This window comes from Pongo pygmaeus, chromosome 20 (genome assembly GCF_028885625.2).
Source record: "Pongo pygmaeus isolate AG05252 chromosome 20, NHGRI_mPonPyg2-v2.0_pri, whole genome shotgun sequence".
Lineage (NCBI taxonomy): Eukaryota > Metazoa > Chordata > Mammalia > Primates > Hominidae > Pongo > Pongo pygmaeus.
This window is the reverse complement of record NC_072393.2, coordinates 56,711,626-56,816,348: the sequence shown is the minus strand read 5'-3', so window position 1 is coordinate 56,816,348 and position 104,723 is coordinate 56,711,626. Positions and strand designations below refer to the sequence as shown.

Genomic DNA, 104,723 nt, shown 5'->3' with positions numbered 1-104,723 from the left:
TGGCTCAGGTATGTCCACGTGTGCCCTGACCCAGTGCTTAAATGGAAAGGGTGTGTGTGTGTTTGGGGGGACAGGGTGGGAATCTATAGCCCTCACACTTAAATTTGGGGGTGTAGAGTCTGGCAACAAATATTTATCGTGCCCCACCGTGTGTAGGGCGGCGGGGAGCTCTCTGGGAGGGAGTGGTCCTGAGGTGTGTGTGGGGGGCACCTTTATGGGGGCAGGACCCCTTCGTCGGGGTATGGAAGCAAGCAGGGGCGGAGTCAGGATTTGGGGACTCGGAGGTGGCGAGGAGTGGTGGGGGAGGGCAAGGGTAGGGGGCGGAGCCGGCGGTGGTGGGGGATGGGCGAGGTTTGGGGGCGCGGGGAGGGGCGATGTCTCCTCCGCCGGCTCCCGGAGGGAGGGGAGAGGGCGGAGGGAGGGGAGGGAGGGAGAGAGGGAGGGAGAGAGACAGGGTGAGGGAGAGACAGCGAGAGCGAGAGAGCGAGAAGGGTGGCAGAGGAGGCGCGGAGCGGGCGGCGGCGGCGGCGGCCCGAGGAAGAGGAGGAGGAAGAGCAGGCGGAGACGCGGCGCCCGGAGCCGGCCGGACCGAGCCGGGGGCGGGCGAGGAGGGGCGCGGCGGCCGCGGCGGAAGGGGGGGCGCTCTGCGGATGGCCAGGCCCGGCCCTCGGGGGGGGTGAGGTCCTCGGCCCTCCCGCCCTCCCCCCCGGTCCCCGCCCGCCCCCTCCCCGGGCCCGCTCGCCCTCCGGGGCGGTGGGGCATGGCCTGAGGGTCCCCCGTCTCCGGGGGGGTGGGGGGTGGGGGGAGGGGGGAGGGGCCGCGGGCGCCGCCGACCGGGACTCAGCAGCCCCGCCAGGCAGGTAAGGGGGTCGAGAACCTAGGGGTTTGGGGCAGCTGCGGGGCCGGGGCCGCGGGAGGGGGCGAGGGCGCCCCGGATGTCCTTGGCCCGGCGCCGGGCTCCTGGCCTGGGTGTGCGGCTGAGGGTGCGGGTGAGGTGAGGAGCGTTGGCCTGGGCGACACCAAATTGGGTTACGCCCGGGTCCCCGGTGCCCCGTCCCAGATCGCATCCTTGATGGGAGGGCGCGCCCCCCATCCCCCGCCAGCAGAGCCCCTATCCCGAACCCGCCTCCCGGCTCTCCGGGGCCAAGGGCTCGGTCCCGGTACCCGCCTCCCCGCCCAGCCCGGCCACTCCCCCGCCTCGCCCACCCTGGCGTACCCGGGCCCCTCCGCCAGGTCGCCGTGGTCCCCACTCCCCTCCAGCGAGGGTCTAGGCCCGGGCCTCCTCCGCCCCCTTCGACCCCTCCAGCTCCCGCTTCTCCTTCCAGGCTCCTCCAGTCCCTTCCCACCCCCTGCCCAAGCTCCCCGCGTCCCCACCAGGTCTCCAGTCCCTACACCGCCGGCCGGCGCGCCCCCTCGGCTCCCGCCCCCGACTCCTGCTCCCCGGTGCCCCCCGCCCCTCTCCCCGGCCGGGTTCTCCCCCACCAGTTTCCCAGCCTCGGCCCGGGCTCTCTCTCCCCGCCCCTCCCCGCCTCCCTCCGCCTCCATTCATTCTCCCGGGCCCCGCTCTCGGCCACGCCAGCCGCCCCCTGTCCCCCCACAGCCTCCCAGGGCACCCCCTCTCTCGCGTCCTCCACCACCCCCCTCGCCGATTCCTCAGCCCGTCTCGGTACCAGCTGCGTGCCAGCTATTCTTAGCCGCGGAGCGTTTGATTCATGCCGCCCCGGCGGAGCGTGCCCGCTCCCTCCCGCGAGCCCTGAGGGGGAGGGGCCGGAGCCGGCCCGGGGGGCTGGGGCAGCCGTACGCGCGGGGGGCCCTAGCCAGCTTTCCTTTCATCCCACCGGCCACCCCCTCCGAGCGGGGTTGAGGCTGGGGGTCAGCCAGGGTCAGCCGAGGGGGAGTGTCTGCGGGCCCCAGGTCGCGAGGTGGGCTGTGCGGCGGGGCGGGGAGGAGGCGGCTGGGGTCTCCGCAGGGACGAGGTGGGGCGGCGTGGCTGGGTACCTGGAGGGGGAGGGGGCTTCTCAGCGCAGCCGCGCGTGGGGGAGGGGTCCGCCGGCCCTGGGTTAGAGGCTCGCTCGCCCACACCTCCTGGAACTCTCCTCCCACCACACACATTTAGTCTTCCCTTTCCCAACCCCCCAGCCCATCCCCACTCCCCCAAAGTCAGCAGTACCCTCCACTGCTTCCCATCTCCATGGCAACGGTGCAGGAACCGGGCCTGGTGTCGGGGGGAGGGACCAGACCAGACATTCTGGTTTCCGGTGCTGGGGTGGGAGTTGGGGGAGAACAGAAGGGAGGCGGACCCCATTTGGAAGGGGCTCCACCCTCATAAGGCCACCTCAAGGGAGAACAGCAAGGAGCTAGAGATGATCCCCCACCTCAGTTCCCCAGACGCTCCTCTCACTTCTTAGCCTCCCTCCTAACACCCCCAGTCCTCAGAGTGGAGCCCCTAGTACCCAGCAAGCCAGCCCACCCACCCTGCAGTCCTAGAAAAGAGCTACAGGTCATCTGCAGTCACCCACATCTACCCGGGCCACCACACCACTGTCACCTGGACAGCACTCCCCAGGCCGACCTCCCCACCCACCCGCACACCCTCTCAAGATGCCCCAGTCTCCAAAAGCCACCTCTTGTGGTTCCCTTGGCGACACCCTAGGCCAAATGCTCTGCCCATGACACCCGCATCTCAGTGCCCCTTGCTCCCCTGGGACGGCAGTTTCCCCAGCACTACTCGGCATGCCACGCGTTGTCAGCCACACTTGAGTGAAGTCACCGGCTCCACCCGCTCCAGGCTCACCACACCTCCCTCTCCCCCTTACTACATCTCATTGTCAGCCTCAGCTTCTCCCCAACCCCACCCCCCGGCCCTGGGGTGAGGGGCCAGGCTGGGGCCAGGAGGGCAGGATGCCTGTCAGTTTGTCCACCTGTGTGTCCTTAGCTAATTTTAGCTGCATTTTCTGTGGCCTGGCAAAGTGGGCCAGTAGCTCCCGCGGTGATTCTGCGGTTTCTGGGACACGGCCACGCTGGGTCACCAGCAAAGTGGGGCGCAGGGGGCGGGCTGCAAGCGGGGCCAAGGGCAGGGAAGGAGACACATGCCAGAAGCATGTCAGGGACAGGGGTGTGTGCTTGCCAGCGTAGGAGGAGGCAGCAGGGGAGGCCGTGCAGGCTGAGCGTGTGCCCGGCCTCCTTCCTGCCTATCTTGGGCAGTGGGGGTAGGCTGCCCTTGACCGCTTGACCACCGAGTAGCGCCTGTGGCCTCTGAGGAGTCCCGGGCTCCTAGTCTGATGGCTGCCCTTGGCCCCTGCAGCCGCCTGTGATGCTGCCGTCCCCCGTCGCCCCGTGGCCCCACGATGACCCACAGCCCCGCGACAAGCGAGGACGAGGAACGCCACAGTGCCAGCGAGTGTCCCGAGGGGGGCTCAGAGTCCGACAGCTCCCCAGACGGGCCGGGTCGAGGCCCCCGGGGGAGCCGGGGCCAGGGCAGTGGGGCACCTGGTAGCCTGGCCTCTGTTAGAGGCCTCCAGGGCCGCTCAATGTCCGTCCCAGACGACGCCCACTTCAGCATGATGGTCTTCAGGATTGGCATCCCGGACCTGCACCAGACAGTGAGTACCTGCCCACTGGCCGGTGGCAGGAGAGGGACAGGGCCCCAACCGACATGGGGAGTCCACTGGTGCTGGGTATCCTCCCAGGAGTCACCCCCACACCCAGCTCCTGGCTCACTTCCCAACCCACCTCAGGTTCTTCTCTGGCCCCTGGCCCACCCTAGCCCCTATCTCTTCCCCAACCAGAAATGCCTGCGCTTCAACCCCGATGCCACCATCTGGACGGCCAAGCAGCAGGTGCTCTGTGCCCTGAGCGAGAGCCTGCAGGATGTGCTCAACTATGGCCTGTTCCAACCGGCCACCTCAGGCCGCGACGCCAACTTCCTGGAGGAGGAGAGGCTGCTGCGGGAGTACCCCCAGTCCTTTGAGAAGGGGGTCCCCTACCTGGAGGTGAAGCTTCCCCAACTCCTTCACTGATAAGAGAAGGCATGCCCTGAAACACATCTGCCCCCCACCCACTTTTTAACACACTCGAAACCTTAACGAGGGGGCACCCAGTGTGCTAGTCCAGATCTCTAAGCATCACAGAGAAGTCAGAGAGTCCTGAGTGCAAATTACCGTCTGTTCTGCTTCTAACCAGCTAAGTGGCCTTGGCCAAGTCACTTTCCTGCCCCAACCTTCTCCTCGCCCATCAAATTGGGGGAGGATTCCCAATTACAGTAGGCACTCTAGAACATTCCCTGTAGGGTCCAGACTCCTCCTCCTTCAAGGCAGGGGTTGCAGTGCACATATATCATAATACCCAGCACTCTCGGAAAAGCCACTGCCACTCATCTACCGCCTAGACCAAGGTCCCAGGGCTGTTTCCATTCCTACCCTGAGCTATCCTGGGGAATTAGAAGGGGATCAGACCTTCCCCCTACCCCAAGCCTTCTCCCCAGGCCCCTGATTCCAAGTCTCTGTGTCTCTCTCACTACCCTACCCCGACCTCAGTTCCGATACAAGACCCGAGTTTACAAACAGACCAACCTGGATGAGAAGCAGCTGGCCAAGTTGCACACGAAGGTGAGAAAACCCTGCTGGCATCTATCCCCTATAGCCCCCTACCACTGGACCCCCTGCCCAACCACTTTCTCTCCCCACCTCTTCCCAACAGACCTCCACATTCCCCAAGCCAGCGATCCCTCTCGCCATTCCCCCCGCTTAACTTGGGATGCTGTACCACATTTGAGACAGCCACAAATACCCCCCATTATCCCCATCACAACTCCTTCTTACTTTCCTCTTTTACCCTTCTTCCCTCTGCCTGGACCCACATCATTCCCACCTGGACTGCTTTGAGTCTCCCTTCTCTTCCCCTGCCTCCCCCATATCCATCCAAGGCCTCCTTACTTCCTCACCTTGGCCTAGGACCCTGACATTGAAGGTCCTTCTGCCTAGAGTCTATTTCAAAGACAGGCTGCATTTCTCCCAACCTCATAGCCTGAATCTCTGCAAAATCCAACCATTGCACCCCCCTTTCCAGCCATATCTGTCCTCCTGGTACCTTGCCCGCCAATCCTCAGCCCCTGTCTCTCCTGTGTCTCGATGGTGAGAGCTGGGAGGAAATCGGGAACTGCTTTGGTCAGAAATGAAGGACTCCTGATCCTTGAGAAGGAAAAACTCCCAATCCCTCCTTGTCTACCCTCTCCTGACCACAGCATGTGTTGAACTCTTTCCTCCCTTAAATGTTCCATCTGTCCAGACTTTCACGGTCCACTTTGGGAACCACTGGCCAAGTGTGGCTCCTGAGTGCTTGCAGTGTGTTTGGTCCCAACTAAGACTTGCTGTGAGTGTGAAATACACACTGGGTTTCAAAGATTCAAAGACTTAGTACCAAAAAAAAGTTAAATAACCTCATTCATAATTTTCATCTCAATTACCTGTTGAAACAGTAACATTGTGGCTATATCAGTTAAAGAACATGTATCATTAACATGAATTTCAACACAATTAACACTTCACCCCCTGCTACCCTGCTTTTTTTTTTTTTTTTTTTTTTTTTTTGAGACAGGGTCTTGCTCTGTCACCCGGGCTGCAGTGGTGCAATCATGGCTCACTGCAGCCTCGACCTTTCAGGGTTCAAAGGATCCTTCCAGCTCAGCCTCCCGAGTAGCTGGGACTACAGGCGTGTGCCACCATACCTGGCTAGTTTTTTGCATTTTTCATAGAGATAAGGGTCTCACTTTGTTGCTCAGGCTGGTCTCGAACCCCTGGGCCCAAGTGATCCTCCCGCCTCGGCCTCCCAAAGGGCTGGGTACTTTCTCTGTAAAGGAGGCTGCTAGAAGCTTTTCAATGGCGTATGTGACTCCACGTATATTTTCACTGGACGGCGCTGCTTGAGGACCCTGCTTCTCTGCCTTGCTCCTGACTGTCCTGTCTTCTCTCTTTTTGCCCGTGGCTCAGACGGGGTTGAAGAAGTTCCTGGAGTATGTGCAGCTCGGGACATCTGACAAGGTGGCGCGGCTGCTGGACAAGGGGCTGGACCCCAATTACCATGACTCGGATTCGGGAGGTAGGGAGGGGTGCGCATCAGGAGGACCTCAGGGCCAGGACAGGGTTGGGGAGCAGGGGTGCCATCTGCATTCAGATCCATTCCTGACTGGTATCTCCCAAACACATCGCTGTCCAAGCGGGAGGCCACAGGGCCAGAGGCTGTGGGGTGGAGAGCTATACAGCCTGGAAAATGGGAAGGGATGGAGGAGAGGAGAAGGGGCTTCATGTGACCAGCTTTTCCTGCCCTTCAGAGACCCCCTTGACACTGGCGGCCCAGACCGAAGGCTCTGTAGAGGTGATTCGAACCCTGTGCCTGGGCGGGGCCCACATCGACTTCCGGGCCCGGGATGGCATGACCGCACTGCATAAGGCCGCATGCGCCCGACACTGCCTGGCGCTCACGGTGAGGCTGTGGGGACCCCCCATCCCCGCCATGGGGCCCTCTCTCCTTTTCCCTTTGTTCTTTCTCAAACCTCAGTTCTTTGGTTTCTGTTAAAAATAGGCCCTCTCATGTCCCCAGTTCAAAGCCCCTTTCCATAGACTGACACACAGCCCCTATTGTCACCCTTGTCAGGCCCCCCAGGTGCACCCACCTGGGTTACAGCTGACATCACACAGACCCGGGCACAGCCTCCTCCCCTAAACACCCAGAACGTCTCCATCCCCTGTGACCCAGCTGAATACCAAATCTGCCTCTGTCTCCCCAAGGTGTAAACCCTCTCATTCCTTAAAATACAAAGTGAGCTCCCTGCTATGCCCCCAGATAGAGCCCCTCCACACACACCCTGAAAACAGCCCCCCAGCTACCCTTCCAAACCCAGCACTGCACCAGCTCCACTCCCTCCTCTCTCACATGCAAATACAGCCCCTTCCCCACGTACACAGCCTCAAATGCACTTTCCCAAATAGACAAACCCATACACCCACAAAATACATACACAGCGGCAGCTGCACCGTCTAATTTTAAAATACTCTTCTCCCCCTGCCCCCGCCAGGACACTTGATTCCTCTTCATACGAGGGTCAGGATGGGCTGTCCCCAAAGACAGCCATTGAGAAGCACCCCAACGCACAGATGCTTCAGCTAAATGGTCCCTCCCTTCTCTCCCTCAGATTCTTTCCTGAAGAGCCCTTAATGCAGTCAGACGCCAGCCACAAAGATCTGCAGTATACCCCTGGAGTTAACAGACCCTCTTCATGTATCTTCCGTGCACACTCACCCCCAAACCCACATCCTGCTCACACACACCCCTCCCAGCCTCCAGACCTGCGCTATCCGAGCCAGTAGCCACTGGCCACCTGGGGCTGTTTAAATTTAAATTAATTAGAATGAAGTAAAATTAAAATTTCAGTTCCTCAGGCTCAGTAGCCACGTTCAAGTGCTCAGGGGCCCACACGTGCCTGCCATATAGGGTGGTGCAGTTGCAGACCATCCCCACGATGGGGGAAACATTCTGTTGGATGGCACTGCTACAGGCTGTCCTCACACAAGGTTGCTGCCAACACTTTCTCCTATTAATGTTCATTATTGCTAGCCTTCCACACCCAGAGCTGTCCTTCAAGTGGGGGCAGGAAGTGGCCTCCAGCCCCAATGAGACCGGCCTGATCCTTGCCCTTATCCAAGCTTACCTGTCCCCTGGCTTCCTGCCGTGCCCTTTCTCTGAGATCCTGGACCTAATAACACCTCCCACTTGGCCAGAGACCCTCCAGCATCCAGACTCTGTCCTCTCATTTGTCCCCAACAACCCACCTGTAGGAAGTGGAATGGGTGGGTACTGTGGCCCGTCATGTCTTTCAATGGTTTATCCAAGATCACCCCCCAGGGGAAAGGCTGGGTGGGATGTCAGAGTGCAAGGGTCCTCTGGAGGCACCTACCCAAGTCCCACATTGTTCACAGGGAATCAGAATGGCCCAGGGAGGGAAAGGGCCAGGCTCAAGGTCGCACAAGGGCATCCTGGCAGAATTGAGACTGTCATTGGCCACTGTAGGTCACCCAGGACGGTCCAGTCCCCCTGGCCCTTCAGAATGAGCTGGTTAATGTGTGACTGTTATCTGTGTTTTTCTACTGGGTTCTCTCTCCGTTCCTAGGCGCTCCTGGACCTTGGGGGTTCCCCCAACTACAAGGACCGTCGGGGGCTGACCCCTCTGTTCCACACGGCTATGGTGGGTGGTGACCCCCGATGCTGTGAGCTGCTCCTGTTCAACAGGGCCCAGCTGGGCATAGCTGATGAGAACGGCTGGCAGGAAATCCACCAGGTGCTCCTGATTCAGGCCATGAAGGGCTGGGGTGGGGGACCCAGTCCCTGAGGCATCCGAGGGGCTGGTGCTGGGAACCAGATGCCAGGGTCCTCACAGAGCATGGGGGTGAGAATAACATGGTCCCCAAAGAGGAAATGGTGGGGGTGAAGACAGGAAGACCCTAAGGGGGCATAGGCTGGGGAACCTGACGCCTTGATCTCTGAGAGGGATGAGCTGGCCTCTTGACCCTCTTAAGGAGGCAGACCAGATGCCTGGGCCTTGGAATGACTGAACATTTGGATTTTTGAGGCTGATAGCCTGGGTCCCAGAGCAGGAAGAGGGCTAAAAGGTGATGGGGAGGTGGATGCAGTGAACAACAGGATGAGAAGGCCAGTGCACAGGTCATAGACAGACTCTTGGCCCAGAGGGAGAACAGCCTGGGTCTGATCGATGCCCCTCGCTCCCTGTCTTGCCCAGGCCTGCCAGCGGGGTCACTCTCAGCACCTGGAGCATCTGCTCTTCTACGGGGCTGAGCCTGGAGCCCAGAACGCCTCGGGGAACACGGCTCTGCACATCTGCGCCCTCTACAACAAGGTCTGCCTAGCAGCGGCCACCCCAGGCCCCTCACATCCCCTATAGCTGCCTCCCCCAGGACCAAGCTCAGACACTCCTCTTGACTGCATCTCTGCACCCTTCACTTCTTCACTATTTCCACCCTTTCATCCAGTCATCCATTCATTCCTCCATCCATCCATCCATCCATCCACCCATCCATCCATCCATCCAACAGATATTTACTGAGCTCCTTCTCTGTATCAGGCCTGGAGCTGGGTGCTGGGGACAAAGTGTTGAGCTCATGGCCTAGCAGAGGGCAGACAATATAGTTTGTTGCTACGATCCAGAGTGCTCAGAGCAAAGTCACAGGGAATCCAGATCCCTGCGGGAGACCACATCTGGGACTGGGCTTGGGATGGAGTGGCTGGGGATGGAGGTGGCTTCCTGGAGGAGGTGCCCCCAGTGTTAAGATGAGCAGGAGTAGAAAAGAGGAGAAAGGGGTGCTCCAGGGTGGGGGCACAGCCTGTGCAGAAAACCAGAGGAAAGGGGGCTGTGGGTCCTCAGTTCCCCTGTGTCTCCATTCAGCCAGTGGTGTGTGCAGGTGCCACGTGGCAGCACGGCAGGGCATGGGAGAAAGGCCAATGTGAAGCCCCTGTGGCCCCTGAAGGGAATGACAGTGGGGTGGGAGTTTCAGCAATTCAGGACCTTGGGGGTCCTGACAACCTGGGTCCCTGAGCAGGAAGGGAGTGCTGAAGGGAGACGGGAAGAACACCCCCACTTCTGGAGTTCCTAGGAGAGGAGAGGTACGGAGCAGGCAGGGGGGCTCGTGGCAGCTGGTTGGCAAGAGCCGGGTCTTTCAATGTCATGACCTCTGGTACTTTAGCCACCTGAGCTGCAGATGATCCTGGGCAGGTCAGCCCCATGGAAAGCCTCAATCTCCCCACCTGTTTCTTGATGCTTCCTGCCCTTGAAGGGCAGCTGGTGGGGGTACTTAGAGAGACAGGCGCTAGCATGACAGAGCTGGTCTGTCAGCCCCCTTCCTCCAGGAAGTCTTCCAAAACAGCCCTCAGCCCCCTCTGCCTCGGCAGAACTTGCAGTGCTGGGGATTTGGCGGGTGGCCACGTGCCGCCTCGTGGCAGCCAGCAGTATGCCTGGAGCCCAGGGAAGACTCAGTGTTTGTCAAACCGAACCAACATGGTGCCGGCACTTCTCTCCCTGCGTGCTTCTGTCTTCTGCTCTGCGACACAGACCTCACAACCAATCCTCTGACTCCCAGGCCCTCGAGCTGCTGAGGGGGAAGAAGCCCCGGCCCCACAGGCAGATGGGGGTGGGGAGCAAACAAGTCCCTCCCACTCTGAGGCTCCATCCTCCTTCCTGAAATGGGAATAACGCCAGCTTTTATTGAAGAGGATGAGCCATCGTGTATACTAAGTGCTCATCCCTGGAAGGCAGCCATCAGAATAATAATTGTCATTGTTACCATCACCAGTGTCAGTCAGGGTCCAGTCGAGAGACAGAAACTGTACCGTTCAGATAAACAGAGAAATTTTAGTATAGAGAATTAGACCAGGCACGGTGGCTCATGCCTGTAACCCCAACACTTTGGGAGGCCAAGGCGGGAGGATGGCTTGAGCCCAGGAGTTGGAGACCAGCCTGGGCAACATGGGAAAATCCACTCTCTATGAAAAAATACAAAAATTAGCTGGGCACAGTGGCGTGCACCTGAAGTCCCAGCTGCTCGGGCGGCTGAGACAGAAGAATCGCTTGAGCCTGGGAGGTGGAGGCTGCAGTGAGCTATGATCATGCCACTGCACTGCAGCCTGGGCGATAGAGCGAGACTCTGTCTCAAAAAAATAATTCAATAAATATCCACCATGCAGAAGGATCAAGTGGGTTAGTAGGTTTTCTTGCCTTTGCCATGGGCTTAACAAATCGATGCATAACACATACGAACTTGATTCCTCCATTTCCCCCCTTGTCTTCCTCCCAGGCTTTAAGCTTTCCAAGAGCCAGGGCTGAGTCTGACAGTTTTTCCTCAGTCTCTGCCACCTTGGCCTCCTGATATGCCCGTCTAGCATTTGGTGGTGAAGGTCAGATCCGTGTCTAGGCTGTGAGCACCTCAAGGGTCGGGGTTGAGTGGGATTACTTGCTCTGTTCCAGGACCCCAGCAAACAGCAGGCCTAGCTGCATCTTTGTTGAGTGAGTGAATGAATGAATGAAAATGAGTGAATGAATGATGGGTCAGCCCTCTTGGATTTCCACCAAGACTGTGCACAGTGCCTGGCTCAGAGCATTCAACAGGTGTTTGCTTGTTTCAACAGACTGAATGACTCAACGAATGAATGAATGACTCGAACAAATGAATTTTGACTGACTCAACCCCACATCCTCCATCCTCATCCTTTCCATGCACATTCCTTGAGCACCTACTATGTACACAGCACCAGGCCTTGGGGATGTGAGATGAATCAGACGCAGCATCTGGCCTGGGGAGGGCGAGGGCGGGGTTGGGGGGGGTGGGAGTTCACAGTCTGGTGAGGAGGCAGACGTGTAAGCAAATCATGGCTACGGCATGAGATAAGTGCTAGGATGCCGTTAAATGCGAGTTTCTCTTGGTGCCTAGGGGAGGGAGCCATCAACTCTGACTTGCACACCTTCTCAGCTTTGTAAGAGTAAGATGATGAGCAGGTGAGCTTAGGGGCTGTGCTCTGGCCCTGTGCCCCCAGTGTGGGGGTTGGGGGTGTGAAAACATGCAAAAAGCCAGGCGCGGTGCCTCACACCTGTAATCCCAGCACTTTGGGAGGCTGAGCTGGTGGATCACGAGGTCAGGAGTTCAAGACAAGCCTGGCCAAGATGGTGAAACCCTGTCTCTACTAAAAAGACAAAAATTAGCTGGGCGTGGTGGCAGGCGCCTGTAATCCCAGCTACTTGGGAGGCTGAGGCAGAGAATTGCTTGAACTCAGGAAGTGGAGGTTGTAGTGAGCTGAGATCGTGCCATTGCACTCCAGCCTGGGTAACAGAGCGAGGCTCCATCTCAAAAAAAAAAAAAAAAAAGAAAAGAAAAGAAAAAGAAAGAAAAAAAGAAAAGAAAAACACGCAAAAGTACACATGGCAGGAGTTAACAGTCTAGTTGGCCAGCAACACGGGCATACACAGACTCACATGCACACACACACTCACAAACACACCCAGAACACACACTGGGCTAACTCTGCTGCCTGATGTGTGACTTTGGCAGTCAGAATCGTCCATTCATATGAGACAGGTGAACCATAGGATCAGAAGGCCAGATGCACAGGAGGATTGCTTGAGCCCAAGAGGTGGAGGCTGCAGTGAGCCGAGATCGTGCCACTGCGCTCCAGAAGGTGGAGGCTGCAGTGAGCCGAGATCACTCCACTGCACTCCAGCCTGGCAACAGAGCAAGACTCTGTCTCAAAAAAAAAAGAAGAAGGCCAGGTTGGAATCCTAACTGCTTCACTAACTGGCTGTGTGGTCTTGGGCATAGCATCTGCCCTCTCTGAACCTGTCCTGTAACATGGGCCCATACAAACCCCTTGGTGGATTTATCATGTGGAAGGGTAAGATCAAGGAGGTGCTTGGGAAATGGTGGTTAAATTAGCATCAGAGGGCACTGAGGTAGAGTTGAGCTGGAGGCCAAGTTGGCTTTGGCCAGGCCAAGATAAAAGGGAGAGGACACTCCTCCTACCGAACAGTTCCTGTGGGTCCAGCATTAATCCAGGTGGTGGGTGCCACAGGCAAAATCATGCCCCTGTACAGCTTATGATGTAGAGGAGAAGAGACACTACTGAGACAATGGAATTTCAGGGAGACGGGGTTACAAAGAAAATGAGTTAACATTGGCTTAGAGTGCCTGGCACATACATCAGTGTGGTACTAAAAACTTAAGCAAAGGGTTGGGCACGGTGGCTCATGCCTGTTATCCCAGCACTTTGGGAAGCCAAGACAGGCGGATCACCCGAGGTTGGGAGTTCAAGACCAGCCTGGCCAACATGGGGAAATCCTGTCTGTACTAAAAATACAAAAATTAGCCAGATGTGGTGGTGGGTGCCTGTAATCTCAGCTACTCGGGAGGCTGAGGCAGGAGAATCGCTTGAACCTGGGAGGCAGAGGTTGCAGTGAGCCGAGATTGTGTCACTGCACTCCAGCCTGGGTGACAAGAGCGAAACTCCATCTCAAAAAAATTTTAAAAATAAATAAATCAATAAATAAAAATAAATAAAGCAAGGAAGAGGACAAGGGTTTTTTTTTAGACAGGATGGCCAGAGAAGACCTCTCTGAAGAGGTGGCATTTGTGCAAAAGCCTGAACGAAGTGAGGAAGCAAGCTATGCTGAGATCTAGCGGGAAAGGATTCCAAGCAGAGGGAGCAGCCGTGCAAAGGTCCTGCGGCACGAGTGTGCTGTCAGAGGAAGGAGGTGGCCAGTATGGCTGGAGCCTGGGAGCAAGGGCAGGTGGTAGAAGATGAAGTTGGTGAGGGTCAGGGTGGGGAGTGGCAGGGCAGGCAGCTCAGGTTAGCTCAGCTAACCCTAACCTTCCTAGGCCATGGCATGGACTTTGTGCTTAGCCCAAAGAGTGATGATGGGTGCCATGTGATTGACATTGGTGAGAAATTGATCTGAATGTAGAAGGCATCCCTGTCCCCACTGGCCCAGTCCTGCCCCCACCCTTTCCTCCACAATGTGTGTCCCCTTCCTTCTGGGCCTGGCAGAAAGTGTGATTAAGATAGAAGGCTTTGGAGTCAGAGAGATCTGGGTTCGAATCCAAGGCTGATAATCACCAGCTGTGTGACTTTGAGCCTCCCCACCCCCCCCCCTTTTTTTTTGAGACAGGGTCTCACTTTGTCACCCAGACTGGAGTGCAGTGGCATGAACAAGGATCTTTGCAGCCTCGACCTCTTGGGCTCAAGTGATCCTCTCACCTCAGCCCCACAAGTAGTTGGGACTACAGGCGTGTGCCACCACGCCAGGCTAATTTTTTAAAATTTTTTGTAGAGACGGGGTTTCACCGTGTTGCCCAGGCTGGTCTCAAACTCCTGGGCTCAAGCGATCCTCCCGCCTCGGCTTCCCAAAGTGCTGGGATTACAGGAGTGAGCCACCACCCCTGGCCCACCTTGGGCTCTTTTGAAAGCCTTAGTTTCCTCTTCTGTAAAATAGAGACAATTTCCATGTCCTGGAATTGTTGGGCAATTCAATGAGCTTCTGCCTCTAAAGTGCCAAGCACCTGGCACGTAATACGGTAAGCCTCCGTAAGGTCTAGACCTGTGGTTCTCAACCGGGGAGCTTCTGTCTCCCAGGGGACACTTGGCAATGTCTAGAGACATTTTTGGTTGTCATGACTGGGGAGGGGAGTGCTACTGGCATCTAGTGGTAGAGACCAGGGATGCTACTCAACATCCCACAGGGCTCAGAACACCCTCCACAAACCAATGAATCACCAAAGGATTATCCGGCCCTAACATCCAGTGGAACATAGCATGAGCACATACCCTAAATGCCCTCAAATATCCTAGTGGCCATGTTAAAGAGAAGGGGAAAATAATTAGGTGACATTTATTTTAACAACATATTTTACTTATAACAGTGTATCTAAAACATTATCATTTCAATGTAGAATCCATACAGAAATTATTACTTTTTTTTTGAGACAGAGTCTCACTCTGTCACCCAGGCTGGAGTGCAGTGGCGGGATCTCAGCTCACTGCAACCTCCACCTCCTGGGTTCAAGTGATTCTCCCACCTCAGCCTCCTGAGTAGCTGGGATTACAGGCGCCCGCCACCACGCCTGGCTAATTTTTGTATTTTCTGATAGAGACGGGGTTTCACCATGTTGGCCAGGCTGGGCTCAAATACCTGGCCTCAAGTGATCCGCTCACCTCAGCCTTCCAAAGTGCTGGGATTACAGGTGTGTATCACCACACCTGACATTTTTTTTTTTTCTGGGGGGGAGATAAGTCCCTGCTCTGTCACTCAGGCTTGATCTCAGCTCACTGCAGCCTCGAACTCCAGAGCTCAAGCGATCCTCCCACCTCAGCCTCCCAAGTATTTGGGACTCCAGGCACCCACCACCATGCCTGGCTAATTTCTGTTTATTTTTTTGTAGAGATGGGGGGCGTCTCACTATGTCACCCAGGCTGGTCTGGAACTTCTGCCTTGGCCTCCCAAAGTCTTAGGATTACAGGCTTGAGCCACCACGCCTGGCTATAGACATTTAAATTCTTTCTTGTTTTCATATGGCATATCCTTGAAATCCAGTGTGTATTTCACATGCATGGTGCATCTCCATTTGGGCCGGCCACGTTTAAACTAAAGTGCTCCTGGTCTGTACCTGGCAGGTGGCTGCTGTCCTGAGTGGTGCGGGTTTAGGGTGGAGTATTTATTCCTGAGGCTCTTAGCACAGTACCTGTATCTACTCACGGTGATCTTAATTTTTTTTCTCTCTCTTTGTCCTGTGCCACTGGCCATTACCCTCAGGAGACCTGTGCCAGGATCCTCCTGTATCGAGGTGCCGACAAGGATGTGAAGAATAACAACGGACAGACCCCCTTCCAGGTCTGGGGCTGCAGGGGATGTGCTGAAGTTTCCAGGGCTAAGGAAAGGGTGACAGTGACACCCAGTGGATAAGGAAGGGGACAATGAGGAAAGCAAGGAGACAGGCCGTGGAGGGGAAGCTGGAAGAAGATGGAGGGTGGCATTGTCGGAGTGGAAGGTTTAGGTCGGGCCAGGGACCTCGCCATGTTTCCTGCCGTCTGTCTGCTGCCTGGACCCTCCGCCGACCTGCCTCTACCCCCTCCCTCCAGGTGGCAGTGATTGCTGGGAATTTTGAGCTGGGGGAGCTGATCCGAAACCACCGAGAACAGGATGTGGGTGAGTGACAGGGAGCTGGGGCTGCACAGAGAACCTGGGGCCGTTGGGGTTTCATGGTCGGATGGGGAAGTTGGGGGACCTGACTTGGGAGCCAGGATAGGATGGAGAAAACCCTAGAGGACCAAAAATGTCTGGATGGTGGTGGGGGAGCAATTCCAGGCCCCCCGCCCTTTCTCATCTCTGTCTTTCTCCCTCATGCCTCTCTCCCACCATCTCTTGCCCCCGCATGGCCCCCTGCTTGCCTTTTCTCCCCTAACATCTGCCCCCCGCCGCCACTGTGCCCTCTCAGTGCCCTTCCAGGAGTCCCCCAAGTACGCGGCCCGGCGACGGGGGCCCCCAGGCACAGGGCTGACGGTGCCCCCGGCGCTGCTGCGGGCCAACAGTGACACCAGCATGGCGCTGCCCGACTGGATGGTGTTCTCCGCCCCGGGGGCCGCGTCCTCTGGGGCCCCTGGCCCTACCTCAGGGTCCCAGGGCCAGTCGCAGCCCTCGGCCCCCACCACCAAGCTCAGCAGCGGGACCCTCCGAAGTGCCAGCAGCCCCCGGGGTGCCAGGGCCCGCTCTCCATCCCGAGGGAGGCACCCTGAGGACGCCAAGAGGCAGCCCCGAGGCCGGCCCAGGTAGGGGAGGCAGCCCTGGCTCCACAGTCCCCAGCCCCATCAAATCCCCTCTCCAGATGGGCGGCTTCCCCCGAGGCCAGCCCAGCTGCCTTCCTCTGTAGGCCCTCATCCATCCAAGTCCCTAGTGTCACCTTGGGGTAAAGTAAGGCCTTGGGAGCTACTGTCCTGACTCCATCCCCAGTGCACCACATGTTAGCTGGACGTCTGCTCCAGGACAGGGGCCCCAGGCAGAGGGTACCCCAAAGAAACATGGGCCCCAGCCCCTGGGGACAGACAGAATGATAGGGTGAGGTGGAGGGAAGCTGAACAGGAAGAGGATGGGGGGGTGGCAGGGACTTGGGGGAGACAGAGAGGTCACTCTGGAGGGAGGATGAGGAGGGGGCGAGGGACATTCCGGGGTCAGGGAGCCCACCTGGCTAGAGGAGGGTGAGAAGGAGGCGAAGGCCAGCCAGGCGTGTCCCGAGGAAGTGGGGGAGAGGCTGGCAACGGCGGGCAGAGGAGTTGGACCTGACCCAGGAGGAAGCTGGGAGTCGCGGAAGGCTCGTGAGCGGAGGGATGACACAGTCCCAGCTCAGCCTCAGGAAGCTGAATCAGGCGGTGCGCACAGGACCGTGGGAGGGGGCAGAGCCGGAAGCCAGGAGGCAGGAGAGGGGGCTGGTTGGGGCAGCTGCGGGCAGGCAGAGGGAGCCCCCAAATGCCCTCTTCCCTGGAGGACGCCAGTGCTGGCAAAACCCTCCCTCCTCCACCCTGATGCGCCGTCCTCTTCCCCCACCCAAGGACCCCTGTCCTCCCAGAGGTGTCTCCTCCCTCCACCCTCCCCTGCCTCTCATGCCCTCTGTGTACGCAGCTCCAGCGGGACACCCCGGGAAGGGCCAGCCGGGGGCACGGGGGGCTCAGGGGGCCCCGGGGGCTCCCTGGGCAGCCGCGGGAGGCGGAGGAAGCTCTACTCAGCGGTACCCGGACGCTCCTTCATGGCTGTGAAGTCCTACCAGGCCCAAGCCGAGGGGGAGATCTCCCTGAGCAAGGGCGAGAAGATCAAAGGTACCCAAGGTGGAAGCAGGGCCTGGGCTGGGCTGTGGGGGCGATCAGGGAAAATGTGGAGCAGAGAGCAGACCATTCTCGGGCTCCTGGAGTATCTCATGCACTCTGGAGACCTCAGAGAGCCCCAGGACACCCCTTGAGGCCTGGAGGACCATGGAGTGTAGCTGAGATGACCCTGTCAGGAGGCAGTGAAGTCAGCCGTGTCCCACTGTGGGACACTGATGCTCTGTGCAGGGCATGGCTGGAACGTCTCACCAAATCGTCTCATTAGACTCCTGATGGCCCTTTCTGAGGAGGGAGGTCATGGGCCCCATTGCATGGTTGAAGGAACAGAGCCTCACACAGGTGAAGCCACTTGCCCAAGGTCCTCAGTCCAAGCCCACAGTCCTTCCTGCCACCTGGTGCAAAGCGTGAGGCTGAGCAGCCTTAACTTTGCCTCCTGCATCTGGCCAGGGGTCCTCAACTGAGAGATGGGCAGGGACCTACTTCTAGGGCCCCGGTGAGCTGGCAGATGTAAGATGCTTGGCCGTGGCAAGGCCTCCCAAAACGGTGGTTGCTGTTATCAGGGTTTACCTCCCTTTGGTTTTTCCGCCTTCATCTGGAAAGTGGAGCCAGTCTCCCTTGCTTGTAGGCTTTGCAGGGCTGCTGACGTGTTCTTGGATAGAAGGATGCTTTAGAGACTACCATGTGCCGCAGGTGTGGCCGTTAATACGAGGCATTGGAACAATTCTTTGCCAGACTCTAGGCTGCCCAGGAGCTGAGCGGTATAGAGGTTGAGAGCCTGGCGGCCTGGGTTCAAATCCAGACCCCACTTCTCTGGGCCTCAGCCAAGTGACTTCTCTGGGCCTCAGTTTCTTCATCTGTAAAATGGGACTTTCATGAGGATTAGAGGAGTCAGATCATGTAAAGCACTTAGACCAATGTTTCCTACATAACAAGTGCCATATAAGAGCCATCATTTGGCCGGGCAAGGTGGCTCACACCTGTAATCCCAGCACTTTCAGAGGCCGAGGCGGGTGGATCACCTAAGATCAGGAGTTCAAGACCAGCCTGGCCAACATGATGAATCCCCATCTCTACTAAAAATACCAAAAAAAAAAAATTAGCCAGGTGTGGTGGCACGCACTTGCAATCCCAGCTACTTGGGAGGCCGAGGCAGGAGAATTGCTTGAACCCAGGAGGCGGAGGTTGCAGTGAGCCAAGATCATACCTGGCTGACACGAGTGAAACTCCATCTCAAAAAAAAAAAAAAAAAAAGCCATCATTTTCCTAAGCGGCCCCTACTTCAGGCACTTAGGGGAGAGAGACCTGGGCCCCTGAGTAAGCAGGGAGGATCCTACCATAGGTCAACTTGAGTGAGGCCTTGAAGGGTATTCGGGGGTCAGAACGTCAGGTGGGCTGTGTAACAGCATGTGTTTCGTAGTCTCTCTTCCCATAGCCTGAGTTCCTGTAGGTGAGGTCATAAGTCATTGGTTTCTGGGTCTCTAGGGTTCAGTTTAATGACCCAGCACACAGGAGGCTTTAATGCACATATGTTGGGTGAATGAATGAGTGAATGAATGATCAAATTCAGGAGCTACTGTGGGGGCCAGGTGCAGCTCCTTCAGGGCCAGCTGCCTGGGACGTAGGCATGTGGGGTTGGGGGAGATGGGAGAAAAGAAAGGTGAGCTGAGGCCAGAGGTAAAGGACCTTCCGGGCAGGCAGAGGACCATAGGCAGTATCTTGCTGAGCTACAAGCTCAATGCTTCTATGCAGGGAGAGAACACACTGCCTTCTGTTTTTATATCCTCATCTTCCGTTTAGAGGGACTTAATTGCCTCAAAGCACGCCCACATCCACAATGTCACTGAGCTTCACACAACCCGATGAGGTAGCCGACTCCTGCTACTCTCAGAATCAAAGCCCAGAGTCTTAACCTGGCCTCCAAGCTGCCTCTCTGCCCACCTTGTCAACCTCATCTCGTGCGACTCTTCCTTTCACCCACAAGGTTCCAGGGACCTCATCCTTCTCTCCAGTCCTCCAATGCCCCAAGCCCTCCAATCCTCCAATGTCCCGAGTCCTCCAATCTCCCAATGCCCCGAGTCCTCCAATCTCCCAATGCCCCGAGCCCTCCAATCCTCCAATGCCCCGAGTCCTCCAATCTCCCAATGCCCCGAGTCCTCCAATCTCCCAATGCCCCGAGCCCTCCAATCCTCCAATGCCCCGAGTCCTCCAATCTCCCAATGCCCCGAGCCCTCCAATCCTCCAATGCCCCGAGTCCTCCAATCTCCCAATGCCCCGAGCCCTCCAATCCTCCAATGTCCCGAGTCCTCCAATCTCCCAATGCCCCGAGCCCTCCAATCCTCCAATGCCCCGAGTCCTCCAATCTCCCAATGCCCCGAGTTCTCCAATCTCCCAATGCCCCGAGCCCTCCAATCCTCCAATGTCCCGAGTCCTCCAATCTCCCAATGCCCCAAGTCCTCCAATCTCCCAATGCCCCGAGCCCTCCAATCCTCCAATGCCCCGAGTCCTCCAATCTCCCAATGCCCCGAGCCCTCCAATCCTCCAATGTCCCGAGTCCTCCAATCTCCCAATGCCCCGAGCCCTCCAATCCTCCAATGCCCCGAGTCCTCCAATCCTCCAGTGCCCCGAGTCCTCCAATCTCCCAATGCCCCAAACCCTCTAATCCTCCAATGCCCCAAGCCCTCCAATTCTCCAATGCCCCGAGCCCTCCAATCCTCCAATGCCCTGAGTCCTCCAGTCTTCCAGTGCCCAAGTCCTCCAACCCTCCAATGCCCCAAGCCCTCCAATCCCCCAATGCCCCGAGCCCTCCAATCCTCCAATGCCCCAAACCCTCTAATCCTCTAATGCCCCAATCCCTCCAATCTCCCAAAGCCCCAAGCCCTCCATTCCCCCAATGGCCCAAGCCATCCAATCCTCCAGTGCCCGAGCCTTCCAATTCCCCAGTGCCCCAACCCCTCCATTCCTCCAATGCCCCAAGCCTTCCAATCCCCCAATGCCCTGAGCCCTCCAATCCTCCAATCCTCCGATATACCAACCCCTCCATTCCTCCAATGTCCCAAGCTTTCTTGTACACCAAACTCTTCAAACATGCTGGTCCTTCTGCCTGGAACTCTTCCATGCTCTATTTGCCTCCCCAGCTCCTAGGATCCTTCAGGTCTCAGCCTATATGTCACACCTCAGGGACACCTCCCTGGACCCCTTTGCTATCTATAAGTTATATACTCCCATCTGGCTTCTCTCCAAACACCCTCTTATTTTCCCTTGAGCTCTGACCCCAACTTCCAATCATACAGTCACTTGTATAGTTATGCCTCTATTGGCCACTGCTCTGGAAGCTCCTCAAAGGAAGGAACAACATTGATTATATTCAACAGTGTCTACCCTGGTACCTGACTCATGACTGGCACTAACTATTTTTACAGTGAACAAATGATTGATTACAAGACCACCAAGCCAGGCATGGCAGTACCAGCTAAGAACCCAGTCCTCTTGACAACCCATCTCCTGCTCTCTTCCACGACTTTCAGCTTCCCCTCATTTGGTCTCCCCAGATGCTCTCAAGGGAGGCAGTTTATGGAGGGGAATACATCTGATGGCCCCAACTCAACCCCTAGCATAGCTGGAGCCATCTCCTGACAAGGGTATTCTCCACATTCGCTTCAGCTTCTTTGTCTATAAAATGGAAAAACAGTTGTTACCTACCTGGGTAGGCATAAGGGTTGAACGAGGAAGGAAACTATGTGAAGGGCTGAATGGGGGCAGAGTCATGAAAAATGCCAGAGAAATGGAAGACCATGTGTTTGCCACTGGTGCCCTTGTCATGCACTGAAGCCCTTGCATGGAGAGGTAGCAGCACATGAGTGACTGAAAGTATGCCCTCTGGAAGCAGACTGAGCTGTGTTCAAATCCAGATCTGTCAGTTACTAGCCTTGTAACCTTCAGCAAATGATCTTGGCTCTCCAAGCCTCAGTGTTCCTATCAGTAAAAGGGGGATAATGAAAGTGGCCCCTCTTAGGGTTCTGGCCCAGGTGCGAGTTGGATAAACATTAGCTGTTCTTGTCATACATCTCTGTTTTTCAGCAGCAGGCATGTAACAGAGTCTGCGATGTTTGCTAAATGGGGAAGCGGTGGGGCCTGGGAGGGTGGGCAGGGGGAAGCAGCTTCCATTAGGGGAGAGGGAGAGAAGGAAAGAGGTGATTCTAATCTCTTCTCCCTTCTAGAGCCAGGAGAGGCAAAGAGAGACAGAGAGAGGGGTCTGGGGACAAAGGACTGAAGATTAAGTGGCAAGGAGACTTTGGGAGGTGGCAGGGACAGTGATGGGAGGGTGAGGTAGAGCTTGTCCCCCCATCCGTGATCTAAGTCCACAGAGCCTAGGAGGGTGAAGGGGAATTACACAACTGAGCTGTCATCAGTTACCAGGGGAGACAAGGACCAATTGTGGACCTGCCCCTAACCTAGGAAGATCATGTTATGGAACACAGTCGTCTTCCCCAATGCCTGTCATCTTCATTGGATCCAGAAACTAGAATGCAAGAGTGATATGATTTGGGTCTCCCCCAAGCTCCTCACCCCTTCCTCAGACGTTTATTAAGGATGCCCTTGGGCCAGGAGCTGGTAACTGTGGGAATGCTGTAAGTTGAGTGTGTTGGCAGTTGAGGGGCAGCACAGAAACACAGAAATGTCTCTATGTCCCCATTCCCCATCCAGTACTTAGCATCGGGGAAGGAGGCTTCTGGGAAGGCCAGGTCAAAGGTCGTGTTGGCTGGTTCCCCTCTGACTGCCTGGAAGAAGTGGCAAATCGCTCTCAGGAGAGCAAGCAAGGTAATGCGGAACCCCCAGCAGTGTTCAATGGACCCTAGGATTCCCATGTCCACTCCTTTCCTTTCCTAATGGGGGTGGGGTACTGGGAGGTAGATGGGAAGACTTGGGCCAGGAGCTCTAGGGCTGGGCTTGCGGTTTCCAAAACAAGAGTCCAAGGTTGTCTGTTGTCCCCCTGCAGAAAGCCGCAGTGACAAGGCAAAGAGACTCTTCCGGCATTATACCGTGGGCTCCTACGACAGCTTTGATGCCCCAAGGTAAATGTCCTTACACCCTCGGGCAACCCCCCTCACCCCAAGTTCCCTTCACAATGTATGCCTATAAATATTTCCATCACCTCTAAGCCCCCTTTCTAATCTGTTCCTTCTAAAGTTTTATCCAGGGGTGGGATAAGCCAGAATTAGCTTCAGACAGCACAGCCCAACCCCAAACCATCTTCGGCAGCCACTAAGACTGCCCAGCTCTGGGGTAGCCAGAGACAACAGGGTGGTCAGGGCAGGGTGGGGATGCCGGGGGGGGCTGGGGCGCTCTTATGTCTGGCTGGCTGGAGGCCCTTGTCTCCTTTATGTGCCCCATCTCTGTGCAGTCATGTGCAGTGGGAATGTGTGTGTCCCATGCACCGGTGTGGGGAGGGTGCAGTCAGGGCTGGGTGGGATTGGGGTGAGGAGAGGGGTGCACTGACACCTTTCCCCTCCCTGGCTGCTGGCTGACTTGCTTCGGAAGCTTAATGGATGGGATTGGCCCAGGGAGGTGAGAGGCGAGGGGCAGGGAGGGGATGGGGTCAGAAGGGGAAGGACGGGGTGCCTGGGGGGCGTGTGAACGTGTGTGTGCACGACCAGAGCTGAGGTTTCTCGGTGTGTGAACGTGTGTCTCTGTAGGTGTGCATGACAAGCATCTGTGTGCATGTGTGGCCTGGATGTACCTGTACCTATGCCCGGGGCTGGAGGGTCCGCCCTGCTCTGTATATACTGGTGCCTTTGTGGCTATGATTACTGTGGGGCTGGCTCTGCACATCTGTGCTTCTCTGAATCTGTGGGCAAGCACTGCAGGGCATGTCAGTGAGTCTGCTCACACACATGGACAGGTGGGTCTCTGCACACATCCGTCCCTCTCGTGCATGTCACTGTGCGTGTGTGCTCGCACATTAACGTGTGTGCATGCATGTGCGTCTGTCTGATTGATCTGAGATTCAGGACCTGGGATGTTGGGGGAGGGAAGGGCAGAGGAGGGGAGGATTCCAGGGCTTGGGCCTCCAGAAGGACAGGGCTGTGGGGGAGGGAGGGTCATAATTTGGTGTCTAAAATATGACACTCTCCTCCACTGCTCCCCCCAATCCAGGGAAGGGTCCCCTTGTGCGTAGCATCCTTCCATTAAATGTGTCCAAACCTATGTGTCTGTGTTCTGGCCAGTGGGGATGGGTCGGGGATGGGGGGGACAGAGAAATGGCAACATGGGGAGAGAGGGTGGGGCTGGGGTGCCACCCTGCGCCCCGAGTGTCTGAGGCGCTTGACCGTTGTGCGTGTTTGCCTGGCACGTCTCCGGCTCTGGGCACCGGGTGAGTATTGGGGTACACCCCCCACACCCCGAGCTTCTATGTCAGCCTCTGCTTCTTGTCTACCAGTGTCTCTCTGGGTCTCTCCTTGGCCTCCGTCTGTGGGGGTCACTTGCCCTACTAGCTGAATGCAGGTGGTCCCCGTCACCCTCAGCTTCCTCCTTCTACTCTGTCTCGTCAATGGGCTTCCTCCCCTACTCCTCCGTGCCTCTCGCTGGCTCCCACGTGCTGCTCTGTGTGTGGTGCGTCTGAGCTTCCCCTCCTCCTGCCTCCCCGCTGTTCCCGGACCCTGTCTGCGCTGGCCTGGCCTGTGCCGTGCGGTGCGCCCTGCAGCCAGGGCCCAACCCCAGCCTCCCTGCCGGAGCTGGGCGGTTCCTCCGTGTGTCTCCCCTCCTGGCGTGTGCCGCCCCCTCCTCGCGCTGGCTCGGGGTCCACGCTCTCTCGGGGAGCTGTGGTGGTGTGTTCGCCCCTCCGCCTGGGCTTCTCTGGTGGGGGAGGGGTGTTGCTCATGGCCTTGGGGCCCAGTCTGAATGTCCTGGCCTTTCTTGCCGACCGTGTCGAGGTGCGTTGCGTGTTGGTCTGTGGTGGTGGGCTGCGTGTCCCCGCCTGGGGCCTCTCTCACCCGCGGTGTCCCTGCCGGGGAAGCAGGGCTCCGTCCGCGCGTCCGCGCACGCGGCTGCGAGGCATCTTGTGTGATGTTGTGCCTCCCTCTCCCCGCGCTCTCTCGCTCTGCACCTGCGCGGGAGGGCTCTGGAGGGGGGAGGGAGATTAAGGGGGGGGCTCAGACCGGAAGTGCCTCCCCTTCTCCTCCCCCCTCCAAGCCTCGCCCCTCCCCCTTCTCCCGCCAAGGGGGCCCCCGCGTTCCCCTCCCGGCCCCCTCCCCCCTGCCCGGCCCCCTCCGCCGCCCGGCGCAGGACGCCAAGGGGTTAAGCCTCGCGCCCGCCGCCCGCCTCCGGAGCTGTCCGCGGTGCTGAAGCCGGCGCCGTCCGCGGTCCTCGCGCTACCGCCGCGGCCCGACCCCGCGCCCCGCGCCCCCGCGGCCCGCGCCCCCGCGCCCCCCGGCATGTGAGCCCCCGGCCCTGCCCTCCCTCCCGCGGGGGGGGGTGCGCGCCCCCTCCCCCTCCCCCCTCCCGGCGCGGGTCAGCATGAGGCGGGGCCTGGGGGCCCGGACACGGGGGTTCGGCCGAGCGGGTACGGGGACGCGGCGGCGGCGGCGGCGGCGGGGGCGGCCGGCACCGGGACCCGGGCCGGGGCTGGGGCCGCGGCGGCGATGGCTTTGTCTGCGGTCGGCGGCGGGGGTCTCGGGGGCGGCCCCGGTGGGAGCTCCCTGCCGCAGCCGCCCCCCGCGCTGTCCTCCAGCTGGCCAGCCCTGGGGCCCCGGCGGCGCAGCGTCTGGTACATCTACAGGTAACGGAGCGCGCCGCCCCCTGCTTTGCGGGCCGGCCGGCAGGCCCCGGCCCGCGGTGGCGACCCTCCCCCGCCGCTAATCCCCAGCCCCAGGGCCTTTCCCCTTCCCCCAACCCGCCCCTTCCCCTCCGCTCCTCTTCTCTAACCTTCTCTCAGCCCGAAATCCCTTTCAGGCCCCTGGTCTCAACCCTTCTCCTCTCCATCTTCCTCCCTGGAACCCACTCCCCGACCCTCCCCCCTAATACGCACTCGTCAGCCCTGGGAATCTTTTCCTCCACCCCCTCACAGGCCCTTCCAGGCCCCCCTCTGCTCTTCCCCCAAGACCTTCCTCCCAGCAGGCCCCCTAAACCGACCCCCCTCCAGGATTTGGAGCCCACTCGCCTTTCTGCCGCCCTTAGCGCCCCCATTCCCCGGAGCCCTCCCTGTGGGGAGCCACCGTGGCTTACCCGCATCCGCCTACATCCCAGGCCCCTGTCCCTCTGATCCCCACATCCCCACACCTCTTCACGGTGTTGGCAAGTCCCCCCATTCATACCCCTCTCTCCCATTCACAGTCATCCCCCCTCCATCACACACGCATCCCGCCCCCGGCTTCCCCTCCCCTCCTCTTTTTCCGCTGCGTGTCACTGTGCGACGGTGCGTGTGTCAGTGTGGCTGTGTCGATGTGCGTGTGTGTGACTGCCTGCAGCCGCGTGCGGGTGTGTGCGTGTGTGTGTGAGTGAGAGAGAGAAATGGAGAGATGGTGGGCTCCCAGCCCACTCCCCAACTGTGTCCATCTGTGTGTCCCTGTGTGACAGCGTCTGTCTCTGTATGACTTGGAGCGACAGCGAGGCTGTCTGGGACTCTGTGTGTGTGTGTGTGTGTGGTGTGTGCTGGAGTGGGTCTGTCCCAGGGACTGCGGCTGTGCTTCCCAACACCCACCCTCCTGGGCCTGGCCCGCCCCTCCCCCACAGGTCCCTACTTCAAGGGTCCATCCTGTGTCTCTGTCCCCATGTGCTCCTCCCCCCTGCCCCCTTGCCCCCGGGGGTCTGTGCATGTCAGGGGCACTTGAGTCACTGGCTCTGCCCTCTGCCCATGTGGGGCACGTGTGCTGAGCCCCGGCTGAGCTGCATGAGGAGCCGCATCCGCTTGCGTGTGCCACTTCTCAGCATGGGGAGGGGGGCTGGCGTCCCTGTGTGGGGGCCTCTGGGCAGGCGGTGGACACGGGTACATGGGAAGGGGCTGAGTGCGGGGTTGGGGGTGCGCCGTGCACAGCAGCAGGCTCTGGGCTGGCGGACCCTTGGTGTGTGAGAGGGACGTTGGGGTGGGGAGGGGAGGGGAGGCCGCTGCAGTGCCCCTGTGTGTGGGATCCAGTGAACAAGAGCTGGCTGCTGAGCTCCTGAGGCCGCTCAGGGTCGCTGAGGGATGGCCTGGGGAAAAGCATTGTGTGAGCTCCTGCAGGGCAGGTAGTCAGCCAGAGGGAGCCTGAATGGGGTGCTGCAGGGGCAGCCAAGATGGGGGGCAAGGGGGAGGGACTAGAGGGGTCTGGGTAGGAGGTGCAGGGTTGAGAATGGAACAGGGGAGAGTGGGGATACTGAAGTGGGGGAGGGGTGGAGGCTGGAGCACCGAGGGTTCGGAGCAGAGAAATGGGGCGGGGAGGGAATTCAGGGAAAGTGGGGGAGATTTGGGGGTGGGGATTTGAGCAGTAGGGGGAGAATACCAAGAGGACGCAGGGAATGTAAATGAAACGCAGCTGCCAGTAAACGCAGGCGGGAGGGCATGTGGTGAAGTGAGTCGAGGGGGCAGAAATAGGTAGAGGTTTCCACGGATGCAAAAGCGGGTACCTGGGAAGTATGAAAGGGACCAGAGGTGCTTTAGGGGAGCCAGGGAGATTACTTACGGAGGTGCAAGAGGGTGTGGGAAGGGTGAGGCCAAAGGATGAGGGAGAGGTCGCAGGACAAGGGTGAGGAGGTCACAGAGGTCTGAGGAGGATGTTTTGGGGGAAAGGGGGGTAGGGTGTGTCAGGGGACATGGGAAATGGGGGGATGGCTCCATGGGGTGTGAGGAGGGCTTGTGGGAGTCAGGGATGAGGGGGGTGGGTTAGGGCGATGTGGAACCTCAACATGGCATGGAGGAGTAGGGAGTGAGGTGCAGAGAGGAGGGGTACACAGGAGTTGGAGAGAGGGAGTTTAGAGGTACATGGAGCTGTGGGAGCAAGAGAGCAGTTGGGAAGTCCAAGGAGACTGTGGTGGGATGAGGGCAACACCACGTATGTCCTAGCTGGGGATTGGGTGAGGGAGTCATGGAGCAGAGAGGGGAATGGAGCATGTGTAGGATAGGGGGTGGTTGAGAAGCAGGAACAGGGTGGGTCTGGATGTGGTTGGACTCCCCTCCTCGCCTCAGATCACCACTGGTATATATATATATATATATAGGTTACCTCTGGTGAATTCAAATCTTGGCTTTGAGATTTTTCTAGCTGGTGTCATCTTGAGCAAGTTATTTCTCTGTGCCTCAGTTTCCCCACTTATAAAATGGGAAGAATAACAGTCAACCCTTCCCTGGGTTGTTGTGAGGACTAACTGAATACATAAATGGAAATACATAAATGCAAAGTGCTTGGAATCATGGGTGGCATTCAGTAATAATTCGATAAGTGTTCCTCATTGTCACGGTGTTACTGCCACACCCTGGGATAAACTCCAGGTGCTGCAGGGCCGAGCTCAGGGTGGATTCCGAGCAGACGGACATACGTGCTCAAGGTATTTCGGTGCTGTGGAGTGGAGGGTATTACCACTGCAGTTACCCGAGTATTCTCTTGGGTATTGTTGAAGAGTGATACTCACTGTGTGACATTGGACAAGTTACTTAACTTTTCTGTGCCTCTGTTTCCTCACCTATAAAGTGAAACTAGGGCTGGGTGTGGCAACTCCTGCCTGTAATCCCAACACTTTGGGAGGCTGAGGTGGGAGGACTGCTTAAGTCTAGGAGTTCGAGACCAGCGTGGGAAAGATAGTGAGACCCCATCTCTACCAAAAAAATTTTTTTTAATTAGCTGGCCGTGGTGGCAAGCACTTGTAGTCCTAGGTACTTGGGAGGCTGAAGTTGAAAGATCCTTTGAGCTCAGGAGTTTGAGGCTGCAGTGAGCTGTAATTGTGCCACTGCACTCCAGCCTGGGCAAGAGAGTGAGATTCTGTCTCAAAAAATATGAATAAATACATAGATAAAGTGGAATTGGTACTTGTCCCTGCCCCAGAGGCTGGTTATGAGAAGACAATTTAATGATCTATCTGTGAAGGGCTTCAGATACTGCCCAGCCAAAGGCAAGTGCTCCTTCTTGGCATATTGACATGGGAGTTTTATTGACTATATTGGCTGACATTTGGGGAAGGCTTATGTATGGGGTATGAGGCTGATAAGGGGGCAAGAGAGAGATTCCAGAGGGGAGGGAGAAAGATGGAGGAAGGGAGGGGTTTGTGGCATGAGTGAAAGAAAGTGAGGTTGCCTCCAGTGAGGAAGGGTGCTGCTGGCTGCTGGGGGGGCCTTGAAGACCTGGAAGAGATACAGGAGGAGGATTAAGAAGGTGAGAATGGGGACATTACAGAATGCATGGTTAGAAACAGGCAGCTCTGACCTCTGAGTCAATTTCTGTGTCCAGTTTCCCCATCCACTCGCTGTTCCAGCCTTCTTGGCCCCTTTCCTCCCTTCCCCTCTCCCTTTTCCTACCCTCATTCACCCCTTTCAGCCCCTTCCCTCCTTCTCTGCCAACACCTCTCTATCCAGGAAAGGAAGACATGGCGGGTATGGTGTGGATGACTTTACTGGACTGTGATGAACTTTGAGCGAGGACTGTTGCTGGAGTATGTACATGTGAACATGCGTGGTGTTAGGTGCACTGAGGCGCCACAAGGAGTGTGGTGGCAGGAAGGGAGGACACGTGCACATCCAAAACCCTGTCGCCGCGGTGCAAATGTATGGATTTTTACAAGGGGAGCCATGGGGGTCCTGGGAGCATACAGGGGTGCTTGTGGGGGTGGTACCTAAATACAGTGGAGCACAGTAAGTATTATTGGCGTTTCCTGGGATGTATGTGTTCAGAGGGCGTGTTATGGGAATACACTGAGATCCGAGTGAGGGGGAGTTATTATTGGAACATACTGGGATGTGTGGGGGTTGCCGAAACATGCTGGAGTATTCGAGGAGGGCTGCTTTGCTGAATTCGTGGGGGCAGGTAATTGGGGAGCATGCTTGGCTATGATTGGAGTATATTAGGGCCACATGGATGTTACTGGGATCTGGGTATTATTGGAACACACTGGGATTGTGAGGGTGGGAGGTGCTACAAGTGTGCCCTGGGACGGGCTTTAGACAGTGCTGAAGGAAGCTGGGCACAGCAGAGCACGTGTTCCAGTGACTCCTGAGTGTTCTTGGGTATTCTGAAGGCAGTGGGGCTGCAGCCAGGGTGTCTGAGTATTCCTGCTGTAGACTGGGGTGTTGGATCCTCTGGGAATGGAATGGATGTGTATTCCTGAGGTGTACAGTGGTCATGTCAGGAGTTTGGGGCTGTTTGACTGAGCATTGAGATCCATGAACTGTATCTGAGTTTCATTGACATTTCCTGGGTACGTGAGCCTTATCCAAATGTGCTGGTGGCATTTGATGGCTTTACTGGAAAGTACCACCCATATTCATTGGTGCTTTGCATTTTACTATAATAGAATATGCTGACTGCATGCAGTAGCTCCATTTGAGATGCACCAGGGAATACAGAAGACAGTGCTGTCCACGGGGAGCTTTACAGCAATGGAAATGTTCTATATCTGTACTGTCCAATGTGGTGGCCGCCAGCCACGTGCAGCTTCTGCACACTTGGAAATATGGCCACTGTGACTGAGGAATTGAATTTTTCCATTTGATTTTGATTAGCTTTCATAAAAACAGCCACAGGCACCTACTGGCCACTATATTGGGCAGTGCAGAATTAACAACTTTACCCTGCGTGGGGTCCTTGGGAGGTGACATATATATAAAGGAATTTTGAGGGGTATCATCAAAGTACATGAGTCCTCTTGACTTAACACTCTGACCTAAGGACATCGAGCAGATCGTATTGAGCACCTACTATGTGCCAGGCACTGTGCGAAATACTAAATGTGTATTACCCCCACTGGATTCCGACCGCAACCCCATCAGGTAGGATCTGTGATAGCCCCTCATTATAGATGAGGGAACTGAGGCACAAAAGGTTAAAGTTGTGGGCTCAAGGTCATAGGCAGGAAGTGACTAGCAGGGACCCAAGCCTGGCTGTCTGGTAATCTGGAAGCTCTTCTCCCCATCCTCCCCACTGTGCCTGGTGCTGAATGGATGGGTGGATGGATGCATGGATGGATGAATGAGGAGAGAGGGAGTGAGAGAGAGAGCATGCCGGCTCTGAGGGGGAAGCCCATCGGGGCTGCTGCTAGCATACACACACAGAGTGGGTGACAGAGATCCTAGGAGATGCAATTAACGGCCCTGGAGCAGAGGTTTGGGTCTCTGGGTTGCCGGGTGGGGGACAGGCTCTGTGTCTCATGATGTCTTCTCCACTCCCCCCACCACCCCCCCATTTCTCCTGCCTCCCTGCCAGCGATTACATCATTAAGGAGAAGACAGTCTTGCTGCAGAAGAAGGACAGTGAGGGGTTTGGGTTCGTGCTCCGGGGGGCCAAGGGTGAGTGCCAGCCGGGGAGGGGATGGGAGAAGGGCTCTGTGACCCCAGAAGCAGGGCTGGAAAGGGGGGCTGGAAAGGGGAAGGGACCCCAGCCCACCCACCACCCCACCCCGGGGTGCTGGTCCCTCAGCTGCGGTGAGGCCTCCGTGACTTGGGTCTGAGCCCCATCCCCTGCTCGGCCTCTCCACCCCCTCCCCTCCGACCCCGCCGGCTCCTCCCTGTCTGCAGCGCAGACCCCCATCGAGGAGTTCACCCCCACCCCGGCCTTCCCGGCGCTGCAGTACCTGGAGTCAGTGGACGAGGGTGGCGTGGCATGGCGAGCTGGACTGCGAATGGGAGACTTCCTCATCGAGGTGAGTCCAGGCCCCCTCTCTTCCCTGGGACCCTGTGACAAGTTCCCAGACCCCCTTATGATTCACACCAGGATCTGGCTGCCCAGTTTTATTCTCCTTTGGCACCAGGATTCCCAGCCCCCTGCCCACCCCCCAGCCAGCCTCTGCTTTCCCCAGCGATTCCATCTAAAGGCCTCTGAGGCATCTCAAAAGAGTGACACAGAGCTGTCCCCAACACATACACAATACCGGGGGATGGCCAGGCACAGCGGCTCATGCCTGTGATCTCAGTGCTTTGGGAGGCTGAAGCAGGTGGATTGCTTGAACTCAAGAGTTTGAGACCAGCCTGGGCAACATAGCAAGACCCTGTCTCTTAAAAAAAAAATTAGCCGGTGCTGTGTGCGTGAGGTCCCAGCTACTCAGGAGGCTGAGGTGGGAGAATTGCTTGAGCCCAGGAAGTCGAGGGTTCAGTGAGCCATGATTGTGCCACTGTACCCCAACCTGGGTGACAGACAGAGACCCTGCCTTTTAAAAATAAAAGTAAATAAATAAATAAATAAATACTGGGGACAAGGAGGGAGGGGGAAGTGAATAGGGTAGGCTGAGCCTCTTCCCCAACCCTGGGGCCAGGGAGGGTGGGAAAGGGGGCTTGCCCAGGGGGGAGGGGGAAGTGAATAGGGTAGGCTGAGCCTCTTCCTCAACCCTGGGGCCAGGGAGGGTGGGAAAGGGGGCTTGCCCAGGGAGGCGGTGGTATGAAGGGTCGGAGGGAGGGGAACGTAGCCCGAGGGCCATGGAGAGGGCAGCGCAGGAGGCATCCTCCTTGGCGTCTCTGAAGCTGCAAGCACCCCTCCCCTCGTCCACTCTGTGTGATCTGGGGGTGTCTGTGCTACAGGTGAATGGGCAGAATGTGGTGAAGGTCGGCCACCGACAGGTGGTGAACATGATCCGCCAAGGGGGCAACACGCTGATGGTGAAGGTGGTGATGGTCACCAGGCACCCGGACATGGATGAGGCAGTGCACAAGAAAGGTGCTCCTGTGGCCACTCTCGCAGCCACCCCACTGCCAGCAGGCTCAGCCCCGCGGGAGCCCCAGGGCCGGGTGCTGCTGCCCAAGGCCTTCCCTTCCCTAGCACTGCTTCTCCATGACCCTTGTGGGGAGAAACTGAGGCAGGGAGGGCTCAGCACGCTGGCATCGGCTATTCTCTGAGCCCTGGGAGCCCTGTGGTGGTAGAGGGTGGTGGGGGCGTCTCCCCCATGATACTGATGCCTCCCCTCATCACCTTTTCAGCACCCCAGCAGGCCAAGCGGCTGCCGCCCCCAACCATCTCCCTGCGTTCCAAATCTATGACCTCAGAGCTGGAGGAGATGGGTGAGCCTGCGGGGCTGCTGAGGCCAGGGGGCCGGGGGGGAGAGGGGAAGGAGGGCTGGACCATCCCTTGAGTTCGTTAGTGTTGTTAGTGACCGGGGGTCCTTGTCCTCATCCTGTCCCCAGTCCATGGGTCGGACTCTGGCCTGTGTGTGTGTGTCTCTGGGAAGGGGTGTCTGAGAGACGACTTTCCTCTGTGCTCTTGTATCTGTTTCTCTGTTGGGGTCTCTCTCAGGGTCTGTATGTACCCTCTCTGCGGGTCTCTGTCTCCTTCCTTCTGTCCCACCTCACCCCCAAGCCCCATTCAACATCTCTCCCTCCACCAGCTCCCCCCAACCCCCAATAACAGAGGAAAGCGAGCCCCTCCCTCCAGACGAGGCCGAGTGGACCTGGGGGTCCCATTTCCCCTGACAGGAGGCTGGTCGGACAGCTGACCGCCCCCAACCCGGGGCCCCGAGGGAGGTGGGCTTCCAGAGAGGGGGCCCCTCGCCTTCCCCTGACGTCCTAACTCTTGGCTCCTCTACTGCCTCTCCCCTGGGCTAGTCTCCCCCTGGAAGAAGAAGAGTGGTGAGTGGGCACAGGACTGGCGGGAGGGCCCCCGTCTCCCGACCCCGCCGGCGGACTCGCCCCTCCCTGACCCCGGCCCCTCACTGCCCCTCTCGCGCATGCGCGCGCCCGCTGGCCACGCCCACTGGCCCGCACCTGCTGGCCACGCCCACAGGCCGAGCCCGCTCCGCCCCGCCCCCAGGGGCTCCCTGGGCTTCATCCGTGTTCCTTGCCCACAGAGTACGAGCAGCAGCCGGCGCCGGTTCCTAGCATGGAGAAAAAGCGGACCGTGTATCAGATGGCTCTCAGTAAGACGGCCCAGCCCTGCTCCTCGGACTGCCGGGCCCCAGCCCCGGCATCCGCTGCATCCCTGTCCCACCATGAACCCCACGGCGCCCCTCACCTTCCTGCCCCAGAGAGGCCTTGATCCCACCTCCCCTCCCTCCGCCCGCCTTCTCCTGACGGCTGCCCCGTTCCCTGCCCGCACCCCTTCCCACCCTGGGTGCTGCCCACCGGGCTGGGAGATTGTGTCTCCAAGCGGGACTGCCCGTCCACCTGGACCCAGACAGGGCTGCCCTTTCCTGGTTGATCCAGGTGCTGGATGAACTGCGGGCGGCAGCTCTGGCCTTTGCTGCCCGGGTCAAGGCAAACTTCATTTCATTGTCTTCCCACCTCTGTTCATCTCCCCCTAGACAAACTGGACGAAATCCTGGCCGCAGCTCAACAGACCATCAGTGCAAGCGAGAGCCCTGGGCCCGGTGGCCTCGCGTCCCTGGGCAAACACCGACCCAAAGGTTTCTTTGCCACTGAGGTAGGCGGCCTGGTGTGGGGAGGAACTGCCAGGGGGGAGGCGGTTCACACACCAACCTGGAGCCTTTCTCTTTCCAAAACCCTCCTGACGCCCCTGTGCTTTAGGCTGGTCCTGGAGGGGCGACACGCATCCTAGGGTTTCCTCCTTTCTCCCAACTTTGGGGACCTCCTTTCCTCCTTGTCCCTTTCCCTCAAATCCCATCTCTGTCCTTTTCTCTCTCCACTTCCCACCCCTGCTATTATACTTGCGCTCTTGCCCCACCTCTTTCTGTCCCTCTGTGTCCCATCTTAAGGGTCTCAGGGAAGGCAAAATGATGTCATGGATGGAGATTCCCCAGCATAATAATAGATACCCAACATGTAGTACTTATTAAAATATGAATGGTCATGTCTGTCGCCACTCTGTCTGCCTCTCCCCACAACCAGAGGCCACCCTGTAGGGGGTGTTGATAATTTGGGGGACACTGCATTTTATTTTATTTTTTAATTTTTATTTATTTATTTATTTTGAGACTGAGTCTCACTCTGTCGCCCAGGCTGGAGTGCAGTGGGGCAAGCTTGGCTCACTGCAACCTCTGCCCCCCGGGTTCAAGCAATTCTCCTGCCTCAGCCTCCTGAGTAGCTGGGATTACAGGTGTGTGCCACCATGCCTGGCTAATTTTTGTATTTTTAATAGAGACAGGGTTTTGCCATCATGGCCAGGATGGTCTCGAACTCCTGGCCTCAAGTGATCTGCCTGCCTCAGCCCTCCAAAGTGCTGGGATTACAGGTGTGCGCCACCAGCCAGACACCAAATTTTATATGGATTATCTCATTCATTCCTTAGATTCATCCTGGGAGGTACACGAGGTTGTTAGCCCATTTACAGAGGGGTAAACTGAGACTCAAGGAAGGAGGAGGGATTTTAACCCAGGCAGGCAGCCCTCCGAACCCATGGTCCTGCCACAGCCCTGGCTATCCTAGTAGGGTCCTGCTGGTCCCTTCCTGGATGTTGCCCCTACTCCACTGGGCTGTGTGCCTTCCCTCCAACACATCCTCCACTAGGCCTGCCAGTGCCACCCCTTACCCTCCAACTGTCTCCTCCAGAGGCCACGCTCTGCCTTAATCCTCCCTTCCCGCTTCCTTCTTCTCTGCCCAGTCCCCATCCTCTGGCCACATCCACCACGTAGTGGTCAGGGGTCCATTTACTCTAAAACTGGGTCCTTTGGCTTTTAGGGGGTCGTGAATCTCTTTGGCAGGCTGCCATAGTCCTTCCCAGAATAATGCTTATAAATGCATAGCATAAAATAACAAAAGAGGCCAGTTACACTAAAATGTAGTTCTCAAAATATTTTTCAAAAGCAAAATTTGTGATATCATAATATCATCTTTTTTTGTCAACATGTTAGACATTGGCGGTGGATTTTAACAACTCTAATTTCAAAATCACGAGGAGCATAAACACTATTTTGGGAAATCTGCACCACTGTGATGGGATATGGAAATATCTGTGATTCCTACTGGGGATACAGGCATGGGTCTTGCTGAAACTAGCATGGTTTGCTGCTTACATATTTAGTTGAGGAAAGGTTGAGTTTTTGCTGGAGGATGATGAAAATGAAGACATAGGATTTTTTTTCCTGTACAAGTGCACAGGCCCCTGAAGTCTATCCACAATCCCTCGTGCTCTGGAGGGGCTTGTACTTTTATAAAAATCAAGAGTAGGAGGCTGGGTGCGGTGGCTCACGCCTGTAATCCTAGCACTTCGGGAGGCTGAAGTGGGCTGATCACCTGAGGTCAGGAGATCGAGACCAGCCTGACCAACATGGAGAAAACCCATCTCTACTAAAAATACAAAAATTAGCCGGATGTGGTGGCATGTGCCTGTAATCCCAGCTACTCAGGAGGCTGAGGCGAGAGAATCGCTTGAACCCACGAGGCGGAGGTTGCAGTAAGCCGAGATCGCGCCATTGCACTCCAGCCTGGGTGACAAAAGCGAAACTCTGTCTCAAAAAAAAAAAACTTCTTCCTTATATGGAGTCCAAATCTACTTCCCCTGGGCTCTTACCTTTTTTGACACTGTTTCCTCCTCCTGTGGTCTTCTTCTATCTTCACTTGCCCTGCAGCAAACTTCTCATAATTCCTCAACAAACTTCTTCACAACCAGCTTTAAGAAGGAAAGGGCGGTACAGAAACAGAAAGAAAGAGAGAGCATGCACATTCCCATTTTACAGAAGATGAAACAGTCTTAGAGATTTGCATTCACTTGCCTGAGACCTTTCATCAAGTGTGTCTCTAATCAAGACAGAACCAAAGTCCAAGACCTCTTCCTGTCCATCATGGTTTCTAACATCTGCACTGTTGACACAGTTGGCCCTCATGATTCCCAGATTCTGTGTTTGCGAATTTGCCTACTCGCTGAAATTTATTAGAACCCCAGAATCAATACGCGAAGGGTTTTTGTGGTTATTCTTGGACAGGCACAAAGAAGAGAAAATCTTGAGTAGCCCTATGTGTAGGTTCCCAGACGAGGCTGAACGAGGGTGCCTTCTCATTTCAGCTCTTATACTGTGAACGAGTGTCTTTTCTCGGTCTATTTAGTGTCACGTGCTTTGCATCTTTGGGCCTTTTAGTGGTGATATCAGCGTTTAAAAGGTCCCCCAAGCATGGTGCTGAAGAGCTGTCTAGTGTTCCTAAGTGCGAGAAGGCTGTGATGTGCCTTATGGAGAAAATATGTATGTTAGAGAAGCTTCATTCAGGCATGAGTTAGAGCGCTGGTGGCCAGGAGTTGGATGTGAATGAATCAACAATGTATATTAAATAAGGCATCCTTCAACAGAAACATGCATAAAACAAGGTTATGTATTGATTGGTTAAGGGAAATGTGTGGCAACCCCATATAACACAACTACCGCATATAGCCACAATTGCCTGTATTTGGAGCTGCGTAATTCTTTGTTGTGGAAGCCTGTCCTGGGCATTGTAGGATTTTAGCAGCACCCCTGGCCTCTACCGTCTGGATGCCAACAGCAAATACTGCCCAATGTCCTCTGGGGGGGCAAACCCACCTCTAATTGAGAACCACTGCCCTATATCATTCTAAGGTTAAAAGATTTTCAGGGCCAGGCGCAGCGGCTCACACCTATAATCCCAGCACTTTGGAAGGCCAAGGCTGGCTGATCCCTGGAGCTCAGTAGTTTGAGACCAGCTTGGGCAACATGGCAAAAAACCAATCTCTACTAAAAATACAAAAATTAGTTGCACGTACCTGTAGTCCTAGCTACTCCAGGAGCTGAAGAGGGAGGGTCACCTGAGCCTCTGAGGTTGAGGCTGCAGTAAGCCATGATTGTGCCACTGCACTCCAGCCTGGGCGACAGAGAGATACCACCCTGTCTCTAAAAAACAAACAAACAAAAAAGATTAAAAAGATTTTCAGCCCCAGGAGTATCCTAAGTGGACTTAGATTCAGGATGCTACCATCCATATTCACTCATTAAATTATTCAGTATTTATTGGAAGTCTGGGATGTACTCCCACTAATCCCATTTCTTCATGCCTCCCCCTGCTCTGTATTTTACACTCTCCTCCCTCTGAATTTCCCTCTCTGGGTCTCTAACCATACCCCAGGTGTTTCCGTTTGTTCCTGATCCCCCAGAAACTCTATATTAACAGACAAATGGGGATTCAAATCCTGACTTCCTCTAACTTAATTTGCCACCTTGGACCATGTTACTTAATTTCTCTGCATCTCAGTTTTCTGTTCTTTAAAATGGGGCTAAAGCCAACCTTGCCCAGTTCTTATGAGGATTCCATGAGGTTAACTGTAACACAGCAAACTCCCAACACAAGGTAAACCCCTCAGGATAGAAAACAGGCCAGGCTGGGCTGGGCGCGGTGGCTCACACCTATAATCCCAGCACTTTGGGAGGCCAAGGCAGGCAGATCACAAGGTCAAGAGATCAAGACCATCCTGGCAAACACGGTGAAACCCCGTCTCTACTAAAAATACAAAAATTAGCTGGGCGTGGTGGTGTGCACCTGTGGTCCCAGCTACTTGGGAGGCTGAGGCAGGAGAATCACTTGAACCCAGGAGATGGAGGTTACAGTGAGCTGAGATCATGCCACTGCATTCCAGCCTGGCAATAGAGTGAGACTCCATCTAAAAAAATATATATATAAAAAAGGAAAAGAAAATAGGCCAGGTACAGCGGTTCACACCTGTAATCCCAACACTTTGGGAGGCCAAGGCAGGAGGATCACTTGAGGCCAGGAGTTCGAGACCAGCCTGGGCAACATAGTGAGACCCTGTCTCTACAAAATATTTAAAAATTAGCCAGTCATGGTGTGTGCTGAGGTGGGAGGATCACTTGAGCAAGGGAGGTCAAAGCTGCAGTGAGCCATGCTTGCGCCACTGCACTCCAGCCTGGGCAACAGACTGAGACCCTGTCTCAGTAAATACATAAATTAATTAATTGAAATAAAATAAACTAGAAAGTCCACCATGACTCACCAGTGATCTCTGTGTATGCCTCCAGAGACCCCCCAACACCAGAGACCCCACAATAGCATATCAGACTGAGTGTAAATCTCTGATAAACTAATAAGAGCAAGGCCTGTTTTCATTAATTCAACAAATGCACAGAGCTCCTGTGAAGTGCCAGGCAGCCACAGTGCTAGGTCTGCCCTACATGAACCCAGTTACAGGACAGGCAAGAGCCTAACCCTCAGGGAACTCACTTTCTGAGCTCCGAAGACACCCACCCCCAGAGGAGCCCAGACACCAGCCAGTAATAAAACCAGCTGCCCACCTGCCCCCGCCTCCTAGAAATGAAACTCACAAGCACTCACCTGAGTTCTGTGAGACCTCCTTTCCCTCTGTGTCCAGAGGACCCATAGTCATTTGCCCTGTACATCCCCCTCGCCTTTTTTTTTTCTTCTCTCACCTCTTGGATCTGTCCCCGGGCCTTCCTCAGGCCCCCCTCTCATGTTGGAGGCTCTCTCTGCCGCCTTCTCTGCTCCTTCCTACCTGCCATTTTTATCTTTCCCGCTCTCTGAGTCAATGCAGATGCCCCTTCATGAGGTTTCTGCATCTTGGTGGCCTCTTTTGACATCTAGTCTTCTTCTCGGTGTCTTGATTTCCCATTCATTTCGGTTCCTCTCCCCTCTTCACTCTGCATCTTCCCTCTGGTCTAGATGCAGTGGGATGGGGGGTGCAGTACCCCCCGAGGCTTCTTGGGTCAGGTCTGCACAAAAGTGAACAAGAGCAAAGCATTGTATAAGATGCCACTATCAGCCAGGCATGATGGCTCACGCCTGTAATCCCAGCACTTTGGGAGGCCAAGGCAGGTGGATCACCTGAGGTCAGGAGTTTGAGACCAGCCTGGCCAACAAGGTGAAACCCCGCCGCTACTAAAACTACAAAAATTTGCTGGGTGTGGTGGCGCACGCCTGTTATTCCAGCTACTCGGGAGGATGAGAAAGGAGAATCGCTTGAACCTGGGAGGCAGAGGTTGCAGTGAGCCAAGATTGCGCCACTACACTCCAGCCTGGGTGACAGGGTGAGATTCTGTCTCAAAAAAAAAAAAAAAAAAAAAAAAAGATGCCACTATCTAAGGACTTGGAAACTGGGAGATTTCAACCCTCTCCAAAGATGCACTTTTGCATACAACCTAGAGGAGGCAGGGACAGTTGGGGGCGCAGAGCCCAGCAGATCCACCCTAGGTCAGGGCAACCCTTGGGCTGTCTCCTCCCAGGGCTCTGCTGTCCATCCGCCCCTCGGTATAGCTTTGGCTTTCTCTGCTACTGTCTTTGTCACCCGCCACTGATGCCCAAGGGATCCCTCGTGGCCCCTCATCTCTCAGTCTGAGACATCATCGCTCCCTCTCAGTTGCACTCCCCACTTCTGGTGTTCCCTCCTGGGGCTGCGCAGGCCCTCTCTGAGTCAGAGCTGCCCTCCCTCCTGCCTCTCTGGGCTCTTCCTGCTTCCCGTCGTCCTCTCATTTCCCCTCTCATCTCTCAGTCCTTGTCTCTCCCCCTTCTAGGCCACATCTCTGTCTGTCCCTCTTCCCCTCTCTCACTCTCCCCATCTTTCTCTTCCCATCCCTCCCTGTTTCCCTGCCTCCCTCTCTCCCCCATCTGTCTTTGTCTCTTTGTCTCTGTCTCTCCATCTCTGTCTCTGTGTCTCCTTGTCTCCCTGGCTCTCTCTCTGTCTCTCTATCTCTGTCTCCTCATCTCTGCCATTGTCTCTCTGTTTCTCTGTCTCTGTCTCCTCATCTCTGCCATTGTCTCTCTGTCTCTCCATCTCTGTCTCCCCATCTCTGCCTTTGTCTATCTCTGTCTCCCTATCTCTGCCTTTGTCTCTGTCTCTGTCTCTCCATCTCTGTCTCTCTCTCCCCATCTTTGCCTTTGTCTCTCTGTCTCTGTCTCTCTATCTCTGTCTCTCCATCTCTGTCTCTCTCTCCCCATCTTTGCCTTTGTCTCTCTGTCTCTGTCTCTCTATCTCTGTCTCTCTTTTTCTGTCTCTCTACCTCTGTCTCTGTGTCTCCTTGTCTCCCTCTCTCTGTCTCTGTCTATCTCTGTCCCCCCATCTCTGTCTCTTCAGTTGTCTCCCTGTCCATTCTCTCCCCTATCCCCTCTCAGGGCTGCCTCCTTAGCAGGAGTTCCCCAGCCACTGGTCAGCTGCAGGACATGCGCTGCCATTGAGGCACGAGGCCACAAGGTGAGGGAGAACTGGGCCTTTGGGCGACTGACTGAAGGGGAGTCTGCCCGGCAGCCGGTGATGTCATGCAAGGCTGCGCACTCTGATTGGCTGCCCCTTCTGCGCGGGAGCGAATGCTTCCGTTGGTTGGTGGAGTTCAGGTGCTCCCTCAGGAGTCAGTGCGATGCCCCATCAGATTGTTATGGTTCCTCCGTCAGTCTGACATCTCTCCTGTCACCCTGACCCTTCTTATGTCAAGCTAACCCATTTTTGTCCCTTCTTCTTCCACATGGCGTGTCTTTTGTCAGCTTGCAAATCTGACGAGGCGTCTGTCACTCTGCACCCTCCTCTGTCGGGGACACCCCTCCCCACGCACTATAACCAGTTCCCTGCCACTCTAAGCCCTCTCCCGTCACCCTGACCCCTCCCCATCACCCTGACCCTTCCCCATCACCCTGACCCCTCCCCATCACCCTGACCCTTCCCCATCACCCTGACCCCTCCCCATCACCCTGACCCCTCCCCATCACCCTGGCCCCTCCCCATCACCCTGACCCCTCCCCATCACCCTGACCCCTCCCCATCACCCTGACCCTTCCCCATCACCCTGGCCCCTCCCCATCACCCTGGCCCCTCCCCATCACCCTGACCCCTCCCCATCACCCTGACCCCTCCCCATCACCCTGACCCTTCCCCATCACCCTGGCCCCTCCCCATCATCCTGGCCCCTCCCCATCATCCTGGCCCCTCCCCATCACCCTGACCCCTCCCCATCACCCTGGCCCCTCCCCATCACCCTGGCCCCTCCCCATCACCCTGACCCCTCCGTTGTCCCTTTGACCCCTCTCCATCACCCTGGCCCCTCCCCATCACCCTGGCTCCTCCCCATCACCCTGGCCCCTCCCCATCACTCTGGCCCCTCCCCATCACCCTGACCCCTCCCCATCACCCTGGCCCCTCCCCATCACCCTGGCCCCTCCCCATCACCCTGACCCCTCCATTGTCCCTTTGACCCCTCCCCATCACCCTGACCCCTCCCCATCACCCTGGCCCCTCCCCATCACCCTGGCTCCTCCCCATCACCCTGGCCCCTCCCCATCACCCTAACTCCTCCCCATCACCCTGGCTCCTCCCCATCACCCTGGCCCCTCCCCATCACCCTGGCCCCTCCGTTGTCCCTTTGACTCCTCCACTGTCTCTCTTTTACCTCTTCTCTCACCCTGACCCCTACCCTGTCACCCTCACCCTTCCCCATCACTCTGACTCTTCCTCTGTCACCTGACCCCTTCTCTGTCACATTGACCTCTCCACTGTCCTCCTGACCCTTCCCTGTCATCCTGACCTCTCCCCCATCACCCTGGTCCCTTCCCTGTCACTCTGACCCTTCCACTGTCACATCAACCCCTCCACTGTCACTCTGATCCCTGCCTCATCACCTTCACCCTCACCTGTCACCTGACCCTCGCCTCTCCCTCTGGCCCCCACCACCCGCCCCCATACCCCGTGCAGGTGTTTCCCTTGCCTTCTTCCCCTCCTCCCAGCTGTCCTCTCCTGCCTGGACTCTGTTCTTGCTGTCCTCTCCAGCTCTGCCCCTCAGCAGTCCCTCTGTGCTTCCTGATTGGTCACATCCCCCAATCCTGGCTCTTCGTACCCCTCCCATTTTATCTTAGGGTTTTTGAGCCACTCTGATCTCTTTTCTCCGATGCATCTTTAGTCTTCTCCTTACTTGCTGGCTGGTCTAGGATAAGGCCCTTTTCTCTCTGATCCATGGCCTCTTTCATTATCATCCAAATGGGTATAATCCACCCTACCTCACAGGCGTGATGATCTAGTGAGGACACACAGGAAAAACAGCAGGCAAAATGGCTCACACAAGAGTGTCTCCTTCCGCTTGCCACTTCTCTACTGCCTTTATCTTTTGCAAGGTTCTGCTCTCTGATACCACACAGCTGCAGGACAGGACAGAAAGCCAAGCACAGTATTGGGCTGTGGCTGAAGGAGATGGAGGAGGGGGTCAGAAAAACATTCAGCAAAGTGGAGAAGGATTGAGCAGGCTGAGAAGCGCTTAGAGAAGAGCAACATGGCAGGAAATCCCTCAAAACAGGGATGCCTTCAGGCGACATCTCCTGACGCCTGCTTGGAGCTGGCCCTGTGCTGTTTGATGGGGATGTTCAGAGGAACAGGCTGGGGTTTTGCCCTGGAGTTGCTCGCCACATCTTGTCAGGGTGTCTTGTATTGCTTCCAATGAGTTCTTCCTTCTACAAATATTTATTGAGCACCTACTATATCCTGGACCTGCTGCTGGGCTCTCAAGGTATAAGAGTGAATCAGTCAAACAAAGTAACTTCCTTTAGAGAATTTACATTTGAAAGAGGAGACTAGCAGAATTGGGTTCTGCTGTACCTGAGGGGGAAAAAGCAAATAATGGTGGCTTGACCAAGAAAAATGCTTTTATCTCTCTCTTGTTAAAGAAGTATGGGGGCCAGGCATGGTGGCTCACACCTGTAATCCCAGCACTTTGGGAGGCCAAGGTGGGTGGATCACCTGAAGTCAGGAGTTCAAGACCAGCCTGGGCAACATGGTGAACCCCTGTCTCTACTAAAAATACAAAAATTAGCTGGGTGTGGTGGTGGGCACCTATAGTCTCAGCTACTCAGGAGGCTGAGGCAAGAGAATCGCTTGAACCCAGGAGGTGGAGGTTGCAGTGAGCCAAGATAGTGCCACTGCACTTCAGCCTGGGTGACAGAGTGAGACTCCCATCTAAAAAAAAAAAAAAAAAAAAAAAAAAAAAGGTATGGAATAGGAAGTCTCTGGCAGATTAGCAGCCTCCATGGTCTTAAACACCCAGAATCCTTCTCAATTTCTGCTCTGCCATCTTAGCCATGTTTCCAACTGCAGACTGGCCTCATAGTCCAAAATTGCTGCTGGAGCTCTAGCTATTGCACCAGCATTCCAGGTAGCAGGAATAAGGAAGGGCGAAAGGCCTCTTGAGTTACCTCCAAGACATCCCAGATGTAACACACAACACTCCCACTTGTGCATCCCTGTTGGCCTTCCTTAGTCATATGGCCACACCTAGCTGCAAAGGAGGCTGGGAAGTGTAGTCTCTCAAAAGGTGCCAAATAAGATTGGCATTTTCTTACCAAGGAAATAGAGTAGAAGGAGTATTGGGGTGGGCTGCATGCCCAGGGAGACAGACAGTAAACAAGCAAGCAAGTAATGATGATAACTCCAAACTGGCATAAGTTAAGGGAGTTATGACACAGAGTAACAGGAGGAAGCCTCTCCAGAGAGGAGACCTTGGAGCCGAAATCTGAAAGAAACCTGAAACTTGCAGGTCCTACCCACTCCCACCCTTCTATCACCTGTCTAACCTCAACTCCCACCCTTCAGCTCCTGGCCTCCTTCCTATTCCTCCTGAGCCTGCCTGGCTCACCCTCACCTCAGGGCCTTTGCACCTGCTGTTCCACCTGCCTGGAACACTCTTCCTCTACACATCATTATGCCCCCTCCTTCACCTCCTCCAGGAGTTTGCTCAAATAATACCTTCTCAGTGAGGCCTTCCTTGACCACCTTATTTTATTTATTTTGAGACAAGGTCTTGTTCTGTTACCCAGGCAGGAGTGCAGTGGCACGATCATAGCTCACTGCAGCCTCAAACTCATGGGCTCAAGGGATCCTCCCACCTCAGCCTCCCAAGTGGCTGGGATAACAGGCACATGCCACCATGCACCACTAATTTAAAAAAAAAAATTGGGGGTGGAGACAGGGTCTTGCTATGTTGCCCAGGCTAGTCTCGAACTCCTGGCATCAAGCAATCTTCCCGCCTCCCAGAGTGCTGAGATTACAGACAGGAGCCACTTGCCTGGCCAGCCCTTATTTTATTCTATTTTATTTTAGACGAAGTCTTGCTGTGTCACCCAGGCTGGAGTGCAGTGGCACGATCTTGACTAACTGCAACCTCTGCCTTCAGGTTCAAGTGATTCTCCTGCCTCAGCCTCCCTGGAACTATAGGCATGTGCCACCAAGCCTAGCTAATTTTTTTGTATTTTTAGTAGAGATGGGGTTTCACCATGTTGGTCAGGCTGTTCTCAAACTCCTGACCTCAAATGATCCACCCACCTTGAACTCCCAAAGTGTTGGGATTAAAGGCGTGAGCCACCGCGCCCGCCATCAGCCCGTATTTTAAATTACATTCTCCCTCTCTCCTCCCCCTTACCTCCATCTGACCAGTGTTATATTTTACGAATTTATGTTGTTTATGGCCTGCTTGCCCTTCCTGTGGGCTGGGACATTTGTCTAATTTGTTGTATCTGCAGTATTTGCCACAGTCCCTGGCATAAAGGAAGTCCTCAATAAATATTTCTGGAATGAATGAATTAATGAGACAAACATAGAAACAGACAGTCCCAATTCAGGGAGGGAAGTGTAGTGAGAGGCATGTAATACAGACCCCAGGAAAGTCTGGACTAGAACCAATAGAACTCTCTGTGATGATGAAATGTTCCATATCTATACTGTCCAATTTGGTAGCCACCAGCCACAGGTAACTATTGAATACTTCAAATGTGGCCAGTGCAACAGAGAAATTGAATTTTACAAATTAATTTTAATTAATTGAAATTTACACTTGTCTTTTTAGTTGGTCTGTTTCTTTAGAGACACAGTCGCACTCTATCATCCAGGCTGGAGTGCAGTGGCACACTCATAGCTCAATGAAGCCTTGAACTCTTGCACTCAGGTGAAACTCCCACCTCAGCCTCCCAAGTAACTAAGATGACAGGCATGTGCTACTACGCCTGGCTAATTTTTTTTTTTTTTTTGAGACTGAGCATTGCTCTATCACCCAGGCTGGAGTGCAGTGGCACAATCTCGGCTCACTGCAACCTCCGCCTCCCAGGTTCAAGTGATTCTCCTGCCTCAGCCTCCTGTATAGCTGGGATTACAGGTACACGCCGCCACTCCCAGCTAATTTTTGTATTTTTCATAGAGATGGAATTTCACCATGTTGGCCAGGCTGGTCTTGAACTCCTGACCTCAGGTGATCTGCCCACCCAAAGTGCTGGGATTACAGGCGTGAGCCACCGTGCCCAGCAATTTTTGTAATTTTTATTTTTGTAGAGACAGAGTCTCCCTATGCTGCCCAGGCTAGTCTCAAATTCCTGGAGTCAAGCGATCCTCCCTAATGTTGAGATTTCAGGCATGAGCCACCATTTTAGCCTGAAATGTACAGTTGAATGGCTAGTGGCTACTCTAAGGAGGCACTGCAGGCCTAAAGGAAGTGGGTAGCTGGGCCAGGGTGGAGGGCTAAGTTAGCAGAGCTTTCCCAAGCAGAGCACAGAGCCCAGGGAAAGGATGCTCCATGCAGAGTGTCGGAGGTGAGAATTGAGGGAACTGGGAATGGTTGTGAATGGCTGGAGGAAAGAGGCAGGAGGGGGTATGGTGGGCAGTGCAGGAAGTAAGGGTTCATCCCAAAGGTGGGAACTTCATTCCGAGAGGGTTCCCTTTCTCCGCACTTCTGGTCTCAAAGATGGAGAAGGGAGACACATGGGGTGACCTAGCAGAAGCTGGGGAGTCAGGGCCCCGAAGTGCCTGACCTTGGCTGATTCTCCCTGTTACTCATCTAACACTTGCTTATAGAACAGCAGGCCCTATGTAGGGACTGGGGCCTCAGTAGGAAATGAGACTGATAAAGTCACTACCCTACCCTCAGGCAGGTTTCATAATGACTTCCATGAACCTTAGGCATTTCTGTCCTTCTGTATTTAAAAAAAAAAAAAAAAAAGGCCAGCACGGTGGCTTATGCCTGTAATCTGAGAACTTTTGGGGAGGCCAAAGTGGGAGGATCGCTTGAACCCGGGAATTTGAGATGAGCCTGGGCAACACGGCAAGACCTCGCCTCTGCAAAAAAATTTAAAAATTAACTAGATGTGATGGTGCCTGCCTATAGTCCCAGCTACTCAGAAGGTTGAGGTTGGGATCGCTTAGGCCTGGGAGGCCAAGGCTGCAGTGAGCCGTGTTAACGCCACTGCACTCCAGCCCTGTCTAAAAAAAAAAGTTTAAATTTTATGTTGCTGCAAAGACCAATATTATCCAGGGTACAATTTTCTCTTTTCTTTTTTTCTTTCACTTCTACTTTGAAAAGAAATTAAAACACTTCCCCTAAAAGCATCATGGGCCCTAGACACTGTTGGTGCGATGCCTGGGATACGTAGGCCCTGTCTTCAGGGAGTTTCTAGGCTAGTGGAGGAAACAGCAAGTAAACAAGATGGTTTCTGGGGAAGAGAGATGCTGTGAAGAAAATGGGACAGAGGGAAGTGCCGTCCGGGCAGGGGGTCGGGGAAGGTCTCACGGAGGAGAACTTAGCGCTGAAAAGGAACTGTGACAATAAGAGGGAAAGCTGTTGCCGAGAGAACCAGGGCTTGCGGGTGTTCTCAAATGAGGGTAGACCTGGGGATGACAGAGGAGAAGGAAGAGGTGGGGGTGAAGGTGGACCAAGGGAGCAGGTGCAAAATGGGGGCAGGGGCTGGGTCCTGCAGGGTGTCTTCGTGTGGGCTTCCCTAGAACGGGAGCCAGAGGTGAGGATTCCTGTACCAAGGGTTTGCTGAGGGGGAACCTTCAGGGAGACTGGCTGGGGCTGTGGAAGGAGGTCAAGCAGATGCGGTTCTCACTGGAGTGGGAACCCGTGGGGTCAGGCTGGGCACCCCGGCTTTAGTGCTGCCTCGGAACTCCGTATCAGTCCATCGTGGGCTGTGGGCTGCTCCGGGAAGCAGGGACACATAATGGACTGGGCGAGTCCAGGACTCTGAAGGAGGGTGATTCTTAAGGGCCGCAGGCAGGTGACACTCCCAGCAGTGGGTGAGGGATGGGATGCTGCATCCAGGGGGAGGGCAGCTGCAGGTGCACCAGCAGTGCCTGCCATAGAGGGTCTTGTAGACCAGAGTTGGGAGTTCGGTCGCCTCTGATCTCCTAACTGACATGGGATTTCAAGCAGGGGCAATAGCATGCTTTTTGAAAGATGCCTCTGACTCTTGTGTGGAAAACAGACTGGAACAGGGTGGGGGATCAAGGATGGCAGCAGGGAGATGAGGGAAGAGGCTGCTCCATCCTGGAGAACACTGGTGGGGACCTGGACGTGGGCAGTGGCTGGAGGAAGGAAGCAGAGCAAGAGTCGGAAAATCTGCTTTCTTCTCCTTTCTTTCTTGCTCCTGCCCAGACTCAAGGCTTTTCATTCCCCCAGAATTCCCGTTTGCCTTCTTCTTCTTTTTTTTTTTTTTTTTTTTTTTTTTGAGATAGAGTCTCACTCTGTTGCCCAGGCTGGAGTGCAGTGGTGTGATCTTGGCTCACTGCAGCCTCCACCTCACGGGTTCAAGCGATTCTCAAGCCTCAGCCTCCCGAGTAGCTAGGATTACAGGCACCCGCCACCATGCCTGGCTAATTTTTGTAGTTTTAGTAGAGACGAGGTTTTGCCATGTTGGCCAGGCTGGTCTTGAACTCCTGACCTCAGATGATCCTCCTGCCTCAGCCTCCCAAAGTGCTGGGATTACAGGCGTGAGCCACATCGCCCGGCCTCCTTCCACTGTCTTCACACTGCTTTCCCTTACTGCAGGGGCTTAAGGAAGGAATAGGGGGCAGCCGTATGGTGAAGCCACAAGCCTTTCTGCGCTGACTGATCTCTCTTTTCTCTCTCTCCCCCCTGACTGCCGCTCCAAAGTCGAGCTTCGATCCCCACCACCGTGCCCAGCCAAGTTACGAGCGTCCTTCTTTCCTGCCTCCAGGACCTGGGTTGATGCTCCGGCAAAAATCTATCGGTATGCCACCCAGAAGAAGAGATGTGGGGGCTGGGGGAGGCCAGAAACGTGACAGTTTAGGAAAAGCAAGCGGACTTGGAAATGTTCTCTGCTTCCAGAGAGACCATAGTTTCATCAAATTGGGTTAAGAGTTCAGGCTTTGGAGATGGGTGAACTTGGCCATGAATCCTGGCTCCCCTCCTTCCCAGCTGTGTGAACTGGGGCAGGTGGCTTGACTTCTCTGGGCCTCTGGCTCTACATCTAGAGAATGGGGATGCAGTGAGCTAAAGCCCCTGCTACAGCTTTCTGGTTCTTTCTCTTATACCCGATTCCATCCATTCATTCATTTTACAAGTGTTTACCAAGCGTTCCCCACATGCCAGGAATTGTTCTAGAATGGGGATATGTCAGCGAATAAAACAGACTAAAGGTTCCTGCCCTCATGGGGCTTGCTTTATAGCAGGGGAAGACAGATAATGGATTATAAGGATGATAAGCAAGAAAATTATCTAGTATGTTAGCAGTTGTACATGCTATGGAAAACAAAAAAAAAAGAGTGGGCCGGGCGCAGTGGCTCACGCCTGTAATCCCAGCACTTTGGGAGGCCGAGGCAGGCAGATCACGAGGTCAGGAGATCGAGACCATCCTGGTTAACATGGTGAAATCCCATCTCTACTAAAAATACAAAAAATTAGCCGGGTGTGGTGGCGGGCACCTGTAGTCCCAGCTACTCGGGAGGCTGAGGCAGGAGAATGGCGTGAACCTGGGAGGCGGAGCTTGCAGTGAGCCAAGAACGTGCCACTGCACTCCAGCCTGGGCAACAGAGCAAGACTCCGTCTCAAAAAAAAAAAAAAAAAAAAGAGTGAAAAAAATAGTAGAGTAAGGTAAGAGAGACAGGGAGTGCTGAGTGGGGGGCGGGGCGCAGGTTTGAGCTAAAACCTAGAGATGGGCCAGGCACAGTGGCTCACACGTGTAATCCCAGCACTTTGGGAGGCCGAGGCAGGCAGATCACAAGGTCAGGAGTTCAAGACCAGCCTGACCAACATGATGAAACCCCATTTCTACTAAAAATACAAAAATTAGCCAAGCGTGGTGGCACGTGCCTGTAATCCCAGCTACTCAGGAGGCTGAGGCAGGAGAATAGCTTGAACCCGAGAAGCAGAGGTTGCAGTGAGCAAAGATCGCACCATTGCACTCCAGCCTGGGCGACAGAGCGAGACTCTGTCTCAAAAAAAAAAAAAAAAAAAACACCTAGAGATGAAGTGGGGAATCGTGAGGCTCTCTGGAGTTAAGGCATTCCAGGCAGAGCGAACTACCTCTGCAAAGGTCTTGAGGTCGGGCTGAGTCTGGTGCATTTATACAACAGGGAGGAGGCCCGTGTAGCAGGGGCCAAGTGAGCACTGGACATGAGGGCAGTGGGGGGACAAGGTCCCGATCCTGCAGGGTCTGGGGAGTCATGGTGAGGACTTGAACCTTTGCCCTGAGTGAGGTGAGTGCATGGCAGGGCTCTGAGCAGAGGAAGGACATGAGCTGACTTCAGTTTTAACAGAAACCCTCTGGCTGCTGTGAAGGGACTAGATTGAAGCGGATGAGCTGGGAAGCTGGGGGACCAAAGAGGAGGTGACAGCTATTGCTATCCAGATAGGAAATGATAGTGGCTGGCCTAGGGTGGTGACTCTGGAGGGGTGAGAAGGGATTGAATTCCGGATATGTTTTGAAACGACAGGATTTGCTGGTGGATTGGATATGGGTGACGTGAGGAAGAAAGCTACTAAGGGTGGCTGCAAGGTTTTCAGTCTTAGCACCTGAAAGGACAGAGCTGCTGTTTGCTGCGGTGGTGGGGAGGGACCGTGGGCTGGGAGGAGTCTGTTGGTAAGGAGATCAGGAGCTTGGGTTGGAGCGTTTGGAGTCTGAGATGCCCGTGAGACAGCCAGCTGGGTGTGGGTATTTGAATATAGGAGCCCAGACCTCAGGGCGGAGGATGGGACCCTAGGCATAAACGTGGGCGTCGACAGCAGAAAGGCAGTGAATGAAGCTGGTCACTGGTTGAGAGGGAGTAGTCAGAGGTGAGAAGAGGGTCAAAAACCAAGCCTTGGCAGTGAAGTAAGCAAAGACTTAACTCCTGCACGCCTCCTGGAGTTGTTTTTCCCTGATTGTATTCAGCTTTCCCCAACTCCTGGTGTTCAAAGTCCACCAGTGTGAGTCTTACACTCCCACTGAGTGTGGGGTCCACCTGGCTCTCATCGTTTACCTGATTTTTTTTTTCTATAGATCCAATCCCTTTTAAACTTTAGCCTCATCATAAGTGGTTCTCTCTGTAGAATCACAGCTTTGATGTGCTGGTTGCATTTCTTTCCTGCATATACGTGAAAAGAAACACGCATCTATGCATAAACACGAGGGACTATCCTTTCCCAGCTCCAGCCACGTTTGCTGGCCCCAAACCGTTCACTGAGCCTTTGAACGGAATTAGAAAATGGCGCCCCCTCCTGGCGTGGGGAGGAAGTTCCGCTGAATTTCAGTTTCCTCACCTTGCACAACCTGCACCTCTGTATGAAGCAGATTTGGGTTTACCCCAAATAGGGAAGAGCTGGGCGAGTCCACGTGAAGTTCCTGGCATATATGGGGTGCCATTCTTGTTATTAGTATTGTTGCGGTTCTATGGGATAGTGGAGCAGGGAGACCCTCCCCACCAGGGTCCCCCTCCTTGATCCTCTGTATCTCCCCAGGTGCAGCAGAAGATGACAGACCTTACCTAGCACCCCCAGCCATGAAATTCAGCCGCAGCCTGTCTGTGCCTGGTTCGGAGGACATTCCACCGCCACCCACCACGTCCCCACCGGAGCCTCCCTACAGCACACCTCCAGTCCCCTCCTCCTCAGGGCGCCTCACCCCCTCCCCTCGGGGAGGGCCCTTCAACCCCGGCTCTGGTGGCCCCCTCCCCGCCTCCTCCCCTGCGTCCTTTGACGGGCCCTCCCCTCCCGACACTCGCGTGGGGAGCCGCGAGAAGAGCCTGTACCACAGTGGGCCCCTGCCCCCTGCCCACCACCACCCGCCCCACCACCACCACCACCACGCCCCGCCCCCTCAGCCCCACCACCACCACGCCCACCCCCCTCATCCTCCCGAGATGGAGACAGGCGGCTCTCCCGACGACCCTCCACCCCGCCTGGCTCTGGGGCCCCAGCCCAGCCTGCGAGGCTGGAGGGGCGGCGGTCCCAGCCCGACCCCGGGGGCCCCGTCCCCATCGCACCACGGCAGCGCGGGCGGGGGCGGCGGCTCCTCCCAGGGCCCGGCTCTGCGCTATTTCCAGCTGCCCCCGCGGGCGGCCAGCGCAGCCATGTACGTGCCCGCCCGCTCGGGCCGCGGCCGCAAGGGCCCGCTGGTCAAGCAGACCAAGGTGGAAGGCGAGCCCCAGAAGGGCGGCGGCCTCCCGCCCGCGCCGTCGCCCACGTCCCCGGCCTCCCCGCAGCCGCCGCCCGCCGTGGCCGCGCCCTCGGAGAAGAACTCCATCCCCATCCCCACCATCATCATCAAGGCCCCGTCCACCAGTAGCAGCGGCCGCAGCAGCCAGGGCAGCAGCACCGAGGCGGAGCCCCCCACCCAGCCCGAGCCCGCGGGAGGCGGCGGCGGCGGCGGCTCCTCGCCCAGCCCTGCCCCGGCCATGTCACCCGTGCCCCCGTCCCCCTCGCCCGTGCCCACCCCCGCCTCGCCCAGCGGTCCGGCCACGCTGGACTTCACGAGCCAGTTCGGGGCCGCCCTGGTGGGGGCGGCCCGGAGGGAGGGGGGCTGGCAGAATGAGGCGCGCCGGCGCTCCACGCTGTTCCTCTCCACCGACGCGGGGGACGAGGACGGCGGGGACGGCGGGCTGGGCACAGGGGCGGCCCCGGGCCCGCGGCTGCGCCACTCCAAATCCATCGACGAGGGCATGTTCTCCGCCGAGCCCTACCTCCGACTGGAGTCTGCGGGCAGCGGCGCGGGCTACGGCGGCTACGGGGCCGGTAGCCGAGCCTACGGGGGTGGCGGGGGCAGCAGCGCCTTCACCAGCTTCCTGCCCCCGCGACCCCTGGTGCACCCGCTGACCGGCAAGGCCCTGGATCCCGCCTCCCCGCTGGGGCTGGCCCTGGCCGCCCGCGAGCGAGCGCTGAAGGAGTCCTCGGAGGGCGGCGGGGCCCCCCAGCCCCCTCCCAGGCCCCCATCGCCCCGCTACGAGGCCCCGCCGCCCACCCCGCACCACCACTCGCCCCACGCCCACCACGAGCCAGTGCTGCGTCTCTGGGGGGCCTCCCCGCCGGACCCTGCGCGCCGGGAGCTGGGGTACAGGGCCGGGCTGGGCAGCCAGGAGAAGTCCCTTCCCGCCAGCCCGCCCGCCGCCCGGCGTTCCCTGCTACACCGCCTGCCGCCCACCGCTCCCGGGGTGGGGCCCCTCCTGCTGCAGCTGGGGACGGAGCCCCCGGCCCCGCACCCCGGAGTGAGCAAGCCCTGGAGGTCCGCAGCCCCCGAAGAACCCGAGCGGCTGCCGCTGCACGTGCGGTTCCTTGAAAACTGCCAGCCCCGGGCCCCTGCGACGAGCGGAAGGGGGCCCCCCTCCGAGGACGGGCCGGGGGTCCCGCCGCCCAGCCCACGCCGGTCCGTGCCCCCCTCCCCGACCTCCCCGAGGGCCAGCGAAGAGAACGGGCTGCCCCTGCTGGTCCTGCCGCCTCCCGCCCCCTCGGTGGATGTGGAAGATGGCGAATTCCTTTTCGTGGAACCGCTGCCTCCGCCTCTGGAATTCTCCAACAGCTTCGAAAAGCCGGAGTCGCCCCTCACGCCTGGGCCTCCCCACCCGCTGCCCGACACACCTGCCCCGGTCACCCCGTTACCCCCTGTGCCACCCCCGGCTGTGGCCGCAGCCCCTCCCACCCTGGACTCCACCGCATCCAGCCTGACATCCTATGACAGCGAGGTGGCCACCCTGACCCAGGGGGCCTCCGCCGCTCCTGGGGACCCCCCTCCACCAGGCCCGCCTGCCCCAGCAGCACCGGCTCCCGCTGCCCCACAGCCTGGCCCGGACCCTCCGCCTGGCACGGATTCTGGCATCGAGGAGGTGGACAGTCGGAGCAGCAGTGACCACCCACTGGAGACCATTAGCAGCGCCTCCACGCTGAGCAGCCTATCTGCCGAAGGTGGTGGCAGCGCAGGGGGTGGGGGCGGGGCTGGGGCCGGTGTGGCCAGTGGGCCGGAGCTTCTGGACACCTATGTGGCCTACCTGGACGGCCAGGCCTTTGGGGGCAGCGGTACTCCCGGCCCGCCATACCCTCCTCAGCTCTTGACTCCCTCTAAGCTCCGGGGCCGGGCGCTAGGAGCCAGCGGAGGCCTGCGACCTGGCCCCAGCGGGGGACTCCGAGACCCTGTCACCCCCACCAGCCCCACCGTCTCGGTGACAGGGGCTGGAACCGATGGGCTGCTGGCCCTGCGTGCTTGTTCAGGACCCCCCACGGCAGGCGTGGCTGGGGGTCCGGTGGCTGTAGAGCCAGAAGTCCCACAGGTGCCCTTGCCGACGGCCTCCTCTCTGCCTCGGAAGCTGCTGCCCTGGGAGGAGGGCCCGGGCCCACCGCCACCACCTCTGCCCGGACCCCTGGCCCAGCCTCAGGCCTCAGCCTTGGCCTCAGTAAAAGCCAGCATCATCAGTGAACTCAGCTCCAAGCTTCAGCAGTTTGGGGGCTCCTCAGCAGCCGGCGGCGCTCTGCCCTGGGCCCGAGGAGGCAGTGGGGGAAGTGGAGACAGCCACCACGGGGGAGCCAGCTATGTCCCCGAGAGGACCTCCTCCCTGCAGCGGCAGAGGTAAGCGGGGGCTGGTGGCCAACAAGGGAGGCCAGAGGTGTTGATGGCATGGCTGTTTCCCTTTAGGGTCTCAGGGTGGCAGAAAGGAAACAGAAACCAGGTTGGCAGGAGTTTGCTCTCACAGAAGCACGCTTTCACAGATACTTTCTTTTTCTTTTTCTTTTTCTTTTTCTTTTTTCTTTTTTTGAGACAGAGTTTCACTCTTGTTGCCCAGGCTGGAGTGCAATGGCGTGATCTCAGCTCACCACAACCTCTGCCTCCCCGGTTCAAGCAATTCTCCTGCCTCAGCCTCCCATGCCACCACCCCCAGCTAATTTTGTATTTTTAGTAGAGACGGGGTTTCTCCATGTTGGTCAGGCTGGTCTGAACTCCCAACCTCAGGTGATCCATCCGCCTCGGCCTCCCAAAGTGCTGGGATTACAGGCATGAGCCAACATGCCTGGCTTTTTTTTTTTTTTTTTTTTTTTTTTTTAGAAACAGGGTCTCACTCTTGTCACCCGGCTGGAGTGCAGTGGTGTAATCATAGCTCACTTGCGCCCTCAAACTCCTGGGCTCAAGCAATCCTCTGGGACCACAGGTGCATGCCACTATGCCTGGCCAATTTTTCTTTTCTTCTTTTTTTTTTTTTTGAGACAGAGTCTCACTCTGTTGCCCAGGCTGGAGTGCAGTGGTGCAATCTCAGCTCACTGCAACTTCCGCCTCCCAGGTTCAAACGATTCTCCAGCCTCAGCCTCCTGAGTAGCTGGGATTACAGGTGCCCGCCACCATGCCCGGCAAATTTTTGAATTTTTAGTAGAGATGAGGGGTTTTGCCATGTTGGCCAGGCTGGTCTTGAACTCCTGACCTAAGGTGATTCATCCCACCTCCGTCTCCCAAAGTGCTGAGATTACACGCATGAGCCAGCATGCCTGGCCCTGGCCAGTTTTTCTTTAACTTTTTGTAGAGACAAGCTATGTTGCCCAGGCTAGTTTCAAACTCCCGGGCTCAAGTGATCCTCCTGCCTTGACCTCCCAAAGTGTGATTACAGGTGTAAGCCACTGAGTCCAGCCTTTAAATTTCCATTTATTTCAGTAGCTTCTGTTGTCTCTGCCCATCACCATCACAACCTACACCCCATGATGAACAAAAAGTTATTAACAGGCTGGGCATGGTGGTTTATGCCTGTAATCCCAGCACTTTGGGAGGCTGAGGCGAGTGGATCATGAGGTCAGAAGATCGAGACCATCCTGGCTAACACGGGGAAACCCCATCTCTACTAAAAAAAATACAAAAAATTAGCTGGGCGTGATGGTGGGCACCTGTAGTCCTAGCTCCTCAGTAGGCTGAGGCAGGAAAATAACTTGAACCCGGGAGGCGGAGGTTGCAGTGAGCCAAGATTGCACCACTGTGTTCCAGCCTGGGTGACAGAGTGAGACTCCATCTCAAAAAAAAAAAAAAAAGTTATTAACAAAGGAGACTGGAGCGAGACCTGCTTATGTCTTTTCCTTGGTGAGCTGCCACTTCTTTCTGACAGTCCCTGAAATCTGTGAGTCCCTTGAAGCCAGTGTGGTTCAAGACAGGATGCAGTTATAGGTGTGGTTCTAGAGCCCACCTTCTCGGCTTCCAGTCCCAGCCCTGCACTTTCTACCTGGGTGATCTTAGGCAAATGAATCCACCTCTCTGTAGAAGGGGAATGGCCTAGTGCCAGCCCAAAGAGTTTTTGAGAGGATTTAATGTGTGCCATTGTTGTAACATGGGATGGGGGAAGAGGGGGCCTCAAACAAGAGCCCAGCAACTTCTACATGCGGAAATACGGGATGATGCAGATGCTTCCCAGAGCAGTCAGGTAGCTGCATCACCACAGAACTCGAGCCCATTCAAGACCTTCTAGTCCTAGAGAAAGTAGAGTTACATTTCTGGTTCAGATACACAGAGGGTTGGAAGCAGTTTTTAAATATCCTTGTCCATCTACAGAGTTCACTTGAATTCTGTTTGAAGGTCTGCTATCCAAATGTGTCTGACCTTCAGATGTGGGTTCAGGGAGTGTATATTTGGGGCAACTTAAATCTATGCTCCCAGGTTGAAAAAAAAAAAAAGAAAGAAAGAAAGAAAGAAAAGAAAAAGGAGGCTGGGCACAGTGGCGTGCAGCTGTAGTCCCAGCTACTCAGGAGGCTGAGGTGGGTGGATCACTTGAGCCTGGAAGGTTGAGGCTGCAGTGAGCTGATATCACACCAAGGCACTGCAGCCTGGGGAACAAAGTGAGACCTTGTCTCAAAAAAAAAAAAAAAAAAAAAAAAGGAGAGAGAAAGAAAAGAAAAAGGAAGTGTATATTATCAGAGCAACTTGAATCAATGCTCCCAGGCTGTAAAAATAAACAAACAAACAAATATGGGTTTATTAGGCCTGTAAGAACTGAATGCAATTCCTTGACTATTCTTAAGTATTCTGGTTAGAGGAGAGGATTTTTTTTCTTTTCTTTTTTTTTTTTTCCACTGCTTGTAGCAGCAATAGGAACGATGCTTAATTCAGTCAATAATTGCATTAATTATTGATTCATGACCTATGTGTGCAGAGTGCCCTTCTGGGTGATGGGATCCCCTGCTGGACAGGACAGGCAAAGACTGTGCAACTCCATAGGGCTCATAGTCTAGGGACATAGGAGTGGGGGTGGGGCAGTAAACAAAATAATTGCAACCATCCTACAAAAAAAGCTACCACAATGGGATGGGTGGAGAAGGTCTCTCACTTAACAGGCAAGATGGGCAGAGTAATGAAAGTGGAGAGGGAGCAGCTGCCCAGGGCAAGAGTGAGCCAGGCAGGGGGAGCGGCCAGTTCAAAGGCCCTGAGGTGGGACAGTGCTGGAGGGGAGGGAACGAAAGGGATGAGGGGAACCTTTTTCTCCCCTTGTTTCTTCTCTCTTTCATCTCCCTCTCTTCATCTCTCTCTCTCTGTGTCCCCTGTCCCTTCCATCTCTCTCCCCTGGATGCTCACCCTTTTTTTGTCTCTCTCTCACTGTCTCCCCATCTTTCACTCTGCTATGACTGGCCATAACCTGAAAGGCAGTATAGAATAGTGGTGAAGAGCTCAGACTTTGGTGCCATATAACCGGGCTCTGCCACTTCCTGTGTGTCCTTAGGCAAGTTATTTAACCTCTCTGTGCTGATAATAATAGTAACCTGCATCAGGGCTGTCGTGGGGATTAAACTGAGATGCAATCATGTAAAGCACTTAGAACAATGCCTGGCACACATGAGCATCAGTAAGCGGTGACGATTATTATTATTATCACTTAATGTCTCTTTTTCTTTCATCTCTCTTAACTGTCGCCCTCTCCCTGTCCTCTCATCTTTCTTTCCCTTCATTTGTTTCCTCCACGGCCGTCTTACCCTTTGCTCCCTCCATTTCTTCCCGCCTCTCTCCTCCATCTCTCCCCCTACCCTTATGTCTCTCCTCCTCTCTCCCTATATCTTGACCTCTGCCTCTTTCTCACCCCTGCCCTTGCCCCCTAAATCCCTGTCCTTCCCCACTGCCCCCTTGTCACATTCCAGACTCTCCGACGATTCCCAGTCCTCACTCCTCTCCAAGCCTGTCAGCAGCCTGTTTCAGAACTGGCCCAAACCACCTCTGCCGCCACTCCCCACCGGAACAGGGGTCTCCCCTACAGCCGCTGCGGCCCCAGGGGCCACCTCACCCTCAGCCTCCTCCTCCTCCACGTCCACCCGCCACCTCCAGGGCGTGGAGTTCGAGATGCGGCCCCCTCTGCTCCGCCGGGCCCCCAGCCCCTCGCTGCTGCCCGCCTCGGAGCACAAGGTCAGCCCTGCGCCCAGGCCCTCATCCCTGCCCATCCTGCCTTCCGGACCCCTCTACCCAGGCCTCTTTGACATCCGTGGCTCCCCAACTGGAGGGGCAGGAGGCTCGGCTGACCCCTTCGCCCCAGTCTTTGTGCCGCCACACCCGGGGATATCCGGGGGGCTCGGGGGAGCCTTGTCAGGGGCCTCGCGCTCCCTCTCACCAACCCGCCTGCTCTCGCTGCCCCCGGACAAGCCGTTTGGCGCTAAACCTCTGGGGTTCTGGACCAAGTTCGACGTGGCTGATTGGCTGGAGTGGCTGGGTTTGGCGGAGCACCGAGCCCAGTTCCTGGACCACGAGATTGACGGCTCCCACCTGCCCGCCTTGACGAAGGAGGACTACGTCGATCTAGGTGTGACCAGGGTGGGCCACCGCATGAACATCGACCGGGCTCTCAAATTCTTCCTGGAGAGGTGATGGCTGGCCTGGACGGACCAGCCCCGTCCACAGAACTGTAGAGCCTGCTGGCCTCTTGACCTCTGACCCCTGACTGTCATTCTCTCCCCGGGCCAGGGACTCTGTTCAAACTGCGCCCTGCCCTCGTCTCCCAAGGCCAGAGGTCACCAGGTGGCCCAATCCAGGCCGGACATTTGCACCTCACTGAAGGGGGGCAGCTGACACAAGAGTGTGTGTGTGTGAAGCGGGGAGCGGAGGTGGGATAGGAGAAATGACAGAGGGGAATTGAGAAGGAGGGAAGGGCCTATTCTGGGGGGAGGGGATGGACAGAGCCATAGAGGGTCAGCCCTGAGCCCGATTGGATGGGGACCGTCCCCCAGGCTGCAGGGGAAGGGGGTGCCCTCGGATTCCACCACCTGCCGCCCCTCTAACAACCCTTCCCACTCTCTCCAGGCCCCTCAGCTCTTCCCCCTTCCCCTCTCCCCAGCACACACAGCTGCCCCCCTCAGCCTCTTGCACGCTCCGTAGCACGCCTGCTCACCTCTCTCCCCTCCCCTCCCTGGGCTGCAATTTTGCACAAATTTGCCCTCTCGCTGTCTTGCACATTCTGCCTTTGCTTCTGGCTGGCGAGGCCCGCTCAAATACACTCTGCTCTCCTCGCACACGCTGCATTTCCTTTCTCACGCTCCATGCCTCCTTCTCTGATTCTCGCTGCTTACACACTTTTCCCCTACCAGGGCCCTCCTTTACACACTCCATTTCACATCTCCTCCTCCCCGCTCGCTCTGGACCCTTGTTGCAGACACACTTGGGACACATTTTCCCTCCCCCTCACAGACTCCATGCACATCATTCATTCTCTGGAGTGCCCTGCTCTTTGCTCAGCCCTTGCACACTTGCTATCTTATGCACCCCTCCTGACACACTCTTACCTCCATTTTCTTATGTTGAAGCACTTTCCCTTCTTATTCTTAAAAATCCCAGATTCTTCCACTCCCCACTTCTCCCCTCTCACCGCGACATTCCTAGCCCCCCACCCCCCGCCTTCCCTCTTGCCCCTTTTGCACCGTCACTTTTGGTCACACCTTTTGCACACTTGCCTCCCAGAAACTGTGTTTCTCTCACAAATGCTCATTCTCTTCTTCTTTGCCAGGCTCCCACTCCTTTGCCCCTTTCTGTTTGGAATCTTTGCCCTTCTGCATTTTTTATTCTTTTGTGAACCCTCTTGCACACTTGCTTTTGCACATGCGCCCCCCCCCCCCCCAGCATTTTCAATGCTCTCTGGAAGCCTTGTTTCTCCCCTTTAATAATGTTCTTGCACACCAGGACGTGGCTGCACACTGCATCTTGTCTTTTCTACCTGGATGAGAGCTCTACCACTTCTTTCCTTTTGCACACTCATCTCATTCCATGCACTCTTGGGCTGTAACTGTCATTTCTTTTCCTGACACGCTTATTTTTTATTCCTGTTGACAAGCAGCTCTTGCAGCCATTCTCATTCGGATTCTCTTACCTCCTTAAGCTCTTTCTCTTCCTGGTCAGAGAAGACCCTATGCACACTGGCTTCCTGCTCACCATGCTTCCACACTTGAGCCTCTCCCTGCCTCCAGCCCTCACCCTTCCTCACATCCTCCCTCTTCTGTCTTTCCTGGGCCATCTGTCCATCCCTTTTGCACGAAGATTCCCCTCTCCTAACCTGTCCACTCCAAGAAGCTCCCTCTCCCTCCAGCATGGCTGTTCCTTCCCGCACGCTTCCTCTCTCCGCTTATTCCCGGGGCTTGGGAATGTCAAGCCACCCCTACCCCTGAAAAGCCCCCTCCCCTGCTGTGGGTAAAGGGGGGAGGGCATTGCCCTCAGGTCCCCCCCCCATGTTCAGCTGCCAAAGAAGGGAGCTCCCCCTCCTTCCCCAAGCCCATTCCCCCTCTGCTGCCCCCTACCCCCAAGAGGGGGGTGCGCTCCGTCCATGAGGGGAGGGGGCTTGCCCCCTCCCCTCACCATGTCAGGGATCTGCGGGGAACCTCGTGGGAGGGTCGTGGGAGGGGGGAGGGGTGGTGAAGAGAAGGGCAGAGGCCGCGCTGGACCCTACCCGCCCCCTCCCCCTTGTCGGATGCCCCCAGTCCGCAGGGGGCCTGCGCGGCGCCCGTCTATCAAGGGCTTGTTCATTCTGGATGGGTGCCGCGGGGTTGGGGAGGGTGTAGGGGGTGGGGGGGAGGAGAGGTCGGGGTGGGGAGTGGGGAGGGACCGAATGCGGGGACAGCGCGGGGTGGAGAGGAGAGAAAAAGCAAAAAGAGGAACAATAACAAAAGAAGAAAATATAAAAAACAGAAAAAAAAAAAAAAAACAACCCTAGAACACACAAAAAAATCCAGAAAAAAACCTGAAATAAAAGCCCGAGAATTGTCTTCCAAGGGGGGTGGGAGGGGAAGAGGAGGGGGGCGGATGAGGACGTCTGATTCTCGCTGAGACAGAGCTCGGCACGCGTTGAAAGCCCCGGTGCCCAGGTCTTCCCTTTCGCGGGCCTCAGTTCATCCCTCAAGGGATTGGGACCCAGGCGTCCACGTACAGGGACTGGAGGAAGATTAGGGAGGCGGGATTATAACATGGGGGTTCATTCCTACCCCCCATCACCTCCCTTCCCCTGACTCCCCACCAAGATTTTGCAGAGAGAAATGGCTTTTGTACCAGGTCATTCTTTATAATTAAACTCACAGTATCCACCCCCTCGAGCCGGACCCGCCTCCTTCCTGGGAAGGCAACGCCCCCTATCCTCCGGGGCTCCGGGTGGGTTGCCCCAGCCCGCGGGGCGGTGCGCAAGCGCTGCCGGGGCCGGCCCGGGCGTCAGGCCTCTTCGTTCGGCTCCGCCCCCAGGGCCTCGAGCATGCGCCGCCGGACCAGGGAGCGGCGCAGGTGCAGGCGGTAGTCGCCCAGCAGGAGGTCGTCGTGGCGCACGATCTGGTGCGCAAGCCCGCGGGGACTGAGCCCGGAGCGCAGCAAGCGCGAGCGCGTCTGGAAGTCCGTGACCGTGATGAGCCACCTGTAAGGGGGGTGGGGACGGAAAAGGAATTCGCAGGTCGTTTCAGCCCTGGCTTTGATCGTCGAAGAGTCCCTGCCTGGTCCCTGGAGTCGTTTACAGGCCCTGGTCCAGGGGACCGTCGCTCCGTCCCTAAACTCCCCTCTAGCCCTGCCCTCTCGCCTGGGTCGCTCTAGGCTCCTTAAGCTCTCTTAGCCTGGTTCTGCGTCCTAATCACTGTTTGTTGAGGCTCCATCTCAAACCGCTCCAAGGCCCGACCCTCCACTGGCGACTGCAGGCTCCGCTCTACCCTAGGCACTCCAGGCCTGTCCCCACCGTATCACCCCTGGCCCCACACCTACTATGTGCTCAGTCTGTTCCACCCCCTCACAGCTGCCTTTCCAGGCTCCGACCCCTATCCCGGTCACTACTGGGTCACTCAAACTCGGGCCCCTACTCACTCGAGATCCTTCCTTCTCTCTGATCTCACCGGACCCTACCTCCAACCGAGCTCGCTCTTGGCCCCGCCCCTCAGTGGCTCTGCACCAATCTGGCTCTTATCTAGTCCCTCCTGGCCCCGCCCCCCACGCTGTCACTCCACTGTCGCCCCGCCTCACAACGCCCTTACACCAACCACGCTCTTATCTAGTGGCTCCGGGGCCCGCCCCTCAGCACCCTTACACCAACCACGCTCTTATCTAGTCGCTCCGGGCCCCGCCCCTTCATGCTTTCACTCTTGGCCACGTCCCTCAGCTCTCTAAAACCAACCACGCTCTTACCCGGTCGCCCCGGGCCCCGCCCCTCCCGCTCGCTCCAGGCCCCGCCCCCGCCGCTAACTCACCGGTTCCGGCGGCCAGCGGTCCCACAGATGACGTTCATGTTCTCAAAGCGGATGCTGCTCACGCGCCCGCCCTCCATGGCCCCCGGTAACTGGGCCTCCAGGGCTTGTAGCACCTCCAGGTGGGTAAAATCCTCCTCGGGCTGCGGGTGTCGGAGAGAGAACCTCAGCCCGTGACCTCCTGGTTCATTTTGGGTTCAGAAGTCACCACCCTAGACCCCACCTGCAGAACCTGCCACAGAGTTCCAGGTGGCATTTGAGGGGCAAGGATCGCTCTTAATCCCAGGGTACTGTCTCTATTGTCAAAGGAGACGACAGATTATCTCTCAGATGGGAAAGCATCTACTGTCACTCTAGGTCATTCTCCAAAATAATCAATTCTCACCAAACCAATTTGCCCCAAAGTCAATGAACAGTTGGTTGAATGATTCACCAACTTAGCCAACTTTACGAATCTACCAAAAACTTTCCCAGCAATTTGCAATGGATGCGACTAAAAGCTCTTGAAAATTTCTGCCAGGATTTAAGTTACACACCTTTCCTTTTATATTCGTATTAGCATTTTAAGAATGTTCAGTAGTCAAAACATAAGGGTCATAGGGGTTTTGATGTCTTGTCAATCTAACATTCAGAAACATGTACTGATCACTAAAGACATTTGCATCACGTGATTAGCATGTCAAGCGTGATAACAGTTGTCATAGCACATAAAATTGCTGAGGAACTACAATGAAATGAAAATTTTCACTATTTCACTGAAAAATGATGTCACTTCCAGAAAGTCATTCCTTGAGTGGGGTGAGAGGGGAGGCTGGAGAGTCCTTTGCTCAAAGCCACAAAGAAGTGGAGTGATGGGGTGGAGACTGATCCCTAAAACAAGGACAGCAATCCCTGTATGCAGGGTGGAGAGTTACACGGATTAGCTGAGAGGGTACCTTGGAGGCCTGTGCCTGGCACACAGTAAGCACTCATTGACATCAGCTCTTCTCAGTCAATTATTGAGTGCCTGGGACCCTAATATATACCTCTTCTGATTGAAGGCAGGGATGACCAGTTTGCTGAATCTGTCAAAAACATGACCTCTTTCTTTCCCTCCCTTCCTTCCTTTCCTTCCTTCCTTCCTTTCCTTTACTTTCCCTTCCTTCCTTCCTTCTTTCTTTCTTTCTTCCTTCCTTTTTTCTTTTTTTGACAGAGTCTCACTCTGTCACCCAGGCTGGAGTGCAGTGGCACGATCTCGGCTCACTGCAACCTCCACCTCCCAGGTTCAAGCGATTTTCCTGCCTCAGCCTCCCCAGTAGCTGGGATTCCAGCCACCTGCCACCACACTTGCCTAATGTTTGTATTTTTAATAGAGGTGGGGTTTCACCATCTTAGCCAGGCTAGTCTCAAACTCCTGACCTCAGGGGATCCACCCACCTCGGCCTCCCAACGTGCTGGGATTACAGGCCTGAGCCACTGCACCCGACACACATGGGCTTTTTCTTGAGTTTTTGTTATATTTGTAAACTTCACCGAAGTGGATTAGTAGGACTCCTTTTGTCCTCCCTCCCTGCCCCCCTCAGCCTCCCCTTTCTTTGCCTGATGGTCTCCCCTCTGACATGAGCAGTAGATTTCATGACTGACCCTTTGACAAATTCACAATCAGTTTTCAGCAAACTGTCCTGGTGCCAAGCCCACAGTTTATAAGCCAAGAGCCTGAATTTAAACTCTGGCCACACTGCTTCTCAGCCTGTGCCCTTCCCACCACCCCACCAAAACTGTGCAGAAAATAAGGGCCCAGGTCCACTCACCAAGGTCTCCATACAGAGGCAGAGGGGCTGGGCAGCTGGTGGTGTGGGGAACTTCCGGATGCATGGGAGTTCTCGGTCCAGTGCCTCGTACTCTGCAATGACCTGCCGCAGGTACTGCTTTCTAGGGAGAGAGCGAACAGGCAGGGACCTCTGAGGTCAGGGTTCGCTGCCGTCACATTTGGGGAAGCAGAGGATAGAGGTCATGGGGGCCAGGGACAACTCACGAGGATTTGATGGGCCTGCCCAGGCTCCGAGCCTGCATCTCCTCTGGGGTCTCCAGGTCCATAAGGAGGGTTCCTGAGGACAGAGAACCCAGTGTCAGCTGCCCTGAGCCCTCCTCAGCCATGATTCTGCTTAAATGGCCATCACCAATTGCTTGCCCATGCCACACCCAGAATAGCTTGTATGCCAGATATTGAGTTACTGTCTCTTAGCTCCAAACTCCACCCCACGACACTGGCTCTGTGATGCCTGGGTTGAGACTCTACTAACCACATTTCTCCTTCAACAGCTGGGTTCCTATTAGTCTCTGCCTAACAGGGGTGCCAGTGGGAACCCGCAAGGCAGGAGGAAGCAGGAGGAACTTGCTCCTTTTTGCTTTCTCTTCTAGTCACCCCAGCCTTACTTCTTCACTGTGGCAGCATCACTTCAGTAACAACACTTGAATCCAGTTTTCAGTTTTTTGTTTTTTTTTTTTTGGAGACGGAGTCTCGTTCTGTCACCCAAGTTGGAGTACAGTGGCGCGATCTTGGCTCACTGCAAGCTCCGCCTCCTGGGTTCACGCCATTCTCCTGCCTCTGCCTCCCGAGTAGCTGGGACTACAGGCACCCGCCACCACGCCCAGCTAATTTTTGTATTTTTAGTAGAGATGGGGTTTCACTGTGTTAGCCAGGATGATCTCAATCTCCTGACCTTGTGATCCTCCCACCTTGTCCTCCCAAAATGCTGGGATTACAGGCACGAGCCACCGTGCCCAGCCCAGTTTTCAGTTTTTCCAACACTCTCAGAATCAGTCTCCTGATTGGAACTTGACAGATAATAGTTCTCAAATATGGACCCTTTTTGACCACATCACCATCAGCTAACTGGTCTCTCTCTTATGGCCAAGTGCTATTTGTTCCATGCACTCCATTTTCCCCTTCCCCTACAATCCTAGAGTTTTACCCAGCACATGGCTTCCCAGCTGGAGACAACAGTTCCCAGACTCCCTTGCAGCTAAGTGTGGCCATGTGACCATGCTCTCACCAATGAAGTGTTAGCTGGAGTGAGAGGTGTAACTTTGGAGTCATTTGCTTAAAAGATTACTGCTTTTCTTGGACTCTGCCCTTTCTCTTGGACTGGAATGTGGATTAGCAATAACCCAGCTTCCACCATGTTCAGATATGGCAAGCAACAATATGGGAGGAACTCTTATCTCTAAATCTTCTCACCAAGCCAAGATGTCCCACCAACACTGCCTTTCATTACACAAGAGAGAAATACACTTCTGATTCTTGACCAGCTGAGGCAGGTAACATAGCAACACCCTATCTCTACAAAAAAAATTTTTTTTAATTATCTGGGCATGATGTTGTGTGCCTGTAGTCCCAGCTACTGAGGAGGCTAGGGTGGGAGGATTGCTTGAGGCCAGGAGTTAGAGGTTGCAGTGAGCCATGATTGTACCAATGCACTTCAGCCTGGGTGACAGAGAAAGAGAGAAAGAGAGACAGAAAGAGAGAAGAAAAGGAAGGAAGAAAGGAAGGAAGGAAGGAAGGAAGGAAGGAAGGAAGGAAGGAAGGAAGGAAGGAAGGAAGGAAGGAAGGAAAGAAAGAAAGGAGGGAGGGAGGGAAGGAGGGAGGGAGGGAGCTGGGTGCGGTGGCTCACTCCTGTAATACCAGTACTTTGGGAGGCTGAAGCGGGCAGATCACGAGGTCAGGAGTTCGAGACCAACCTGGTCAATATAGTGAAACCCCATCTCCACTAAAAATACAAAGAAGCCGGGTGTGTTGGTGTGTGCCTGTAGTCCCAGCTACTGGGGAGGCTGAGGCAGAAGAATCACTTGAACCCAGGAGGCGGAGGTTGCAGTGAGCCGAGATTGCGCCACTGCACTCCAGCCTGGGTGACAGAGTGAGACTCCATCTCAAAAACAAAAAGAGAGAGAGAAAGAAAAGAGAGAGACGGAGGGAGGGAAGAAGGAGAAAGAGAGGAAAGGAGCAAGGGAGAAAAGAAAAGAAATACACTTCTGTCTTATGGTGTTGTGTTTTGGGGTGTCTTTGTTATAGCTGCTGAAAGAGAGGAAAGCAGACCCTGACAGCCAGGCCCTGCTCTCTCCTGCCGAACATAAAACATTTCCCATAACACCAACACCAAGCAAGGCTGCTCTGTGACTATGATGGACTGAGACAAAAACAAGACCACTCCTGAATCACGTCTCAACACAACAAACATGAACATTGTCCAAACCTCAAAAATGACCAAAATCCCCCCCTCCCAGCTCAGAGCTGATGGCTGCTTTTTCATTAACCCTGCATTAGGTCCGTCTACCCCTCCTGGTTCCCGATAAGATGAAGATTCCCAGTCACCGGCTTGCCTGTGCTTTCCATCAGTCTCTCCCATCCAGAGCAAAGCCCCACCCCCGTGAACCCTCCCCAAAGTCACCTGACACAGCCCGGCTCTTACAATAAGTCCTTGCTAACACCCTTCTACTGAGACAATGTGTGTGTGTGTGTGTGTGTGTGTGTGTGTGTGTGTGTGTGTGCTGTCTCTCTCATTACAATAAGTCAACACATTCAACTTGGTTTAACTATAGTCAGTGGTGTGCTGGTATATGTTTCACAACGGGCTCTCTTGCACACTCTCACACACATACGTGCGGTAGACACTTACTTCAGGACCCACCCCCAGACCTACTGGATTCAAATCTACATTTTCATAGGATCCCCTTCCAGAAATACCTACCCTCATTATTTTCTTCCAGCCATACCGGCCTCCCTCCATCCCTCAAACACAGCCATCCCCTCCTCAAGTCTGTCCACTTAATAATATAACTGTGTGCTTACTGTCCCTTTTACATGCCAAACACTTTTAAAAATACTTTCCATTGTGGCCGGGCATGGTAGCTCACGCCTGTAATCCCAGCACTTTGGGTGGCCAAAGTGGGCAGATTGACTGAGCTCAGGAGTTCGAGATCAGCCTGGCCAACATGGTGAGATCCCGTCTCTACTAAAAATACAAAAAATTAGGCGGGCATGGTAGCGCCAACCTATAGTCTCAGCTACTCTGGAGGCTGAGGCAGGAGAATTGCTTGAACCCAGGAGGCAGAGATTGCAGTGAGCCGGGATCATGCCACTGCACTGCATCCTGGGCGACAAAGCAAGACTCTAGTGCCAAAATAAAATAAAATAGAATAGAATAAAATACTTTCCTTTGCATCCTCACAACAACCTTCTGAGGTAGTGTTGTTTAACACATGACGAAACAGAAGCACAGAGAGGTTAAGTGACTTGCCCAAAGTCACACAGCACAAAATGATAGAATAAGGATAAAAATGTAAGCATCTGGATCCAGTGTGCGTGTTCTCAATCTCCCCAGGTGGCTTCCTCTCACCTCACTCTCATCTAGTCTCCTAACTCCTCTCCCTCTCCAGTTACCCCAGCAAGGTAGAATTTTGAAATGTAGATCCGACCCTATGGCCCCCTTCCTCAAAACCCTCCCAGGACTTTTCATTGTCTTTGGGATGAATAAAGTCCAAAGTCCTTCCAGTGACCATGAGACCACACATGATCAGACCCTGCTAATGTCTTAAACCTGATCAAGCACAATCGTCCTTTTCATCTGCTGCAGTCCAGAAACGCTGTTTTTCTGTGACTTGGACTCTCTCTGACCCTTCCTGCTGCAGGATCTTGGCTAATGCTGTAACTCTGCGTGGATCTCTCTTCCCCCTCATTTGACTAATCAAGTCTCCCTGAGGGTCCACTGATGCCATTCCTCATAGCACAGTATGTTTGTACTCATAGTATTGCAATTTTACCTTTATTTCTATGATTCCCTAATTACACTCTGTCTTCCCTACATCTTCTGAGCAACGTAAGGGCAGGGACTTGTCTTTTTGTCCCCAGCATCTAGCAAAGTGCCAGGCTTATCGTTGTCCTTAGTATTTATTGAAAAAAGCCTGAAATGTGTGCACTTTGTTTGGGCCCTAATTTAAACAAGCCAGCTATAAAAAATACAATTTTGAGATAATTAGGGAAATTTAAATATGTACTAGGTATGAGATGATATTCAAAAATAATTATAGGCTGGGCATGGTGGTTCACACCTATAATCCCGGCACTTTGGGAGGCTGAGGCAGGAGGATCGCTTGAGCCCAGGATTTCGCGTCATAGCAGTGAGCTATGATGGTGTCAATTCACGCCAGCCTAGGTTGCAAAGTGAGTCCCCGTCTCAAAACAGTAAATTAATTTTTAAAAAAATAGCCTTGTAAAAGTGTTAAATGAATCAAAAAGTAACTCTAGCAGCATCAAAGATGCATGTGAAAAAAGGTGAATACAATAGTTTCTCATGAAATATGACATTAGAAATAAGAACTATTTCAACAGAGTCTTGCTCTGTTGCCCAGGCTGGAGGGCCATGGTGCAATCATAGCTCACTGCAGCCAGGAACTCCTGGGCTTAAGGGATCTTCCTGTCTCAGCCTCCCAAGTAGCTGGTTAAATTTTTTTAACAGACATCTCAGAGGGCCCCTGTGTGCCTTGGAGATGCTGGGGACCAAGAGATGAATGAAACACACCTCTGCCGTTTCAGAACTCTCAGATAAAGCGCAATGTGTGTTTCAATGAAAGTGTTACAAGGTGGAGGGAAAGCCCAGTCTCCCAGTCTAGGGGCAATCAGGGAAGGCTCCCTAGAGGAGGTATTGTCCACAGTGAGACCTAAAGAATAAGAAGGTATTTACCAAATAAAAAGGTGGCAGAGAGAAGGATGTTTCACATGAAGGGCCTAGCATGGGCCAAGCTTTTTGAGCAAAAGAGAAGAGAGTCACCTGCAAGAACTTCCCAGAATTCCCTTGAGCCCCAAGACTAAAGTGCGCTTATTGCCATTGGAGGCTATGAATGATCTGTGAGATGGCGTGTTTCACGTCTCTTCTCCCAGCAAGAGAACAAGCCAGGCCGTTTCATCCATTAGGCACTACAGGCAAAATGCTTGGGGCCCAGGGGCTTTCTAATGGCCTGTGCTGAAGTTTGCAACCTGATCAACTAAAAAATGTTATTGGTTCCACAACGCTGCAAAGAAAACAGCAAAATCGAAATGAACAAACGTTGATCAACAAAACTAGCCAATTGGTCGACTCAACTCCACTTGACTTTTCTGGAGCTACATATAAATTACATGTCATGTGGGTGCCTCAGTCTAGGCTAGAGATGGTGCATCGTGGGGTCTCCAAAAGAAAGATGCCTTCAAAAGCACTAAAAGAGACCTAAAGGCAGACAAACAACGTCTGTTTTGCCATCAGGGCATTTGTTCTGCCTCGAAGGCTGAGGTGGGAGGATCACTTGAGCCAGGAGCTCAAGGCTGCAGTGAGTTTTGTTTTTGGGTGTTTTTGTTTGTTTTGTTTTTTTGAGACAGTCTCCTTCCATCACCCAGGCTGGAGTGCAGTGGCACAATCTTGGCTCGCTGCAGCCTCTGCCTCCTGGGTTCAAGCGATTCTCCTGCTTCAGCCTCCCTAGTAGCTGGGATTACAGGCATCTGGCACCACACCTGGCTAATTTTTGTATTTTTAGAGATGGGGTTTCACCATGTTGGCCAGGCTGGCTTCGAACTCCTGACCTCAGGTGATCCGCTCACCTCGGCCTCCAAAGTGTTGGGATTATAGGCGTGAGCCACCACACCCAGTCCTGAGTTTGGTTTTCTATTACCTGCAGTTACATGCTTCCTCACTGAGATACTATTCCATAAATGTTGAATGAGTGTGACTGCATGAGCTGTGCTACAGCACAGAGTGCTAGCAGGAAGTGCTGGGCTAGGAGCTTGAAGTTGTCAGCAGGGGTCAGACCACACAGGGCCTCAAAAGCCAGGCTGGAGCTTTGGGACTCTGTCCTAGAGGTGACGGGAAGCTAGGAAGTGTTATGAGCAAGGGACAGCCAGGGTCACTGCTGGAAGTCAGAGAGACCTCTCTGGAGCCATGGAGGGATAGGCAGGAGGAGAGAAACTGGGGACCAGGGAGGAGGTGAGGAGAGGGTCCACATGGAAGAGGATGAGACCTGGGACAGGGCTGCGGGGACAGAGAGGAAGGAATGGGGAAGGGAGAGTCAGAGGGCAGGAAGATGGGTCCTGATGGGCTGTGGGAGGGAATTGTGGGAGGTGGAAGGATGGCACCAGTGACTGGGTTGGCGGTGGGGCCATTTGAAAATGGAAACCAGGAAGGAGAGCAGCTTTGGGGGAAGATGCTGAGCTCAGGGTGGGAGACAAGACAGTGAGGTTACCTAGGAGAAGAATGGCCTCAGAGGTGTTGCTTAGGCCCCAGAGGCTCATGGGAAATGTAGTTCTGAGTCCAGGGCATTGGCCAAGGAACTGCAGAGGCTCGTGGGAAATGTAGTTTGAGGTCCAAGGGGGCCGCTCTCCAGGAATCTGGTGAATCCAGGAATGTTAGGGATGGCTTTCACTTTGGAGTGCCAGTGACTCGCTTAAGGCCACACTGTGAGCCAGGGCTACTACGCACTGCCTGGATGGAGGAAGTCCACCCCTTCACCAAAGACACAGCTCAGTACCTGCCTTCCTGTGCATGGTGGAGCTGCCCATGGCAGGGGAGCACACGGGCTCCACCTCTGGCTGCATCCTGGGAAGGTGGGTGAAGGATGTCTTAGGAAGGTGGCGAGAGAGGCTCTGACTGGGCCACCTGCCCCAGCTCCTTCTCCCCGCCACTGCCTCCTCTACCTCCTCTTTGAAGCCCCGGGGTAGAATTACAGAGGAACTGGAAGGCTGAGACCATGCGGAGATCTGGGTTCCCCTGACCTCAGGGACTCCCTGTGTGCCCCAATCCCTTCTTTCCCATTTCCCTGTTTTCCCTCCTATCTCTCTCTGTCTCCTAGAGTCTCTTTCCCCGCCCTTCTCTCTCCACCTCCCTTCCTCATTCTGTCCCCATCTCTCTGCCCCCCTGCCTCCTCCTCTCTGTCCCCACGTCTCCACCACTCTTTTGCTTGATTTCTCTGCCCTGCTCCTCCCTCCTTCTCTCCTGGGCTCCATCTCTTCAGTCTCCATCAGTTTCCCCAGCATCTCCCCAGGCCCCCGTCCCTCCTTGTCTTCGTTGTTTTCTGCCTCTCCCTAACCCGGTCACCCTCTCTCTGTCTTCCCACCTTTCACCAGTCTCCTTGCCCCATCTCTATCCTCTCCTAGCTGCCTCCACTGCCCCCTTGAGCCCCCCTCCCCTCCATCATCCCCTTTCTGTTCCCACTTGCCCTCTGCTCATCCCTGCCCCAGCCAGGAACTGGTTAGAAACAGGAGAGATTCCAACGGAACTGGGTTCTCTAGGGGGGAGGGGATGGTGGGCAGGGGGCCTGGTTGCCATGGTGCCTCCAGAGGGAGGGGGAGGGGCAGGGGCCTGGACTCCTGGGTCTGAGGGAGGAGGGCCTGGGGCCTGGACTCCTGGGTCTGAGGGAGGAGGGCCTGGGGCCTGGACTCCTGGGTCTGAGGGAGGAGGGCCTGGGGCCTGGACTCCTGGGTCTGAGGGAGGAGGGCCTGGGGCCTGGACTCCTGGGTCTGAGGGAGGAGGGCCTGGGGCCTGGACTCCTGGGTCTGAGGGAGGAGGGCCTGGGGCCTGGACTCCTGGGTCTGAGGGTGGAGGGCCTGGGGCCTGGACACCTGAGTCTGAGGGAGGAGGATCTGGGGCCTGGACTCCTGGGTCTGAGGGTGGAGGGCCTGGGGCCTGGACATCTGAGTCTGAGGGAGGAGGATCTGGGGCCTGGACTCCTGAGTCTGAGGGAAGAAGGCCTGGGGGCTGGACACCTGGGTCTGAGGGTGGAGGGCCTGGGGCCTGGACACCTGGGGCTGAAGGAGGAGGGGACTGGGGACCTGGACTCCTGTGTCTGAGGGAGGAGGGACTGGAGTTCTGGACTCCTGGGTCTGAGGGAGGAGGGGGCTGGGGGCCTGGACTCCTGGGTCTGATGGAGGAGGGCCTCGGGTCTGAACTCCTGGGTCTGAGGGAGGAGGGGCTGGGGGCCTGGACTCCTGGGTCTGATGGAGGAGGGCCTGGGGTCTGGACTCCTGGGTCTGAGGGAGGAGAGGATGGGGGCCTGGACTTCTGGGTCTGGGGTCTCCTGGGGCCTCTCATGCTAGAGAGAAGAGGTCTAGCCATGTAGGTGCCTGTTCAGCATCCCTTTCTCTGGGTCTGCAGAGCTCTCAGCAGGAATTATGGGAGAGGAAGCTGGACCTTCGCTTATTTATTTTGTCTGTCCTTGCAGTCTTTGTATCTCTTTCTCTTCCTCTCTCTCCACATCCAGATGGTCTCTGGACTGTCTGTTGTTCCTGCTTACTAAGTATTCGTTCTAGGTAGTGGCACCTTGATTTCCTCAGTGATTTGTTCAGTGGCGAGCTTAAGAATCAATCTAGGCTACAAAGTCAACCTTTGGACTTTTGCTGGACCTGTTAGAAAACAGGCTTTTTCCCCTGTGGTTTTGGGACTGGTCAGAGCCAGGGTTGGAGCTCCCGGGGCAACCACATCACCATGCAGGGAGATAACTTGCCTGAGAGCAAAGACAACACGAGGGAAGCATAGCCCAAAGATACAGACAGTTGGATTCCTGGAGATGATTGGAACACCTGGATCCAGTAATGCCTGAAGCCCTCATCCACCCAATAAAGTTCCTTTTATGCTTAGGTCAATTTGATTTGCGTTTCCATTATTAGCAATTAAAACAGTCCAGACCGAAATAGTCTTACTCAGTTCTGAGGGCCCTGACCCCCTCCTGGCATCTTCACATCTGTTTCTCTCCCATCAAGCTGTCTTCCATTTCCAGCTGGCAATTTTATCTCAGCAGGATGGAGGACATTTTTGATTGCCTCGACCACAGGCACACCTGACCCTCACAGCCTATCTGTCTCCAAGTTCTATTGCTTTTGCCTCTCACCTCTCTCTGCTCCTTCCTCTCCTCTCTGCTCCCATAGCTCTAGCAGCCACTCAGACTTCATCCTTTCCTGCTGGGACCCTTGCCCCAGCCTCCTTTTTTGTTTGTTTGTTTTTGAGACAGGGTCTCATTGTGTCCCCCAGGCTGGAGTGCAGCGGTATGATAACAGCCTTGACCTCCCAGGCTTAAGCAATCCTCCCACCTCAGTCTCCCGAGTAATGGGGACCACAGGCCCACACCACTACGCCCAGCTATTTTTTTTTTTAAGATGGAGCCTCACCGTGTTGCCCAAGCTGGTCTCAAACTCTGGGGCTCAAGCAATCCTCCCACCTCAGCCTCCCAAAGTGCTGGGATTACAGGTGTGAGCCACCACGCCTGGCCCAGCCTCCTGGCTGCCCCATCCTCCATTCTCTTACCCTCATTCCTCTCCCCACAAGTGAGGCTCCAGAGGGGTCTTTCTGTGCCCGGAACTGACCTGCCCCTGCCCTGCTCACGGCCCTCCCAGGGCTCCCCAGTGCCTTGGACAAACTTTCAGCTCCTCACCTGGGCTGAAAGAGCTGCATGATCTAGCCTCACCTCCCTCTCCCAACCTCACCCCTCCAAACATTCTCCAGCTACCCTTTATTAATTATTTTATATAAATAATCCCTCCCACAGCCAGGCGTGGTAGCTCACGCCTGTAATCCCAGCACTTTGGGAGGCCGAGACGGGTGGATCACGAGGTCAGGAGATCGAGACCATCCTGGCTAACACAGTGAAACTCCGTCTCTACTGAAAATACAAAAAATTAGCCAGGCGTGTTGGCAGGCGCCTGTACTCCCAGCTACTTGGGAGGCTGAGGCAGGAGAATGGCGTGAACCCGGGAGGCGGAGCTAGCAGTGAGCCGAGATCGCGCCACTGCACTCCAGCCTGGGCGACAGAGCAAGACTCTGTCTCAAACAAAATAAAAAATAAATAAATAAATAAATAATCCCTCCCACACATCCCACCTTACTTCTGTCTCCACTCTTTCCATACGCTGTGTCTTCTGCCTGGAATGCTCTTCCAACCTTTCCCCATGTCCCCAAATGCCCTCATCTTTTAATAAGAAGCTCAAGTGCCCTCTCCTCCAGGAAGCCTTCTCTGACTCATCCTCCTACCAGTTGTGTTTTCTATCTCCTCCTCCCGCCTGTTTTTTTTATCTGCTCCTTCTCCAGACCTCTGAACACTGTCCCCCGCCCCATCTATCTTGCTCAGAAATTTGTTTCCTGACTCATCTCTGGCTCTCCGGCATCACCCCTCAAGGGCCAGGCTTCTGGGAAGTTCAGGACACGTGAGTTGAAGGAATACATGATTATTTCTCTCTATTTCTGTGACCCACACTCAGTGGCCCCCAACCCCATCTGCCCTGTCCCTCCTGGTCTTCACGAGCCAACATAAGTGGAAGAAGAGAACGTGGGCTCTGGCATCAAACAGACCAGCATCAAATGCTGCTCCCAGGCTGTGCAATGTCGGCAAATGTCTTCCCCTCTCTGAGCCTCGTCTTCCTTATCTCTTGCCTTCCTCAATGCTACCTTCAAGGGCTGTTGGTGCTTAAATGAAGCAAGGTACAGCAGCACCCCCAAATCAGAGCCATGCACCAAGGAGGCACCCAAAAGGAGGTAATTTCCTTTCCAGTCCTCTGACTCTGCATCTAGCTTTGGCTGGATGTCATTGTCTCTGCTCCTCTGCATCTCTCTCTGCTCCTCTGTGTCTCTCTTTTTCCCTCTGGGATTTGGGACTCTATGTCTCCATCTGTCTGTGCCTCCATTGCTCTCTGTGTCTTTATGTTTCTTCCCTTCTCTCTACCTGTCTCTGGAACCCTACCTCATCTCTCTGTGTGTCTGCATTTGATTTTTGTGGGGGTTTGGGATTTGTGGGGTTTTTTTTTTTGAGACAAGGGCCCAGGCTGGAATGCAGTGGTACAATCATAGCTCACTGCAGCGTCAACCTTCTAGGCTCAAGCGATCTTCCCGCCTCAGCCTTCCAAGTAGGTGGAACTACAGGTGCACACACCACGCCCGGCTAATTTTTGTATTTTTTTGGTAAAGCTGAAATTTCACCATGTTGTCCAGGTTGGTCTTGAACTCTTGAGCTCAAGCTATCTGCCCACCTCGGCCTCCCGAAGTGCTGGGACTACAGTGTGTGTCTGAATTTGAATTCCTATATCACATGTTTCTGTATTCCTATATCTCTGTCTCTCACTGTCTGCATCTCTATAGATTTCTGTATGTCTCTGTATCTCCATCTTTCTCTCCCTGTCTTTCTCTCTGTACATCTGTCTCTGTCTCCATCACTCTATTTCCCCATCTCTGTTTCTGTGTCTCCATCTCTCTTTCCTTCCCTTTCTCTCTATGTCTCTGTCTCTGCCTCCATGACTTTGCCTATTTCCCCATCTCTCCGCTTCTCTGTCTCCACCTCTCTATCGCCTTGCCTGTCTCTCTGCCTTACTCCGACCGACTTCCCTCTGCCACTCAATCCATCTCTCTGGGCCATCCCTGTCCCACTTCCTGGCCTGGTGCCCAGTCTAAAACACACATCCCTGAATCAGCGTTTTCCTCCAATTCCAGAAATACTGTCAGCGCCGCAGTGGTGGCAGGGATGGCCATAGCCCTGGCCAAAGGGTGTGTCTCCCTACCTCCCCATTCTCAGTGTTTGCTCTTCCCAGGGGGAGCACCAGGAGAACAAGTGAGTCTGTGTTTACACACATGTGTACATGCCTCTGAGTGTATCTGCATCTACCTCCAGGCACATTTGTGTGTGAATCTGTAGGTATTTGTGAAAACTAATTCAGTCAGTCATCCATCCATCCATCCCTTCATCTATTTCTCCAACATCCTCCCATCCATCCTCTAACTCTTCATCTATCTATCCAATCATCCATTCAATCATCCATCCCTCCACCTAGCCATCCACTCATCCCTCCCTTCATGTTTCTCCAAAATCCATCCATCCTTTATCTAATTCTCTATCTACATCTACCCATCCGATCATCCGTCCATCCACCCAACCCTCCACTCATCCATCCCTTTATTTCTGCAGCATCCATCCATCCATCCATCCATCCATCCTATCATCCACTCATCCATCCATTCCTTCATCTATTTCTCCAACATCCGTCCATCCTTCCATCTACCAATCCATCCATCTTCTATCCATTCAACCACTTACTCATTCATCCCTTCATCTATTTCTGCAGCTTCCATCCATCCCATCCAACTATCCACTCATCCATTCATCCATCCCTTCATCTATTCCTCCAACATCCATCCATCTATCCACCAGTCTATCTATCCTGTATCCATCCAGCCATTCACTCATCCATCCCTTCATCTATTTCTGCAATATCCATCTATCCATCCCCACTCTAACTCTTCATCTATCCATCCAATCATCCATGTATGCACCCACTCATCCACTCTTTCATCTATCCATTCCTTCATCTATTCCTCCAACATCCATCTTATCCATCCAGCCATTCACTCATCCACCTATCCATCCATCCCTTCATCTATCCTTCCAGCATCTATCCAGTCATGCACCCATCCATCAATACATCATAGATTCATACATTCCTCCACTTATCCATTCACATGTTCATTCATTCAACCAGCCAATAAGTATTGAGTGCCTACCATGTGCCAGGTACTGTGCCAGGCAGCTGGGACACAGCTATGAACAAAACAAAGTGCTACTCCTACGGAGCTTGTGTGCTTGACAGTCCTCAAGGTGCCAAACTCCCTCCTGCCCCCAGGTCTTACATGAGCTCTTCCTTCTCCCTGGAGCATTTCCCCTCCCCTCCCTCATCTTCACCACCTGGCTTATGCCTACTCATCCTTCTGAGCTCAGCTGAAAAGTCACTTGCTCAGGAACTTCCTTGACCTCTCTCAAACACACAGCACAATGGATGTTCCTTCCTAGCATTGATCCTATAAGGATCCTAGTATGTGTAGTTATTTGATTATTTTCTGTCTCTTCCACTAGACCATGAGCTCTTCCAACCCTGGAATTTTAGTCTATTTTGTTCCCAGATGAGTCCCTGCTGCCTAAAAAAAAAAAATGCCTGGCACACATTAGGTGCTCAGAAAGTATTTCTCAAATGACTGCATGAATCGAGTTGAATGAATATGGAAGGTTCTACCTCTGTCTCCTGGCCCCCTGTCTGGTGCTCTTTATATTGTTCTGTACTCCTAGCAGCAGTAGCATGCAAGTCCTCAAATGGGTCCTAGATGCAAACAGCATGGTGGCTAAAGGCAAGGGCTCTGGATTCAGATCAACTCCGTTTTTTGTTTTTTCTTTTTGTTTTTTGAGACAAGGTCTCACTCTGACATCCAGGCTGGAGTGCAGGGGCACAATCATGGCTCACTGCACTCCAGCCTGGATGTAAACGCACATCCATCTGGGGGGATGCAAGAAGGCACAAGGATGGGACTCTGGGCAGCCTCCATTTCCCCACAGCCTCGACTTCTGGGGCCCAAGCAATCCTCCCACCTCAGCCTCCCCCCAAGCAGGTGGGACTACAGGTGTGTGCCACCATGCCCGACTAAATTTTGTATTTTTTGTAGAGATGAGGTCTCACTATGTTGTCCAGGCAAGTCTCGACTCCTGAGCTCGAAGGATCCTCTCGCCTTCGGCCTCCCAAAGTGCTGGGATTACAGGTGTGAGCCACTGCACCTGGTCCAGACCCATACAGTTTTTAATCTCCACTCACACTTTCCAGATGTGTGATCTTGGGCAGAGCACTTCCCTTGCTGAGCCTCAATTTCCTCACTTGTCAAGTCCAGCTAAAGTTTAAATGAGCAAATGCATTTAATTTTTATTTATGACAACACTAAACACTAGCCATTTTTCCTAAGCACCTTCCATGAATTTAATTTAACCCTCAAAACAATCCGATGAGACAGGATATGTTTTTTTCTTTCTTTTTTTTTTTTTTTTTTTTTTTTTGGGACAGAGTTTCACTCTTGTTGCCCAGGCTGGAGTGCAATGGCATGATCTTGGCTCACTGCGACCTCTGCCTCCTGGGTTCAAGTGATTCTCCTGCTTCAGCCTCCCAAGTAGCTGAGATTACAGGCATGTGTGCCACCACGCCCAGCTGATTTTTGTAGTTTTAGTAGAGACGGGGTTTCTCCATGTTGGTCAGGATGGTCTCAAACTCCCGACCTCAGGTGATCTGCCAGCCTCGGCCTCCCAAAGTGCTGGGATTACAGTCATGCGCCACCGCACCCAGCCAGAGTATGATTTTTTAAAGTATTATTATCTGCACTTACAGAGAGGGAAACTGAGGCATGGAGAATATAAGTAACCCCTCCAAGGTTGCACAGAGAGGGGAGCAGAGCTGGGATTTGAATCCCAGTGCTCTGCCCCCAAGTCACACAGAAAACCAGTGCACTACGGCTGCCTCTCAATGCCTGGGCAGCCTCGGAATCTGAGCGTCTCTTTGGAAACGTGTCATGGCAGCCTGGCAATCCCATCTGTGTGCCCATCTCTGAGTGTGTGCATCTCTGCGTGTCTCTGCCTGTGAAACAGGGCTACCTGTGGACCCTGGGCAGACTCAGCAGGGTTCAAGGGTTGGGCTGTGAGAGTTGGCATCAGGACCTGCACTCGTGGTCTGTAGGTTTACACCTGCACATGCTTCCCTGGGTGTAAACGTACATCCATTTGGGGGGATGCAAGAAGCCACAAGGAAGAGACTCTGGGCAAACCTGGGAGGCATTTCTGGGGGTTCCTTGGTAGGATAATGGCTGCAAAATGTACACATAGGCAGCAATAGGGGTAGGGTGTAATCTAATTAGAGGGAGGGCCCAGGATGCTTGCTTAAGGTATTTGCAGAAGCAGCAAGCAATTTTTATTTTATTTACTTATTTATTTTGACATTTTTATTTCTTGCTCTAAATATTTATTTATTTATTCATATTTATGTTTATTTTTGAGACAGGGTCTCACTCTGTCACCCAGGCTGGAGCCCAGTGGCACAATCTTGGCTCACTGACTGCAACCTCCACCTTCCGGGTTCAAGTGATCCTCCTGCCTCAGCCCCCCAAGTAGCTAGGACTGCAGGCATGCATCACCACACCCAGCTAATTTTTGTATTTTTTGTAGAGACAGGGTTTTGCCATGTTGCCCAGGCTGGTCTTGAACTCCTGAGCTCAAGTGATCCGCCCACTTGGCCTCCCAAAGTGCTAGGATTACAGGCATAAGCCACCACACCTGGCTATTTATTCTTGAGATGGGGTCTTGCTTTGTTGCCCAGGCTTGGTGGAGTGCAGTGGTGCAATCATAGCTCACTGCAGCCTCAAAATCCTGGGCTAGGCCGGGCGCGGTGGCTCATGTCTGTAATCCCAGCACTTTGGGAAGCCGAGGCGGGTGGATCACAAGGTCAGGAGATAGAGACCACGGTGAAACCCAGTCTCTACTAAAAATACAAAAAAAATTAGCCGGGCGCGGTGGCGGGCGCCTGTAGTCCCAGCTACTCAGGAGGCTGAGGCAGGAGAATGGAGTGAACCCGGGAGGCGGAGCTTTCAGTGAGCCGAGATCGCGCCACTGCACTCCAGCCTGGGCGACAGAGCAAGACTCCGTCTCAAAAAAAAAAAAAAAAATCCTGGGCTCCAACAATCCTCCCACCTCAGCCTCCTGTGTAGGTGGGACTACAGGCGCACGCCACCGCACCCACTAGTTTGGTTTTGTTTTGGTTTTTTCTTTTTTTTGTTTTGTAGAGATGGAGTCTCACTATGTTGTCCAGGATAGTCTCAAACTCCTGGCTTCAAGTGGTCCTCCCACTTCGGCCTCCCAAAGTGTTGGGATTACAGGTGCCCAGCCTTTGATTTTTACTTAGAGGTTGTATTTATTTGGATGTCACTGATTGAGAGCAGTGAGGGGGCCTCCGAGCCACCTCTCCAGGCTATGTAGATCTAGATCAAGCTTGTACAACCCACGGCCTGAGGCCCGCATGCAGCATCGGACAGCTTTGAATGCGGCACAACACAAATTTGTAAACTTTCTTAAAACATTATGGGATTTCTTTTGTGATTTTTTTTTTCTCATCAGCTATTGTTACTGTTAGTGTATTTTATGTGTAGCCCAAGACAACAATGCAGCCCAGGGAAGCCAAAAGATTGGACACCCCTGACCTAGACCTTACCCAAGGGATTTAACCTCCATGGGCCTCAGTTGTCTCCTCTGTGAAATGGGAATGTCATAATTGCACCCAAAATTAAATGAGGAAACGCTTTCAAAGCACTTAGCACTTCACCACTTACAGGAAGTGACAATTGCCATTAACTGCTATTAATATACCAGAAACTGTTACTCACTGCTTTTGAGAAATATTCATTAAGTACCCAGTTGGTACCAATGTTTTGTTTACACTGACTGGTTTTTCAAACTGTGGATCCCTTAGGAAATAAGTTTACGGTGTGTATTTTGCTGATGAGGAAACGGGGCCTCAGAGCAAGAGGCGCACACAGGCAGGAGTTGGCCCAGGTGGGATTCAAACCCAGGTCCCTTCTAGTACCTCTATCCTGGCTGTGGCACTGTACCTTTGAGTCTCAGCTTCCGCTCCTACCACCGGCCTTCAGAGCGGCTCAGGTTGAAGGGCCCGAAGTCCTGGGTTCCTGGGAAGAGGGGCCTGGGGTCCCCGGACTTCTACCTCTGTGGGATAGCGGGGCGGAGAACTGGGCCCCCGGATCCTGGAGAAGCAGCACGTCACGATCCTAGATCTCTGGGTCCCCAGTGTGGAAACCCACTGGGTCTCTGCTGCCTTGGTCCCGGGCAATCTCCCTGCTTCCTTGCTGAGGCCAAGTGATTTCGGCTTTCTTGCCGCGGGTTCGGAGTGGGGGAAGGAGGGGGTGCAGGGGGAGGAGCCGCGGACCTGCGACAGTGGCGAGGGGAGGAGCCGAGCCGGCACCGCGGCGGGCGCGCGGGGCTGCGGCGGCGGCGGCGGCAGCGGCGGCTCCGGGTGAGTCCGCTCCTCCCCCTCCTCCTGCCACAGCCCCAGCCCCAGCCAAATCCCGGGGGTCGGCCCCGGCGCATGGGAGCGGGGTAGATGCAGAGGCGCGTGGATCTTGGGCCGGGGAGTGGGAGCGCTGCAGCGCTCTCTGGCCACCCCGGGGGAGGGGCACGTGGCCCTGGAAGGGGGTCCCGAAACACCTGGGTGTACCCCACCCCTCGCCCACCGATCCCCAGCGCGGGGGGATCGTTTCCCCATTCCGTGGCCCCTACGGACTTAGGGCTCCGTGGCTTTTCGAAGTCGCGGACATCGTTCCCCTCCCCTGCAGCGTCTTGGGACCCCAGCATCTTAACCCCCCAAAACCTTAAAAAAAAAAAAAAATCCCATCCTCTCTGCAGCCCGGAGAGGCATTGAGGACTTCAACTCCCAGCAGACCCTGCAGCGCCGGGTCTATGAAGCCGCAGCAGCGCGAGCGCGAGACCTGCCGGGAATTGTAGTCTCTAAGCCCTTAACGGGAGCTGGGGGCCCGGAGGTGGGAGGGGGTGGCCGGGCTCCCAGTGGGTCGCCTCGGGTCGGGCAGCTGGCTCGAGTCGGGCAAGATGTGACTCTTAAGCTGAGCTTTTTCTCCCGGCCTCAGCCCCTAGATCAGACATCCCCTCTCATTACCCAGCGCGTGGGAACGGGTCCACAGCCCCTTGTCCGCCCTAGAACCCCCATGGGCTGCCGCCCGCCGCCGTCTCGGCTGCCACCCAGGACACGGCAGAGATAAGCGCAGGTGAGTGTGACCATGCCTGTCTTGGAGTCCTGGCCTTCTGCAGCACCCCCACGACACCTGTCCATCTGTGAGCCCTGGTCTGTCTGTTCCTAATTCCCCTGCATCCCCTTCAACCCATCTTGATGCCTGGCTCCGAGCCATGTGTCACTAATTCCCGCTCTCCCCACATCCACCTCTCCTTCCTAGCCTCCTTTCATTTATGTGCTCACTGAACCTTCCCTTATGAACCCATGTCTGTCTGCCCAGCCCTCCTCTCTCCTTTTGTCTATCTGCAATCTCTAGCCATCATCTACTTGTCCTTGCCCACCCATCCATCCTCCCATTAGACCGTTTCTCTTTCAAAGATATTTCTGCCCACACTCCTGCCTGCCCCTCTTCACCGTCTCTCGTCCTCTCGTCTCTCAAGCCCCCGTGAATTAATTACACCTCGGTTCATTCCTTGTCACTGTCCATCCTAAGTCTCAATCCTTGACTTTCCTTCTGCCTGCCTGTTCACCTCTCCATCTCTTCCAAGCCTCAGTCTGCCCTTCACATTATCTCTGTCTCCCCTCCCTGTATCTCTCCCTCCCTCAACTCGGTCCCCATCTCTGCATCTCCACCTCTCCACCCCCAGCTCCCACCATACCTATCCACCTCCTATCTCTCTACCTGCATCCATCCTTCTCTCTGGCCCTCCCCGCGTCTACCCCAGTCTGGCCTCCTTGGTCCCTGGACCTTCCAACTGCTTTCCTACCCTAAGCCCCTGTCATCCTGCTCCTGCTGTCTAAAATGCTTTTCTTTAAAATGCTTTTCCCACCCTGGCACCACTGCCCCCCGCCTGTGGCTGGCTCCATGTCATCCTTCAGGTTTGGGAGAGCCCTCCCTGACCGCCCCCCTCTGAGTTCCTTTGTGACACATCCTCCAGCTGCGTCCTGTGGAGCGCTTCTCACAGACAGTCTGAGAGTGACCGGTTTGTCTATGTGTGTTTGTTTGCTTGTTTACTCTATGTCTCCTCTCGTTGGATTGTGACACCAGGTCAGGGAACTCCAGGACCTTGTTCTCTGCTGGATTCGCAGCAACCAGCACAGCATGTAGGGTGTAGTTGGTGCTGGATGGATGTTTGTTGCATGAATGAATGATGAATGGCTGGCACCTTGTCTGCTCATCCCTAACTCCTGTTCTTTCATCTGTGCAGCCCTAATCTTTGTTTCCTCATCTGTCCATCCCTTTATTTGTGCATCCTCATTCTTAGCCCCTTCACTGGCCTTCTCTGTCTCTTCCTCCTCGTTCATTTGTCCCTGTTCTCTGTCCTCTACTCCACTCATGCCCATCTCTGTCTCCTTGACTTACCCAGTCCCTGCTACTATCTCCATCCCTAATTTCTGCCCTCTTGTCTGTCCACTCCTAATTCCTTTTCCCTGTCCATCCCTCTCTAATACCTGTCACCCTGTCCTTCTTCCTCGAATCTCCATCCCTAATCCATCTGCCCCTAATCTCTGTCCCCTTTGCCCATCCTTCCTTTGCTCGGTGTCTCCTTCCACCCTTATCTCCACACCTGGCCACCCTGCCCTCCCATTCTGTTTCCCATCTGCACCCTTGCCCCATCCCTCCCACGCACAGGACCAGACGGCCACCATGTCAGGAGACTACGAGGATGACCTCTGCCGGCGGGCACTCATCCTGGTCTCGGACCTCTGTGCGCGGGTCCGAGATGCTGACACCAACGACAGGTGCCAGGAGTTCAATGACCGAATCCGAGGCTATCCCCGGGGTCCAGATGCAGGTCAGCACCCCTGCCTGTCTTGGCCAGCCCCCTGCCTGCACTATGGCCAGGAGACTCAGAGCAGAACTGCTCAGCTTTCCATTGCTTGTGGGGTCAGTCCCTCGTAGAGTCTTGCCCCCATCCTGCCTGCTGCTGCCCCTCTCCCAAATCTCTGATCCAAGGAGAGGGAGCTGTGTGGTCCGCTTTTTGAGTTTTGCCCTGTGGGCCTCCCTCTGACTACCACCACCAAATGCCCCCTTCAGATATCTCTGTGCATCTTGTGTAAATCTCAGGCTCTTGAGTCAGACTGACTTGTTTGGTTCAAATCCCATCTCCCTCACTTTATTAATAACTGCATGGCTGTAGGTAAGTGACTCTTCTTCTGGGACTCAGTATCCTCATCTGGAAAATGGGGATAATAAAAGGGATGCTTCATAGAGCAGATGAAAGACTTAAATGATGTAACACCTAGGAAGCACTTAGAACAATGCTGGCACATAGTGGTCATTCATTCAATGCTGGGATTCACTTACTGAGCACCAGCTGTGGTCCAGGCAGCATGCAAGGTCCTTTGCACATCTCAATGATTACTCACAGTGACCCTCTGTGGAACATATAATCCCCATTTTCAACAGAGGAAACTGAGGCTGAGAAGGGTGAAGTGACCTGTCCAAGGTCACACAGCCAGAAAGCAGCAGGGTTCTGGGAATGAGGAAACATTATGAGTGCCATTGTCCAGAGGAGGAAACGGTGACCAGTGGAAGCATGTGCTGAGTGATTACAGCCACAATCACACTTGCTGAGCACCAGGGCAGGGCCTGGCACCTCATGTGCAGGATGTCCAGGTGACAGTCATGAGGTATAAGGCCGAGAGAGCAGCAGTCACTTGCCCAGAGGCTCAATGCTGGCAGAGGCAGAATTGAATCCTGCATAGTCTAGTATAGCACTGTAGTCTGGGGGTGCCCACGACCACCCTCAGGTTCAATGATTTGCTAGAATCATTGACTCACAGAACTCAGGAAACTGTTTTTGTTTGTCTGTTTGTTTGTTTTTGAGATGGAGTTTCACTCTTATTGCCCAGGCTGGAGTGTAATTAATGGTGGGATCTCGGCTCTCTGCATCCTCCACCTCCCAGGTTCAAGTGATTCTCCTGCCTCAGCCTCCCTAGTAGCTGGGATTACAGGCGCCTGCCACCACGCCCAGTTAATGTTTTGTATTTTCAGTAGAGACAGGGTTTCATCATGTTCACCAGGCTGGTCAAGACCTCCTGACCTCAAGTGATCCACCCGCCCCAGCCTCCCAAAGTGCTGGGATTACAGGCATGAGCCACCACGCCTGGCTGGAAACTGTTACACTCATGGTTATGGTTTATGACAGTAAAAGGATACAGACTGAAGTCAGCAAAGGGAAAAGGCACCCAGGGCAGAGTCCGGGACAGACCAGGTGTGAGCTTCCAGTCATCCTCTCCCAGTGGAGTCACATGGACAGTGCTTAATTTCCCCAGCAATGACGTGTGACAGCATGCACAGTCTATTACGAACCAGGGAAGCTCACCTAAGCTTTGGTGTGCAGGGTTTTTATTGGGGGTCAGTCCCATATACGTGGCTGATTGCTGGTGTGGCTGACTTTAGTCTCCAGCTCCTCCAGAGGTTGAGCTGGAGGCCTCCAGCATACACCACAGTGTTAGCATACACTATGCCACATGATCCAAGGCCCCAGGTAAACAAAGACACTCTAATCAGGCAGGACATTCCATGGGCTTAGAGGTTCCAGGGAGCTGATCAAGGGCCAAACCTTTCTCTGGGCAAGGTGAATCTTCTACTGCGCAACTACACCACCTCTCCACGCCCAAATAGCTCCCCAGTCTGTGCAGACAGGAATGGGGAATCTGTCAGGGTTTGTGGGATTCATGTTTTGAGTTGGACAGGGTCTGAATCAGGCTAGCAGTAGGGGAAAGCATCTGTTTAATTTTTCTCCACAATGACCCTGTTTTCTCAACTCACCCTGTGTTCAGGAGGCTCGTAAAGTCCTTGCCTCTGGTTTCTAACAGGCCACTCAGAATGCTCAGTGAGTGTTGGTCACTTAAAAAGGAGCACTCTGGGCCAGGTGTGGTGGCTCACACCTGTAATCCCAGCACTTTGGGAGGCTGAGGTGGACAAATCACAAGGTCAGGAGATCGAGACCATCCATGGTAAAAACCCTATCTCTACTAAAAATACAAAAACAAAAAATTAGCTGGGCATGGTGGCAGGTGCCTGTAGTCCCAGCTACTTGGGAGGCTGAGGCAGGAGAACAGCATGAACCCGGGAGGCGGAGCTTGCAGTGAGCCGAGATCACACCACTGCACTCCGCAGAGATCGCATCACTGCACTCCAGCCTGGGTGACACAGCGAGACTCCGTCTCAAAAAAAAAAAAAAAAAAAGGAGCACTCTGGCCAGGCATGGTGGTGCATGCCTGTAATCCCAGTACTTTGGGAAGCTGAGGTGGATGGATCTGAGGCCAGGAGTTCAAGAGCAGCCTGGCCAACATAACAAAACCCCATCTATTCCAAAAATACAAAAATTAGCCAGGTGTGGTGGTGCCCACCTGTTGTCCCAGCTACTCAGGAGGCTGAGGCACAGGAAGTGCTTGAACCTGGGAGGTGGAGGCTGCAGTGAACCGAGATCATGCCACTGCACTCCAGCCTGGATGACAGAGCAAGACTCTGCCCCCCCGCCAAAAAAAGCACCCCAAGAGGGAGGGGGGAAGGAAACCCAGAGTTCTTCTGCCAGTGCCTGTTATATGTCCCTGCAGGGCCACTTCCTCTCTCTCAGAGCCTGTTTTCTCATCTGTAAAATGGGATAAGTCATTCCAAAGTTATATAATGTCATAAGGATTAATGTCACACACCACTATAGCTTCACTAATCAATCCAGGACCAGAAGGCAACCCCTTCCTGCTGTGTGTCCCCTAATGTAACTGGACACAGCCGTTTCACTCAGCTGTCCTTGCCGGCAATGGCCTAGCTACCTGCTTCCCCACCATAACCTACTGTCTGTTAGGAGTCGGGATTTTCCCTGTCTTTCACTTTGTCAACACCCAGAAGTCCATTTCAAAACAAATTCCCATTCCTTGAAGGTCATTTCTGAAAAACCCCACTCCTGGTACCAATTACTGAAGAAGCCTAAAACCTTTGATTGTAAGAACAATTCTGTACTTGGGTTTCTCTGCAAGGCATATCAGCACATATGTGGCATTCGGAATGTGTTAGCTATGGTGTTGATGGTGTTGGACACACATAGTGGCAGCAATAGGATTTATTATTCTAATAAAAATTCACATTTGAACTACCATTTATTGGGAAGCATTGAGGTGTGATAGCATCATGATAAAGACCATGGGCTCTGAAGCCAGGCTTCCCAGACTTAAATCCTGACTCTACCACCTACCAGCTATGGACTTTGAGCAGGTGACTACAGGTATACAAACCTCAGTTTTCTTTTGTGGAAAACAGGGATAAATATGTTGCCAACCTCGTGTAGTGCCTGGCAGGCTTAAATAACCTGATCTCTATAAAGTACTGAGCTATCTGGTATGTAATCACCCCTCAAGATATATTTGTTATTATCTTCCACATGTGATTTACCTTCTGCATTCCTTCAAACTACTATAAGAGGGAAGAACTGATTTTTCCTACTTGGAAAATGGAAAATGTAAGGTTCAGAGTGGTTAAGATATGTTCCCAAGGCCACACAGCAAGTGTGATTTAAACCCTGCCCTGCCTAACTGTGTCATGCAGGATCCATGCTTCCTTGACCGTCTCTGAGCATTTTGGAGGACCTTGGTGCTACCTCACATGTTGTGTTCTATTATAGAGAGGCAGCAAAGTCTAGTGATTAAGAGAATAAAATCTGGAGAGAGACTGTTGGATTCAAATCTTAGAACTGTCATTTATTACTTGTAAAACCTTAAACAAATCACTGAATCTGTGTCTCAGTTGCCTCATCTTTAAAATGGTTATATAGAACTACTGGGCTGGGCAAAGTGGCCACATCTGTAATCACAGCACTTTGGGAGGCCAAGGTGGGAAGATTGCTTGAGGCCAGGAGTTCGAGACCAGCCTGGGCAACATAGCAAGACCTCATCTCTACAAAAAAATTAAAAAGTTAGCCAGGTGTGATAGCACATACCTGTAGTTCCAGCTTCTTGGGAGGCTGAGGTAAGAGGATTGCTTGAGCCCAGGAGTTCGAGGGTACAGTGAGCTGTGATTATGCCACTGCACTCCAGCCTGAGTAACAGAGATTCCATCTCTTTAAAAAATACAATACTTAACCTTGTAGAGTTGTAGAACATAAATTAAGTAATACATGTAAAGTGCCTGGCACTTGCAATTGCATGGACAATTGCATGGCAAATATGAAGGGTTAACTCTTTGGGGACAGCAGAAGGAGGATGTACTGTGACCCCATCCTGACCCCTACCTCTGTCCTCGTTCTCTCCAGACATCTCCGTGAGCCTGCTGTCGGTCATCGTGACATTCTGTGGCATTGTGCTTCTGGGTGTCTCTCTCTTCGTGTCCTGGAAGTTGTGCTGGGTGCCCTGGCGGGACAAGGGAGGCTCGGCAGTGGGCGGTGGCCCCCTGCGCAAAGACCTAGGCCCTGGTGTCGGGCTGGCAGGCCTGGTAGGCGGCGGCGGGCACCACCTGGGGGCTGGCCTGGGTGGCCATCCTCTGCTGGGCGGCCCACACCACCATGCCCATGCCACCCACCATCCACCCTTTGCTGAGCTGCTGGAGCCAGGCAGCCTGGGGGGTTCTGACACCCCTGAGCCCTCCTACTTGGACATGGACTCGTATCCAGAGGCTGCAGCAGCAGCAGTGGCCGCTGGGGTCAAACCGAGCCAAACATCCCCTGAGCTGCCCTCTGAGGGGGGAGCAGGCTCTGGGTTGCTCCTGCTGCCCCCCAGTGGTGGGGGCTTGCCCAGTGCCCAGTCACATCAGCAGGTCACAAGCCTGGCACCCACCACCAGGTGAGAGAGGATACTGGGTTGGGGGTCCACTCTGAACTTCTGCTCCTCCTCTGTGTCTCTTTCCTATCTATGGCTCTTATGAGTTTGGGATTTGGAGGGGAATCGGGGTATTGACTTCTGGATCTTAGGGAAAGAGGAGGCTGGGGCCCTAGACTCCTGGATCTGAGGGAGGTTGGGGCTGTGGGGTCTAGACCCCTTGGACCAGAAGGAGTAGGGGACTGGGGGCCTGAATTCCTGGGTCCAGAGGGAGGAGACTGGGGGCAGGACTTAGGACAGGAAAGTAGAGGAGAATGAGGTTGGATCCCCAAGTCCCCTGTGGCACAAGGCAGTTCACCCCCTTTCACCCTAAGCCAGGATTGGTAGTGGGACCTGGAGTTCCTTCATTCATTATTCCTCAATATACATGTAAATGTATATTGAGCACTAATATAAACTAGGCCTGAGAGGGGTGTTAGGAAAACACCAGACTCTGCCCTCCTGTCACTCACAGCGCAGGGGAGGCGGCCCCCAGACTGGCTGTCCTGGTGTAGCCAGGTTGGTGAGACAGGAAAGCAGCTCAGGGAACCGCAGCTGGGAGAAGGCTGGGAGCTTCCTGGAGGTGGAGATGTCTCAGCTGAGACCCGCAGGCTGAGGGAGAGTTAGGAAGGCAAAGAGGCAGGGCTGTGACCTGGGGATTCCAGGTGAAAGGGGCGGCCCAGGCAAAGACAAGAGAAGAACAAGATCCTAGTGCATTGTGAGGACAGCCCACACCAAGGGGACAGCCAGGGCACCAAGCCTTAGTCACCAAGGCATGAGAATAAGTTTGAAAAAAAGAAAACTTCAGGCTGGGCGCAGTGGCTCATGCCTGTAATCCCAGCACTTTGGGAGGCCGAGGTGGGCAGATCACTTGAGGTCAGGAGTTCGAGACCAGCCTAGCCAATATGGTGAAACCCCATCTCTACTAAAAATACAAAAAAAAAAAAAAAAAGCTGGGCATGTTGGTGTGTGTCTGTAATCCCAGCTACTCAGGAGGCTGAGACAGGAGAATCTCTTGAACCCGGGAGCCAAGATTGCACCACTGTACTCCAGCCTGGGCAGCAAAGCGAGACTCCATCTCAAAAAAAAAAAAAAGAAAGAAAGAAAAAAGAAAACTTCAGAGATGTGGCTACAGACACCAGACCACATGGGGCTTTCAGTGCCCGCCTGAGGGTCTGGGACTTTGTCCTGAGGGCACTGAGGAGCCATGGGAGGGCTGTGAGCAGGGGAGGGGTAGGCTCAGCTCTGGGTGTAGAAGGAACCCTCTGGGGCCATATGGGAATGGGCTGGAGGGAGACACTGGAGGCTGAGAGTCCAGGAGAGGACAAGGCCTGAGCTGTGACCAGGACAGTGGGGATAGAGAGGAGAGACGGCCAGGGAGATTAAGGGCAGAAGAGGGTTCAAAGAAGGTCTGTGTTATGTGGGGCGCCAGGGGTCCATGGAGAAGCATCCTGGGTCACCAGCTTGAGGTCCAAAGGAGGTTACTGGAAGCTGGTGCATGCACAGGTCTGGGCTGGAGCTAGCTTTGAAATGGGAAGAATCAGGCTGGGTGTGGTGGCTCATGCCTGTAATCCCAGCACTTTGGGAGGCCGAGGCGGGCAGATCATCTGAGGTCAGGAGTTTAAGACCAGCCTGACCAACATGGTGAAACCCCATCTCTGCTAAAAATATAAAAATTAGCCGGGTATGGTAGTGGGCGCCTGTAATCCCAGTTACTCGGGAGGCTGAGGCAGGATAATCGCTTGAACCTGGGAGGCAGAGGTTGCAGTGGGCCGAGATCGCGCCTTTGCACTCCAGCCTGGGCGACAAGAGCAAAAATCCATCTCAAAAAAGAAGGAAGGAAGGAAGGAAAGAAGGGAGGGAGGGAGGGAAGGAATGCCCCCAGATACCAATGGGGAAACTGAGGCTCAGAGAGCACAGTGGCTTCCTCAAGCTCACACAGTGAGCAAAGGAGGGGACTTGTGGCCACCTGGCTGGGGGATGGAGGGAAAGGCAGGGAGGAGTCTCCCAGGTCTCTGCATGCAGTCGAAGATCAGAGCCACCGACCTCACCTCGGTCTTCCCCTACCCCTACAGGTACCCAGCCCTGCCCCGACCCCTCACCCAGCAGACTCTGACTTCCCAGCCGGACCCCAGCAGTGAGGAGCGGCCACCTGCCCTGCCCTTGCCCCTGCCTGGCGGCGAGGAAAAAGCCAAACTCATTGGGCAGATTAAGCCAGAGCTGTACCAGGGGACTGGCCCTGGTGGCCGGCGGAGCGGTGGGGGCCCAGGCTCTGGAGAGGCAGGCACAGGGGCACCCTGTGGCCGCATCAGCTTCGCCCTGCGGTACCTCTATGGCTCGGACCAGCTGGTGGTGAGGATCCTGCAGGCCCTGGACCTCCCCGCCAAGGACTCCAACGGCTTCTCAGACCCCTACGTCAAGATCTACCTGCTGCCTGACCGCAAGAAAAAGTTTCAGACCAAGGTCCGGAGCAGCGGGCTGGACACTGGGGTCCCACAGAGAGGGAGCTAAGGGTCTGGACTCCTGGGTCTGAGGGAGGAGGGGCTGGGGGCCTGGACTCCTGGGTCTGAGGAAGCAGTGGCTGGGGGTCTGGACTCCTGGGTCTGAGGGAGGAGGGGCTTGTCCTGGACTTCTGGGTCTGAGGGAGGAGGGGCTTGTCCTGGACTTCTGGGTCTGAGGGAGGAGGGGCTGGGGGCCTGGACTCCTGGGTCTGAGGAAGCAGAGGCTAGGGGTCTGGACTCCTGGGTCTGAGGGAGGAGGGGCTGGGGGTCTGGACTCCTGGGTCTGAGGAAGCAGCGGCTGGGGGTCTGGACTCCTGGGTCTGAGGGAGGAGGGGCTGGGGGCCTGGACTTCTGGGTCTGAGGGAGGAGGGGCTGGGGGTCTGGACTCCTGGGTCTGAGGGAGGAGGGGCTTGTCCTGGACTTCTGGGTCTGAGGGAGGAGGGGCTGGGGGCCTGGACTCCTGGGTCTGAGGGAGGAGGGGCTGGGGGCCTGGACTCCTGGGTCTGAGGGAGGAGGGGCTGGGGGTCTGGACTCCTGGGTCTGAGGGAGGAGGGGCTGGGGGCCTGGACTCCTAGGTCTGAGGGAGGAGGTGCTGGGGGCCTGGACTCCTGGGTCTGAGGGAGGAGGGGCTGGGGGTCTGGACTCCTGGGTCTGAGGGAGGAGGGGCTGGGGGCCTGGACTCCTAGGTCTGAGGGAGGAGGTGCTGGGCCTGGACTCCGGGGTCTGAGAGAGGAGGGGCTGGGGGCCTGGACTCCTAGGTCTGAGGGAGGAGGTGCTGGGCCTGGACTCCGGGGTCTGAGAGAGGAGGGGCTGGGGGCCTGGACTCCTGGATCCCGTGGAGGAGGGGCTCATGGGCACGGTGTCTGTCTCCTGTTGCCCACCACCACCAGGTGCACAGGAAGACCCTGAACCCCGTCTTCAATGAGACGTTTCAATTCTCGGTGCCCCTGGCTGAGCTGGCCCAACGCAAACTGCACTTCAGCGTCTATGACTTTGACCGCTTCTCGCGGCACGACCTCATCGGCCAGGTGGTGCTGGACAACCTCCTGGAGCTGGCCGAGCAGCCCCCTGACCGCCCGCTCTGGAGAGACATCGTGGAGGGCGGCTCGGTCAGTGGCCCTCTCCCCTGACCTTCCCCTTCCCAGGGCCCTGAGACCCCCCGGGTTGCAAGCGCCCTGCCCTCAGAGTTCATAACTTCCTCACTTCTTGTCCCCACATTTTTCTGTTAAAATGTATCACACTGGGGAAGACTGCAAACTTACAGGCAAGAATAGAGAATGGGCCGGGCGCCGTGGCTCACGCCTGTAATCCCAGCACTTTTGGAGGCCGAGGTGGGCAGATCACTTGAGGTTGGGAGTTCGAGACCAGCCTGGCCAACATGGAGAAACCCCATCTCTACTAAAAATACAAAAATTAGCTGGGCGTGGTGGCACGTGCCTGTAATCCCAGCTACTCGGGAGGCTGAGGCAGGAGAATCACTTGAACCAGGAAGTGGAGGTTGTGGTGAGCCGAGGTCATGACATTGCTCTCCAGCCTAGGCAACAAGAGTGAAACTCCGTCTCAAAAAAAAAAAAAAAAAAGAACAGATAATGGTACAATGGACACCTTTCCTCTCCTAAACATCGCCAAATGTTAGCATCAGGCCTGGATCCGATTTTCCACCCTCTCACCCACTTTATCATCAGATGCCTTCCTGCCTCAACCCCACGACTTCTCTCTCACCCCAGACTTCTTACCTTCCAACTTCCTGACTTTCCAGTGTCTGGACTTCTGGAAGCCCCAATCCCTCTCTAATCTCTGAACTTCTGAATTTTCCCAACCCCAGACGTTGGAACTCTTTCATATTCTGACCCTCTGTTTTTTCACGGTCCCTGCCCGAACGCTGATAGCCTGATCCCCCAGGCCTCAGCCATCCTGGGATCCCCAATATGCCGACACTCCTCAATTCTCCCAGCATGCAGATTATAGGGCCCAATGGCTTCTTCCTTATTCCTTGCGACCCCTGCCCTCCAGTATCTCATTCTCCCTGTACCTCCAATCCCTCCCCAGCCCCATTCTTAGGTACTTGTTGTGTGTGTCCTGAGCCCTTCTGCCCCATCAAATCTCAGATCCTCAACTCTACAGCACCCCCGCTCCAACCTAATCTGTGGATCATCCAACATTCCAGTTCTCTGCCAATCTGGGGTAGCTGTGTGTGTGTTGTGGGGAGGGCAGCCTTAATATCAGGAGAGGACTAGACCTCCTCAAGGTCCTTTCCTTCTCTGAGCCTCAGTTTCCCCATCTGTTCAATGACAGATGTCCAGTTGAGCTGGGTGCCTATAGCTCTTCCTGTAGGCTTCTTCATGGGGCTCTCCCCAGCCTGCCTGCTTGGCCCCCAAGCCCAGCCTTTGAGATTGAAGTGCCCCATTCCAAGGTCCCAGGGCCCCTGTGTGTTCCACCAGCTCCTACTCTCAGTTATCACCCGTGGCAGCCCCATGCCAGGGCCTTCTCTCTGTATCCATGCTGGCCTCATTCTTGTGCTCACCCTTCTCATTTTCTCTCGCCATCATCATCACTTGAGGTTTTCCTCACTCATTCCACTGATTCATACATTCTCTCTCTCTCTGTTTTGTTTTGTTTTTTGAGACAGAGTCTCTCTCTGTCACCCAGGCTGGAGTACAGCGGCGCAATCTCAGCTCACTGCAACCTCCACCTCCCGGGTTCAAGTGATTGTGATTCTCATGCTTCAGTCACCCAAGTAGCTGGGATTACAGGCTCCCGGCACCACGCCCGGCTAATTTTTGTATTTTTAGTAGAGACAAGGTTTCGCCATGTTGGCCAGGCTGGTCTCGAACTCCTGAGCTCAGGTTATCCGCCCACCTCAGCCTCCCAAACTGCTGGGATTACAGGCATCAGCCACTGCACCCAGCCTTCATTCATTTCTTCAACCACTGTTTTTTCAGGAGCAGGGCCTGGGGACCCCAGGGAGCCCTCGGCAGCTCCAGGTCTAGGTGGTCAGGCCTCAGGGGCCAGGGTTATGGGGAGGCACAGGAGGAGCCTCTGCAGGGCTGTGGGGGATCTGGGAGCTTGTGGAACGAGGGGAGGCTCAAAGGCCAGGGAGGAGATAGAGGGAAGAGTGTTCTGGCAGAGGGGCAGCCTGGGCAGATGCCCTGAGGGGAGCGAGTAGGGAGTCCAGGGCCCTGGGTGGGCACAACTGGGAGGCTGCAGGGCTAGGCCAGGTTGGTCAAAGCTCCCAACTAGCTCCAGCGTGGCTCCAGCCTGTGTGTCAGGGTTGGGGGCGGTCCTGGAAACTTCGGTGGAGGTTGATGAATCTGCTGCCCTCTCTCAGGCTGGTTTGTGTGTGTGTCTGCTTGGTCTTTGTCCCACTCTGTCTGAGTCAGCCTCTCTCTCTCTCTCTCTCAGTGCAGGGAGTAGGGTGTCTGAGTCTAGGTTTCTCTCTCGCTCTCTGGTCTCTGCCCCTCCACTCTAATTCTAGGTAACTATCACTCTCTCTGGGTCTTTATGCACCCCCAACCCACTGTCTCTGTCCCCCTCTCTCTCTGGGCCTCTGTCTCTCTCTGAGTCTCTCTCTCTGTATATATATATATATATCTTTCTCTCTCTGGGCCTCTGTCCCTCTCTCTCTGGGCCTCTGTCCCTCTCTCTCTGGGCCTCTGTCCCTCTCTCTCTGGGTCTCTGTCTCTCTCTCTCTGGGTCTCTGTCCCTCTCTCTCTCTGGGTCTCTGTCCCTCTCTCTCTGGGCCTCTGTCCCTCTCTCTCTCTGGGTCTCTGTCCCCCTCTCTCTCTGGGCCTCTGTCCCTCTCTCTCTGGGTCTCTGTCCCCCTCTCTCTCTGGGCCTCTGTCCCTCTCTCTCTCTCTGGGTCTCTGTCCCCCTCTCTCTGGGTCTCTGTCCCCCCCTCTCTCTCTGGGTCTCTGTCCCCCTCTCTCTCTGGGTCTCTGTCCCTCTCTCTCTCTGGGTCTCTGTCCCCCTCTCTCTCTGGGTCTCTGTCCCTCTCTCTCTGGGTGTCTGTCCCCCTTTCTCTCTCTGGGTCTCTGTCCCTCTCTCTCTGGGTCTCTGTCCCTCTCTCTCTGGGTCTCTGTCCCCCTCTCTCTCTGGGTCTCTGTCCCTCTCTCTCTGGGTCTCTGTCCCCCTCTCTCTCTAGGCCTCTGTCCTCCTCTCTCTCTGGGTCTCTGTCTCTGTCTCTGGGCCTCTGTCCCTCTGACTTTAGAACTTTGCCTGTGGGTCTGTCTTTCCAGCTGCATCCCTCAGTGTTTTGGCTTCTGTCTCAGTCTATTTCTCTTTGTGTTTTCTCTCTCTCTCACCTTCTCAGTCTCTCCCCTCCTCTCTCTCCCCCCTCACTCATGCGTCTTCCAATCTTTCGTGCAGAACAAATAAGCTTCGACGGTCATGGGTAGCTGTGGCCAGGGAGTTACTGGGCCTTGGCCCAGAGTCAGATTGTTAAGTGGATGGGAAGCCTGAGCCCTGGATGTCAGGGTGGAAAGCAGGAGGCTCCGATGGGAGAGAAAATCAGGGAGAGTTGAAGAGGGGCTGAGGCAAGATATCACTGACCTCTTCCCCAACTGCAGGAAAAGGCAGATCTTGGGGAGCTCAACTTCTCACTCTGCTACCTCCCCACGGCCGGGCGCCTCACCGTGACCATCATCAAAGCCTCTAACCTCAAAGCGATGGACCTCACTGGCTTCTCAGGTGAGGGTCCTGGGTCTGAGGCACGAGGGGCTGGGGGCCTGGACTCCTGGGTCTGAGGGAGGAGGAGCTGGGGATCTGGACTCCTGGGTCTGAAGGAGGAGGGGCCGGGGGCCTGGACTCCTGGGTCTGAGGGAGGAGGGGCCGGGGTTCTGGATTCCTGGGTCTTAGGGAGGAGGGGCCGTGGGCCTGGACTCCTGGTTCTGAGAAAGGAGGACCCGAGGTCTGGACTCTTGGGTCTGAGGAAGGAGGGGCTGGGGGCCTGGGGTCCCGGACCTCTGGGTCTGAGGGAGGAGGGGCTCGGGGCCTGGGGTCCTGGACCCCTAGGTCTGAGGGAGGGAGTCTCTGTTCCTTACTTCATTGCTGTTCCCAGACCCCTACGTGAAGGCCTCTCTGATCAGCGAGGGGCGGCGTCTGAAGAAGCGGAAAACCTCCATCAAGAAGAACACACTGAACCCCACGTATAATGAGGCGCTGGTGTTCGACGTGGCCCCCGAGAGCGTGGAGAACGTGGGGCTCAGCATCGCCGTGGTGGACTACGACTGGTGAGGGGCGCGGCCCGGGCGGAGGTCAGGCAGGAGGGTTGGGGTGGGGACAGGCCCTCCCACCGCCCTCCACGGTCCTCACCGACCCCCACCCCCAGCATCGGGCACAACGAGGTGATCGGCGTGTGCCGCGTGGGCCCCGACGCTGCCGACCCGCACGGTCGCGAGCACTGGGCAGAGATGCTGGCCAACCCCCGCAAGCCCGTGGAGCACTGGCATCAGCTAGTGGAGGTGAGTAGGGGTCCCACACCGACCGCTGACAAGCACCCGTGCACCCTCGGCCCCTTCATCCATGCAACGAACGCCCTGCATGCTTATGAGCCGCAGAGCCAGGCGTCCTGGGTTTCAATCCCTGCTGTGCCAACTTTAGCTGTGCGGCTTAGAGCCAGTTACCCAAGCGCTCTGTGCCTCAGTTTACCCACTAGGAAATGGGACTGTTGATAGCATCTTCTGTTAGGATAGAGGTGAGATGTGCTGAGTTAAACATTCTGTAAGTGGTCGCTGCTGTTGTTACCCATGAGGCTAAGTTGAAAATAGAGGGGGCTGGGCGCGGTGGCTCACGCCTGTAATCCCAGCACTTTGGGAGGCCGAGGCAGGCGGATCACCTGAGGTCAGGAGTTCGAGACCAGCCTGACCAACATGGAGAAACCCTGTCTCTACTAAAAATACAAAATTAGCTGGGCGTGGTGGCGCACGCCTGTAATCCCAGCTACTTGGGAGGCTGAGGCAGGAGAATCGCTTGAACCTGGGAGGCAGAGGTTGCGGTGAGCCGAGATGGCGCCATTGCACTCCAGCCTGGGCGACAGAGCAAGTCTCAAAAAAAAAAAAAAAAAGTCATTTAAGATCTTACTTCATCAGGAGAAATAATCAAACATGGACATTCTCTCAATAGAAAACAAGAGGAGCAAAGAAGTAGATTTATAAAGTGTTATTGACAGATTTGCCTCCATTAAAAGCCAAGAAAGTCAAATTATTCAAATTCTGTCTAGGGTATATATGAAAGATTTAAATATAAAATAATGTTGTGAATTTCAACACATTTACTTCATTTTTCAGTATTTTTCAACTAGTTTAGCATTCCGGGAAAAATAAATTTAGAAAAAATATATAAAAACTTGGGCAGGGTGCAGTGGCTCATGCCTGTAATCCCAGCACAGGCCTTGGGAGGCCAAGGTGGGTGGATCACTTGAGCCTGGTACTTTAAGACTAGCCTGGGCAACATGGGGAGAGCCTGTCTCTACAAAAATAATTTAGGAATTAGCTAGGCATGTAGTGTGTGCTTGTAGTCCCAGCTACTCAGGAGGCTGAGGCAGGATCCCTTGAGCCCAGGAGTTTGTTACTGCAGTGAGCTATGATCTCACCACCACACTCCAGCCTGGGCAATGGAGCAAGAACCCCTCTCCTTAAAAAAAAAAAAAAAGCAAGTATATGGGGACACATACATTTCCTTTGAAATAGCAGTCTGATGTGGCATGAGACTGGCCTTTTTAAAAAATTTGATATTTTGTTCATCATTGATTTTTTTGCATTAATTTTGATTTTTTTTAAATATTGCATTATTATTATTATTATTATTGTTATTATTGAGACAGAGTCTCACTCTGTCACCCAGGCTGGAGTGCAGTGTTGCAGTCTTGGCTCACTGCAACCTCCCCCTCCCTGAGTTCAAGTGATTCTCCTCCTTCAGCCTCCCAAGTAGCTGGGACTACAGGCGTGTGCCACCTCACCCTGCTAATTTTTTTTAATTAATTAATTTATTAATTAATTTATTTATTTATTTTTGTAGAGACAGGGTTTTGCCATGTTGGCCAGGCTGGTCTCAAACTTCCGACCTCAAGTGATCCACCCACCTTGGGCTCCCAAAGTGCTGGGATTACAGGCGTGAACCACCGCGCCTGGCCAATATTGCATTAAATATTCTTTATCTTGATTGCTGCATTTGGGGCACACATTTACATTTAGTACTGAGTAAAACTTTCACCACATCACCAGATTTAGTCTGGCCCTGCTGTGGGCTTTTTTCCAGTGATCATGAGGGACCCAACACCTGGGCACACAACTCAGATTTGAGATTGGAAAAGACGGGGACTCTACTAAGGTGGATAGGATGGAAGCTACTCCCTCCTTCTGTCATTCACTCATTCATCCATCCCACAAACCTTCCCAGGAGTTTCTGGTGAGCCACTGCCCATGTTGGGCAACGCTGGTGGCACAGAGTCTAGGCCGAGTCCTGACACTGCCCATGAATTTCAGCCCCTTGTGCTCCCTGTGGCCCCAGAAGATCCTTCTACACCCAGAGCTTCCCCTCCCCTTCCTTGCTCACAGCCCTCCCGTGGCTCCCCAGTGGCCCCAGGACAGAGTCTCAGCCCCTCTGATACCATGCAGGACCTGCCCCACTCATCCCTACAGCCTCATCTCTCCTCGCATTTGCAGAGACTCTTTTTTGTGCCTCAATTTCCCCATCTGTAGAATGGAATTGTAATACCATCTGTCCGTCACTTCAGGGCCAAGTGAGAAAGCGCGTCCTAAATAATGAAACAGGATTGACGTCTTCTCCTGTTGATGATTAGCATCTGTTTAAACTCTCTATCCCTCACTCCCGAACCTTCTGGACTTTCTCCTTTAGGAAAAGACTTTGACCAGCTTCACAAAAGGCAGCAAAGGACTATCAGAGAAAGAGAATTCCGAGTGAGGGGTAAGGAGCCTGGCCACAGGGAAGAGGGGCTGAGGGCCTGGGCTCCTGGGTCTGAGGGAGGAGGGGCTGGGCCTGGGACTCCTAGATCTCTGGGTGGTGGTGGAGCTACAGGAGGTGGTGATGCAGTTCTCTGCCATTGCTGACCCCTCCTTTCCTGCTCCATCGTGCAGGTCTGGCCTAGGCCCGGGATCGGACCAGGCTCCCTCAGGACCCTATCCTTTCCTGCCCGGACCGTGAATTCATCTCCTTGAAGCCATAACGTCCGAGCTGCTGGTGCAGGGCAGCCCTGGCCCTAGGCTTCCTACCCCTGGAAGCGAGAGGATGAGAGGAGGCCGGCCCAGCTCCTTCTTTCAGGGTGGGGGGCATTCAGCCTCCACTGTGTCTGTCTTTTCTTCCCTGGGGCTCCCCCTCGAGGCGAGGGGCCATGCATGTCTGGGGGACCCCTGCCCCCCAAAACCCCTCTGTCTGTCTCTGTCTCTTTGCTGTTTGTCCAAGACTCGGTGTCCCGACCCTTGTTCTTGCCGTGAATGTCAATGGGCCAATCCTCTCTGTCCTTTCAGACACACACACACCTGTGTCCACCCCTTCTGTTCGCCACACCCCGCGTCTGGCCGGTCCCCCCACCGCTGCTGCTATCAACGCCAGAATAAACACACTCCGTGGGTCTCACTCCACCTGGGTCTCCTGTCCTCTCTGAGACTGGGAAACTGGATTGGAATATGCTGGCTCTGCAAGCAGACAAATTTGTGTTTCGTTCAATGACTGGGCAACTTAATGATCTCTCTGAGCCTCAGTTTATAAAAATGGTGTTAGTCGGGATCATTGTGAGTACAGAACACAAAATTCAACCCAAAGCCATAAACAGAATTGAAAGACCTCTGTCCATGGAAAGCCTATGAACACAGAGGGACTTCAGGCATGGTTAGATCCAGCTGTTCAAGGGATTCTCACTTCTGCTTTCCTCTTTTTTTTTTTTTTTTTGGATGGAGTTTCGCTCTTGTTGCCCAGGCTGGAGTGCAGTGGTGTGATCTCGGCTCACTGCAACCTCCCGGTTTCAAGCAATTCTCCTGCCTCAGCCTCCTGAGTAGCTGGGATTACAGCCGCTTGCCACCACGCCTGGCTAATTTTTTGTATTTTTAGTAGAGACGGGTTTCACCATGTTGGCAGGCTGGTCTCAAACTCCTGACCTCCTGTGATCTGCCCGCCTTGGCCTCCCAAAGCGCTGGGATTACAGGCGTGAGCCACCGCGCCTGGCTATTGGCTTCTCTCTCAGGTAGGTGTTTGCAGTGGCAATGAGATGGCCACTTGGAGCTCCAGGTGTATAATGCTGTATCTGTTATGATACCTTCGGCTGAAAAAAAAAAAAAAAAACCTTCCCAACTGAAAGAGAAAGATTTTTTTGCGTGTTTGCATATCAAATTTTTAAAAGACAGTCCCAGGGTTGGTTCAGCTGCTCAACAACATTAGGCTCTGGTTGGCATCTCTGAGATTGGTGTTCGTTCCCCTCCTGAGTACAAACTGTCTATAGCAGCATCGTGTTCTCACACACCGGAATCTAAATCAGGCAGTGTAGACCGGGGCCTCCTTCTGTGTTCCCCTTTTTTCCTCCTCAGAATAATTCTCCTTATTTCTCTCTTGCCAGAACCCGGCTGTGTGGCTACCCCGAGTTGCAAAGCGGTCTGGGTAGTGAACATCTGTCATTTCCAGTCCCCATGGTGGAGTGCGGGCTTTGCCTATAGGAAGCACGGGGAGGGGAACTACTGTTGGGTAGGAAATTAACAGGATCTGCTGCCACTGCAAGAAATGAATAGGACTTGTTGTAATTGCCTTCAGAGCAGATAACTTCAGAGGAAACAATGTGAGAATCAGCTGGCTCTCAGCGGCTGTGTCATTCAGGTACAGGATTCTGATTGGTCCAGCTCAGACCTTGGAGACACCCCGGGCCAATCACTGGGTCCAGTTTGGAGCCGACTCTTGGGCCCGCCTCCTGCCTTTTCTGACTCCTCCTCCTCCTCCCTGCCCATCTTGCCCGGGATTGGTCCAAAGCCCCTCAGGACCTCATCCCTTTTTGCGGAACGGATGAATTCATCTCCTGGAAGCCAGTATGTAGGGGTCCCTTGACTGACAGTTCCAAATGAATCACACGGCAATGGGCAAGGGACAGTCCCTCAAAGTAGTAGGTAGGTGTCCACTACATTCTACCCTCAGCTACTTCACACTAATTCACATCTACATTCTGGGACACAACATTTCAAAAACTCCCACTGCAAAAATTGGTCCAATCACTGTGTCAGTTTGCTAGGGCTGATGTAACAAGTTACAGTAACCTAGCTGAAAACAACAGAAATTTATTGTCTCACACTGGAGGCCAGAAGTCTGAAGTTAATGTGGTAGTAACCACCAGGCACAGTGGCTCATGCCTGTAAATCCCAGCACTTTGGGAGGCTAAGGCAGGAGGATCGCTCAAGCCCAGGGGTTTGAGACCAGGTAACATAGTGAGATTCTCTTAAAAAAAAAAAAAAAATTGGCCGGGCATGGTGATGTTCACTTGTAGTTCCAGCTACTTTGGAGCTCGAGGTGGGAGTATTGCTTGAGCTCAGGAGTTCGAGACCAGCCTGGGCAGCATAGCAAGACCCTGTCTCTACAAATAATAATAATAATAATAATTAATAATAATAAAATTATCCAGGCATGATGGTGCTCACCTGTAGTCCCAGCTACTCTGGCAGCTGAGGCAGGAGGATCACTTGAGCCCAGGAGTTTGAGGCTGCAGTGAGCTGTGATGGCACCGCTGGGCTGCATCTCAAAAACATGATGCCGTGTGATACAAGCCAGATACAAGGGTATATGCTGTAGGATTCCAGTTTTGTGAAATTGTAGAAAGAAAACACTAATATGGGCCGGGCATGGTAGCTCACGCCTGTAATCCTAGCACTTTGGGAGGCCGAGGCAGGCAGATTACTTGAGATCAGGCGTTCAAAACCAGCCTGGCACCTGTAATCCCAGCTACCTGGGAGGCGGAGGTTGCAGTGAGCCGATCATGCCACTGCACTCCAGCCTGGGCAACAGAGTGAGACTCCAACTCAAAAAAAAAAAAAAAAAAGAAAGAAAGAAAGAAAGAAAGAGGCCAGGCACGGTGGCTCACCCTGTAATCCCAGCACTTTGGGAGGCCGAGGCAGGTGGATCACGAGGTCAGGAGTTCAAGACCAGCCCGGCCAACATGGTAAAACCCCATCTCTACTAAAAATACAAAAATTAACTGGGTGTGGTAGCGAGTGCCTGTAATCCCAGCTACTTGGGAGGCTGAGGCAGGAGAATGGCTTGAACCCAGGAGGCGGAGGTTGTAGTGAGCTGAGATCACACCACTGAACTCCAGCCTGGGTGACAGAGTAAAAGAAAAGAAGAGAAGAGAAAAGAAGAAAAGAGAAAAGAAAAGGCTAATATGCAGGGGCAGAAAACAGATTAGTGGTTGACTGGGGGCAGTGGCAGTGGTTATGGAGAGATTGATTACTAGTGGACACAGGGAATCTTTCCAGATGATGGAAGTGATCACACAACTGAATATATTTGTCAAAATTCATTGCGCTTAAAATTGGTGCATTTAAATTCTTGTACATTGTTGCAAAATACACATAACACAAACTTTACCATCTTAGCCAATTTTTTTTTTTTTTTTTTTTTTGAGACAGGTCTCACTGCAATGCCCAGGCTGGAGTGCAATGGCATGATCTTGGCTCACTGCAACCTTCGCTTCCCCGGTTCAAGCGATTCTCCTGCCTCAGCTTCCAGAGTAGCTGAGATTACAGGCATGAGCCACCTCCCCAGGACTTAGCCAATTTTAAGTGTACAGTTGCATTGTTGTGCAATCATCACCCCTACTCATCTCCACTCTTTCCTCTTGTAGAATTGAAACTGTTCCCATCAAGCAACTCCCACTCCCTTCTCTTCCCAGCCCCTGGGAAGCACGTTCCACTCTCTGGGAAATTCCCTATGAATTTGACTACTCTAGGTACCTCATGTAAGTGGAATCATACAGCATCTGTCTTTTTGTGATGGGATTGTTTCACTTAGCATGAATGTCCTCAGGCTTCACCCATGTTGTAGCATGTGTTAGCATTTCCTTCCTTTTTAAGGTTAAATAATTTTCCATTATGGGCCAGGCGCAGTGGCTCACACCTGTAATCCCAGCACTTCGGGAGGAAGAGGCAGGCGGATCACGAGGTCAGGAGATCGAGACCATCCTGGCCAACGTGGTGAAACTCCATGTCTACTAAACTACAAAAAATTAGCCAGGCGTGGTGGCAGGCACCTGTAGTCCCAGCTACTCGGGAGGCTGAGGCAGGGGAATCACTTAAACAAGGGAGGTGGAGGTTGCAGTGAGCCAAGATCGCGCCACTGCACTCCAGCCTGGGCGACAGAGGGAGACTCCATCTCAAAAAAAAATTTCATTATGTGTATATACCACTTTTTGTCTATCCATTTATTCGTTGATGAACAGCTGGGTTGCCTCCTTCACCCTTTGGGTATTGTAAATAATGCTGCTATGAAAGTGGGTTGCAAATATCTTTTTGAAATATTGATACTTTTTTTGTACACAAATTATATCTTGATAAAGTTGGCTAAAACTAATACTCCCACCTAACATAATATAACTATCTCTAGTGCAACTGCAGAAGCATTCACCCCTTCTGCAAAGGGAGGGATCCCAAAGCCACATCCAATCCTCAGACCAAGATTTCTGGATATTGGCTATTTCTTTCATCAAGGGCACATGGAGTCTCTCTTGATCCTGAAAATTAATGTTAAGGCTGGGCACGGTGGCTCACACCTGTAATCCCAGCACTTTGGGAGGCCAAGGCAAGTGGATCACCTGAGGTCAGGAGTTCAAGACCAACCTGGCCAACATGGTGAAACCCTGTCAGCCCAGCATGGTGGCGCACACCTATAATCCCAGCTACTCAGGAGTCTGAGGGAGAAGAATCACTTGAACCTGGGAGGCTGAGGTTGCAGTCAGCTGAGATTGTGCCACTGCACTCCAGCCTGGTGACAGAGCGAGACTCCATCTAAAAAAAAATTAATGTTAAATGAAATTGTAGCCCCCTCAGCAACCCACCCCTATGTATAACAGTGGAGGAAAAACCAGAAAACAATCACAATTCTCACTTGAAAGGGGAGAGAAGAGAAACAAAATGGTATATGCCATTTGCTGGACTTGCCAAGACTCCTCCACTTTCAAGAGACAAAAAACTGGCCTTTAAAAAAATTATTGCCAAGCTCGGTGGCTCATGCCTGTAATCCCAGCACTTTGAGAGACTGAGATGGGAGGATCACTAGAGCCCAGGAGTTCGAGACCCAGCCTTGGCAACATAGCAAGACTCCATCTCTTTAAAAATATATATATATAAATAGCCAGGTACCATGGTGTGCACCTGTAGTCCCAGCTACTCAAGAGGCTAAGGTGGGAGGATCACTTGAGCCCAGGAGGTCAAGGCTGCAGTGAGCCATGGTTGAGCCACTGCAGTCCAGTCTGGACAACAGAGACCCAGTTTCAAAAAAATAAAATTATTGAAGTACAACATACTCACAAAGAAACTCACAAATACCCAGTAAGTATG

At 54.6% G+C, this 104,723-nt stretch overlaps 3 protein-coding genes across 13 annotated transcripts; 2 read left to right on the top strand and 1 right to left on the bottom strand.

The window, feature by feature from the left end:
* Positions 1-438: 438 nt before the first annotated feature.
* On the top strand, positions 439-60,791 carry SHANK1 (SH3 and multiple ankyrin repeat domains 1). 3 transcript variants are annotated; one of them, XM_054464894.2, is made up of 25 exons: positions 788-860; positions 3,305-3,602; positions 3,789-3,992; positions 4,536-4,607; positions 5,988-6,096; positions 6,329-6,480; positions 8,165-8,332; positions 8,792-8,908; positions 15,359-15,436; positions 15,685-15,751; positions 16,041-16,371; positions 17,219-17,412; positions 22,123-22,236; positions 22,415-22,490; positions 22,957-22,983; positions 30,798-30,880; positions 31,109-31,233; positions 32,105-32,240; positions 32,501-32,581; positions 33,122-33,145; positions 33,364-33,432; positions 33,817-33,935; positions 48,325-48,421; positions 51,130-54,223; positions 57,751-60,791. In XM_054464894.2, the coding sequence occupies exons 2-25, from the start codon at positions 3,348-3,350 to the stop codon at positions 58,466-58,468; spliced, it is 6,510 nt and encodes a 2,169-aa protein (XP_054320869.1). In that variant the 5' UTR covers positions 788-860; positions 3,305-3,347; the 3' UTR covers positions 58,469-60,791. The 3 variants fall into 3 exon arrangements, with proteins under 3 accessions (XP_054320870.1, XP_054320869.1, XP_054320871.1); XM_054464895.2 differs by lacking the exon at positions 33,122-33,145 and having other exon boundaries at positions 439-860; XM_054464896.2 differs by lacking the exon at positions 22,957-22,983.
* Positions 60,792-61,121: 330 nt separating this feature from the next.
* Positions 61,122-81,027, bottom strand: C20H19orf81 (chromosome 20 C19orf81 homolog). Of its 4 annotated transcripts, none has more exons than XM_054464922.2 (6): positions 70,994-71,555; positions 70,828-70,895; positions 64,310-64,382; positions 64,086-64,206; positions 62,299-62,438; positions 61,122-61,481 (listed from the first exon to the last, which is right to left on the bottom strand). In XM_054464922.2, the coding sequence occupies exons 2-6, from the start codon at positions 70,892-70,894 to the stop codon at positions 61,286-61,288; spliced, it is 597 nt and encodes a 198-aa protein (XP_054320897.1). In that variant the 5' UTR covers position 70,895; positions 70,994-71,555; the 3' UTR covers positions 61,122-61,285. The 4 variants fall into 4 exon arrangements, with proteins under 4 accessions (XP_054320897.1, XP_054320899.1, XP_054320900.1 ...); XM_054464924.2 differs by having other exon boundaries at positions 71,413-71,432; XM_054464925.2 differs by lacking the exons at positions 70,828-70,895; positions 70,994-71,555 and adding an exon at positions 80,736-81,027.
* Positions 70,618-99,782, top strand: SYT3 (synaptotagmin 3). Of its 6 annotated transcripts, none has more exons than XM_054464901.2 (11): positions 70,618-70,903; positions 81,783-81,920; positions 83,520-83,682; positions 88,144-88,669; positions 90,760-91,147; positions 92,076-92,294; positions 95,751-95,871; positions 96,242-96,413; positions 96,512-96,644; positions 99,040-99,108; positions 99,279-99,782. In XM_054464901.2, exons 3-10 carry the CDS (start codon positions 83,535-83,537, stop codon positions 99,103-99,105), a joined length of 1,773 nt encoding a protein of 590 aa, XP_054320876.2. In that variant the 5' UTR covers positions 70,618-70,903; positions 81,783-81,920; positions 83,520-83,534; the 3' UTR covers positions 99,106-99,108; positions 99,279-99,782. The 6 variants fall into 6 exon arrangements, with proteins under 6 accessions (XP_054320876.2, XP_054320878.2, XP_054320877.2 ...); XM_054464903.2 differs by lacking the exon at positions 70,618-70,903 and adding an exon at positions 81,075-81,154; XM_054464902.2 differs by lacking the exon at positions 70,618-70,903 and adding an exon at positions 81,075-81,154 and having other exon boundaries at positions 83,152-83,682.
* The last annotated feature ends 4,941 nt before the right edge of the window (positions 99,783-104,723 follow it).

Bases quoted from the DNA above. Each gene is read 5' to 3' on its own strand.
- SHANK1 (XM_054464894.2), top strand. From the start codon at position 3,348: ATGACCCACAGCCCCGCGACAAGCGAGGACGAGGAACGCCACAGTGCC. The intron at 4,608-5,987 runs GTGAGAAAACCC...CCCGTGGCTCAG, and splicing joins TGGCCAAGTTGCACACGAAG to ACGGGGTTGAAGAAGTTCCT. The intron at 33,433-33,816 runs GTAAGACGGCCC...ATCTCCCCCTAG, and splicing joins CGTGTATCAGATGGCTCTCA to ACAAACTGGACGAAATCCTG.
- C20H19orf81 (XM_054464923.2), bottom strand. From the start codon at position 71,332: ATGCTGGGGAAACTGATGGAGACTGAAGAGATGGAGCCCAGGAGAGAA. The intron at 64,207-64,309 runs GTGAGTTGTCCC...CTCTCTCCCTAG, and splicing joins GGCAGGCCCATCAAATCCTC to AAAGCAGTACCTGCGGCAGG. The intron at 61,482-62,298 runs GTGAGTTAGCGG...CCCCCCTTACAG, and splicing joins ACCGCTGGCCGCCGGAACCG to GTGGCTCATCACGGTCACGG.
- SYT3 (XM_054464897.2), top strand. From the start codon at position 83,031: ATGAATGATGAATGGCTGGCACCTTGTCTGCTCATCCCTAACTCCTGT. The intron at 92,295-95,750 runs GTCAGTGGCCCT...CCCCAACTGCAG, and splicing joins ACATCGTGGAGGGCGGCTCG to GAAAAGGCAGATCTTGGGGA. The intron at 96,645-99,039 runs GTGAGTAGGGGT...TTTCTCCTTTAG, and splicing joins ACTGGCATCAGCTAGTGGAG to GAAAAGACTTTGACCAGCTT.